Source organism: Emys orbicularis, chromosome 10 (assembly GCF_028017835.1).
Source record: "Emys orbicularis isolate rEmyOrb1 chromosome 10, rEmyOrb1.hap1, whole genome shotgun sequence".
In the NCBI taxonomy this organism is placed as follows: domain Eukaryota; kingdom Metazoa; phylum Chordata; order Testudines; family Emydidae; genus Emys; species Emys orbicularis.
Window position 1 is genome coordinate 2,313,873 of NC_088692.1, and position 137,936 is coordinate 2,451,808.

A 137,936-nucleotide genomic window follows, 5' to 3' on the forward strand; every position below is an offset into this window, starting at 1 on the left:
GTGGGGACGGACAGCCACAGGGGCTGTGGGAGCCCAGGAAACAGGCCTGAATGGAAGGGGAGGGATAGCTCAGTGGTTTAAGCATTGGCCTGCTAAACCCAGGGTTATGAGTTCAATCCCTGGGGGGACCATTTAGGGATATGGGGTAAAAATCTGTTGGCTGATTTAATTGGGGATTGGTCCTGCTTTGAGCAGGGGGTTAGACTAGATGATCTCCTAAGGTCCCTTCCAACCCTAATAATCTATTGGGAAAAAAAAACCTGGCCTTCTGCTGACACTCTCCCCATCAACGTTTCTGTCCCCACAGTGGAGTGAAAGTGTCTGGCGCACCAAGGAGAAATATTTTACATACTGAAGAGCTGTAAACTCCCAAAGACATGGAGATGGGGAAATCTGGGTCTTCCTTCTCCAGCATGTCCTGTGGACGGCCCTTTGCCTCAGAGAGCAGGGAATTCTGAGACTTTCAGCCACTCCATCCTGCCTCTCCTCACTGCCTTTCACTTGGTCACCATCTCAATCCTTCTCCAGGGTCAGTTGCTGCTCCTGGGGCTGCAGACTTCCCTCTGCCGCAGCGCCACTGATAGCAATGCAACAATGATTCTCAGTCACCGCAGTTTGCCAGGACGGTAAGCGACTGGTCCCGTTACACCATGAGTGAAGACACATCTACACTGCCACCGATCGCAGCGCTGCCACATGATAGGGCACCGAGTGCCACCTGTGCCTTTCCTCGGAACAAGCAAGCTACGCCGGCCAAGGGAAGGGAGCGCTCTCGCCTGCCTGGGCAGAGCCCAGCCCAGCACCAGGTTCTCCTCACCCTCAGTAGAAATTAACCGCAGGGATGAAGGCAGCATTCTAGCCAGCACAACACCGGTCCCCGCCACACAGGTCCCAGGGTCTCTCCAGCACGACATCTCCTGTACCCAACTCGGGAGATTTGTCCAGCCTTCCCCACGAGAAACGTCCCCTTCCAGCAGCTCTCATAGACTTTAAGGTCAGAAGGGACCATTATGATCATCTAGTCTGACCTCCTGCACAATGCAGGCCACAGAATCCCACCCACCCACTCCTGTAACAAACCCCTAACCTATGTCTGAGTCATTGAAGTCCTCAAATCGTGGTCTGCGCTGTGTTGACCTCCTAAGTCACTGACTTGGGCCACAATCCCCTCTCCCTTTCTGCACTGGCCCCCAGCTCAGAGATACCCAGACACAATTTAGGGGAAAATCCCATCTCTGATGCTAAGGCTCGGACAGGAGGACAAGGCCCAGAGGAGACCCTGGGAATCTTCTCTCCCTGGCCAGTCCACGGTCCCTATTACAGCCTCAGGGCTGCACATGCCTCTGTCCCTCTTGGGGCGGCAGCTGGGGGGAGGGGATGGCCAGTGGATCCAAATAGTCATGAATCCAGTAGCTCCAAAACCACTCCGCAGCAAGGGGTGAGCCCCCATGGGACTAGGCCTCCATGGCATGGGGGGGGGGTGTATCCCCCACTGGGCCCCCACCCCATACCGCAGACCTGCTTCCACTCCTCTGCAGCCGCGGGGGATGGGAGTGGAGCGACAGGGTTCACCCCTTAGAGAATAAGCTTGAAACAGATACACAATTAGCTGATTCTCATGTTTAATGAATATAGGAGCCAATCCTGCAGTCTTCACTCGGTCAAGACTCCCACTGATTTCAGGGAGGTTGCTGCCTGATGTTGCATAAGGTGTAGCGGAAGAATGTCCACTAGATTTCTGGTCTGGGATACCCCTTGCAGCTGTCATGAGAAATAGCTGTGCGGGGTTTTAACAGCACCCTCCTATCGTAAGTAACGTGTGGGGTGCACATTTCATGGAACGATGGAGCAAACTAGAGAAAAATCTCCGATTCTTCCATTCCACCACTAATACTTGGACCTGAGGGGAAATTTTCCATATGTATTTTTTTAAAACAGAAAATGGCTTTTTGATTAAATAGAATTTTTTTAACTAAAAAAAGTCTTGTTTTCTTAGATTTGGGTCTTTCATTGAAAAAAACAAAGCTGAATGTGTTTCATTTTTTGGATGATCCCCCACCTCAAAATTAAGAATTTTTGTTTTGAAGTTCTCAAAACATTTCACAGGAAAAGCTTATTTCCGGAACAGCTCTAGGGCCAGGCAGGCAAGTCCTCTCCGAGAACGTCCTCAATGAGCAACAGACAATTCGGAGACTGCGACCCAGCAGCCTTATAACAGATTGATGATTTACGGGAGAGTGAATGCAGCACCCTGCATGTCTGGGCTGTCCCTTCCTGAATGCAGTCACTGACCTGAAAGGATGGGCAATGATGCCTGAGCAGTTTGTGTCCCTAGGGATGCACTGTGCATGCTCGCTAGCTCTCAGGAATACATCAACCAGGCGCTAAAACAAATGTATTCACAACTACCTCTCAGGATTTAAAGGAAAACTACATCCCAAGGCAGAAAGGGGGCCTGAATCTGCATCCATGACAGCAGTGGTTCTCCACCTTTCCAGACGACTGTCCCCCTTTGTCTGGTTTGTCTGGTGTGCCCCCAAGTTTCACCTCACTTAAAAACGACTTGCTTACAAAATCAGACATAAAAATACAAAACTGTCACAGCACACTCTTACTGAAACATTGCTGACTTTCTCATTTTTACCATACAATTATAAAATAAATCAATTGGAATATCAATACTGTACTTACATTTCAGTGCACAGTATATAGAGCAGTATAAACCAGTCACTGTCTGTATGAAATTTTAGTTTGTACTGACTTCACTGGTGCTTTTTATGTAGGCTTTGTAAAACTAGGCAAATATCTACATAAGTTGATGTACCTCCTGGAAGACCTCTGTGTGCCCCCAGGGGTACACGTACCCTGGTTGAGAACTACTACACTAGTGTCCCCAGCTAATTTCCCACTGGTTTTGGTGGAGGATGTTTGCTGTGCACCACCCGAGGTTGGGTGGGCTCCCTTGTCAGCCTGTGCCCAGGGAAGTCTCCTGCTGAAATTCATGTTTGGTCTCAGCTCAGGAGCGCCAGTTTGATACTAAGACATAGCTACTGACATGAGCCCATGAAAGGAGTGAACCCGATACACACAGATGGCAACAGCTGTTGTCTGGAGCCCCAGCTGGGCTGCATGGATGGCTTTTGTCACTGAACGGAGTCCCGAGAGCTCACACGTCAGAGACAAAGGGGTTCCCGAGGAAAAGACCAGTTACAGAGGCGAAGCACAGCTCACAGTCAGCTCGGGGCCAGTAGGTTTGAGGAGTAGCGGTGATGGACATTTGCAGATGCTCTGTGGATACCAGCTATTCTCAAGAGGCCTTTTGCTGAGAACATGGATCCTACGGGATCATTAAACTCTCTCTTTGGGTTGGGGTCCAGTTAAACAATAAAAGGAGGTCAAAGGATCTGAATGTTCTATTAAAACGGGCCTGTTTGAAGGGACGCGCTCCCAGTGGCAGGCCCCAAATCCAACACTTGCCTACCTCAGGGGCTTATAGCGCTGCCCATCACCAGAGCATCCAAGTGCCTTCCACATCAAATGGATCAACAATAGAAGAGTCTCTGTCTCTTCTCCCTTTTCAGGGAAAGCTCTGCTTGGGGTAGGCGTATCTTTTTGTTTGATAGTTTCAGGGGCCTTTGAGTGGTTGGTTTAGTCCCCCCCCCCCCCCCGTGCTTTTGGGGGTGGAGAAGAAAAAAATCCCAGCTCCCAAAATGGAGGTTGCAATATAGTGTGATAGTTGCAGCAGGGGAGCTGGACGGTTGGCACGGAGCAAGCCCAGGATGCGTATCGCTGTCTGTTCTATACAAGTCCTTATACCATGTGAGTATCTGAGTGCCTGGCTTACCGGGAAGAAGAGAGAGTTTAGCTCTTGTTCATGTGTGGCAGTAACACAAGTATTCTGAATCAGCAGCACTTGTGGCATCTGAATTGGTGCTACCTGGGGAATCAGAGACACCCCACGGTCAGATTTGGACTCGTGTTTTCAGACGTAACTCAGCTTACACGCTTGTCAACACAACACTTCATCCCTTATGCCTTGTAAGAGGTTTTTAATAAATGAGCAGACACGTCCCCCAAGATACGCAGTGATCGGTGCCTGGCAGTTCAGAGAGGCTCTGGAGACAGCTCCCTGGGATAACTCGGTGTGCGCTGCACGCTGTGGAGCTGGTGGGTGAGGGCTCCACTCCCAGGTGCTGTTACACATGACCAAGTTCACTCTGAACACAACTGGGACATTAGGACGCTGCCATCCGTGTGAAGCTTCTCGCTCATCAATGATTCATCTGGTTTTAGGCACAGCTAGCGGCCAGCCCAGCACACTGCATGGGCTCCAGGTCAGCAAAATGGGGCTGCCAGCGACTTGCATTATTCATGAAAACGGCCTGTTTCCATGTCCCACCTTTAATTGCTTTCAGGATGGAGGAAGGCGATTTCCAGAGACGATCGTGTGCTCTACAACCAACTCTGCGCTCTCCAGGGATTGTCAGTCCTGCTCAAAGCAGATGGAATGTAGGTTGCAGGGAAGCCAAGTGCTGAGTGGTGCACGGGCTGGCTGGCAGGTTCTGAAGCGTTGGGGTTGTAAAGGAAAACAGAGTCACGCTATGCTATGGAGAGTCAGGAAGGCACCGAGAGCGGCTGGGCCACGACTGTCTCTGCATTTAGGATTTCAAGTGCTCTTGTCCCCCCAGGGTAACTCAGTAAACATGGTGCATGCTGCAGCTCACATCATCTCCCTAGGTGTTTTCCATCTCACGCGGGCAGAGTTTATGGACAAAACACATTTCCTCCAAGTCAGCATTTCAGAGCCAACAAAGCGACAGATAGCGTGGACAAGCAGCGTCCTGCTCTGCCTCAGCTACCAGGTGTGCTCCAATTCCAGAAGCTTTAGTGTTGGTGAGGAGTCAAGGAGTAGGGGGAAAATACCTGGAAATCAAGCGTGGGGTGCCCCATTGAACCCACAGCAGCTGGAAGAACCTTAGCTTTCATTCCACAGCCAAAGCTAGAGAGAACCCAAAATACAGGGCAAGGGATCTATCCAAAGGCAGCAATTCAAGCAGAGCATGGCCTGGAACAGATTTATATTAAGTCCATTTGTAGGCTCTGCTCTCAGGCTGTATTCACCAGCTCCCACAGAACTTGTTCCAGGCCTTAGCCAGCACCAGGGTCTGTGACTCTCACACAGCACCCAGAAGTGGTAAGAGCTCAGAATGAGCTAGGAGAAGCTTCTCCTTCTACCTGTCCAAGCTGAGCTCAGGAAAACACAGCAGCTTGGCTGGTCTCTCTCCTCCACAGTCAATCGATCCTACTCTTGCTAAGCCTTCCTCTGGAGAAGCACAGGCCCTTTTAAGAGCAGACATTTCCCAGGCCGCCTTCTCATAGAGGGACTGCACCTCTATTACTGGCAATGCGGTACCGCCCAGAGCCCACAGCAGGACGGGGTGCTGGAAAGCTGATTGTTTCATACAGCTCTGTGTTCCGTAATGAGCACGTGACATTCCTCACGTCATGGGGCCTTCAGCTTGCCTGCAACTCCTTTGCAAAGTTGGTATATTACTCCTGCACTAAGTGAGCAGCCAGCAGGACGGGGCAAACCAGGGTTCTTTATGCCGGCAACCGCCCCAGCTGCAACAGCTCCACCATCTTTTCATGCTTCATCCCTCCTCTCCCGCTGCCTGCGGGAAGTGCTTTCTACTCACCCCTACTGCATTTGATTAGCATTAGCTACAAGGACAGTGCTGCTGCCCGTGCTCTTGCCATGGTGTCGTGAGGCTGATGCTGGGGAAGTAGTGACTACTGCATTGGGCCCAGCACCTTTCACCTGTCCAGAATCAAAGAATCAAGCGGGGAGACCCTGGGGTCCCAGACAGAGACTCTCACATTCCCTGCTGGCCACTTTCACCAGGCAGGGGTTCAAACACCATGGTGATGGGCGCAGTACGAGACCTTAGATGAGACAGATACCCACGAAGGGGACGAGGAGACCACTGCGCCAAAATCTGATGTTAAACCACGGAGTCACCAGCTGTTTATTTGTATTTTTTGTCTCTCCTGGAGCCAATTGTCATTTTGAGCAAGAAGAGAATCAGGCCCATCATGTTGGTGAGGTCACTTTCGTGCCTGGTGTTCCTGGGAAGATTAACCTTTGTGAAAGCTTCCGGGGAACCAAGTATGAACAGCCAGGGCTTTGCCAGCCTGTGAGAAAATCCTGGCGCAGAGCGATTAGAATGAAACATTCTGGAGATGTGCAGGTAGCAAAGCGGCAGGCAGAGGCGGCCCATTTGCAGGTCATAATAAGTAACTGCTGCTCATAAAAGCTCCAGGTCATTATTATCTGCAAAAGTTTGGGCTCTGACATCTGTTCCCTACGTGGTTATAATAGCCATGGCTCAGCAAGTGCTCCTGGGATGCGGTCAGCAGGGGCACAGGCTCCTTGAGCTCCTTCAGCATGGCCTGTTTGCAACTGACTCACATACATGGCTGCGGCTGGGTCGCAGGGATGAACAATACAGGAGCTCCCCAACTTTACCCAATCAATAACCACAGCTTAACCAGAGACTGGAACCAGTCTCTAATGCACCACCTGAACAGCGAATACACAGACGTAACTTGCAAGCAAAGTGCAGCCGCCTCCCACTGCCCACTCTTTAATCACACAGGGGTGGCTCACACCCTCTAGGAGGCTCAGCCAAGCTGCAGGGATTACGATGGAGTATTGAAAACTGGGACCAGTCGTCTGAAGCGAGATGAAGGCATCCATAGGTCTCCTTGTAGAACACCAGGGGTCAGATCTGGCCCACAGGCTGTGTTGTGGTCACCCCTGAATTGGTACAAATAGAATTTTAAGGAAGGCTGGATAATTTTACCGCCATTAATGAATGGATGATTTATAAAAAGCGCATCAAACTCTAGGCACCATTTACAGTCATTACAGAAAATACCATCTCTCTGTTAGATCAAGGTCCCCGCCTAGAACAGAGAACTCCCACTGGAAATCCTCCAAACCACATCAAACGGAAACCATCCCCCTCAATTCATCACCTATGACATCCACCCCAGCAGCCGGCCCTCTCCCCAGGCCTTGAATGTATACATTGAAAGTCAAAATCCAGGCTCAGCCGTGGGAAGAAGCAACACAGTTGCAAGGAAGACACAGAGGAGTTAAGCGACGGGTGTTGCACCTGCTGCTGATCAGACGGTTCACAACAGGCTCCTGGCTTTTCTACAGGGTGCTGGAGTCTACACCCGAGGGCTGTACATCTTAGTCCGCACTAGTGTGTCGCGCACGATCTGGCCTGTGTGGATCCTGCTGCCACGCACGAAAGGTTCCCTAGCGTGTTAGTATCGTAGCATGATTTGAAATGTGACTACATTACTGCACACCGGGGAACAGCTAGTGCAAGCCAGCAGGGCCCGCACGGGCCAGTTAATGTGCGACATGCTAGTGTAGTCTAAAATTTACACCCCCCTGGTGCAGACAGGCCCTCACTGTTACCTTGTGCTGCCTGGCGCTTTGTGGCCATCTGATGTCTCTTGTCTGATATTATGACGTGTGTGACTGTAGTGCCTATGAGTGCGTGGGGTGGGACTGTCTCTTTCCTAAGTGTTTGTACAGCGGGACCCTGATCCTTGAATTGGGGCCCCTGTGTGCTACCCCAAGACAAATACTACACCAGGGCTGGAGACTGATGGGCAAAGGCCATAGGGTTATGCAATGGATGACTCTGGCCCAAGGGTAATCACAGTTCATGCTACAAGGCATTACTTGATCCCCTTCCTGGAGGCAGGAAGAAATTCTGCCTCCCCCTGCCATGTGATGGCCACATGTATTATTGGGGAATGGCGCGGGGTTCACATACACAGGCGTGGTTGGTGAATGCTGCGATTCGACAACAGAAAGGCCCATGTCCCCGGGACTGCACCGCATCCTAGAGCCTGGCTGGAACGAGTGGCTCAGAGACTGGCAGGCTTGTAGGAGTCAGTGCAATTTCATCGCTTCTCCCGGGCTTGGGAGAGTTATTTGTAGTCTTGTAGTCTCTGCCAATTTGCCGCTACACATTAAAACAAAATTGTTCTAGGTTGTAACCACGATCAATAGGGGGGCTTTTCCAGCCTGTGATGTAGCTTTTAATTGTTTTGAACCTAAGCATCTCAGCAAAATCCCTCAGTGCATTTCCTTTGCGTGCTCGGGGAAGCTGCCGTCACACACTTCAGATGCCTGCACTTTGCTGCCTCAGACGAAGCCGTGATCAGAGTCAAAGAAGAAACACAAGCACGCAAGTTGGGTGCACAGCAATTCTGGGGAAATGTTGCCATTTCTAGCAAGCCAATTTTCTCATCAAACCCAGCAGAGTTGTGAGTCTTCCTGATTTTCCCTTTGTCACTGGCTAACCGGCACAGATGCTCCCTGTCTGTGGAATCTACCTTCTGGCTTTACAAGAATTCAAGGCAAGATTAAAACGTGATTTGCTTAATTCCCCACGTTCACTTTCAATGGCAGCGAACGTTTGTCCTGCACACCACAGCGACAGTGGTGCCCTTTCAGGTCCTTAAAAAGTTGCTGGCCCAACAGCCAGTCAGTATTATTTATTATTTGCACAACAGTAACTCAGAGACCCCAACTGCGACCAGCCCCCAGTGTGCTAGGAACGGGATGGTCCCTACCACCACAGAGTTTACAAACTCCAGAGAGAGACAAATCATTGGAGAAAGGAAGAATTATTATCCCCATGTTATAGATGGGGAACTGAGACACTGGACCATTAAGAGACTTGCCCAAGGTCACACAGGAAGTCTGTGGCAATGCCTTCTCCCAAGTCCAAGTCCAGTGTCTCAACCACAAAACCATCCCTGCTCTCAGCAGTACAGGATGCTCCCAATCTCTTCCTCCTCGAGTAAACACAATGGGGTTGCAGAACTGATACACAAACATGCCCGGGCAATCCAGGGAGATGTTGTCATTTTAAGAGAAGGCTGGGAGACAAATTGTCTAGGGAGGTTGTGGAATCTCTGTCATTGGAGATTTTTAAAAGCAAGTTAGACAAACACCTGTCAGGGATGGTCTAATACTTAGTCCTGCCATGAGTGCAGGGGACTGGACTAGATGACCTCTCAAGGTCCCTTCCAATCCTAAGATTCTATAGTCTCCAACGTCAGCACTACCTACCGTCTGTTGGTCGACATTTGAGGAAGTCTGGCTGGAAGGGATGCAGGAGCTGGGTCTGACGTGTGGCAGTTCCTCTCCATTAGGAGAATAAAGTTGTGTGTGACGCACTTATTAGGGTCGCTTTTAGTGTCCTACTAGCACACTAGCCACAGGAGCTCTTGCTCCAACGCACCAACCTTTCAAACCTATTTGACTTGTGCAGAGAGAAGGGTACACCATCCTCCCCTCCCCCCAGAGGGGAGAGCAGCTGCCCAGCGGACAACGCTGCATGGGGAAGGCAAAAGAAAGCTTGGCCAAGGAGACCAGGCAAACCCCACACATGCCGTAGACTATTTAGGGTTCTTGTGGAGCAGGGAGGACATGGTTTTTAAAGGACTCACCTGAAAGAAAGTCTTCTCCCCCCAGAACTCATTTGATCTGCCTTGGAAGGGCTGAGGCAACCTTACTGGGTTGGAACCTGTGCTTCCAGGGAGTCCAGGTATTGCAAACCTCAGCTTAAATCCGCTACTCCAGGCCCTCGAGCTAACAAAGAGAAAGCGTGCTGTCAGATTTACTCCATTAGCTCATCCGGCAGCACCATGTGCCTGAGACGACAAAGGACTCGGGTACCGATCCCACCTCTGATTTCCCTCAGTAAATGCACTTGCTAATTGGTGCCCAGGCCTGGTAACTCAGCCTGGTGAGTGGCAGCTCTTCCGGGGCAGTTGGGCATGGAAAGTGTCACAGTCTGTACAATTAGCCACTAGCCCTGGGAGGAGAGGAACCTCACACAATTAAATTTCCTCACTAGCTTAATGAAAAGGGAGAGCGTGTGACAGAGGAGAGAGTTCCCTGAGCTCATTTTCTAGCTATCAGCCACTGCAGCCTTGCTGCTAGAGAAGATTAAGGAAGGCAAAAAGAGAGAAATGTATAAATTGCCTTTGTAGGCTGGGGAAAGCAGTCACTCTGCTAAACCGCAGGTCAGATTTCCGAAGGAAGTGGGGAGAAAACACCCAGAATTGCATTTTTAATGGGATATTCAATTAAAAGAAAGAGGCAGGAGAATTCAAGCCCCCGGTATCGCTCTGATGACCACCTGAGTAAAGCCCCAAAGTGTCCTGACCCAGCACTGTGCACACATGATTGGGGGTGGGCAGGGTGAACCTGCCTAGTAGGGAGTATATAAACCCCTCCCCATGCACCAGCATTGCACATGGCCAATGCGGGTTGGACAGGGTTTTGGGAGAGGGCTGAGGACGTGCTTCCAGAACGACGCAGGAGTGGAAAGGAGCTTTTGTAGGGGGGCAGGCTCGGTGCATTCCTGTTGGAATGATTACTTTGATGCTGCTCGGATTCTGTTGAATTATTAACGATGTATTAAAACACCTAGAGGCTTGGAGACATCTTTGTAGTTATTACTGAAATCTAAATAAAACAAACTTCAGGGTTTTTATGACACTGCATCCATTTAAGAGCTGTAAGGCCTTAGGGTAAATTCCCCTGTGCAAAGGCCATGCACCCCTGAAATCCAACAAACCTGGGGCCTTGGGCTCGCCCTGTGCACAGGGCTGACTTTCACTCCAGACACCGCATGTGTCTGCCACAGGACAACCAAAGTGGCATTAACCTTCACTTGAGACATTTCAGCACATTCTCTGGCTGGTCGCTAAGCGCCGATATAGACTAGTCTCACTTATTCTTGCCGCAGTGCCTACTGTACATTTCTTTCATGCTCCACAACTTGTCTGAGGAGCCCAGCCCCCTGTCTAACTTCCAGAGCGTCTGGAGTAGGTGCCAATGGGACAAAAAGGCTGTGTCAGGGAGCTGGCTTTCAAAGTGGGGTCCATGGTTTTATGCCAGGCTGGACAGGGCACAAGTCTATGAAGAACCTCTGAAAGCTGGGACACGAACCAGCTACTTTGGCACACCCACTTACTGCACTTATCTACGTCGCACAGCTGGGATTTGCTAGGGTAGCTCAGGTTTGGTACCAGAGAGAATGTAAATCCTGCCACTGTGCATGGACTGAAGCCACCTGAAAATATGGACCAGGACGTTCAATGAAGAAATTCCCATCTGAGACCAGGTGCTCAGATACAGTGCGATGAGGCCATGTAAGTTCCCAGACAGAGGTTTGCTTGCTAAGAGCAGCCTGAGTCAGGAAGTGAAGAGGTGGCCCTGACGTTCAGTCAATTGAACACTAGACGCCATTGCCTGCAAGTAGTGAGTGAATGGGAAGCAGCTCGTCAGTCGGCGCTCTGCTCTAAGCAGTCACCTCTGCAAGTAGCCCTTGCAGGGAACGTCACAGGAGCAGAAGCGGCACAACATAGTTTTGCTCACAAGAGAATATTTGGGCTTGTGGCTTTCGTGCTTAAGAGCAAATCTCTCTCCTTCATATTCTTTTTCAGGCTATAAATAACTAAATGCACAGCGGCCTCCTTTCCATCTCCAAGAACACAAAAGTGATATCTGTAAAAAGCCTATTCACTGTTTGCAACTGAGCTGGGACTCCCGATTTCCTTTGGAGTCTAAAAAGATTACACTGAAAAATATTCCTCATCTTCCCCATTAGAAACTTTTAACCATTGCTAAAGAATTGTCTTTCTTGCATCCCCAGCTGGATTTGTAGCTTCTCTTTGGGCTACAAGACTCTTTTTACAATCTCAAGACTTAATGCTCCTGCAGGGAACTCAACAGTCTGATAGGTTAAAAGGCACTTGAACCTCAAGGTAAAAGCACAGGGGATTGACAGTGATAGTGATTTATTAACTTCTCCACTAGCTCACAGCCAGCTTGCTACAACTGCTCGCAGGCTCTTTTTTACTCATTTCTATGAAATAAATAAGACCATGAACTAAAACTCAGATTTCCAGTACAGGCGGCATCACTGTAACGGGTCCTATTCCTGTCCTAGTGCAAATGGCTTGTGATTTGCAGTGTTGTTAATCTCATGATTTTATTGTGGGTCTTGCACTAGTTGGTGTTTTTCTTGAAGTCCCAATTCCTGGAGTCACGTGATTCCATTAGAATCTCCTCTCCTGTTTTTCAAAAATAATGTTTCTAGCCCTGATAGTTGCAGAGAAAAACTTGAAAATGTGGCACAAGTTCACCCTAAAGGCTCAAAACCCAGAAGGGAAACAAAAAGAGCCCAAATTTTATTTCATTTTTAAAATCTCATGAATGCTGGGAGCTGGCACTAATGGGTTTGCATCTCAGTTTAGACTGAAGTTCATAGGGCAAGGCGGAGTTTGGAGTTTTTTTATTCTCTCCTTCTGTGATCATTTCTTTGGCGGTGTTGGAACCCATGCAATCCAGCACTCAGGAACCATCAAAAGAAGATGATGCAGAGTCCTGGACAGACAGGAGAAAGGAGACCCAGACCCAGGCATCCCTTTCTTGAGGTAAATGAGTCCTAGCTCAGATACTCTGGAAGGGGCATGCATTGGTCAGCTCAGGCTACTGATGAAAAGCCTCAGAGAGTACATGAGCTGAGGTTTCAACCACAGCATCCTTGCTCTCCCTTGCCTGCATCTCCTGGACTAATCGTCACGAAGTGCACATGGTCCTTTGATCCTGGAACTTCCATCTGGGCACTGAGCAAAGGGAGACTGTGCTCCTGTGAGAAACGAGGCGCGACAGGGAATCTCTACGAGGAAAGTCAGACAGGCTCACTGACCGGAGAGTGAACTAGGCTAGAGAGAGCACAAGGCACCCCCCCAGCTACAAGAGGGTCAGTGGAGACTCTGATCAGCAAGGGCCAACTCCTAATCTCAGCACACAGCCCACTTTCTGGGGAGTTCCATGGAGACCACTGGGGAGGGAGCAACCAGGTGGGATCCTGGGCCTCCCTGACTGGGGGAAATGGCCAGTGGAGAGAGACAGTTGCAGATCCGCTGGTCACCCCCACTCCCCCTTCTCTACACCATGTATCTCTCTGGATTAGCTGGTATTCAGTGCGTGACTGGTCTGCCTCTGTGCCTGAACCTCAGGGGATATGGGTCTCCTGCAGCTCACCGCTCGACAGCCTGGCTCTTTGGCTCAAGGTGTAGAGACATCAGAATGGCCACACTGGGTTAGACCAAAGGTCCGTCTAGCCCAGTATCCTGTCTGCCGACAGTGGCTAATGCCATTGTGACACCCTGGCACCCCAATATTCACCACTGTCAGGTAATTGGGATATGTTTTGTACAAAGTATGCCTTGTGAGGTATCATTCTAAAAGTCTTGATCTGCTAAACATTAACATCTCGTTGGATTGTCTGTGAAGTTATGCAGTTTGGCTACGTACGTGTTACTGAAACATGTTGTGAGGTTGAACACACCCACAAGCAGCCTTTCAGGTATGACGGTGAAAAGGCCAAACAATGTTAATGGCTTATAGAAGAAATGCACCCAAGCACCAGGATTACCCCAGGAACTGGGTACAACAGAAACCTCTCAGAGATAGCACTGCACAATGGGAACTGTTTGACCCAAGTCACGGCAAAAGAGCTTTCCAGCAAGTGGGAAGAAGATATAAAAGGGGGGAAATGACATCGTGTGGGTACCTCATTCTCCCTACAATGCTACATCTGGAAACACCTGAGGAATAAAGACTAAATGGGGGGAAGCGACGGTCCCAGGCTAAAGGGATTTCTAGCCTGTGTATGAAAACCTGGGAAACCCAAGCTGCGAGGCAAAGGCAGCTTGTGCCTTAAGAATCTGCCAGCCCGTTTATCACTCAGGGTGAGAATTTGCTAATTTAAATCCTACCTCGTTAGTATGTTAAACTCAGTTTGCGGTTTTGGTTATTTACTAGGTGATCTGCTTTGATCTGTTTGCTATCACTTATAATCACTTAAAATCTACCCTTTTGTAGTTGTTAAATTTATTTTATGTTTTAATCCAAACCAGTTTGCATTTGACTAAGGTGTCTGGGGAAAATCTCAGCTTGGTTACTACAGGCTGATCCTCTTCACACTGAGGGAGAGGCGGACCGGGTTTGACCAGGGCAGGGCGGTACTGCTCTGGGGTCCTAGGCTGGGAGGCTGGTGGTCAGAGAGCCTGCATGTGACTGCAGCTGGGTGTGTCCCTACCTCTGTGAATGCTGGTGAAAGTGTAAGCTTGGAGAGCTTTGCAACTTGTCACAGCAGCACAGTATGAGAGGGAGCCAGGCTGGTGGGTCAGAGGGCTCAGTGGTACCCCAGCTCCAGATGGCACCCCGGGGGAACCCATCACAACCAGGTGCCCCAGAGGGAATCATCAAGTGATCCATCCCTGGTCACCCATTCCCAGCTTCTGGCCAACAGAGGCTAGGGACACCATCCCTGCCCATCCTGGCTAATAGAAATCACCCTATTTGTGTGAGATGGAGGTAAAAAGGTGCCTGCCCAGGGACAGGTGTGCTGTGTGATCCAGGGTCAAACACCTGCACCAGCACTCAGTGACCCACAGCACGTAGAAAGAGCTCACACAAGCCTCTACCCGAAAGTCTGAACTTGGGGATGGAAAGTTTATGAAGTTCTGGGCCAAATTTTGCAGCACCAGCGGTTTGTCTAGTTCTGCTGAGAAAGCAGCTCAACTTTGGGGCAATGATCGGAATCTCTCAACCTTTTTCTGGTCCTGATTTGGATTACTGGTTGTAGCTGCTTCAGATTATTCCCAGAAGCAGCCGTGAAGACCAGAGCAAAATAACCTGAAAAATCAACACTATAGAAACACAATCAAACAAATGGCAAGTCAGTAGTGCAGGTGGGGAGGGGTGGAGGGCACCGAGACGTACTTGCACAGAAACACAGCTCATCTGAATCAAAGCAGTTTTCTAAGTCTAAGCACTTTGAACTGGCCAAGCTTTTTGGACTTGTGCCAAGCTCCATCTCCACCTGGGAACTAGAAAGGAGTGCTCTTCCTAATCAGACTAGACAATAAGATCTCCCACAGCAAGCTGTTGCTACTTATGTGAGCAATGGAATCCAGTGGACTGAGAGCTCGCAAGAGCAGCAGTGGGACTAATTAACCTTTCACGGTTTTGACCCGCCAGCATTCAGAGTGGCGTGAGGGGAGTTCTCTCGGCAAAGACGGCATGCTGTAGCCAAGCAGTGCCCAAGTGGCAGATGGCTATAAGATAGAGGGTGCCCAAAGTTCAGCCTCAAGACCAGGAATTAAATGTTCCCTTTGTTTTCGTTACGGACCAAACTGCAGTGGCCGTCATGTTCGACATGGGGATTAGTCCTGCTTTGAGCAGGGGGTTGGACTAGATGACCTCCTGAGGTCCCTTCCAACCCTGATATTCTATGATTCTATGACTACATGTCCTCACATCCCACGCTCCATCCTGAGCGGAGTGGTTTGTCTGCTTTGGATGGTAGGTCTGGCAGAACTCCTCAGGTTTCCTCTCCCAGGTCAAGGCAGCTTCAACTGGTTCCTCTGCTGCCGACTTGGTGAGAGGAGAATCAAGCTGGGAAGTGGGCGGGAAGTGGGCATTATTATTATTGAGCACTCAAGTGTGCACTGGGTGCCCCGCTGCACAGATAAGGGGGTCCCTGCCCCAAAGAACTTACAATCTTGTTTCAGACATGATGCGACAATGGTGTGTGTTGAGGGGCAGGTAGCAAGGAGGAGGAGGATGAGAAGCAGAGGTTACAGCCCTGGGACAAGGCGGTTACTCGGCAAAGGTGGTTTTTTTTTTTTAAAGAAAAAATCTCTGAAATATATGAAGTGCCTTTGACTCATTTCTTGTAGGCACTCAGCAGATGTTGTCTAGGGGCAGGACATGACCGAGGAGAGGGTGTCAGCTCAGGAAGGGCATTCCCACACCGAACAGAGGGGGCATCGGGAAGGGAAGAGGTAAGTTTGGGCTCATCAGTAGGTCAGGAAGGTGACAGATTAATTCTGTCTTGCAAGAGCCCATATGCTGGAATAATTGTCCAAATCATTTTATTAAGGTTTACCACAACTCAGTTCCCACACAAGCATTCCTGTGTTAGTCCAAAGGCCACTGGTGTTGGTTACAATCAAATCACAAATATAAGCCTATACACACACCTACATTCTCTATCCCAGCAACAATACCGTGATAAACATTGGCCGAATACTCACACTGGATCAGGCCTGGGAGACTCCTTCCCGTCATGGCATGCCTCCAGAGGGGTAAGGAAAAGCTCTGAAAATCCCCAGAAAAAAAACCCTTATTTTTCTATACACCATAACAAACAAGTGAAGTCATTGGACCTTAGCTATCGTCAGCTGAAGCCTGTTCTCTTGCCCAGTCAAGACAAGATTAATGGATGGGCCCTTTCTCAAGGTCGTCTCTTATTTTGCCATATTTCTTCCCAGTTACTTGACTAAGCATTTCTAACCAATTATCTACTGCACCTGATGCCCAGTTAACCTGGTTTTCTTCATTTCTATTACCTCAGCCCAAAACCTTAAACAAGAGAACACTGGTATTTTGAAGGGTCACTACAAATTTAACACACACAATCCTCCTCTCTCATGATCTCAGTCTTTTTGGTCACGGGCTTTGGGCCCAACACTTATGCCAAGATCCAACCTCCATTTACAACCATAGTTTACCCACCTATAACCTGGTACCCCAAACGAAGGGCCGAGCTGAGACAGGGTGAAGTGGAAGGACAACTAGCAAGTCTTCAGCCTAGCCGAGTGGGCAAGGGTGCTGGGAGTTGCATAAAGGGCTAATTTGACCTTGACAGTCGAATTGACCAATGCAGCCCCTTATCCCGAGGGATGCTGTAGCTGGGCAAGTCCCTGTATATTCCCCCCCATGAGGGACTGCTCAGCATGCTACCGCCTCCTGCCCGGGATGACATGCCATGGAGACAGGACCACGCCAGCACATGGCAGGTACATACATGTTGGCAAGTCCCCACGGACACCCCTGGGTAATGCAGTGGCATGCATTTATCCAGGAGCAATTTAACCTGTGCGGCTATTTTTCTAATGGGGGAGGCAATGGCATCTCTCAGATGCAGACCATGAAATCTTAGCCTTGGTGCTAACATTTTAATTACAAGTTTGAGGGGCTTTTTCTAAGATAAACACATTTTAATTGCAAACTACTTCTGCTGTCTTTAACCAGCCCCTAATTCTGGGACAGCTGTTGTTTTTAATGTTTAATAAAACTGTCTTTAAGAAGGGCTTAGATAGCACCCCAGTTCTGAACGGCCACCTTCTCGGGCTGCTGCACCAGGACTCATTAACCCTTCGGGCGCGGGCACCGTTTTTATATTTCAGTGGTGAAAGAGCTGAGTCAGCCATCATCCAGGTCTAGGTGAAGGTCAACAGAAGGACCTTAGCAATGAAGGATAACGGAACCCAACAATGTAGTAGGGGCCTAGAAGTGCTAGGGATCACCTTTTCCATGCCGTGTAGCAGCATTAGCCCTTTCCAAAGGAACTAGGATGTCACTGCAAGCGTCTTCACGCCGAGAGCGTGCTGTGGTAGCAAGGGGCCTCGGCTGGATATGTGCAGGAGCGAGTCTGAACGAACTGGAGTCACAGCAGTAGAGCGGTGAGAAACATTCACATCAAACTTCGTGCCTCTTGAAACAAGCCCTTGGCTTGAGATGTGATGAATTTTTACAGACCTCTGCCTCACTTACAAAAGTTTGGTTGTAACCCGACCAGGAAAATGGAGAACATCCCTTCCCCAGCTACATTCCAGGAGTCGCCTTCTGGGCATCCAAGGTCAGACGGCCATGGAAAGAGGCAGCCGGGGAGATTACCAGTACAGGTTTGTCAAACTCCAGCCTCCGAGCCAACCTGCTGGGGCTCAGTTTGCGGGCACCTTGTCACGTGCGCTTTGCAAAGTCAGCCATGTCTGGCTGCAACTCGGAACTATCACTGGCCTTGAGAGCACAGTGCAGTCACAGTTTCCATCCTTCACTTGGCATGACTTAGTAACCGCGCTAGGTACTGGATGAAGGGCTTAAAGCAACCATCCTTGTCCCGGAGAAACCACAGAGCTCAGGACAGCAGAGAGGCAGAGGTGGAGGAAGAAAGATCACAGCATAATGTAATTATGATAGTAATTCACATTGCCAATACAGATCGAGTAGATCCACTGTAGTCAGAGAGGCTCTGCAGATGGGGAATACAAGGATCTGGGCTCAGAGTGGCTTCTCTGCTTCCCAAACGCAGAAGAAATAAAATGTTATCCTGGGCCTCCCCAAGGGACAGCTAACCTGCCCTCTGTCTCACTGTTCATTCTGCACATTCTGGGGATTCTCCCTACAAAGCAGCCCAGCTGCCCGTTTCCAGCCCAGCACACAGTTTAATGAGAAACCCTGGTGGGCTTCGAGGGCAGGAGAGGCAGGCACACTGAGGGTTGTGCTAGGAGGGCTCCTTCCAGGGGTAACAGATTCATTTTCTTGACCCCGCCCAGCACACAGGCTGCCTCCCAGCTGATCAGCTTTTAAGTGACATCGCCATGGCAATGATACAGCCAGACAGCAGCGCACCGCAATCCCAGCCCTACACTCGGGGAGAGGGTACAACATTCCCTCCCCAATCGCTGCCGGGCCCGCCCGCCCGCCGGCTTGGAGGACAGGCCGCTCACCCCATCCCTCGCAGCAGGCTGGAGAGGCAGAGACTTGATTAGCTTTTAACATGCTGTGATTCATTTGCTGCCTATTGTAGGTCAGGTCTCAGAGGTGCCAGGCTCAGGCTGCCAGATCAGGGCCTTAATCCTGCTTTTCCTAGAGATCAAATTAGCACCGAGAATTGCTCCAGCTGCGCTTGCTCTGGGGGAAGGGGAATGCCACCGAGGCTGCAGGGCTGTCAAATATTAGCTTGTATCTTACAATAATAAACCCAACAGGAGTGCAGAGCAGAACAGGCTGGGGAGGCCAGAGACGCCTCAGCTAGAGGCAGAGAGCGCAGGAGAGAGTGTGCACGCTCCTCCCAGCATCTGCTACAACTGACCCAAGGGAACCCCTCCAGAGCCAGCCTGGAAAGGGGCTCTGAGGCCTGAGTAACCGGGCCCAGTTTAGGGCTTTTTTCCTGCTGGAAAATCTGAGAGTTAATGTGGTGCTCCTGGAAGCAAGAGCCCAAAGGATGGCACCGACACCCTGGGGGCAGGCTCCTCCCTGCTCCCCCCATGGCTCTGCACAGACACCCCGGGCGGGCACCCCCTTGCCTCCTCTCCCCCCATGGCTCTGCACAGACACCCCGGGCGGGCACCCCCTTGCCTCCTCTCCCCCCCATGGCTCTGCACAGACACCCTGGGCGGGCACCCCCTTGCCTCCTCTCCCCCCATGGCTCTGCACAGACACCCCGGGCGGGCACCCCTTGCCTCCTCTCCCCCCATGGCTCTGCACAGACACCCCGGGCGGGCACCCCTTGCCTCCTCTCCCCACATGGCTCTGCACAGACACCCCGGGCGGGCACCCCCTTGCCTCCTCTCCCCCCCATGGCTCTGCACAGACACCCTGGGCGGGCACCCCTTGCCTCCTCTCCCCCCATGGCTCTGCACAGACACCCCGGGCGGGCACCCCCTTGCCTCCTCTCCCCCCATGGCTCTGCACAGACACCCCGGGCGGGCACCCCTTGCCTCCTCTCCCCCCATGGCTCTGCACAGACACCCCGGGCGGGCACCCCCTTGCCTCCTCTCCCCCCCATGGCTCTGCACAGACACCCCGGGCGGGCACCCCTTGCCTCCTCTCCCCCCATGGCTCTGCACAGACACCCCGGGCGGGCACCCCCTTGCCTCCTCTCCCCCCATGGCTCTGCACAGACACCCCGGGCGGGCACCCCTTGCCTCCTCTCCCCCCATGGCTCTGCACAGACACCCCGGGCGGGCACCCCCTTGCCTCCTCTCCCCCCATGGCTCTGCACAGACACCCCGGGCGGGCACCCCCTTGCCTCCTCTCCCCCCATGGCTCTGCACAGACACCCCGGGCGGGCACCCCCTTGCCTCCTCTCCCCCCATGGCTCTGCACAGACACCCCGGGCGGGCACCCCCTTGCCTCCTCTCCCCCCATGGCTCTGCACAGACACCCCGGGCGGGCACCCCCTTGCCTCCTCTCCCCCCATGGCTCTGCACAGACAGGCAGGCCTCTCAACTACAGGTTCCCAACTGTGCCAAGCAGACAAACGAGAGCAAGGTTCCACCCACCCACCAGAGCCCTTTCACTTGTGAGCCGAGGGAGGGTGCGAACTAGAGTTGCCAACTTTCTACTCACACACTTGCCGTATCCCTGCCCCGCCCCCCATCTGAGGCCCCGCCCCCGCTCACTCCATCCCCCTCCCTCCCCACCCTCACTCACTTGCTCATTTTCACCGGGCTGGCTCAGGGGGCTGGGCTGTGGGCGGGGGTGAGGGCTCTGACTGGGGGTGCAGACTCCAGGGTGGGGCTGGGGATAAAGGGTTTGGGGGTGCAGGAGGGTGCTCTGGGCTGGGACCGAGGGGTTCGGAGGAATCAGGGCTGGGGCAGGGGGTTGGGGCATGGGAGGGGGTCAGGGGTGCAGGCTCCGTTTACGTCAAGCGGCTCCCAGAAGCAGCGGCATGTCCCCCTTCTGACTCCTACGCAGAGGCGCAGCCAGGCACCTCTGCGCACTGCCCCGTCCACAGGTGCCGCCCCCCCAACTCCCATTGCCCGTGGTTCCCGGCCAATGGGAGCTGCAGAGCTGGCGCTTGGGGCAAGGGCAGCGTGCGGAGACCCCTGGCTGCCCCTATGCATAGGAGCCAGAGGGGGCACATGCCCCTGCTTCCGGGAGCCGCGCGGAGCCACGCCTGGCAGAGAGCCTGCCTTAGCCTTGCTGCGCCACCGACTGGACTTTTAACGGGGTTAAATGGTCTTTGTTGAATCTGCTGGGCTCCCACTGTTGAGATCTTCCTGATCAAACGCCTGTTGCCCTCAGCTCTAGGACAGGTCTTCTGGTGCCCCTGCCCCTGCACACATGGATGCGAGATGGATCTGCTACAAATGCCACCAGATGCATCTTTCAGATGTTTCCTTCAGCCCAAACATCACACCAGTACTGAAGCTGCATTTGCTGCGCTTGGCTGCCTGCCTAGACCCAGGCACAAGCAGCATGTTAACTCTGTTACATGCAGCGCTCCAGGTCCTTTACTCCCGTCACAGAGCACCCAGCACTGCAGGAGTCACTCTGGCAAAGCTACCACTGACTTAAGGGGGAGCTGGGTCTGAGTAAGGACTGCAGGATTGGGCTCGGAGGCCCAGATCCCTCAACTACTGCTTAGATATGCTTGATAGAGGTGGGGGAATGGGACAAATGTGGCTTTAAGTCCCTTTTGCAGCTCCCTGATCCTGGGGCCATCCCAGATCAGTCTCAGGCATGTTCTCAGTTACACATGTCTCTCTACGGCCCCCAGGGGTCATTCCAGCAGCTGGGATCACTGACGTAGAGGGATGTCTCCTTTCCTCTGGGCACAGCCCCGGGAATCCTACTGGGCAGATCCACTGGGATCCCAGCTGCTTTGCAACTGGTGCAAAGTGTGCAGAATAGGGCCGAGGACCCGGCCCAGAATGTTGAACGGCAGCTTCTCTCCACCATTATCCTGTTCACCCGGGGTCCACAGCACTCATTAGAGTAGCAAAGGCATCTGCATTTCTGACCATTGTGGGATTCGCTCTGTATCCTGGCCCAAGGTGCCAGCATCCTTTGCGTGATGAATGCAGAGGTCACTGTGTGTCAACACTCTGCTCTCCTACCAGAGTCCAATCTTGCTCCATTACTGATTTGCAGGTGCCATTATCAATGCATAGCCGCTGCCCGGAGCGACGCTTGAAAGGCAATAGAAATCTACCAGTACAGCTGTGTAGGGGTTACTTGTATGTCCTTGCTACGGCAGCCCTGATACAGCCAGGTTGAACTCTAGTTCTACTGTCCCAGTCACCATAGTATCTAGTTTGGACACCTCTGAACGTTGGGCCTCTTCAGTGATGGACCCGGGATTCAGAACTTAAATTAGCTCCAGGACCGGGTACTTACAGTCGGCTGAACCAGAGCCCTGGATCCAACCACCACCAGTCTTTCCCCGGGTTGAAACGCAGGGCCAAGTTTTGCAGCTTGAGTCTAATGAATCAGGATTGTCCCCAACATGGGGATGAGGCCATTACCAGGGTCACAATGTGAGAGGGAGCTAGTGGGGGCACCGTGCTTTTCCGCTTCCGGGGAATATGAGGACCACCAGATAGTGACAAAAAAGGACTTTGCTGGCCACATATCACTGGCAATGGGTACAAAATGGGCTAATTAAGACTTGGAAGCGAGATTAAATAATCTCCATTAAGCTCCAGAGCCTTGCCAAGAAAAATGAGCCAGTGGTTTTAAATATTTGGTTTCAGGTTATAGAACATCCTTTAGCCTTTTCAATTATTTTTGCCAGTTTGCTGCTAAGTTAACTGGCTTGAAATTCACAGTGAAGATATATGGTGCATTTAAAGACTCGCTGCAAAGCTTTCATCCATTCCCCGGGGAGCTGGGGATATTGCGCCATTCATTCATCTGGGTTTATAATGGAACCGTTCAGTGTGCGCTCGCTCTCCCCCGTTTTATAGGTTCAAGCAGCAGCAATTTACCTGCTGCCGATTTCTCGCTTTTCAGTTTCGCGTAGGTCTGAATGAGTTAAAGAGGCATTTTCTGTCCAATCAAATTTCTAGTAATTACACTGTTTTCCTACAATTCCCATCGGGGCAAAATCACAGCTGCCCTGAGGGAGCTGCATTGAGACGACTGACCCTCGACATCCACAGTTCCATTTTGCAGGCTAGAGGCTGGATTCGCACTGGTGCCACGATGCATCATCTTTCCATCCTGCCGCCCTAAACCCAGGAGAGCCATGCACCTTGGGAGCATATTCCCATGGAAGCCAGGAGAGAATCGACCCTGCGCCCTGCTGTTCGAGGGCCTGACTCTCCTTTGACTTACATGGGGTCAATCAGGAGCAGGCAGAGGGGTTACACTGGGCTAGAAGAAAGGAGACTCAGCCCCTAGCCTCTTTGTGCTGTGCAAATTTAGGGGATCAGCTCAGTGGAGATGGCTCTCGCTAATTCCCGTATCCCACCGAGTCACTGGCGACGGTCAATGGGAGTCTAAGCAGGTGACCGCTGGACTTAGTCAATCAGAGTTGGCCTTAAGAGCAGGAGGCCAGATGCTGAGGCCTTTCCTCAGGCAGACGCCCATGGACGTGGCTGTCGGTGTGTAAAGCCTGAGCAAGAAATGGAGGGTTTGCTCCCAGGATTGCAAAGCGGCCCCTGGTGCCCTGCGTGGAGCTGTAACCTACAGGCAGGGGATTCGCAAAGGCAGGGCTGATCAGCTCTCGGTGGCCCCTGGAGGAGGTAATGCACTGGCCAAACCAACCTCCTTCTCTGGCAATGGGATCGCAGTGGGAAAACCTGGCCCCGCCTCCCCACTCCAACCTCTGCTCGTGCTTGGGGGGCCCTGCAGGATCCAACCCATTTCCCGAGGCTGCCTCTGTCCTTCTGTGCAGCTGGAACAAACGTTTTCCACAGAATTATTCATGCTGCAGCTTTTGACTCTTCCCGACAGCTGCAGCGGCTTTGATCCTAGCTGCTGGTACGTGGAGTGCTTGATCCTGCTTTCCCCATGCACAGGGGCTCCGTGGTGAGCCCCTTGTACAGGCAGCGGGTGGGGGACGCATGCACAGGCTCGGCAGACCGATGAGTGCCAAGCAAGTATGTGCCGTGGACATTGCTGCAGAGCCGTAAGCAGCCTGGTGTTGGGAAAACCACAGCCCTCCTCCCTGGCCCAGGAGGATTTTCCCGCCTGCTCAGTCCCTGGCGGTGGGCTGCTGCATTATCTAGTCTCTGGCTAATAATTTGGCATGAGCTGCCGGTGCTCCTCCTCTTTCCCCCGTCCCTCCCGCTCTGTTCAGGCCACATCCGCTCTCCTATTCTAGTGGAGTGACAGCTGCAGAACCGGTCTAGTTAACAGGCTGTGTGATGGGCATCCAGCCTGGGGGCTACTGGAGTAGATCTGGTAGGCAGGCAGCCCATGCCCTGCCCAGACCAGCGATGCCTGACTCCCCACACAGAGAGGGCCCCCCCGGGCGCCCCGCAGACACAGAGGGGGTTATTGTTGTTACCAAGGGAGACAGTCCCTAATTCAGCCCTGGTCTCTCGAAACGTTCCTCGTCAGAGTCTCTCTCCTGCAGTTAGATCGTTTCCTCCTGCACTGTGATCTCTCCTGCAGCCTCTCTCCCCCTGCCTCCAGAGGCTGGCTTCTCGTGTGTGGCTCTGCCTAGGTTCCTCTCCTCTGGAGGCAGTTCACCCGCTGGGGCCCTGCCTTGGCTACTGTTCAAACTGCACTAAGCAGATACCCTTAGCAGCACATGGTCACAGCTTTGTGCATACAGCACGGCGCACTGGGGCTCGGCTGGGCAGGCCACGGCCCTGTGGCTCAGCAGCCAGACAAGAATACAATTGGCCACTTGCCTTCCTCCTTTGCAAAACTTCCAGGGCCTTATTCCCAGAGGTGCTGGGCACTCGCTCCCAGGGAGTTCTGGGTCCTCAGTAGTTCTGCAAAGCCAGCCCTAGCCCTCCATCCTGCCAAGAAATTGTCCCTCAGGTCCCGGCCCCTTCTCCCTCTCGTCAGCTGCCTCGCTCCTGTGAAGAGGGGCTGCCCAAGGACCAGCTGCCTGTGCATCAAACACCTCCCCGCTCCACCTTTTAGCCCCTCGGCCAATCGCGCGCTCATGCTCTCTGGCCTCTCACGCCCTGGTGGCTCCTGCTCTCTGCTCAGGGCACCCAGAGGCTGCTGGGAGCTGTAATACTTTGCTCTCAGTTCGGTGGTTGGGTTTAGCGTGCGGGTGCTGCTGGTGGCCTATACTACACCGGAGATCAGCCTGGATGATCGAGTGAGCCCTTCCCCACGGACTCTGTGCCATTAACAGAGCTGAACACACAAGCACCAGAAAAGGACAGGCCAGCACCAGAGCCCCGTGCCACCAGCGCTCTCTCCTGACCCATCTGTGTAGGTTACCCCTCTAAACTACATGGCAGGGCCTTCGCCTTTGCATTTGTCTGGGACGTGCCTCATACACCAATAGCGCTGTGTCAACAACAAGCAATACCAAAACTAACTGGGTACTTTTAGACCGGGGGTGCGGTATTCCTGCACTATGGCCTCATGCTCAGCCAGTCAGCAGAGGGAGGACAGCTTGAACAACCAGCCCTAGCCCCAGAGCTCCACCCGAACGGGCAGCCTCGCAACTCAACGCAGGCTGATTTCAGTGGAGGGAGGGAGCTTCGGGGGTGTTTTCAGCCATTGCTTTGCAACCGTGCTGCCCCCAGCCTTAAGTGGGCCCAGGGCTGGCTCCAGCATTTCTGCCGCCCCAAGCAAAAAAAAAAAAAAAAGCCGCGATCGGCGGCGGCGGCAGCGGCAGTTCAGCGGCAGGTCCTTCGCTCCTAGAGGGAGTGAGGGACCTGCCGCCCCCGAATTGCCGCAGGTGCCGCCCCTCTCCCTTGGCCGCCCCAAGCACCTGCTTGTTAAGCTGGTGCCTGGAGCCGGCCCTGAGTGGGCCCCATGAATCCTGTCCCCTATATCGCAGGAGTACAATGCTCAGGAAAGTTACTCAGCAGCAGTGGCTGCAAACGCTCCCCAAGCTCTGTATTTCTGGAAGATGCCCAGGTCCTCAGCCCTGCAGCCTTTTGACATTTTCCGTCAAACCTCCCAGCTCTGCCCCTGCCTTGCTGTGGGACCTGGGCGAGTCACGCCCCTCCTCCGGACCGTGGGAATAGTAGCAGGGGGGCAGAGGGGGATTAGAGCAATCTGTCAGCAGGACATTACCTAGATACTGCAAGGAGGGGCTCACTGGAAGCAGACAGGCTCTGTCCTAGCAGAAGACGTTGAGGCAAGCGTGGGGCTGGGGTAGCAGCGGGTCTGAGACTAGAGAATAAAGGACGTCCTGAAGAGGAGCTCGGTGTGGCTCGAAAGCCTGTTTCGGTCACCAACAGCAGTTCCCTCCCCTATCGTGTCTCAGGAAAAGGGGAAAGAAATAAGGCGGAGACCAGCGAGCACCCAGGCCAGCGAGCTCTGGTGCCAGGCAGAAGATGGATTGCATGGCTTCCCCACGCTGCGTTTCCCGCCTCCCCTGCCGTTGTCATACCAAAGGCCGGGCCGTTCTCCAGGTGTTCTGGGTGGCAGCTCTGCCTGTGGACCCCATCCGGTGCCGGGGACTGGCTGTGCTCTGAGGAGATAAAAATCAGCACAGCGCTGTCTGCAGCCAGGAGAGCTCCTATCCCAGGTCCCACCACAGCACCGTCAAACCCCAGGTGCTGCTGCCCGCAGTGGAGCAATGCAAGCGAACGCCTGGGATGAGAGCAAGGTGGGTAACCTGGGGAGCTGGGATGTGCTTTGTCGTTCTAGCTGTCAGAGAGGAATCGCTCTCTCACTAAGGCCAGGGGCTTTGCGAGGTGGCAGGAGACCTCTGCCTCCCTAGGTTGTCTTGCAGCCAGCCCACTCTCCCCTTTCCCTAAGTTACTCAGTGGGTTGCTGGATAGCCACTGAATCTCCAATCAGCTGCAAAATTCATGAGTGAGCTTTAAAGCCCGTTGTCAGCTTCTATTACCATATACACTAGTTTTTAAGGCTGATATTACAACACAGTGATCACTGTTCGTATTGATGCTAAGAGGAAATAATGTCCTTATAAACCAGACTGGGATTCCTGAGGAGGCTCATTTGGTTTCTTTGCTCCTTATTTTGTAAATGAAAAACGACATTGTCATTGAACAATTCTTGCTGGAGCTGCATGCTGCTGCTGCACCAAAGGGATCACGTTATCCAGCTCTTTCCAGGTTGGGAACACGCACGCAGCCGAGGGGAGGCTCATTTCAAAGGGATGTGCAGCACTGACTACACACAGAGGAAATGCACAGCCAAGGGCTGACCTGGCAAGAAGCGTGGCTGGAGTGTGGAGCGTCTCCTTGCTCTGACCCTGATCCTACGTCAGCGTATTTCGTGAACAAAGACCCTCAAACTCGGTCTGTGTGTGAAGGCTCCAGCTGACACTTCACAAACTTCTGCTTGAGAGAGCTGATCTTACCCACATGGAGTTCACTTACCTATAGTGTCCATTGAATTTGGGGCTGGGGCTGGAAAGATCAAGAAACGTGCTCAGGGGAAATTTTTGCTGGCCAGGTGAGGGGGCACTCTGAGCATCAGTCTAGGAATCAAGAACACTTGAGTTCTGATCATGACTCTGCCACTGACTCCCTAAGCAGCCTTGGGCAAGTCACTGAACATTGCTGCCTCAGTTTCCCCATGTGTAGCATAGGGGTGATCATACTTCCCTGCCTCCCAGGGGGTGTAGTGAGGGTTAATTAATGTTTTCAAAATGCTATAGACGAGCTTAGTATTATTCTTAGCTGGAGCAAGTGGGCGAAACTAAAAATACAACTGAAATGACATTTATTTTGTGCTTGTTAACAACACAGAGGTTGCTAAGAGTTGCTAGGACAAAGGCAGTGATTAAAAGTTAAAAGTTATTCTGTCCTTGATACTGAAGAAGAATATTTTTTGGTTAGAACATGGTGCTAACACACTCTGGCTGAGAAGGAGCTATTGTTTTTGTGAAGTGAACATCCTAGGATAATTACCCACTTGCCCAAATACAGACGTAGGGTGCAGAGTGACGCTTGTCTAGAAGGCCAGTCACAGGCGCCTCGGGGAGCTAGCACTGGTGAGTTTGACACCTTGGGGTTCACACCTTGGGTTTGGAGCCTGAGATGTCCTCAACATTTCAAGGTTCTAGTTCTGCTCAGCCAGGACCTGCATTGCCCCTGTGCTGTACGGTCTCGCCAGTATTAAATCGACTGAAATGACAGAACTACTCTGCACCGGTTTCCACACAAGGACCTCATTGCTTTTCAGACACGAATGAATTCAGCTGCCCAACAGCCCAGTGAGTTAGGAGAGTGATTGTTATTATTAGCCCTATTTTTACAGGTGGAGAAACCAAGGCAGAGTGAGGTTAACGCCAACACTTCCAAAGTGGCCTCCGTTTTTGGGTGGCCAGCTAGGGACACCTAGACCCTGGCTCAGCAAAGCACTTAAGTGGGTGCTTAACTTTAAGCATGTGCATAAGTCACAGAGAAGTCACTGAGACTTAAGCGTGTTTTTAAAGTCAGTTACATACTTGAGTGTTCTCCTGAACAGGGATGTATTTCATTATGTGCTTCAAATTAAACAGTTGCTTAAACCCTTTGCTGAATTGGGGCCCCACGATCGAATTTCCAGAGGTGCTGAGCACCCACAATTCCAAATGAAATCAATCGGAGCAGCGGGTGTCCAGCACCTCACAAAAACCAGACCCAAGGACTCCAGCTGATCACCTGAAAACGAAGGCCCTGAACATCTTGTCTTGTGCAAGGATGACTTCTAGCTTTGGGCATTTGCCCTAAGCCCCTCCCCGCTCTTGGAATGCACAATAGAGCTGCCTGCTGCCTGTGACCTGTCCAGTATTACTTGTGTTATGCTGAAGTGTGTCAGGATGAGATTGAACGAGTGCTGAAGCGCTCAAGAAAACCAGACGTGCATCTCACGATAGCTACTTGTGGGGAAACAGTGAGATTATCCAGAGAAAAGGCCTAGTCCTGCCTAGTCTTCTGAGAGGTGGCACCAGCTGTGTGCCAGGGCAGGGGCTGGCTCAGATATTGTATATTCCACCTGGGGAAGAATTCCATAGCAAAATTCCTGCACCCCATTGCAATTTACTTCTCCAGCTTATTTACCGTTAAACCCAAAATGCAAAACGCTTCAAGCTCTGGGATTTGCTTCAGGAAACATACTGAACATTTGCAGCAGATTGTGTTTGAAGAGGGAGGTGGTGTGTGGGTTTGGCTTTTATTTTGCACATTCATAGTTTGGTCCCTTCCCTCCCCCCCTCAAATCCTCCTTTGAAACTGAAACTTCCTGTAGTTTGAAATGGACAATCAGTCTGTACTAGCAGCTGCAGCCTGAGAACTCCAGTGCTTGGCAGCCGGATCAAAACTGAAAAACTATTTCTTTGAGGCAAATTATGCATTCATCTAGCTCATTTGAAACAAAATATGATTTGCAATTTAACTTTCTGTAATGAGCTCCTGCTATTATACGGTTTTCCTAATGGCTGGTTTCGTTGGAACAGATTGTTGGTGCACATGGTTTACAAAACATTTTCAATGCAAGCCCCGTTTTTTCTTATTTTAAATAGCAGCAGCTGCTAAGCACGATAATTATTGTATTTCATCAAAATAAACGTACCAAGTTGCTTCTTAATGCTTCTCATTGCAGTTTTCCAATGGCCCTGAGTGTTAGTAAAGAACACGGAAACTTTAGTTCTGGAAAGAGGGTTTTAAAGAAACAAAAACAAAAATGACCTGTGTGCCGGTAGGTTTGGGAGGGGAAGCGCTGGGGTCCTGTCATGTTCATGGAGGGGATGTTTGAGGGAAGAGCTGACTTGAAGCTAACCCATTCCTAGAAATCTTCCCCCGCCACCCACTTTCAGCTACATTCTGCATCCGATTCAATTGTCGAGGGCCAAATTCTGCATGCAACAGACACTCCGTGAAGCCAAGGGGATCGCATGAGTATCTCTGAGCCAAGGGAAGGTTTAGGCCTTTGGGGTCTGATCTCATTGACTTCAAGGGGAGCTGCAGTGGCTCCTTGCCTCTAAAGAACAGCCCCTTGCTGTTACACAGACAGGCTGAGGGGGTGTGATCGCCAGCTGGTGTCAGTTGGCACCGCTACGCTGAAGTCAATGGAACCTCACTGACTGAAACCAGCCGAGGAGCTGGCCACCGATTTTGAAACACTGAAACTGTATCCACAAATCAGAGGTGGTACCTAGCTCGACATCAATGTGATGTAATTTACTCCCACTATTAAATTGTGCCCAGCCTGGGAAAGTGGGTGACAGACCCTGCATGGTCTGCTTTGTCACATACCAGGTGCCTCCATCCTCTCCTCCCCTAGGAGCATGTTTGGGAAGAGAACAGGACAGATGGGCAGGTTTAGCTTCAACATGAAATCTTGGTGTTTGCTAAGGCGTGATCTGTCCTTTTAAATTCTGGCCGGTTTCTTGTACTGTGCTGTTCTAAAGCCAAGTTATTTACTTACAACCCCTTCACACGCTGGCTTGCCAATGTGCTGAGATGGGCCCACCTCATCTGTGATCCAAGGCAAGATGTGTATTCTTCTTAATTCTAAGGTCCTTTGTAAAGTGCCCCTTCTTTCTTGCCAATACTGTCCAAGCAGGGGAGCTGTTTTGATCTCTTTTGTTACCACGGTCGCCTCTCTCCCCTGGTTTTAAACATCTCAGGGCACGTCAGTCTAAACATGCAAACAGACATTGTGCAATCCCGATTTCTCTCAGATGAACCAGTATCTGATTATTGTATCCCACAAACTGACTGTAGCTACTGCTAGAAATAAGCTGTGGCAAGCCATGGTTACCAGGACTGCTGGTAAGATCCCCGATTAGTCTATATGGACTTGGCCAGTCTAAGAGGCCTCCGTCCTGTTGGTGAATTATGGAAACTCAAACAAAATTGGGTCATGGCTTAGCTACCATAAAAGGACATGCAGAGGACACACAAACACATATACACACAGACGTGCACATGGGGTCACACTCATATTCAGGTGCAATGCGGGTGCACACACAGTACATGGATACATATAGTCAGTCGCTCACATTCAATATGTAGCTGAGGCTATATTAAAGGACTGACTGCTTTCTAGGTAGGCTCCCAGCCATACAGAGTGTGCCTCTTGGGCCAGATTCTTGATCAGCTCTTTAGAAATTGAGGAATTATGGGACATGATCTTCAAAAGATCAGTAAGAATGTGATGAAGGGCCCACTGAGCAAAGGAGGGCACAGAGTCTCCGTGGAGTAGCCCTGCAGGAAGGCGACAGCCCTTGGCTGGGTGAAATATGGGAGAAAAGGGCAATGTGGGTGTTTACCGAACACGTCAAGGAGAATCAGTTGCTCTACTTGTAATTGTTTGCAGCAAAGAGAAAAAAGCAAACCTGGTAGCTCTGCTTTTCTGGTCAGGGCTGCAGTCAGGAACAGAGTTCCAGGGACCGGGAATTTTCATAAGTCTTCTTATGGGATGATAGTCCTTCCTCCCTAAAGAATGGGGAACAAACAACTGAGCTCCCTGAACCCACCACCTTCTGTCACTAATTTTCCATCAGACTCTGAAACGAGCTCCTGGTACTGTGGGCAGCTTTCATAGACCAAGAGTTAGTCAGCTGGTAAATTACTCAGGATGTGAGCTAATATATTTATTTTAGATGCCATTCAAAACACATCTAGGCTATAAAAATGCATTTGCACAATGAATATACCCACAAACGTTGGGGTCGGAGTTAAGGAGGTTGGCTGGGAATGTGGCCTTCCATGCTTCCATATCAAATGTGCCCAAATTACAAATCAAAGCACAAATTTCAGCCACACAACTGGCCAGGAGTGGGGTAAATTTCGAACCTGGAATTCGAAGCGCCGCCTCCAGGGGATGAACCTGCCTGATCACAAGCCAAAGGGAAGGTTCACACAGCTCTTGAACTCACGTGTGAATGCTCACGTAGGTTACAGCTCAGAATATGGGAGATTATGGTCAGGGGCTCACTAGGACACTCTTCTAGGTCCCTCTTCCTCTCAGTGCAGGAGCCTGACCCCATTTAGCATTGAGGGCAGGCCGGGCTGTGCATGCCACATAAAAACCCCCAAACCAAAACAAACAAACAAACCCAAACACCTTCCATGCTCCCGTTAATTTATTCTCAGCTAACAGAAATATTGCCACAAGCTCAGACATCTTTCTCCCCAAACAGCTGAAGTGCTAGCATAAGCATCTGACTGGAGTTACTTGAGATAGCATCTTGTCAAACCCGCCGCAGCACTCGGCGCCAATAGGCAGCTGTGCCGTTAACCCTTTCTGACTGCAGAACGAATTGCCCCTGCTCCTGGGCACGCTCACCTGTGGAAGGGTTGCACAGTCTGGCCCTGAGGAGCATAGCAGCCAGTTTCTAAACCTTAGACTTGCTTTGTCCTAACGGTTGCCATTTTGACCGTCCGCTGTTGTGACTCTCACAAGCATCCTTAATATGCTCGTTACTGAAGCTTAAGGCACTAGAAGTAGGTTGGCCTCTCAGGGCAGCCTCTGTCAGCTCTGGTGTCATTGGTGGCAGCTTTATTAGCGACAGAGAACTGAACTTCCCCTTTCAACCGCAGCTTCCGAGGCCAGATTGCTTCTGGGCTCGGAGGAGAATGGCCTGCTTTTACGCGATGCTGTCATATGACAGCTCCAGAAACTCATTAATTAATTTCCTAGTGGCAGTTTGGATGCTTGAACTCCTGGTGGAACGTAAGGTCAATGCAATTATGAAATTTACAGGAGTCGTCACCTTTTGTCTTCTTAAATGTTCCTCCTTCGATCACTCAGCGTGTGCCTGGACGGCGTGTGTGTGTGTCCAGATGGCACGGCTTCTTTCCTTTTTGCTTTCAGTAGGTCTCACAAAACTTAATTTTGCTGCAGGTTAAAAAAAAACCCATTGGAACCATTTGCGGCATCGCCAGTCAAAACAATACAGTTTGCACGGTTGAAAAGTATTAAAAAAAAGCCAGGAAACTGCTGTGTGTGAATGCACCGTCTGCTGCCAGGCCTGGCTAATCTCTGCCGATCTCAGCTGCAAAGCAGGAGGAAGGATCCGGCAGTCTTCCCTGGTTATTTGGTATCAGCTGGAGTTGGTCGCCCTGGGCTGTTTTTGCAGATGCAACAAGATGCACACAAATGGAGTGTGATGTAAGGTGCACTGGAAGCATCGCACAGCTGATGATTATGAATTGACGCCAAGGGCATGAAGCAAAAGCAACCTGACATGGACGTCACCTGATTCAGGCCTGACATTCAGCCACTTTCGTGTCCTGCTGTACAAGGCAGGAAAAATAGAAACAGTCACTGTGCTGAATGAGTGACATTTTAGGGAAATACCATTAATCCCTCATTTTTCAGGTCAGCCTCTTATTATTAATAAACAGCATTAATCCTTAGGACATATTCAGATCTGGTGTAAGGTGTCTTTCCACTCACTTCCATACAGTGGCATCCATTTACACCAGGTCTGGACTGGCCCTTTGGATTTTAATCTAAGAAATGGGGCTGACTGGAATCTCACTGGCTCATCCATTGCTAAACATCCTGAGTCAGACAAGACAGATACCAGGTTGGAAAAATCATGATTTTACCCCTTGAATAGATGACTTATAGAATTCCTGACCATCTGTTGGTAACCTTTCCCGATCCGGGGGCAGGGACTCGCCCATCTCCTGGCTGGTTGAGCAGTGAAGATTAAGCCTTTTCTAGTACCCAGGAGAAAGGCTGAGCCTGGTCTGAGAGTTGGCTGGCTAGTCTTCCCCTATAAGCTTTGCTCTCTTCACTCCTGATTCACCTTCCACTGAAGCCAACAGAAAGATGCCCAATGACTCCGGTGGGAGATCGCCCAGGCTCTGGGGGAGGCAGAAGAATCATTCATGTCTCTGCTTTTCAGGGGTAATTCTCAAGTGTCAGCCAGAGAACGATGCTTCAGTCATGGTGGTAGGTTAATGTCCAATAATCAGCAAAGAGAGCTGCCTCTGAGCTCCAGGGTCCCTGCTCGATGGGTTGTTTGGATGTCCGTGTACACATGTCACAGTAACAGCAGCGGGACTTGGAGTTCATTCAGCAGAGCCCAAGCGGTGAGAAGAGGACTGTTTGGGCCCTGATTCTTGGGTTAGGCTGGGCAGCCTTTGATGCACATCTTTGCAGTCCCCGGACTCTGGTGCTGGATGGGGACCAGGCTGGTCCCCGGCACTAGTCAGAACATCCAGAAGGCTGCTCTAAATTAAACACAGATGCCTACAGCCCCAAGGGCCCAACACAATAACTGGGGATTGCCAGAGTCAGCGGCCACATGCCCCTTTTCCTCTGGCCAAGTAACACCAGGAGCTGCCAGGGGATCCAGGCCTCCTGGCAATTCCATGTATGCCGGGGAAATCCCAGGTGCCCAGAGATGCTACTTCTATGTTCCTTCTGTGCCAGCAGAGTGGTGCACAGGGCGGTGTAGGAGACCAGCAATTTTTTCTTGATCCTCTTTTTATTTTTTTAAATAAAATGAATTCAGTTCAGGTGAATGGTCCCAAAGCAACAACCCTGGAGCCTAGAGTCCCCTCTTCCCAGAACAGATACGTTATGGAGAACAGCAACGCCAGCATCACTGCATTCCGCCCAGGAGCTTCCACCCTCCCCTGGAGGGGCCCTCTCCACGGAGACAGCAGAGTTTGGTCTCCAGGTTGACTCATTCCTTGGCCTCTCTGAGCCTGCACCTGAGCTCTTGTTCTAAATGTGGATGTCTGACCTCTAGGAACAAGACCGAGACAAAGGGCCTCATTCCACAAAGGGCCTCATTCCACCAACTGTATGACAGAGCGTTGGATCACACTCTCTGCTCCCTGCACCGGGACTTTTTTCTGCGGACGCTGAAGCATGCATGAGTCCTGGTCCATATTCCTTTGTTTAAGCCTTTTCCATGGGTCTGTACAAACCTGGACAGGAGATGCTCATGTGCATTCACACCAAATAATGGTAAGGATGAAAAGGGGCTTCCTGTGTGGGTCTCTGATCAGCTCAGTGAGAGCAGCCAAATCGTTTGCATTGCCTATTGGTTTTCCTGTTCACTTACCAATGCAGTAGCTCCAGCTTCAGGGCTGAGCTGGGCTTGTGGGGAATGGAAACACGAGCCCTCTGGGAAAAGAATATTTGAAAAGCTTCCTTCCCCCAGGCCAGTCCTATGGATGGCACTGGTGTGACCAAGAGCAGAATCAGGCCCGTTCTTTTTGCATGTTTTTTAGTGCATTTGCTAATATGTCGAACATGCCCCCCGTAGTTCAGTGCTCTACACACCTGGCTCCCTAGTTTAAATCCATTGCTTTGTAACTCGTTGTTGAGCTACTTTTTGTTTAGGCAGCTTCTATGCCACTGTGGATGTACCCAATGTGCACACAAATTGCTTAGCAGTCAGGGGGTCTGTGGAATAGCGAGCCAGCAGGGTGCAGGTCCGTGCGCATGTGCCTACAAGCTCTGAAGTGGGCAGAAAGGCACCTTTCGTCCCCCCAGCAATATGAGGAGTCACTGCAATTGTGTAGCACAGCCTTATAATCAACGCACCTACAAATATTTCTAACAGGCAGCATTAAAGCACATCCAGCGTGTTAGGTTCTTTTTAAAGATATTATGTCTACTGGCTAAATTTTGCAGCAAAAAAGACCTGAAGACCCACACAAACACCCTTGAGATGACACGGAATATGGGCAAACTAACTTCCTAGTGACAGGAAATTCCAGGCTAACTACAGGCCATATCATTTGGGTCCAGCTCTATACTGACAAAACTGTTGTCATTGCTTGTATCTATAATACCAAGGAAGACAGCCAGTGTCGTGACAAGTCTTTGCATACTGATGAGGCTAGAAGGAGTGAGAGTAACTAAGGAAACAGTAGAGGATGAGAGAAAGTTACCTAGCAAGAGAGGCAACCGAGCAGGTAAAGGGGTAGAGACAAGAAGGAGAGATGGAAACACATCCAAGCTTAGATTTGGGATGCCTTTAAGAATACCGAGTTCTCCACTTAATTCAATCACTAATTCATTTGGTCCTCCATTAGCTTTGAGCCAGACTATGAGAATTACATAATCTGTATTAAATAGAACACAAATCCCCATCCTTCCGGCACCCCCACCCCAATCAATAACTGCAGTTGCTTTAGGCTGGTATCACTGGATAATTCTGTCCCTGGCAGAAAGTTGCCATTTAATTGACAAAGAAGGTTGAAGAATTTCTTGATGTGGAGGAAGAAAAAAAAAAAAAAAAAAGCCCCTCGGGAGTCACAACAATGGAAGGCGATTTGTGTAATCTAGGCATTATTCTTGACACTGCAAGCACGTCCTGTGCTAGGCGTGAGACATGCACCAGCGTGTTCAGATGCATGGCAAGATCAGTCGCTCATTTTGATCCCAATGGTCCCTTCTGGCCTTGGAATCTGACTCAGTGGTAGGAATGGGCTCCATTGAAAGAAGAGGAAGGTCCCCTGAATTTCTGCCCCCAGAGGCCCTGCACATTTGGTAACGTCACCAGAGTGGCATAACCCACGGCTGAACCAAACCCAACATCCTGAGTGTGGAAAGCTGACCTGGCACAGACCAGTGTGTGCTAGCGGATGCAGTTCCAGTGCTTCATACGTCACTCCTTCCCTTCGTGTTCACTCCGTCCCCAACCCCTCCAGCCGGGCTCCCTCTTTGCCTTTTTTATTGCAGCCAGACACCGGGCTGATGGCTTCAAGGATTTCTCTGCAATAATGCCGGAATCCCTCTCCTGGGCAGGAGGCAACATGCTATTAAATCAGAGCTCACTGGTGCGGTTGGCTGGCTCCAGATTTATTATTTTAATTTGTCTGTATTAAGGTGTGAAGTTTTCATTTCAGGGCCTCAGTCTCCTGAAAAACGTAAATGCCATGGAAACCCATTGCACTGTTAGACACACAGGCAAAAGCAATGAAATGTACAAAACAAGTTTTCCTCTAGAAGCCCTTGACGCTTTGCTGGGAAGGCGGGTGTCATCAGCCCAGGCTTAGGTTTAACTGGGGACCAGAGGCACCAACTCCGTGGGTGTTCCGGGGCTGGAGCACCCACAGGAAAAAATAGTGGGTGCTCAGCACCCACCGGCAGCCCCACGGATCAGCTCCTTCCCCTCCTCCCCCAGCCCTCCTGCCTGCCGCAATCAGCTGTTGAGCAGCATTCAGGAGGCACTGGGGGAGAGGGGGAGGAGCGGGGGCAGGAAGAGGCAGGGGAGGGGTGGGGGCGGTGCAAGCACCCCCCGGGAACTGGAGAAGTCGGCGGCTCTGCTGGGGACTTTCTGACTGGAGTGTAAATGCTGACATTGGACAACAGCTGAGGATCTTCCAGGTGATCACTGAGGCAGGAACGATTTATTTCGCTTTTCTGGTGCCCAGATACTATTGGGATAAGGAAACAGAGCAGCGGCAATAATTAATATTTAATTGCCCATCATTATTTCCTTGTCGTTCCTGCCTCTCCCCATTGGGAAACATTAAACGCCCAGTACCAATGTCTCAAAACTCCTAAATGGCACCAATCAAATATGCATGCACCACTGACCATGTGACACACATTCTTGCACATAAAAATGCCCATTTGCATGACAGCTCTGCATTCTGCTTGTGCAAAAGGTGCTTGCCCAAATTCTGTGGGTACAATTTAATTACAGAGCTGGTCCTAGGAATCTCCCAATGTTCAAACAGTCTTTCATGCTAACACCATAATGCACATATAGGATGGTGTCTTTTAACTGCTTTCCGTTACCAAAGGAATGTGGTTATTGAAGACAACCACAATGGTTGGTTTAAGAAAGAATTTTTGCTTTGCAAGCAGATGAAAATCTTCCCCAGTGAGATTTTTGAATGAACTTTAACAAGTGGATTTAGTAGCCATGACAATCCAGGGATTTAAGGATCCTTAAGAGCTCACAAAGGAACAGCTCCTTTGGAGTCATTACGATCCAATCTACTGAGTGTAAAGCTGGCCTTTAAAACGTCTCCGAATATGGATTTAGATGATGTACTGTAATGCTCTGGAGAAGCCATTACTATCCATCCGGTAAATAATACCCATGCTTGTAAATTGCTAGCATTCTCCTAGTCTTTCATGAATGATTTCTAACATAAAAAACCCAAACAACTACAACAACAAAACCCAACAGGTGTTCACTTGGGAAAAAAATACATCAAAACAAGTGACTTCCTTGAAGGGCTACCGAGAGCTTGGGGGGGGGGGGGAGAGGGATTTCTGTTATAGAAAAATGTGGTTTGAGTGTCTATAGTTTGTGTGTTTAACATTTCTATTGCTACACTTCTAGATTGCAGTCTGGAAAATAAAACCTGTTAAGTTGCAAGGAAAGCTGCTCCTTTCTGGCACAGCTGTGTTGATTTATCTGATATTTTCTCCATGTCTCTTCCCCTTTGCTTTTTATGCGTTCAAACTTTTGCAGGATGACAGTCAATTCTTTGTCACTTAGGATTTTCTCTGCTACCCCATGAAATAGAAGATATGTAAGATGCCCCCAAAGGAGAGCTATTAGCACTTCCAATTCAGGGTGATTTCTTGTCCACAGTGGGTTTACAGACTTGTCGGCTGCTCAAGGGAAATTTTAAACATTATTCGAAGCAACACCCAGGCACAGCAAAGGGAGGTAATGAGGGATCCTTCACATTGTTTTAACCTGGTGTGTACAGTATGCATGTGTTTGGGTATGAATGGATGTATATGTGTATTCCACTCTGCCTATACAAGTTTCCATTTTATACATGATGATATGCAAGTAACCAATGGCAACAACCACTATTATATTTGACAGTGACATAATAGGCTCTACCCCTAGCAGACACTCTTGCATTAGTAACAGAACAGGATGGATGTCTTGCTTTTCAGCCCACTGAGATCATTCCAAGGGCAAGGACTAAATTTAATTATTTTAAGTCTTTTGCTCAGACGAAACTAATTGTACAAGATTGAAAAGTTGCCATCTTTTTGCACCATCCACAATGATCACATGATGAGCTAAATCTGCATAACGGCATTGGATGGATAAATACAGAACCATAGATTCCTGAGTCCTGTAGAACCCTCCAATCAGTATGTGAATAGAGCAATCATGTTGTAGCTTTTGCTTGATGGGTATAGGATGGGACTCAGAGAAGGGAAAGAGGGTGTATCCTATTGTAGCATGCTCCAGGGAACTTTCCCTTTCACTGTGATTTGGAGCTGCCATTTACCGGATGCACGTAGCTAAGACAAGTTATTACAGGGATTTGAGTCCCTTGCTGGTCTGCTGTACACGGTGTGGCTCATTGCAAGAACTGCACTGGAATATGCATGATGAGCCCTGGGATCATTATGAGCTGTCAGCTTGTTTATCAAAGCCGGTGTGTGTGTGTGTGTGTGTGTGTTAAAATAATATAACAGGCTATTTGCTGAGGCAGTTCTTTGTGTGTGAGTGAGCGTGGCCGCCCTCCTCCCCAAAGGATGGAAAGGTCAGTGCATGCGCAGTGTTGTGTGCTTCTGGGTATTGCAATTAAAACTTGTTAAGAAATTCATATTGATTTGCACATCGCTCAGAAATATTGCAGGCTCCCAATGTAGCCTGGGTATTGATCTCCTCTCTTCAGAGAGGAGCCGTGGGCACAGGAGGAAAGACATTACACAAGGCAATAAACACTCTAAATCACTGGCTAGCCTATCTCCCATTCATACACAAGTCACTCCTGGTTCCCCCCAAAGAGCACTGCAGCCTCATTATAGCCTTTACAAAATGAAGGCCTCAAGATTTAAATATACCCCAGTTCCAAGGGAAGCACGACCACAATAGAGTTGCACTAGTTACCAAATCATCATTCCATCTTCCCTTGCTGTGCCTACCTCTCTGGGGCTGTCAGCCTGCTGTGACAGTGGTCTATATTTCAGCCCCTCTTCCTCTTGCTACAAAATGAAGCTCTTGTCATTTCTTTCCTTAGTTTGGTTCTCATAAAGGACTTTGAGATGTTTGGATGGGGGCACTGTGGAAGCCCAGAACAGGAAACTTAATGCATTCCATCAGAGATGTTTGCAGAGAATACTTGGTGTTTACTGGTGGGATAAAGTAACCAATGTTACAAAGGACTGTACAACCTGGAACTGGGGTACTGTTGCACCCCCTTAACTGTCCAGCCTGGGCTGTCTCACACAATGCTTTGCTAATGACAAGCAGCAAACCCCTCTGGGCACTCAGCACAACCGTGCGTGGAGCCCTACACCCAGCTAGATTGGATGAATGCTCCCTGAGCCACTCCTGAATCACACAGAGAAAGGCACCAGCAAATCTCCCAAGCCCTCAGCCTTGCACGCCCAGAATATACCATCTTGCCCTGGTCAGAAGCCTGACTAGTGTAAGTTTATTACCCAGTCTGCCCTTCCCTTGATGTGGAGAGGACACACACTAGCCTTTGTAAACTGAGCTGAGATTTCCTAAACACTTGAAGCAAAACACACTATTTTAGGTAAAATATAAAAACAGATTTAAAATCTATCTTCTTGTAGTTAATAAGTGATTATAGGTGGTAGGCACAAGAAGTCAGAGGTACTTACCAAAAAAATAAAAAGTAAGCTTGCAGTCTAAATCTTAAACCTTATTAGACTAAGCAGTATTTGGATCAAGCAGTTTTTCCTCACCCCACTGGATGTTGCAGGCAGGTTACAGTTCTTAATACACAGGCTTCCCCTTTAAGCCTGGGACCAGTCTCCTCAGTTCAAGTCTTTGTCTTCACAGCTTTCTTGTTGCTTCCAGTGGGCAAGGAGAAAGGTAAAAGCATGATGCCGCTGTCCCTTATTTAACACTAGCCTGGACATGTCTGTGGGCTTTGCTGAGTCACAGAGTTGAGTAATCCCCATTGTGTGATGCTTCTCTTACAGAATTGTAAATCCCTTGTTTACAACTTCCCTGCTGATTAATGGTCGTTTAATGCCCGCCTGGGTGTGGCTTACCTCCTTGGTTGTCACTGCAGAACTAGCAATGGATGACTCCCATACTTACAACATATTTCAATAAGTTATACAGCAAAATCTCATAACTTCATAATAACGATATACATATTTTGACAGAACCATGGGTTTCAGCAGATCATGACCTTTCCTATGGGGGGGGGATAGCTCAGTGGTTTGAGCATTGGCCTACTAAACCCCAGGGTTGTGAGTTCAATCCTTAAGGGGGCCACTTAGGGATCTGGGGCAAAAATCAGTACTTGGTCCTGCTAGTGAAGGCAGGGGGCTGGACTTGATGACCTTTCGAGGTCCCTTCCAGCTCTATGAGATAGGTATATCTCAATATATAATAATATCATCTTATGTAGCCCTTCTGCCAGGCAGAGCCAGCAGCAACAAGGGCCGAGTTCAGTATCTAGGGGTTCCTTTTCAACAATACAACACAAAACTGGCTCGAGCCCCCACCCAGTGACCTGGAACAATTACACACCACCCCCTGAGCACCTTTAAGAGGCAATACTTCCCCTCTCGCAAGCACAGAGTCTGAGTGTAGCAAAACTTTTCATAAAAGGAGAGAATTAACTGAGCATTAATTTGGGAAAACACCGCAACCAGGGTTCATAAACACAAACCGTGACCAAAAGACCCACCCCCAAGTAAGTTGGGCAGTGTCCTTTTCCCCTCAGGGACTTAAATCCTGCAACCCAAGAGTCCCTTTAACGTGCCCATCCCTTCTCTGTACCCCACTCACAGTTGATGTCCTTGGCCAGTGCAGCCCCAGAATTCAGCGGTTCATCCACAGAGTTCACCTCCCACCCTGTGTGGAAGGCGGGAGGGGGGTAAGGAGGCACTTTACATGCTGCACTGCTCAGGCACTCGCTCGTCACCCAGCTGTTTGCTACGCCTCTGCAGGGTTCTGCTCTCACCTGCTCCACCAGCCTCTCTGCTGGCCGCTTGCCACACCTCTCCACCAGCCGCCCTGCTGGTCACGCCTCTCCACCAGCCGCCCTGCTAGCCACTTGCCACGCCTCTCTGCCAGCTGCCTGCTCACCAAGATGTCTTCAGGCCCCCCCAACTTAACACAGCTCTCCGTGATTTCAGCTGTTAGTGGGGGAGCCTCACTGCTGGTGCACACTGGGCAGTCTCTTGCAATAGTAGGTCTAATACTTAGATCTAGCTATCAGCAATTTCAGCTCTGCAGGATGTAACAAGACTCTCAATTGAGTCTGAATTAGCTTTTTTATTATACCACGGAGAGGGAAAGGCTCAACAGGTGTCTAGAGCCCTTAAACAAGGCCCACACCCTCTCTCAACTCATTGGGCTTTGGAACCCATGTCCCCTGCCTAGTGAGTGCTGTTCAGTTGAGGGTGAGTCCCTCCACTGGGGCATGCCAGATACAGTTCTGCTGCCCTCAGTTCACACAACAAGGATAACAACCCTTTATTACTCCTGCCCCAATAACAAGGAGGCTGGGGATCCAACACCAGCCACAGGTGATCATTTGGGCAAGCAATCCCATCATGCTGAGCACCTAGGCAGGGTGGGTGTGTCCATGCAAACAAGATCAGCTTCAGAAGTCTTTTTCCACAGCTCACCACTAGATGTCAGGGGAGAGCTCATTCAGACTCTGCTTACACTTATACGGCATGCTTTGTATGAAACATCACAACCATATATGAATGATGAATATGGGGGTTACAGGGCACTACTTTGAGGTACTGAGTGCCACACTGGCCAACAGACTGTAGAGACAATGATTCGAGATAGAAGGATGAAGTGGTTTGGACACATCATGCAAATGTCAAGCAAATGTATGGCGAGACAAGCCCTTGACTAGCTACCACCTGATGGAAGACAGAAAACAGATGACATATAGGAGAACCATAGTGAAAGATGCTGCTGTTATGGACACAGACTACAGTGGTGCATGAAGAGTGACACTAGACTGATGATGGAAACATTGGATTGCCTCATGTGTCAGAAGACATGGGAGCATCTAAGCTAACTGTGGAAGCCTGAAGTTTTTTTTTCATTGTCCGATTGTTCTCCTGTTTCTAGGTGTGATAGTCTTTTTGCCATTTACTGCACAGCTTTCCTGTTGCTCCATTTCCTTTGGAAGGGCCTATGTTCCTGATCAGTGGGCCAGGGCCACCTTGGATCAGCAAGTGTCACCCAAAAGTGCAATGGCCCTTTTCCAGGTTGCTGTTCAGTCTTCCAAAGGTTCTCATCCCACCTTCGGGTCTGGTCCAACGCCTACTAATATCAAGCTCCCATTGACTTCACTGGGCATTGGACCAAGCTCCTACTTCTCACCTCTCCTACGTCTTTATGATTTGGAACAGAATCCATGAGTAGGTTCATCAGAGCTTGGCACACGAGTCGGCAGCCTTTCCTCTCCATTTCCTGTATTGGGATTGTTTCTGTGTTTCTGGTAACCAGGGCTTTGCCATTCTGCGTAGTAACCATTTCTCATGTTCAATAAATGAATTAATGCTGGAGAAAGATGCCTGGCTGACAGTGTGACACAGCGCTTCATCTTGTCCCGACTGGCCCCCTCTGTCAGCATGCTTCATCCAGAGAAGCGAACAGTCCCCACACCCCATTCAGTGCTTGTCCTTTCTCCTGAGTGCCATTTGTGAGGGTGTTTTTCACGGTGTGAACTCCCCAATAAATGTTCATATAGGCCTCTGAACTCCACATCCCTTAACCTTGGCTTTTAGGCCTCTGCTCCTTCCTTTAAAGGTTTGGCAGAAAGAGACCGACTGCAGGGAGGCTGAGATACCACTCCACTATCATCTGTTGATCTGAAAGCTCTTATTCCCACTCCAGGTTTCTGAAGTTATTTTCCATGCAAGGAGGGATCGTTTTCAGATCACTTTATCCATCTCGGCACTTCAGCTTGATCTGTTTACATCCTTTATAATATTTACATGTAGTTTAGGCATCTTATCAATTGCTCTTCTATATCTTCCTCTGCTAGCACTTCCAATACCGCTTTCATTTCTTTCAGCGTTCACAGAACCCCCTCATAATGGTTATTCATGCGGGTCAGTGTTCTCGGAAACCTTTAGTGAGTTGTTCCTAATGCTTGCCTTCCTCCACCACAAAGAACATGTGAGTTATCTTCATTTCTTTATTATGCTTAATCCCTTCTCAGCAGCTGATCATCCATTCATCCTTTCATTATTCTAGAGACAAGGTGGGTGAGGTAACATCTTTTATTGGATCAACTTCTGTTGGTGAGAGACACCACACCCACCTTGTCTCTCTAATATCCTGGGACCAACACATAGCTGGTTGGCATACCACTTATTATTCTAGGGCAGTCAAGCAACATATTGGAGCAGCAGACTTGTTAGTGATCTTTGCCCTGTGAGTTTATTTCAGTTGTTGTCCAGCAAGAAGATGAAATGCTGTTCTCACTCCGTTCTCTCTCTTCTCACTGGTTGGTGCCTTTGTTTTCATCTTTATTTTTCTCAACAATTTACCCTGCTCTCCTCTTCCAGCTTTGTGCTTGTCACCTTGTGGGTAGGTTTAAAGCCACGTCACCTATCTTTTTTGGCTCGAAGCACTCATTTTTCCTCCCAGCCTCTTTCCTTTCTCAAAAAATAACTGCGTTTTCTCAGGGTATGTCTACACTTAAAATGCTTCAGCAGCGCAGCTGCTCTGCCATAGCACGTCAGTGTAGACGCTACCTATGTCGATAGGAGAGCTTCTCCCATCGCCCAAGTAATCCACGTCCCTGAGCGGCAGTAGCCAGGTCAATGGAAGAATTCAACCTAGCGCTGTCTGCACCGGGGGTCTAGTTCGATCTCTCAGGAATGTGGATTTTTCACTCCCTGAGAGACATAGTTATACCAATGTCAGTTCCTAGTGTAGACCAGGCCTGAGTTTGTTTACCCCAGACAGTGTTTACGTTGTTTCTTTACTCACAGCGTCACATCCGCGATACTGGGGGTGTCTGACTCATGCTCCCTTCTGTACTTGGCCTCCCCCTCCAAGATGAAGCCAGTAGTGCCAATTTTTGAGACATGGACCCCTGTCCACTAGGACCTACCTATAAGAACAACTGTACATTCCCGCAGGTCACCGAAAGCCTTAGATGGTGACATATTTCCAGAGCTGGATTTCGGTGGCTGGTCTGGAGATGGAACAGACCCTATCCTAGTCCACTGAAATAAGAGAGGGACATTCACCCCCGGGCAGAACGACAGCTAAAGGCCTTGGCACCCCTTGAGACCCACTTGCCCAGAGAGAAGTTTCTAACGGACACTGCCTTTCTGAGCCGAAGAGAGAAACCTGTTTTTCTAATACCTCTCTTCCTTTCCACACCATGGTGCCTCCCCCTCCTCCTAGCAGTTTCCATCACAGCCCTGTCCATGAACCAACAGGGTCAGAGGCCAATGATATCGTTCTGTGCATTAGGTTGATAGATAAATACCTTAAGAAGGTTCCCTCTGAGCTGGCACCCCACCGTGAGCACATCTCCCCAAAGCATCTGGTCCCTGGGACTTCACGCCAGCATCCTGGGTCCGCTCCCACCACTAATCACGGCAGAGCTTGATTCATAGGCGCTCATTCCCCACAGCCAGGAATGGAAAACTCTGCTTAAAGACATCACGAAGGGCGGCTGATCTGCTCTTGCATTAGCAAGAAGCTGGGGATGGCCTTTGGGGGCTTTTTGCCTTAAGGCAGCGAGCAGCCAAGCCCTTTGGACCTTCAGGCGCCCGGCTATAGCAGAGTGAGGGAGACAGACACTGTCTAACTCCCGTCTCCTCCACCCCACTGTAAATCAACAACCAGCCTGCACCTTTGTGTCTCTTCAGCTGTCACCAGCTCCCCTGGAGGGGACAGACTGAAGGCTGCTTGCCTCATGGGGGCTCTCGGCTCTGCTCCTGTAGCCCATCGGAGCTCATTTCCTGCTCCCCCTTTGGACGTGAAGTTCTCCATTATTCCTGTCCTGTGTGGTGCCAGCCGCCTGTTTCTAACCTGCCAGCCTCAGGAGCTCACAGAGGGGACCCTGCCGCACTTGGTCACTGACCTGTGACCTGCCTGAGATCCAGAGAGTTGGATGAGAGTATCTCCAACACAGACACTGAGAACTCTGCGGAGACGCACTAAACCCCCTAGAATGCTCCCGGCCGCACCTAGAGCGCACATTGGCCACTATGGCAGAAGGGCTGTGTAATGGTCCCTCGCTCTCCCGCTCGGAGGGAGGCCACTCGGCCTCACTCCAGACTGCCATGCTCTTAGTGGTGCTGGGGTGACGGCGCCATGTAGAGCTGAGCAAAAAAAGGGGAAACATTTGCAAAAGTGTTTTTGAAATATTCCCCCCCCCCCCCAAAATTAAAAAATATTCAAATAGTTCTACAGCTGGTAAAAAACACAAACCTCAACCGGAGAAACTGCACACGGAATTCATAGAACATTTTCTCAATTTCTTTTTCCAGTTTTGAAATGTCTCAATTTAAAACTTTGACCAACTCTCTCGGTCACGATGGCATGTAACGTCACAGGCCAGTCACAACGCAGCCCCCCCAGTGCAGTGTCACCACACGGTGACAGCGTCAGCCGCACCACGCTCAGGCTCGGCGTTCAACAAGGATGCGGCCGGCGTGTGCTGCACCCAAAAGCAGATCCCTCCGGGGCTTAGGGTGACCAGATGTCCCGATTTTATAGGGATAGTCCCGATATTTGGGGCTTTGTCTTATATAGGCGCCTATTGCCCCCCCACCCCCATCCCGATTTTTCACACTGGCTGTCTGGTCACCCTACCGGGGCTGGGCTCTGTGTGAGAGATTCTTGCCGGGCTGGCTTTGCTGCATTGAGAGCCTCCAGAGAGAGCTGCTCTCCAGCCTGCATGGACCGGGCACCGTTCACTGGAGCTGCACTGCCCTCAGCTTTGTTCTCACAGGAGCCCATGGGAGCCTCTCGCTCAGTTTCTTTTTGCTGCAGTTCATGGCCCCACAACTTCACTTGGCGTTTTACATTTGAACAAATGCAAACAGCTCCAAGCCAGGCTAAGGGGAAGGCAATGGGATTTCACCTGAAAGCACAAGCTGGCGCAGGCACGTAAATCAGCTGAAAGCTCATCCCCAGGGCGAGAGCAGAATCCCTGGAGATCTGAACAGCCTGCTCGGCACTTGGCCCCCCAGGGTTGCTGAGTAAACCCGGCTGGGTGAATTCTGTAGCTCGCTGGAATGACGTCACCAGTTCTGGAGTAAGTTCTATAGTTCACTCACTGTACTAGGCAGTGCCAGTGTACCAGTCCTGCTAAAAGCTCACGTCTTCCTGTTAATGGCCCCATTGACAAGCCATTCTGCCTGCATGCCTCAGCTGCTTGGGACCACCTCACACCATTGTAATTACAACTACACCGCTACCTCGATATAACGCGACCCGCTAGAACACGAATTCGGATATAACGCGGTAAAGCAGCGCTCCGGGGGGGGCGGGGCTGCGCACTCCGGTGGATCAAAGCAAGTTCGATATAACGCGGTTTCACCTATAACGCGGTAAGATTTTTTGGCTCCCAAGGACAGTGTTATATTGAGGTAGGGGTGTATTGCCCAAGACATTTTAAAAACCTAAACGACTTGAAATCAGCTGGACGTGCATTGGCCTGAAACAACCCAACGGACATTGCTGGGATGTTACATCTCCCCTGGGCTGTAGCTAGTCTGATTTTAGGCTGCAATCTGCTGGGGACAGGGACTTTGTTGGCAAAGCACCCTGCAGATCAGTGGAGCTGTGCAAATACATAGAAACAATGGGCCAGATACTGATGTCGTTACCCAGTTTTTAAACAGTAAAACTCCCATTTGCTTCATGAGAGTTTTCCTTGAGTAAGGAGTGAAAAAGCAGAATTGCTGCAAAAGGGTCAGATTCTCTTGCACCACCATTGCCAACAATCCTGAGTCAAGCCTCAGAAAATAATGAGATTGACTTAAAACCCATGAGGGGTTTTAAAAATAATATATGTTTGGTTCTTTCGTTTTGTCTCCTGGTTTCTGAGCCCTTGGGGTTCACTTGTTTCAGGTTTTTAAGCTTTTCTCAGCACACACAGGGGCTAGCAATGTCCTTTTTAAAAAATGAGCGCTCATCTAGTCACTTGACTCCAGCAGCTGGGGCTTTAAAAGAAAACACCAAATCTTGTGAGATTTGCAATAAAAATCACAAGAACTGGCAACATCATTTCTCTCACATAGTAGCTGCCTGTTCCACTCCGTGCCTGCATGGCTCTGCCTGCCAAATGTTTGCTTGGTTTCCACTCCTACCACTCCAGACAAGCCTAGCTCCACTGAAACCAAAGCGGGTGGTGACCTTGTTCAGCAGGGACCTGAGAGGGGATTTAAAGGATTTGCTCCAGCTGTGATCCTTTACTCAATCATCCATGCCCATAGGAGAGGATATTCCCAAGGGCCAGGTTGGATTTTTAGGCTGGTTTCATGTATTTTGCACCAGGGAGAAGCCCACGTGACAGGAAGAAGAAAGCACCATCTCCTATCAGGCACCTGTGGTAGGTAATAAGGCTGTGAGAAAGGCTAACTTTTTAGTTAGAACCACTGTAACCAGGAACTTCTGACAACCCTTCTTCAGACCAAGGGTAATAAACGTGGGAGGAAGACCAGGAAAGCGTAGGAACCAATTCCAGGGGTAACTATGTTTGCTTGTGGAAAAGGAAGAAATAGAAGGACATGCAGAAAAAACAGGAAGGTGGGATAAGTAAAACTGGACTTAGCGGGCTGTTCCTGTTTCTAACATGGCTACCGTGTATATATGTACTTATTACTTATCCAGCTGTTGAAAACAGATCTAGGGGATCCCTTTAATGTTTGCTTCTTTGGTCCAGTTCATAATAAAGCACCTCTGATCCCAACCAAAACAATGAGTAGAAAATTTTGTTAAGCCATTACATCAAATCCTTTGTGTTTGATAATGCTAGTCTGGAAAGGTGCAGCATGCATTTATGAATTGTTACTTTAAATGAAGCAACTCAAACATGCCACTTTCTAAGATATCTGTCTAAAGAAAACGAACCTGTCTGTATTAATAGCCAAGTTCGTTAAAAAGATGTTTGCAAATCACTAATAGTGATAGTTTATTCTAAAGTGCTTGAGGGGAAAAAACACCAAGTATCTTATATCAGGCTGTGCATAATTCAGCTTTAATTGCCAGGGACTTTTAATACGAATACTTGTCGTTTTGAGGAGATGGGTATTTTTAATGGATTTTAACAGAAATATTAACAGAAATTATTAGCATGAATAGTTGTTTCAAACTTCACATGTATAAAATATAGAGCTTATAAAGCCCAGTTATCCAACTTTATTATTGAGGCAAATAGCTTACTACTTTTTTTTTTTAAAGGATTAGACAATTGTGTTAAAAAAGAACAGTATCTGGAGTTCATAGAATCATAGAATATCAGGGTTGGAAGGGACCTCAGGAGGTCATCTAGTCCAACCCCCTGCTCAAAGCAGGACCAACCCCAACTAAATCATCCCAGCCAGGGCTTTGTCAAGCCGGGCCTTAAAAATCTGTAAGGATGGAGATTCCACCACCTCCCTAGGTAACCCATTCCAGTGCTTCACCACCATCCTAGTGAACCAACCTAGACCTTCCCCACTGCAACTTGAGACCATTACTCCTTGTTCTGTCATCTGCCACCACTGAGAACAGCTGAGCTCCATCCTCTTTGGAACCTCCCTTCAGGTAATTGAAGGCTGCTATCAAATCCCCCCTCACTCTTCTCTTCTGCAATCTAAATAACCCCAGTTCCCTCAGCCTCTCCTCGTAAGTCATGTGCTCCAGCCCCCTAATCATCTTCGTTGCCCTCCGCTGGACTCTCTCCAATTTGTCCACATCCTTTCTGTAGTGGGGGGCCCCAAAACTGGATGCAATACTCCAGATGCGGCCTCACCAGTGCCGAATAGAGGGGAATAATCACTTCCCTTGATCTGCTGGCAATGCTCCTACTAATGCAGCCCAATATGCCGTTAGCCTTCTTGGCAACAAGGGCACACTGCTGACTCATATCCAGCTTTTCGTCCACTGTAATCCCCAGGTCCTTTTCTGCAGAACTGCTGCTTAGCCAGTCAGTCCCCAGCCTGAGCAGTGCATGGGATTCTTCCATCCTAAATGCAGGACTCTGCACTTGTCCTTGTTGAACCTCATCAGATTGTTGAATCTCATCAGATCGAGTTACACAAGCCCAGATGAAAATGTAAAGAGTATTAATTCCCATGCTTCAGGGCACCAGCTGAGCCTTAGCTAAGGTCAGGAAGAAATTGCTGCACCCATAGTAAAGTATCACTAATTTAGACCTCAATCTTGCAAGTTGCTGATGATTTACACCTTCCTCTGCATTTTGTGCCATTGGTTACAATCAAGTGACAGGATACCAGGCTAGATGGCGCATTGATATGTTCTGATACGGTAGCTCTGGTGTTCTTATTTAATTTGTTTTGGGTGCAATTGGGTTAATTTAAAAATCAACCCCCCATAGTAAGCAAGCAAACACCCCAAGCAAAACAATAAAAAATCCCCCTGATTAGATTTTTAAATAAGAATATACCGCATTGAAGCCCTCCTTTTCCTGCGTGAGGAGCCTGGCTGGCATGGCTGAACTATCCAGTAAATCACTCAGAGCTCTACTTTGCTTTTCAGAAATGTATCAATGAAAATGTCTCCCTGCTTGAAATGCAAAATATGTATAAAAATCGTGGAGGAAAAGACGTTTTTTGCTGCTTTCAGTTGTTTTGGCAAACTCATCAGGAGGACGATACAAAAGTTATGGCAGTTTGTTTGGTGCTTGACTTTAACTTTATTGAGGAACAGCTGGAACAAGAATGCCATCAGTGTATTAGAATTCCTAGCAGATAAAATTGTAACAGGGACTGTCGCCTTTGAAATGAACAAGACCAAGGCAGGAGTGAATATTGAATGAAGGGTTCAGTGTGGCTTTCAACCTGCAGCATATCAAAGTTTCTATGATCAGAGTCTCTAATGATTTACTTAAAAGAGGTTCTCTAAGTGCATTGATCCTGTCAGTGAGCTGATGAGATTTTTGGATATTGTAGGCTAGGCAGTTTTGTTAGAATATCTGAGGAACTGGGCTGGATTTGCTGGCAGGGTCCTAATTTAGTTCAGCTTTTCCCTAGTTTATATTCCACTCTTGCTAGCCGAGGTAACAGTGACTCTTCATATGCTGAAGTTAGGTGTGCTCGTTGCATGGCTTCCAGTGTGGCACCAGGGTTCTTTTCCAGGCAGTCTGTGACAGAGAGCCAGTTTGGAGCAGAATGGGGATCTCCTGGATCCCAGCACCAACAGGCCTCTTGCAGATGGTAACCTGACTGACCTGGAGTCTTGAATGGCCTGCAGTGAGCTGGGCCTTCATGTAAAGCATCTGATTGCAGGCTGCACGGATCTACAAAGGAGAGCTCGAGAAGCTCAGACTGGAGAACAATAAGCTCTATCCCTTTAACAAGACAGCTGAGTCCTGTGACTCCGCCTACTGGGGGAACAGCTGACTGGGAACCATCAGCTTATGCCCCTGGCTAAAGGACAGATCGCTCTGACCAGTGTCCTCCCTCCTGTTTCAGTTTGGCACCTGGTACAACCCTTTGTGCAATATACCATGGCCAGTGCAGTATTTGTGTGGGAGCTCTATCTGCACTCTTAGTGGGATGTACAGTATGTGTATAAAGCGTGCCCAACTGAATAGTTGCAGGACGTGACCATAAAGTGGCACAAAATAATGCTTTGTTCTGAAAAATCTGCTTTTGAGTCACTTGAATCAGCCTCTGGTCACAGGCTCCCGGAGGAAGAGGGCATACACGTGCCAAACGCAGGTGGGCCTGTTGTGTTATCGGGGTTGGTAAGCAGGCAGCTGCAGCCCAGAGACCCACTCTAGGAGTGGTAGGGCCAGATGATTCCTCCCACAGAAGAGTGAGTTCAAGAGCAATTAAAAGGAGTCTAGAGCACAGCTTGCCCGGTAACTGTGAAACCTTCCAAAAGGTTTGGAGCCTTTTTCAAAGCTTGTCTAAACTTACCCAAACTTCGTTGGTCAGGAAGCTGGGTGAAAATATTGGGCGAACAGAATGCTTTTGTGTGTGTGTGTGTGTGTGTGTGTGTGTGTGTGTGTGTGGGCACACACATGTGTATGTCTGTGTCTGTGTGTGAGCAAGATTTCCAGTATTTCACAGTTTGAGTTTCTGGAACCGGTTTGGGGGAGGGGGGGGGTGGTTATATTTTTCTCCAAAGAGGTCATTTTGCCCCATCCCTCCGCCTTATATGGGCCAAGTGTGTCAACCACATCAGCAGTCTCATGCTGTGATCATTATGGCAACTCCATTTCCAAGGGCTTGTCTTCACTACGGAGCTAAATTGGCGCTGCTGCAATCGATGCAGCGGCATTGATTGAGCGGGTCTAGTGAAGATATTAATTCTCAATGAGAGGCGGAAGCAATGTCGGCGGGAGAGCGTCTCCCATCCCATAGTGTAGTGTGGACCCCGCGGTAAGTAGATCTAAGCTACATCGACTTGAGTTGTGCTACTAACATAACTCAAATTGCGTAGCTTAGATCGACCGGCAGCTGTAACGTAGACCAGGCCTAAAGGCTTGTCTCCATGACGGGGAGATCGACGCTGCTGCAATTGATGCAGCAAGGATTGATTTAGCGGGTCTAGTGAAGACCCGCTAAATCGATGGCAGATCGCTCTCCGGTCCACCCCGGTACTCCAGATCTTCAAGAAGAGTAAGGGAAGTCAACCGAAGAGCATCTCCCATCAACAGAGCGCAGTGACGACACCGGGGTAAGTCGACCTAAGCTACGTCAACGCCAGCTACGTGAATAACATAGCTGGAGTACCGTAATTTAGGTCAATTTATCCCCGTAGTGAATGGCACCCAATTGTGGCTATCCCAAATGAAGTACCTTTTAGTTTAGCACAAGGGCTTCCACCCCCACTCATGACTTCAGTCTCTGTGTAACCAACCTTTTCCGCAGGCCATTCCGGTCCCTTGGAAATCCCCTTGTCACAAAACTCACCCCCATTACGGACTCTCAAAGGCTGAAGAAAATGTTTTTCTTAAGCAGTTTATATTTAAGCATGATGACTGTCCTTGTGCAAAATTGTGGATTTATTATTGATAAGGATTGAATTTTAAATATTTGTCAAGGGCGTGTAGAGCTAAGATCAGTGCCTGTGTAAACAAATAAATAAATAATGTAAGATTTCCTTAGGTGTTACATAACCAACCACCCAATGAAAGAAGTTGTGCAAAGCCTCTGTCCTCAGACTATTACACGGCAGGTAAATTAAGATGCTTCCTTCTTCTGTGTCTTTTTTCACTGTAAGTCTTTTCATTCCTTTGTTTTTAAATATTTCCCCAAGATCTAATTGCTACACTTCCTCAACTGTTTTTAATACATGCAATCAGCGACTACTGCAATTAAGAGGCCTAATTAGCATCTGAATAGTTCTTCTTACACAAAAAAATCATTGCACTGGTAGCAAATAAACCTTAATGAAGACAAAAAAATCTTTACATAATCTAAAGCCACTTGTAATCATGATCTTTTATTGTAAAAACTTCTCTCTCTTTAGGTTGTTTGAATAGCTCTTCGAGGGACTCTTCTGTATGCAGCGCTAACAATGAGATGCTAACCAGTGCTCTCTGAACATAGCAACACTCAACAGCCTAAGTAAAATACAGCCTTAGAATCAGATTCTTATGTAGCTGGTTGCACATAAAAAACATTGTCCTGTTCTCCCAGCCGGCTGGGCGATACTCCAAAGGACAATTGTGCTCTGTAGATGTCAAGAATGGGTTTGATTTTTCAAATCAGTCAAGTGGGACGCAGGTGCACGAGTAGCAAGTCATGTAGATTTCTCACCAGGAAGGCAGTTTGTTGACTCTTCATTCAGCTCGTATGTGCACAAGTTTCCTTTGCCAGGAGTTCACCCCAAATCTGTGAATTAACCAGGAAAAGTCTGCTCTTAAAAAGATCCTGAGAAAGCATAGAGAGAGTGAGAGAAGAACAACAAAAGTCATGCGGGGCTGGAGAGGTTGGGGAAAAACTCAAAGCTGAATGTGTCCCCTTGGCTAACTGATGCCTAACGAGGCACAGGAGACAATTCCGGCACATGCCTGAAGGGTGTGAGCAGCAAGCAGAGTAATTCTGTAGTGTGGAGCAGGGGTCACCAGAGGAAATTAAAGAAAGGAAAAATTAGGTTGAATGTCAGGGGAAATTTGCTGTGAACAAATCCTGCGAGGAGTAGGACAGTCTCCCAGGGGAAGGGCAGAGGCTCATTTGCTGGAGACGTTGAGAGCTAACCCTGGACAGAACATTACAAAATGCAAAGTAGGGACCAGGGAGCGGAACCAGCTGGCCTCATCAGATTTTCCATCTTTCGTTTCTGTGAGCTGCTGAACAAAACCGCACAAACATTCTGCAACACTCGGGGTGCTAACGGAGAAATCTGATCGGACAAGCCAAATAACCAGAGCTGTCGTCACATGATTAATTGATTCCATCCCCTCAGAACAACCCAAAAGGTGAGGAGTTTGGAAAGAGACATGCCTGCTTCTGTGTCAAGTCCCAACCTTTCTAGCACCCCCCATGCTTCTGTCTTGTGAGCAAGCGGCTTAGGGACCCGTTCCTAAGGCTGGAAATTAGCACAATGTCTTCTGGTGACCTGTACACCAATGAGAAGTAGTTTAGGAAAAGAGTTTAGCCTTTAGACAATAATATCAGTTGCTGGTGTACATTGACTTCAGCAGAGGGAGGACAATGCTGGGGATCTGGCCTTTTGTTTCTAGCTAGACTGGGAGTATGCAAGGGAGGAAGTGTCCTGTAAATGCACATTCTTAATTCGGCTGTGAGGTACTGACAGAGATTACAAAGGACACGCAAGCCAGACATCACATCAGATCCATTTTCCTGTGGTCCGCAGCCCCTGAGGGGGTCCTCAGACTGTGTCTAAGATTTCCAAAGGAGTCTGCACCTTGATTTGGAATTTTCTAGGGGTCTGCAAATGAAAAAAGGTTGAAAACCAACCTTCTACTGTTAACAAAGCAGGAAAGTAAATGGAACAGTTCCTCTTCCTCCACGTTATCTGTGATTAATAGAATAATAGAACTGTAGGGCTGGAAGGGAACTCATGACATCAGCGGGTCCAGCCCCTGGTGCTGAGGCAGGACCAAGTCAACCTAGACCATCCCTGACAGGTGTTTGTGCAGCCTGCTCTTAAAAATCCTCCAATGACGGGGATTTTACAACCTCCCTTGGAAGCCTATTCCAAAGCTTATCTATCCTTGTAATTAGAAGAAGTTTTTCCTAATCGCTAACCTAACTCCCCCTTGCTGCAGATTAGGCCCATTACTTGTTGTCCTATTCTCAGTGGACATGGAGAACAATTGATCGCTGTCCTCTCTAGAACAGCCCGTAAGATATTTGACAACTGCTATCAGGTCCCCAACTCAGTCTTCTTTGCTCAAGACTAAACATGGCCATTTTTTTTTAAACTTTCCTCACAGCTCAGGTTTTCTCATTATTGTTGTTCTCCTCTGGACTCTTTCCAATTTGTCCACATCTCACCTAAAATGTGGTGCCCAGATTTGGACACAGTACTCCAGCGCTGAGCAGCGCGGGACAATTCCCTCCCGTGTCTTACACGTGACCCTCCTGTTAATACACCCCAGAATGCTCTTGACACACATTCCGTCGGTGATCCACAATCTCTGGGCTGCCTAATCAAGCCCTGTAAACCCACCCCTAGACAAAGTCTCTCCAGCAAGCCCGTCGTGCTTGTCAGAAGGTTAAATGAGATTTCAATTAAGTGCCATGACAAATTGTGAGGCCAGCTGCTTGGAAACTGCTTCCATCAGAAGATCTCTGCTCCAGCGAGACAAGGTGGCTGCTCATTTCAAACCCATTCTCTGGCTGCATACACATGCCCTGACATTTAACGACTAAACTTTTTTGTTGTTGTCAGTCCTCGCCTTCCTGTAGCTGTCACATTGTGCAGGCAGCCAGCACTTCCCTTCAAAGGCAGCTCAGAGGAGGCCCTCTCTAATGCTGACTTCTAAGCCCAGCGATGTGTCAAATGCAGCAGACAAAGTGAAGCCAGGAAAATTGGTCCCTGCTGATTTTGCTATTGCATACAAACATGGCATTTCCTCTGCAAAGGAACCAGGCCAGGAGTGCCTGGGGGTATTCAGTCCCCTACCCTGCTCCCAGACAGACCGGATGTCCCAGGGCTGTCCTGACTTGGCACCTTTAAGAAAAAATGGCATTTTGGCCTGACCTTAGAGCAGGCAATGCCCTGTTCTAATTCTGCTTTGCAGTGGTTCAGGTTGGGTAAAGCATCTGCACGCTGACACCTAGGGCCCGACCATCAGCGGCAAGGAGCCATGCTTTTTTTGCAGCATATTTTTATGTCCATGCTGTAAAGCAAAAGGAAACCCGCACAGCTGCAATCGGTCCTCTGCCATGCAGCGTCCTTGGCCGGTAAGTGCACATCGCTCAGAGGCTGAGTTCACCAGCAGTGAAAATCGAGGCATTCCTTCTGCCATCAGATGGAACGAGCAAGCATGGGCACCATGGCCTCTGCTGCCAGGGGACCATGACCTGGAGAAGGAGGAATCCAGACAGGCCAGAACAGCGAGAGCAGCGGCCGGGTGTGTCCTGGGACTTCAGACTCTGCATTTGGCCACTTTGGGTTAAAGGAGCAGACTTGTGTGCAGTGATTGAGTCATTCACCCTATATATAGTTCTGTGGTGGGCAGATGGGGGGTTGCTTGCTGGGGCAGTGATGGGTGGGGGAAGATGTTCATTACCTATACCCTGACTAAATGCCCCAAAGTTGGAGCAGGAGGAGCAGGTGACAGGCATTCAGCACAAGAGGCAGGAATGCTGCGCTGGGGAGACTCCTGGTCTAAATAGGTCCCTACACTGTTGCTTTTTGGCAGTTGCTTTCCTGAGTCTCCACAGCAGTGAGTCCAGTGGTCACCACAGGGGATCGGCAACTACGCCTCTTGGGTTCCCTGCCCAGCTGTGCCACTGACTTGCTGAGTGACCTTGGGCAAGTCACTTACCCTCCCCATGCCTCAGTGGAAGGTTCCTGTCTCACAAGGGGCTGGGGGGCTTTTACAGTTAAAGCTTGGGGCGCCCTTTGAGATCCTCAGGCTCTGTCTAAACTTCCAGCAGCGCATAGAGTGCAGGCACGATCCGTGTCAGACAAGCACAACTGCACAGAAGCAGCCATGCCAGGGTGGTGTATCTATTTCGTGTACAGCACTTCTTCAGCCACTGAGAGGAGCCAGGAGCAAATGCTCAGAAGCTATGCCTGACAGGGCTTTGCTAATGAAATACTTCAATGTGCAGTTCTTCACTCCTTCAGAATAAATCTTACTTCCCTAGAGTGGCTTCTGCCCCATAGGACACTCAAAGCACACTGTAGACTGTGTATGTACAGACCTTGTTACACCCATCCCTGAAATGCAGCCACCTCTTTGGCAGCACAAGGCAGCTGTTGAACAGTGCATGGAACACTGCAGAACAGGATGTGATAGTTTAATTGTATGTAACTGCAGGGGAAAGTCAGGAGGCAGCATGTGATGGAATTTGGCCAGGTTGCCATGATTAAAATCCCTTCTCTTGTCAAAAATTGCCTTGGGCTCTTTCCTGATGAGAAATGGTCACCACCCCCGATTTAACCCTAGTGTGAGTACCGCACCTGCGGCGGCACAGCAGGGCCCCGGGCTCCAGACAGGAAGCCACCTGCTGATAAGTCCTAGCTCGCCACCACCACTTGCTGCAGTGGGCTCACATCCAAGCACTGAGCAGGCTTAGCACCATGCTTAGCTTGGAAGAGCTGAGGGTGCACATCCTGGGATGGTGAAGCTGATTTACCTGCTGCTGAGCAGTGTTCCTGCATTACAGAACACGCATGTTCCTTTGCTTTCTCTTTGCTGCACCTTTCGGAGTGCTGATAGGAAAGCTCGAGGCTGTATTGTAAAGTGCTTTGTTTGACACATTTCACGATTTCCCAGCTGTTCACAGCAGCCTGAGAGTGAGTTGCTCATTTAGCCAAGTAACTGATTCGCCAAACTTTTATTGTTACTTTTCTCTTTAATCTCCCAGTCAATTGAGACATTCTTCATTACAGACTCATACACCAGTGACACGCAGATCACTGCCAGAGGCTCAGATGCAAACCCAGCTTCTAAAATAAGACTAGGCCAAACATCCCCTCCTTAATTGTGCCCACACATTCACTTGTGCGTGTGTGTGTTAATTTCAGGGAGCTATTTCTTTCAGTTTAACATCAGCGGGTAATCAAATGCAGTCTAGTTACTACTAGTCATTGGAGGGAATCTGCTTCTTAGTCCATTTACATGATCTGAATGGAATGCACTCTGCCCCCTTACACCCCCCCCAAAAGCCCTTCCAAAACCACAGAAAATTACTGAAAGGATGTTTCTTCCAACCCAACATGAAGAAATTGGATTCCAAGCTATTTAATGCATGCACGAAATGCCAGAAAGAAACCCAGACCCAAGCGCTCCATCCATTACAACAAGGCAAAATGTTTGAGCCACATGAGCGCTCATTACGTTAGCCGACTCAGTGCTTCGTAACCTGAACTTCTAGGCAATTTCGCATAAATGTAACTATCGGGTTAATGGTTCTCACAAACAAGGCTGTCTCCAATGTTGCCATTGGGACATACAGCGAAGGTAACACTGTGATTGTTATGATCAACATGAACAATGGTGACTTTGAGAAGTCACTGTCCCAGAGGCCACTCGAAACCACCCTGCCAGTCCTCAGGGGCCTTGCTCCCAGGAAGTCACAGCAAAGCCGATGTCCCTTTCCAACCACAGAAGGAAAAGGGGCGGGATTCTGGGGCCCAAACACCGTTCAACCATAAACACAGTGGCCTGGCCTGGTAAGTGGCATTTAAAGGGAGGGGCGGGGCGGGGCGGGGAGCCATTTAGGTTTGTTCTTTAAAAACGGAGCTTCACTGGTAACACCATCACAAGGATCATGTCATGCAGCCAGACAAAACGCCTCTCCCTACTTCCCTGGCTGGCACAGCGCCTGAGCGGCGTGGGGAGGAGCTGGCTCAGACTGGTGTGGTTCGTCTGTTGGCTGGGTTGTTGTGCAATGACTCCTTGAACTCTTTGGGGATGGAATTATGGATCTGTAAAAAAGTGTGATCCCGCTCCGAGTTGAGCAGCGTCCCCATGGTCACCTTGGAAGGATCCCTGGAGAGGGTGAACAGGGAGATGTCGGTGGAGGGGATGGTGCTGAACCCTTTGCTGACAGGAGACAGATCCCTGGACCTGGGCTCCGTGGAGCGGGAGCTGGATCGCCTGCGGAACCGGTACCGGTAGGTGGGGAGGCGAGAAAAGGCCGACTTCTTCAGGAGCTCAGAGTGGGACTTGGCGCGGAGCTGGCGGTGCTTCTCGATGTACATGTGCACAGCGATCACCCCCACCATCTCGGCGATGATGAAGGACAAGGCGCCAAAGTAAAAGGACCAGCCGTACGAGTAGCTCTTCTTGGAGTCGCTCTGCCCCGGGTCCCCAGCGTTCGCCGAGATATAGACTATAATCCCAATTATGTTACTGAGACCTGAGAGAGAGAGAGAGAGAGAAGGAAGGATGGGCTCCCTTTACAAGTAGCATAAGTCACTGGGCTAATAGAACATCTCTAACCCATTCAGAGCAGGTCAGAGGCTCAGAACGTTTTCGACTAAGTGTATTTCCGTCAAAGCCAAAACGTTTTGTGGAGCCGTAGCAGTTTTAACAAGTTTTCGTCGGTAGGTTTCTGAGGTGCAAGCTCCCTGGTCACTTGACAAGATGGTGAGAGAGAGACGACACCACAGCCACACCACATTTACTCATTTACTCTCCGGAAATGGAGGTCTCGACACAATTCCGTTTTGTGAAAGCGTCTGAGGTGGAACAAAAACAAGTCTGGAAACCGCAAATGTTGTCACAAAATGGCATTGTCACCCTGGGCCCACCACTAGTCAGACATCAGACAGCCCTGGGTGAAAGCCCCGTTCGTTCTGTCTTCTAGGGAAGGTGGCTTCCTCTGCGGCTGGAGCGTTTCACAATGTGGACAAACACCGAGCAGGGAGGGGATTGTGAGACTTCCCCTGCTCTCCTCATGTTTTATTTCTGGTCTCTGGCGTTCAGGCTCAGGCCTGTCCCAAATCCAGAAGACTGGGACTGGTGGCAGGTGTGTGTGTTTATTTTCCTGCGTCTCAGGATTTCTTGATTCTGGCTAAGACCCTAAGAGTCAATGTCTGCTCCCTGGGGGCTGCCTCCCTGAGGGGAAGCAGGGCACCCTGGGAAGCTTCTAGTGGGACATCCAGCCTGTTTTCCATAATAGGGGCCAGCCACGGGGCACGCGTACACTGCACCTGGGAGAGTGTCCCCCAGTTTGGGTGGACAAACGCTCTAGTTCTTCTCCAGCTCGCACGCTGAAACAAGCAGCAGAGCCGGGGGTGGCACACGTGGGGGCTTGGGCTGGCTGCCTGAGAACGGACCGGCCTTGAACCCCGTAGCACATACTTGGGGGGCTAGCCCAAGTGCCACATGTGCTGCCCTGGGCTACGCGGCTACGTTCAATGTGCTAGCTCAAGCCGAGCTCGAACGTGTCTGCCTACCTGAGCTGGGAAGCACACTCCCGGCTGCAGCGTAGACGTCTCCACAGCTAGGCCCTGCACAAGAGAGCAGGGTCAGGGGGTGCACAAGGAACCTTTCCCCCAATGAGCTGCCCGAGCAGGGACAGCTAGCCCTGCATGCTGGGGGCTCGTGGCAGCATTGTGCCTCCTGCAGGTCACCACGGAGAGGTGCGACTCCACGTGCACACGCCACATCGGCCCCCTCTGGCCCTCAGCGAGTTCAGATAACAGCATCAGAAGCACGTGGACTGAGGGACTTTTCTGAACCAAACCTCCAGCCTTTTGGGTCTCTAAGCTCATGTGTGTGGGGGAGGAGGAAACAATAATTACTCCTGTCCTTTTAATTTCTAGTAAGTCTGGAGGTTCCACAGGGGAGCTGAGCAATTTTTGCCTCCACAGCAGAGCAGGTGTGGTACTTCCAGGGATTGGAGTGAGGCTCAGCCACTTGCATTTGGATTTACTGAATGAATCGATTTGGTTCTGTCGGTTGGTTTCTCATCTACATCACATGCTCCTGTCAGCCAAAGGAAGGAAACTGACTGGTCTCTTTGGGGGAAGAAACAAAACAAAACTTCCTTGAGACTAAGACATTGTCATAAAATAATCAGCTAAAGTGTCGGAAAACATCACACCCAGAAATGAGGAATCCCGGAGGGACACGCTGTGCAAAAGAGCCTCGTTTGCCTCTGAAGATTGCAACTGTCCACCTGCCTAATGCCCACATTTCCCAGCCCTTGGCATTCCCAGCGGGAGCTCAGCCCCCAGCCCCCAGCGTGCTGATCCCTTCTGAAAATCTGGCTGCTTTGGTGCCTAACTGGGAGCGGAGCTCTTTGGAAATCTGACCTGAGGGGATGTCCACTTGGCAAAGAAAGCCCTGGGTTGCGGCGTCTCAGAGCTTGGCTCAGTTGACTTGGGCTTGGGCTGCAGGATTAACAATAGCAGCATGCACGTTTCCCCTCGGGCCTGCCAGAGCCCAGGGGGGAAGGTCTCTCGGAGCGCAGATTCCATACAGCCCCACAGCATGAGCCTGAAATCCATTGACTTGGACTCTGGGACTTGGTGCCGTGGGTTCCTCTTTGCAGTGTAGACGTACCCTGCAGGGGGAGGGGGGCTAATTGCTGTGGGAAATTTGGCCTGTGTTGTACCAACCAGCCTGGAAGCTGGGGGAACCCTCCTGGGAAGAGTCCTAGAGACCTGCAGGGAGACGGAGATTCTTCGGGTATGTTTTTGAAGCCTGTCCTAGAGCTCTAGGGACAGGTTAAAAAACCAGTCCCCGAGAGATGATCATTCACAGCTCAGTGTGATAAATGTATGGGGGAATTTCTACAGAACCCTATTTGGTTGCTGAAGGACCCTATTGGTTTAATCTCCGCCAGCTGCTTTAGGGCTTTTCCATAAGGGACATGATGGGAATTGAGAGACAGAGTCTCTCACCTCTACGTCAGTGGTTCAAATCCAGACAAGGCCAGTAGTGAGCCAAGGTTGCTGCATGACATCTGATGGCGACCTCACTGAAAAACCTATTAACTAGCCCCCTTGCTGGCCGCCTCGCCAGGAGGGACTGCTTCTTGTCAGGGCAGAGGCACCCCGGTATGAGGCTGCTTGGGGACGGGTGTGACACTGGTGTGACACTTAGTCTGCACCTGCCGTGGGGATGGAGGGCCAATGACCTTGCTGAGGTCTGAGCATACCCAGCCCTTAATTCCCAGGAGCTCCGTGGGTATGAGAGAGAGGCAGAGCCGGACAGGAACACCCAGCCCTGCCCTCGGGGCAAAAGGGGAGTTCGGTCTCCATGGCCACCCCTTACACATGGACCCCCTGCCCGAACAGACATGTAAAGCAGCAATCTCCTCCTCCTTCAGACGCCTCCCTAAGGCCCACTTCTGTCGCAAGGCCTCTGTAATTGCCCTCCAACAACGACCAGGCCCATGGCCAGCAGGGAACATGACACAACTAATGTGTCTGGTTTATTTATGCCTTTAAATAGCCTCCCCTCTACCCTGCAACTTGTCACCAGATACACAACCACCCACTCCTGTTCCTGCCCCCCTCATCCGCCTCGCTGCCTCGGCTTGTGTGCCACACCCAGTTCTTGTGCCTTGTTTTAGGGTTTAAGGTGCTTGGGTAGGGACTGCGTCTCACCAGATGCCTGTGCAGCACACAGGAGGACGGGGCCCTAATCCTGGGCGGCTGGAGCCATGCAAATCCTGAGCAGTTGTGACTCGGGCGGGAACTTACCTGCAGAGACAAAGAAGATCCCAGCGCTGAGAATCACGTTGTGTTTGCTCTTGTAGAATTCGCTGGCGGCCACACACAGGCCCCCAAAGAACAACAAGGCCACGCTCAGGATGGGGAAGATGCTGGATGCTCTCACGGCACCTAGCCGGGGGAGAGGAGAAGGGCCCCGTCAATCATCATTCGCACGGTCTCACGGGCCCTGTGAAAACGCATGTGCAGCTCCTTGGCAAATCAGACACTAGTGACGGAACGGCTAAGTGATGGGGAGGCTGGCTCTCTGGTTCAAACCAGCAGGGTCTGATCCTGCTCCCATTAAAATCAATGGCAAGAATCATAACACTGGAGAAGTACCGGGCTGGAAGGGACCTCGAGAGGTCACCTAGCTCCTCCCCACATGCCGAGGCAGGACCAAGTAAACCTAGCCATCCTTGAGAGGTGTTTGTCCAACCTGCTCTTAAAAAGCTCTAGTGATGGGGATTCCACCTCCCTTGGAAGCCTGTTCCAGTATTTAACTATCCTTGTTGTTAGAAAGATTTTCCTAATATCTAACCTCCATCTCCCTTGCTGCAGATTAAGCCCATTACTTCTTGTTCTACCTTCAGTGGAGGTGGAGAACAATTGATCACCCTCCTCTTCATAACAGCCCTTAATCTATTTGAAGACTGTTATCAGGTCCCTGCTCAAACCTCTTTTCTCAAGACTAAACATGCCCATTCTTTTTAACCTTTCTTCATAAGTCAGGTTTTCCAAACCTTTTATCATTTTTGTTGCTCTCCTCTGGACTCTCTTCAATTTGTCCACATCTTTCCTAAAATGGGGTGCCTGAAATTGGACACAGTATTCCAGCCAAGGGCTCACCAGTGCTGAGTAGAGCGGGATAATTACCTCCTGTGTCTTATATATGACCTTCCTGTTAATATACCCCAGAGTGTTATTAGCCTTTCTCACAACTACATCACATTGTTGACTCATCTTCAATTTGTGATCCACTCTAACTGCCAGAGCCTTTTCTGCAGCCCTGCCACCTAGCCAGTTTTCCCGCATTTTGTATTTGTGCATTTGATTTTTTCTTCCATTGACTCCCACTGATTTCAGTCGTATATGCTTGGGAGCTAGAAGGTCGCAGTACAGTAAAATGCTTGGGGCCTGGGAGGATTGAAGGTGCATTGAGCTGGTTATGACTCCTTGATGCTGTGCCAGCATGGTGTGAGTTAGAGCAGCATAGAAGTTGCTCTAACTTATGCCACTAAGGGACCTCAGAGCAGTGGAGGGTCACTTTCCTCCAGTACACCCTCCTCTGGACACACTCCTTTTGCCACGGTCGGGTGGGGTCAGTTGGTGCAGGTGCTGACTCCACCAGGTTTATGCCAAAGGAGAGTTCCCCTTTGCAAGGATAATTCCCTGCTGGCTGCTTATGTGCAGAATCTGGCCCTTTGCACGGCTTGAGCAGCACAAAGGGTTAAGAGCATAACTCAGGGTCTCTAATGAGGTTTCTAATAATAATAATGAAAGTCCCAATGCTGCCAGTGGGTCTGCCCAGACCTGCAGGATTGGGGCCTAAGGTCATCAACACTGAAAGGACCGGCTACTGCCCTCTGGGACAACCCAGTCCATTCCTTCCCCAGTTATTGCACAGACCTTCTGCCTGTGCTGCCCCCACCCCCGACTTTAATCCTGCCCAGAGAACAGCTCTGCAGACAGGCAACTTCAGGACCTGCTTCAGGGTCCATGAGCCAGCAGTGCCAACCCTGGCCACCATTCAGAACGATGAGTCAGGCCCCTCAGAGCATGAATTTGTCTTAAAAACAAGTCTGGTTCTTTTTATTTGCCTCCTGGGCTTTGAGCCTTTCGGGGTCAGGGTTTCCAGCTTTTCCCACACAGCCAGCAGGGCTAGAAATGTACCTTTTATTTTAAACAGAAAGCTTACATTCTGGTATAGTCACATGACTCCAGGTGCTGGGGCTTTAGGAAAAACACCACTTCTCATGAGACTGGGGATAGCACTGAGACTAGCAGTACTGCCAACCCCAAGCATTCAAAAATCATGGATCAGATCCCCCCCCCCCCCCAATGAAATCAAGAGCTTTTACCAAAGAACACATCTGGAGTTCTTTTTATTTGCCCTCTGGGTATTCCAGGCATGCTTTCCAGCTTTTCTCCACATGGGGACTAGAAATTTACTTAAAAAAAAAAAGAAACCTGAGACTCTCCAACAACAACATGACTCCAGGAGCTGGGGCTTTACGTAAAAAACCTTTCCTCTTCAGCCAAGCCATTTCAGTACCAACTTTGGAGGCATTAAGCCCAGGCAGTTACAGAGAACAGGCCCTTTTGCCTTTTTTAATTGGACTTGTAAAGGTTTAGGCCTTCAAAATGGCCAACGTTAATTAATTCAGCACACTACTATCTGCTGCTAAAGCAAAGGCATTTAATGGGCTGTGCTCGGGTTTGGGGTTCTCTTCTCCCCGTTAGGCCCATTAAAATAAATCCAGGGATTATAGAGCAGCCCCATTAAAATGCAATTCTGGGTTTTTTTAAAAAGGCTTCTTTAAAAAGAAAAAAATGCAGGGCGGGGGGGAAGTTAAAAGCTAATCTGCTAAAATGAAAATGTTTGCAGATGTGTGGTGTGCGTGCATATCTGTGCTATTGTGCATGCTTGTGTGTGGGTGTTTGGCGTGCATGTGTGAGTGAACATGTGCGTTTGTAGTGTGTGCGCATAGCTACAATGTTTTTTTGCACATGTGGGTGCATATCTACCTGTGAGTTTGTGTGCATCTGTGTCGAATGCATAGGTGTCCATTTGCACGTTCGTGTTTCCATGTTTATTTGCACACACATTTGTGGAGGTGTAAAAGGGATATGGCTCCTTCTCTCAGAATCTGGCCCACCTCCACTATTAGGTCCCTTTCATATAAACACCCATTTGTTTGCTAGATTTCCTGATCAGGTGAAAAGCCAGGGCACCCCAGAAAGCTGGAGTGTTCTGCATTTCCTGGGAGGTCTGCCAGGTCTGTTTTCATTCAATCTACTTGCAATTGACTGCTGTTGGCAGAAGACATGCCAGAGGCTTCAGATCCTCACCTCACTGAATGCCAACAATTTCCAGAGCTGGCTGCGGAAACGCAGGACACAAAGGAGGAGAGGAATCACTGTAATAAAAAAATCCTCTCGCAGCAAAATTGCCGGGGCCTAACTCCTGACGCTGCAGCAGCTGCAGGCTTCCTGGGAGCTGAGGATACTGGGCATCTTACAGGACTGGGCCTGGGAAAGGGCGGGACAGATTTGAAAGGGGACAAAGGAGAAAGATGCTTAAAGATGCTCATCAGATGTGACATCATTACACCAACAAACAGAAGGTGCCATTTACTCTGGTCAGGAGGCATGAACCGTAGAAGGACCTTTGCTGGTCTGCTCCTATAATCAGATGGCAAGAACCTGTTGGTGTTGGTTCAAGCAGCAGAAAGCACAGCTCCTGGCCAGGTATGGGCATCCCAGGCAGCGCCACCGAGTGGTAGAGGCAGAGCTGATGCCAGCGTGTGTCTGTATATTATGGGAATGAAAGGAACGGCCAGAATTCAGGGAGGGAGTCACCGTTTTGGAGAGTGATATTAATATTTCATATACTCTCTCTCCAGAGTCGTAGAGCTGCTGCTCTCACTCGAGGGTCTGAGCGCACGCCGGGAGGTAACAAGCAGCATCGCAGTGGGCCGAGTGTAGACACAGACTTACGTAGGAGGTACTCGGACGTGTCTTGCTCATAATCCGCATCTTCCGGGAAATGATCGATTTTTTTACACACTCCTCGGAATGTTCCTAAGGAAACACAAACCCAATGGGCGCATCAGTGGTGTTTTCAAGATAAAAATAATATAATATAATATAATATATGGAGATATACCTATCTCATAGAACTGGAAGAGACCCCGAAAGGTCATCGAGTCCAGCCCCCTGCCTTCACTAGCAGGACCAAGTAGTGATTTTTGGCCAAGATCCCTAAGTGTCCCCCTCAAGAATTGAACTCACAACCCTGGGTTTAGCAGGCCAATGCTCAAACCACTGAGTGAGCTATCCCTCCCCCCCCAGATGGCTCAAGGAGGGTTCGAGACCCACTCTGGGGATGAGCAGAGAAGGCGCAATGGAAGGTCCACAAAGCCACCTCCCCACTACACACAGCTTCCATCTGGATGGCTTCCCTCTGGGTTTAACACCAGCAGCTGAGCTATCCAGGGAATCAGGCTCCAGAGCTGCCTCGGCAGCCCATGTCTGAGGATTTGACTTTAAAACTTCTCCCCTCCCTGTAGAGCTTGGCCTGGGAGGCATCCCCCAAGATCTGGCTTTCAAGTGCCTTCTGTCCATGGGGCAGGCTACCCTGGTTCCTCACGCGGCTATTGCTGCTCTGCCCTGGCCACTAGGAGATAGTAACTCTTGGACATTCCTGGCAGGGTTGGGGTTGTGATTGTTTCCCAAGGCAACACAGCCTGCTGTGCTACCAATAGCAACCTCTCTTGGCGGTCTTGAAAACCTTCCCCTTATTCATGTCCGCACTCTGTTACGACATCCCGCTGCCTAGCGGTGGGTCAGCTAACGAACAGCCACCGAGCAGGTGGGCCGGGTTGTGACACTGGCTAGTCCCTCGTGGAATTCCAGGCACTGGAATCGCTAGACGAGGATTCGTTAAGCCCCAGGAACCTTGCACAAAGATCCTTTACCACAGGCCTCTGGCCTCTCGCTCATCCCCGTGTGGCCCAGGTATGAGCCATGGGCTGGCAATTCTAAACTGCCCATCGCTGAGCTCCATCCCACTGAGAGCTCCTCAGTAAACTTCAGCTTCCCAGCAAATAAAGGTTGGGTGTCAACTAACCTCTGGAGCACCCAGCGTCTCCATTTCACTCAGCAGGGCCAGGAGCTAACCAGGGCAGGATCTGCTCCTATTCTGAACCCTTTATTATTGGCACTCAGGAGTCTCACACACAAGAGAAGGCTGAAGGTTAAAAGTGGCACCCGCCATCTGCCATCACAGCACCCATGAGCACCCGAACTCTCCCCACGTTCCTTCCCACCCCTCTCCTGACAGGCTCGCAGATTCCTGGCTCCCTCCCTCCCCTCTGTGGGTGCTCCCCGAAGGCAAGGCACCCAACACCCCCCCACTCTGATGGGCTCCCAGAGTTCTGTGCGTTGCACAAGCACCCACTGACCCAGACCCAAACGTGGACACCGGAGCAGCTAGGAGCTGGCGCTGGGAAAGAGCTATGGGGAAGGACACACAGGTACGCTCACACCAGGCACCTCACGCAGCTGCAGCCCCCTATGCCCCACTTGTCGTGTGACGTCCAATCCTTCCCTCCCCTCCCTTGCACTCTGGGGAGGTCATCAGAGCTGAGGTGTTCCACTTCCCCACTGGAGAGCTCTGCTCTTGGGTGGGATTTGCTGCACTGTGGTCGATTCCCGTGAATTCACTTTGCTCCGTCATTTCCAGGGACGCTCCTGTGACCTAGCTGCATCTGCAGGGAAGCCTGACAGATTTAACTCTTCCCAGCTTTGTGTCCTTGGCTGTGGTGCTGACCCTTCGTCACCTCCACAGCAGCCACACCCGCACAGGGTCACATTGGGGCAGCGGAGACCCCCGTGGCTCCATGCTTTTCCTAGGCTCCTGGAACGGGTGGAGTTGACCATCAGAACGTGTTGCTCTCTGAAATTACATGTCAACTCCCCCAGTGAGAGGAAGGCCTGTTTGCTCCAGGAAGCTACCACCGTTTGCTGTCAGTGATCACCTGCGACTAGTCGTTATCGAGCCAGGCTGGGTTCGGACCAGGGACTTTCAGGGAAAATTTGCTTTCCCTTCAGCAAGCCCCTGAGCCGGAGCAGCAATCGGAGTGATGACGTTCTGTGCACCAGCTATTCCTCTGCAAGGGTAACTGGGTACCACGCTCTGCCTGCCCGACCCCTTTCCTGCGCTCATGGGTGGCAGTGCTGTGGGCTGTGTCCCCCATCCCTGAGGAGGAAGCAATTCCTGTAATTATTCTGCAAAGCTTGCTGGGACATAGGTGCTGAAACTAGAGGTGCTGGGGGGGGGGGCCTGCCGCACCCCCGACTTGAAGTCGTTTCCATCATAGGCAGTTTGGTTCAATGGCTCTGAGAACCCCCACTCGACACATTGTCCCAGCGCCCCTGCACTGGGATATTGAAAGTCACAGTATAAATGTAAACTGTGCTTATTTCTTTTAATAGTCCCAGGCGCTGCGATCTTTACTGATCCCCTACGAGATTCAGCTGACCTGTGTAATGGATCTAACCTGAGCGGTTTGCCCTCTGTCTGGCCAGCCATGCTGCACAGTGGTTGCATTGTTGTAAGTGGGCTGTAGCCCACGAAAGCTTATGCTCAAATCAATTTGTTAGTCTCAGGAATCATAACATTCAAAAACCAGTGGGAGAACACTTCAACCTCTCTAACCACTCAGTGACAGACTTGAAGGTGGCAATTTTGCAACAAAAAAACTTCAAAAACAGACTCCAAAGAGAGACTGCTGAACTTGAATTAATATGCAAATTAGATACAATTAACTTAGGTCTAAACAGAGACTGGGAATGGTTGGGTCATTACACTAATTGAATCTATTTCCCCATGTTAAATATCCTCACACCTTCTATGGGTCATCTCGATTATTACTTCAAAGGTGTTTTTTTTCTCCTGCTGATGATAGCTCATCTCAATTAATTGATTGGCCTCTTACAGTTGGTATGGCTACTTCCATGTTCTACTTTTCATGTTCTCTGTATGTATAAATATCTTCTGTCTGTGTGTTCCATTCTATGCATCCGATGAAGTGGGCTGTAGCCCACGAAAGCTTATGCTGAAATAAATTTGTTAGTCTCTAAGATGCCACAAGGACTCCTGTTCTTTTTGCGGATACAGACTAACACGGCTGCTACTCTGAAATCCCCCATCTCTGGCTGCTTCCCCATGCCGCTCCCCTTGACATCCATGGGAGAGCTGCTGGGGAGGTCAAAGTCAGCAGGACAGCAGCCTCGCTGGGTTTCAGCCAGGATTGGGACTAAAGAAGCCACAGGAAAGGCTGGTCTCATGGGACAGATTCTGATCTGAGTTGCACAGGGGATGTTGACACTGCAGCTGCTACAGCACAACTTGGTGCTGCACCTGTGCCACTGGAGAGCCCTGGTGTGGAGACCCTTCCAGTGATGTCGGATGTATCTTCCCTCAACGTAGTTAAACCACCTCTCCGAGAGGGGAGAGCTCTGCTGATGGAAGAATTCTTCCGTCGACCTGGCCACGGGGTTGGGCGCAACATTTTTCACAGCCCTGAGTGATGTTGCTAGGGTGAGCTAGATTTTAGGTGATCAGGCCACAGATGCAAATGTGGATAACAGCAACGTAACCGCAACCAGGATCCCCTTAGAGCTGGTGGAAAGAATCCCTGCAAAACATTTTATTTCATTGGAATTTGCTGATTTGTCAAAATTAAAATGTTTCACAGGGACAGTCTGATTTCAGCTACGTTCCTCTTTAACCCGTTTCAAAACCTGCCTGCCAGGAACACTTCCTTTGGAAATCTGCCTGGTTTCATGCCTGCATTCCTGCCCAGATCCTTGGCAGTGCACCTGGTGGGCAGCTGGAGACCCCAGGGCTTCCATGGTCCACGGCTCTGGGGCAGCCTGCCAGATGGACTGCCCCATGGCCAGGGGCCTCAGGGCTTCCAGGCTCTGCAGGAGTTCTACCCTTGAGCCAGGGCTCCATTCCCTTTTGCAGAGAATTTTGAAATTTTGGGGTTTATTCCAAATCATTATGAAACCAAATTTTGAAATATCGAACTCATCCAGGAAATGCCATGACCTGTCTCTGCCCAGCTCTAGTCCTTTTCTTAATATTTACAACCACAGAAGTTTGTGGAGATTTGTACAGCCCCTAGCACCCCAACCCAGCATTGCACTCGAGCATGTGCTTAATTTTAAGTTGTCTCATTGAAGTCAACTGGGACTGCTCAGGTGCTCAAAGAAAAGCACATGCTTAAAAGCTGTGCTGGATACAGGCCCAGGGGGGCACCCAGTGCTCCATGCATATCTCAGACTCCTCCAGTTTTTCACTGGTGTAACTCCACTAGTCGCAGTGAAGTGACTCTGGATTTACAACAGTGTAACTGAGATGAGACCTGACTCCCAGACTTTCAGAAGCATCTTCGAGAGAACCCTCTGAGTCATCTCTGACTCCTCGACGTGGCTGCGTGGAGTCCCAGGGAAAGAACTAGCCACAGAGAGGAGCACAGCCACCGTCACTAGCAGGTGCACATGTAAGTCCGAGCAGGGAACAGAAAAGATACCATGGGACTAGCTGAGCAATTACGATTCTGCAACAGAGCTCAGATTTCAAGCACTCAGATTCAATACAGACTGTCAAAAATGCAAATGATGAGTAAATTCAAGGAAATTGTAATCTGTTCAACACATATACAGCACACAGACTGACTCAAACACAACCCGATCCAGCATACACACACTGCACACATCCTGACCCAGCATATATACACAGTGCCATTATAAACACATGTTCTGACCCACCACAGGCATATGCCCCCCAGCGCGCGCGCGCACACACACACACACACACAGATTCAGCATACACCCACTCACCATATACACACAGACCCACTCTACACACCCCGTACCACACACGTCCACACTGAGGAACACATGGGCCACGTGCAAAATGGTAGAACCCCTTCGCCAGTCAGCGGTTCATACGTGGCTCAGACTGAAAGAGTCCGATTCTTCGCTGCTGATTAAGAAACAAGGGTTCTGCATTAAATGAGTCGAAACATTACAGTGGCTGCACTTAGAAATCAATGTATAACCTTTCTGGTGCCTCCTTCACGTCCATTTGGCTTCACGCGCATCTCAAAGCTACACGGAGTCCGAGCTCTGTTCTATTCAGTATAGATCTGCCCTTTGTGCCGTTTAATGGCTATAAAGCTCCTATTAGCGAGGAGCGCTGTGCACAGTGTGTGGAACTTTACAAGATCTTGCCCAAATGTACTGACTCACTCTCAGAGTCTGAATAAACTCCTGGGCAGGGTCATGGGGCCAGCATTCATTATCTGATTAGAGAGAGAAAAAAAATGTTTTCACTGGCTACAGTGTGGGAGAGAAGTCAGTCTATCAGTGACGCACGTGTGCAAATGAGAAGACTAATTTCCCTGGGCTTTATCTCTTTTGAAGTTCTCCTTGTCAGTCTAAACCAGCATGGGAAGCCATGGCCGGTGCTGGAGCATGGCTGAGCATCAGGCTGGCTGATTCAGCAGCGAGGCAGGTCCACACCTCGCTGTGGGGAACCCTGGCTGGCTCTTTAGATATACCTAATCGATGACTGGCCAAAGGACACAGGAATGGGCTGTGGGCAGGGAGGGTTGGAGAGGGTTAACCCACATGGCTTCCCATGATGTTTCACATCCCACAATGTTTCATGCCTGTTGGCATGTCAGATATTTTTAGTTCCTGTGTTGTGTGTGTGTGTGTTTTGGGGAGTGTAAAGTACAAAAGGAGCCATTCCATTGTAGTGTATACAGGAGAAATACACCAAGAATTTAACGAGATTCACAAAGAGATTGTGCATTTCTATGGATCTCAAGAGTATCCAGCGTTATTGTAATTAATGCCAACAGCCATTTTGGCAGGGACATGAAACCTCCAGCTTCAGGGCTTTAGAGAGCAGGACGAGACCTAACGTGGGGGCAGATAATCCAATGGCTGCTGCTGTGGGGGGTCTTACGCCTTCCCCCAAAGCAGCTGGCATGGGCCACTGCCAGCCACAAGATACTGGGGGGGCTGCACCTTGGGTCTGAAACCATCTGGCAATTCCTAGGTTCCTACGCCTGGGATAGGAAGCAGGTCCCTTCTCGGGCATCCACTGATACTGACAGGACAGCAAATTATTTGGAAATTGCAATTCAACCCCCCCCCCCCACACACACACACACTCCCTCCTCATTCTGGAACAAAAAATATGATGACAAACTGAACGGCTGAAGGGGTGGGGAAGAGCGGTGTCGTTCCTAAAGCCAGCGAGCTGCCTGGCTACCACGGTGGTGGGCGTGGGATGAGAAAACAGAGCCAGGCAGACAAGCAGGCAGCAGGACTCAGACTGCCTGAGTTCTAACTGATGCAGCAGTAGGGTTGCCACCCCTCCAGGATTGTCCTAGAGTCTCCAGGAATTAAAACTCACTCTTTAATTAAAGATTATGTCATATGATGAAACCTCCAGGAATACGTCCAACCGAAAGTGGCAACTCTACGGAGCGGGTTCAGAAGACACAATTGCAGCAGGCCGTGGTGGAAGCACTGGCCAAAGCAGGCCAGCTCTCTGGTACCGCTTGGTAGCCTTTGCTCTCCCGTCTGCCGTCATGCGTGCTGTGCATGGGTTGCTTCCCCATGAGCGGGAGCAGAACCTGCTTAGCAGGGAGCGAGGAAGGCATGGGAGCACTCACTCTGCTGTGAGATGCTTGACACAGGATCTGGACAGAGCTGTCTCCGGGAAGGTCCGCAGGGTGTGTGTGCAGAGGGTGCAGGGTCCCGGGCAGCCATAAAAGTCACCAAGATCTCAGGCCCAGGCTGCAGGGAAGGGGCCACCCCAGGGAGAAAGAAGGCTATTGGGAGGGAAGGAACCTACAATTCAATGGCAGTTCCTGGGCTGGGGAGAGCATGGAGGACTGGCCATGCTCCTGATGCCCTTCTGTCCTCTCCACCACAGGGGCTCTGGGCCAACTCTGGGGGAGGAGATCTTGCTCCCCGTGTGATTTGGCTGGGGGAACAAAGTGCCTAGAGCTGGAGTCACCGAGGAGCTGCAGGAGAAGGGTGCTAGGGCCCAGCTGAACAGACGCTGGCTGTGGGACCAAGGCGCTGGATGGTCACTGTGTGCCCGAGGGACTCTAACCCCCGAGGAAGGGGAATTGTCAGAAGAGAGGAAAGGGGAGAGGGGGAGCGAGAGCCGAGCTGGGAAGGGAGAAGGAGAGGGAGGGAAGGGGTGAGAAAGGGCCCCCGGGGAAGGAGTTGAGGGAGGGTGTGAGAGTGTCAGACAGACAGACAGCGAGCTCTGGCTCCCAGCGCCAGCAGCCGTGTAATCTGCGCAAAGCCAGACGCGCGCTCCCCGAGCTGCCCGTCACCCAGCCCCACACCCCGCAGAATCTATTTTATGCTCTGACATTTATCTAGGATTTTTTACTCCACGCTATTCATTAACCCAAGATAGTTACCGTGGCAACTGTTAAGTCACATGATACCCAGAAAAAATGCCCAGCTTTTGAGCAAACACCACAACAGTTGAATTCAGAGAGAAAGATCCTGGATCCCAGCGCCCCCTCGCCCCCCAAATGCTGATGGCTCCCCCAGAACACAACCTTGGCCTTCTCCCCTCATCCTGATTCAGGAGCACTGGGGATGGGGACAGGAGCTAGGCCCAGTTCTCTGTGTCATAGAAATTTCTGTCCGTTCCAGCTGAGGAATAAGGAGAGACTGACACAGCTAATCAAGCAAGGAGCCCCGGGAGGGGCGATCCGTTTATTTCAATTGCAATTGGGTTCGAGCTCATAAGTCAGCAAGAACAAAGAAAACACTTACACCAAAGCATTATATGCAGTTGCTTATGATAATCTATCGCTCTATGATTGGCCAAAATTTGCCATCATTACCATACATAATTAGCAAGCTACATGTATCTGCCCCTCTTATGATCCCTTATTGTTCATTTACTTGCCCCCCCCCCCTTGTTATTTTGCAAACTAAGTAGTTAGTTATCTATAGGATACAGGCACAGGGAGTTCCATTGTCTATAGGTTTGGAGTTTGGCTACATTTCCTCTCAAAGGAACTTCCTGAGTTAAGACAACCTATAGCTGACCCCGTGTGTACGTGACAAATTTGCCCCCTGGCCGTTAAGTAGAATAATTCTATATCATCTGTCAACCCTTTGTGTGCATTTCCCTCTGTCCCCCACCCCAGATAGGGCGCTCTAGGAAGAGGGAAGCTGCAGGAGTGTCTACGATATCCCCCAGTGAGGGGATGGGGAACAGCCCTCCACGCACTCGGCGTGAGCCAGATCCCTGGAGCAGCCCAGGGGGCAACTACTGCTTCACGCACACACTCAGCTCAGTGCACATCCTCCGGATACGCTGCAGTGTGCAGTGGTTACAGCCAGACCTACAACCCCCCCAGCCACCCACCCGCTAGTAAAGGAGACCTGCGAAGGGAAACTAAAGCGGGGCTCGTGCCCTTTCCTGCTTCTTTCTCCTCTAGCAGGGAAGCCTGGACTGAACGTTTTCCTGCTTGCTGTGGGCCCACAGAGAACAGGTAGCATTAGGACATCACAGGTATCAAGGAAGCAAAGTGTGAAGAGTCCAGCAGGGAGGGTATTTGTAACCAGGCTGTTTAAGAGGCTTTGCAGTTCCCCTTTCTTGTTAGCAGGTATTTAAGTCCAAAGCCCTAATAACATGTGGGAGAAAATAAATCCGTGTACAAATTCAAACCCCCATTCCTTCGGTCAAGGACAGAGAGCTCTCGATCCACTTCTCAGACCACCAGTGAGACCAATAGTCCGGTAGCTAGTCTCTGACAATGATCAGTGCCTGATGATTCAGCAGAAGGTGTCAAACCCCCTAATATTGAGGAATTTTTTCCTGACCCCAGCTGGGAATCAGGTCATGCCGGAGGATTCCTCGCCTTTATCCCGGTCAGTGTAGTTGTAGAGAGTGTACGTTTGGTACGTGGATAACTGGAGCTAAACCTGCAGCGGTGAGTTCCGTACCTAACAAAGCAAAGCAGGGACTAGAACATGCCCCAGTGTGAGGGGAACCCTGGCTCTGGATGAAGCAGCATTCACATGTCGTTTGGCTTAGGACCTACTTGGAAATCCCTTAGGATTGAAAAATGAACATTGAATAAGTTTGACAGCAGGTTCCCCCTTTCTCTTCTGCTCAGACTAATCCTCAGACTGTGCACTGCATCCCCCCGGACTGTGCACTGCATCCTACTCAGACTGTGCACTGCGTCCCCCCCGGACTGTGCACTGCGTTCCCCCCGGACTGTGCACTGTGTCCCCTCGGACTGCTACCGAGTTCTCCTCTGAGTTTCCTTTACTGCTCCCCAGTGGAACCAGCACCACTGTAGTGGAAAGCAATTACCCTGTGATGGTAGGGTGTTCAACTACCTTAAAGGGAAAATAAACAAATAAGGGCAATAAACCCTTCTCTTTCGGGGCCTAAGCCGACCGCTGAGGCGCTGGGACAGGAAGGAAGGCGCTTCCTCCACACACAGCTTATTCCCGCAGGCTCCCCTGCAGGGTTTCTCACCCCTTCTTGAGGCAGCTAGTCCTGGCCACTGTCCGGGGCGGAAACCCTGGGCCAGGTGGACCCCGATCTGATCTGGTGTGACAATCTCTGTGCGCCTGTGAATCAGGTGAGATGAGTGCACAGCAGTAAAGGCCAGAAAACCTCTGACCAGCTCAGAAATTGCTCGGTGCTCTAAGGACCTCCCTTGACCATTCATGGTCACATGGGCACACTGCACCTTGCATGGGGATGTATTACAGTCACTTTGCAATGCATGTCCACAGACCCCAGAAGACATCCAAACCAACACTGCAAAATTTGGGAGTGTTCAAAATCCAAACCCAGGTCCAAATTTTGCAAGTTGTCCCTGAGCTGCACCCCAATTCTAATAGTCTTTGAATCTTGGGGGAGGGGGTCGAGACACAGTTCTGGATCCAAATTTTGCAGCTTGGCTTCATCTTTACTTAAAATGGGCCTCTGGGTGTGAGCAAATTCAGAAGTGGTAGAATTTCAGTGGGGTCAAATGGAGCTGCAGGTGCACAACACCTCTGAAAGTCAGGGCCTGAGTGTCCGAAGCTGGACACCCCAAAAGGGAACAGCCACAGTAACTGGCCACTTGTGAAAATGTAGGACAGACTTGTACTCACCCCACAGGGCAATCCTCTCCCCTTCCTGGGGTAAATCAGAACTCGTGCCCAGAATCCAGGCGGGGGAATCAGGGCTCCTATGAACAGAACCCCACGCTTGTGATTCTGGGGCTTGCCAGCTTTCTCTAAGTAACTTCCACAGATGATGCATGCAGCGGAGATGCCACTGTCACTGCTTCATATAACTGAGTCATATTGGGCTGGGTTTAATTCATACACTGGCCAGGAGGGATTGAGCAAAGGCAGAAGGCTTCTGCCATTATTCATCCTCTGCTTAACTGTCCCTGTCGTGGATCTCAGTAATTTTCTCTCTCTGTTCGTGTGAATATTGATTAGGTAACTTCGCTTATCACTGCGCACAATGCGTCCCGGGCCAGCCCCCTGGAAATGACAACTGCCCACTATATACCAGGCTGTCAGCTTGTGTGACGCTGCTCAGGGAGACTCTTGGGCTAGAAGAGTGGGTCCACTCCAGAGAGACCCAGGGCCTTCCTCATCTGCTGCAGCAGCAGGGCTAACTCTTCTCTCTGCTTGTCTTAATCTTGGTGCATGCAATGTTTTATTCCAGGGCATACTGGCAAAGTGGACCCCAGGAAAGCTGGAACAGGATTCAAAGCAAAGTGATTTGGAGGTTCATTGTTTGTAATTTGCGTTCACTGTGTAGTTTGTGGACATATTTGCAATCAAGGACAGAAGAACTGGTTTGGATCACATAAGCAGCATCTTGAAACATCACCCAAATAGGTGTTCCTCCCCCAGGACTGCTCAGCCCATACCCTAGATCCTCTTTCCCCAGATAGAAGGGAGGTGGGAGTGGCTATCTGGGTAGGGTAGTGAACCTCTTGCCTCACTGGCTCTGACTACACTAGGAAAACTTTCCAAAAATGTCCTAGGGTTGCTATTATTGGTTCAGCAATCCACATGTTATCTACCTTGGAAGCTTCCATGTGAACGGGCTCTGAGCAGGGTTACATGACATGGTGCTCAAAGCGCTGCCAGCAGCATGCCTACACTAGGGCTCCCACCACTGCTAACACGGGTGGAGCTGAATCAGAGTGGGACGTTCTTTGAAAATTTCCAGTGTAGTGCAGCCGGGATCAGTGAGTCAGCAGAACCCACTGAATCCTTTCTTGGCAGGATCTAGGCCAACCAATGGGCAGAGAGATTCAGGCAGATGCTGCCAACCTCGTGCAGATGGTTATAAAGAACACATGGGACAAGCTCAATCTTCCCCGCACTGGTGCACTGGATCCACCACTGGCTACTGCAAAAGGCTCCCCGGGGCTGTTTGACAAATGTGCTAAATTTGTAGCTGAAGGCATGCTGGCTACTTGTGACTCCACGCTCTCCAGCGAAAGCCTTTCACAGCCCCTGCAGCTCCCCTCGGCCTCTGGGTCAGTGGCCTCATTACCCTCCAGTGAGAGAACAGCTCCTTTCCCGAGTGAGCTGCTAATGGTGTTTTATTTAGGGAAGATTTTGTCTATATTGCAAAAGTGAGGGGGGTGGGGGGAGAGCCTGTGTCAGGGTTAGCGCTCTCTCTCTCACACACGCGGTCACTGCCTCAGCTCTCCAGCCCTACATGCTCCCTGTGGACTGGCTCCTGCCCTCACTGAAACCAGGGGGAATGTTGCCGCTGGATTGCAATGGATGCTAGCTGGGGCTCTGCAGGAGTTCACCCCCCGCGATGGATCTGCAGCCACAGCTGGCCCAGCTCGAACCCACTAGCACTTGTGGCGATGGCAGAATCCCCAAGCCAAAGCCACGACCAGCTTTCCCACAAGCTTCCCTCTTCACTGGGGGTTTGGAGCCTCCGTCAGACAATCAAACGGGAACGCATCTTTTCTCTCCTCCAGGGTCAGACATCATAAAACAGCCAATCTCTCTGGAAAGGGTTTTGCACGCTCTGCTCCTCAGCCACCTCCTGAACAGTAATGCTGCAGTAACACCCTCCGAAACATCAAAATCCCCTTTGGAGGCCTGGGGACACTGCTGGAGAAGAAAAGGCGGGCGGGGGGGGGGGGGGTGTGAACCATGGAGCTTTGAGAAAAAAATTATTGCAAGAATGTTTGTGATCCGGAGTCAGCGTGATCTCTGCAGACTTAACCTGCCCCCACCACCTAGGTTGGATACCGGTTCCTCCCTCACTTAGAGCCAAACATGTAATTCAGAGGCCTACATTTCCTCTGCACCAGGGAATGCCGGCATTGCTAACACCGAACGCAGGGCACCCTGCATGAAATGGGCATTCACCAAAAAAGTGGGGTGGCCCCAATAAGAACGTAACAGCCACTCTTACTAGATACCCAGATGCAATCCAGCCACTATACCAAATGATGGGCCCCATGGTGTTAACTGTAAGAAGTCAGGCAGCCACCTTTGGTCAACTGATGCTTCATTCCCCTACACCAGCGGTTCTCAAACGTTTGTAGTGAGGACCTCTGAGTGCGCCCTCCCTTATAAATTAAAAACCTCGAGGGGTCCCGACCCCCAGTTTGAGAACCCTTGCCCTACACCAATAAGCGTTGGTACAGTATATTGACATGAACAGGTGTGTGCGTACATGTGTCCGTGTGTGTGTGTACACACTGCCCTCTAATGGGTGCAATCAGAACTGCTCAACTGTGTGTCAGAGCCTTATGCTGGAAAGAAGTAAGGGAGATTCTCCGTTAGCTCATATATGACAAGGGCCTGTAGCTTGGCCCAAGGGGATACAAGTTCTAGCCCCACAAATGACCATTGCACACATCAGCAGAGTGATACCCAGGAGACATGAGGCATGCACGTGTTTGGTACAGTACCGTACCCTTCCCTTCCCTTCCTTTCCCAGAGCCCGCTGCACAATTCCCTTGAGGGTTCCACTGACCTTCGCCCTCCTGAGCATGTTACCTTTGGGAATGATCAGTGCTTTCCTTTGCAGCTATGCAATCGTGACCCAGGTACTGAGATGTGGGGGGAGGGGGATGAGCAGATAGCTTGCTAGATACCCAGGGACCTAGGAAATAGGTTGCAGCGCTTTTCCTTTCTCCATCACCAGAACTCTGCTCTGCCTGCCTCAGGAGGAATTCCCCTGGAAAGCCCAGTCATAGGAAATGTCAACAATTCAGCAGCCAGACAAGGTAGTATGGGACGAAGTGCCTGGTGTGAAATGTACAAACTGGGGAGCAGAGAGAGTTCACCATGTTCATCCCTGTTCTGCAGCTCCCCCATCATGCCGTATCACCCAGGAATGCGGCGCTGTCATCAGAACGCTTGGCTGGGCACTGGGGCATGATGCTCCACCATCAATTTAGGTTACATCTGAGACAGGATAACCACACACTAAACAGCATTGCCTGCCCCGGTCCTCCTCTGAGTTCTGACTGAGCCCGCTTGGGTGTGGAGGAGCGGGATGGTACACTGATGAGAGGGCTGTTAAAGGAACCCGTCAGCAAGGGGTAAAGGGAACAGGAGCAGCTCGGGTTATTTAACTGTATTGTCAAGACTCATGTCACTACACCCAGCATCAGAACCGGCTGGCAGATTCAGCAGAGAAGCGAAGGCCCTGGAGACTGAGCTGCCCTCTCACCCTTTGAGGCGGACCCTCTGGCTAAGATTTTCAGAAGTGAGCTGTGCAAGGGGGTGTCTGGATTTTGGGTTCTCCACTCAAGACACCATGAAAGCCACTTGCTCAGCACTTACCGAGAATCAGTTTCCTTGGATGGGTCTCAAGCTGGGCCTCCAAAATTGCTAGTTACTTCTGAAAATCTTGGCTGCTGGCTCCAGGCTGAGGTACATCGGCGGGGGGGTATATGCAGCTTGCACGGTCTCTGCGCTGTGTCGGTTCTGTGGAGGATTTCCAGCTCCAGAGGCACCCCAGGGTCCAGCACCTTTCTCAGCACCAACAGCCTGATGCAAGATCCACTAAAGTCCACGGAAAGACTAAAGAATACTTTCTACTGACTTCAGATCAGGCCCTATATATTAACAATCACCTGCGTTAATCCAGTGTTCATGTGTCCTTTGTGAGCTAGGGCACTGTTTCTCAATGACCGGTCCATGGACCGGCACCGGTCCCTGAGATCTCCCTGACCCAGGTTAGGAAAGCAGCAAGCCAGTCCCTGGTAGTTGAGAAACACTGAGCTAGATGACAGGCCCTGGCAGCAGTCCCATTTTCTAGCGGGAATCTCGCTCATATTGGAAGATTCTTCCAGGAAACTTTTCACTTGCAACCACTGTGCACATCAGTTTGATCATCTGGGCAGTGGGGACTGCACAGTAAATTTGCCCAATGACTACTGACTTTCTTACTACAGTGAGCTCTGACCACTCGGGAGCACTGTTTTTAATTTAGATGAGCAGGACTCAGATAGTGCAATTTGTATTTCCCTGACTTTAAAAAGAAAAACCCCTCTGCCAGTCTCTTCTCTTCTGGTTCTTACCCCACCCTCACCACTGGTCTGAGCTCCTTCCAGCTCTACATTAAATGTTTGGTTCATTCTCTCTCATCAGCGGAGCGGTTGGCTTTGGTAGGGTTTTGGCTGGGGTTGTTTTAGTCTGTTTGTATTGATTTTTGTTAGAGGAATACACTGCTATTGTGTTTAGATCAGAGAAGGCAAGGTGATTAGAGTGTTGCTAACTCTCATGATTTTATCTCAAGGCTGGTGATATTTAGTGTTTTTCATACAGCCCTAGATTCCAGAGCAACGTGAATACACCAGAATTTCTGCTGTCATTAACAAAAGTAAACTTTTTAGCTCTCATGGTGGTGGAGATAAGCTTGAAAACATAAATCCTAAAGGTTCAAAAGTCAGAAGACAAATAAAGAGAACTGCAGAGGTGCTGTTATAAAAATCTCATGCTTTTCAGCTGATTTCATGATTTTGAGGGACCTGACTCCTGATTTTTGAACCCTTGGGAGTGGCCATGCTGCTGTTATTGTTTTTAGTGTGCAAACCCATGAATCAGGATTGGAAAAATGAGGACAAGATCTTCCCTAAATGAGAAGAAAATCTCCATCCTCCTGCATGTTGGTACAAGGACTCAGCCGGAAGGAAGAAATATCTTGTGTGAAGGTCTGAACTTGAGACCTGAGGTCCGTGTGCACCCCACTAAACTCGGGCTAGCTAAGGATAACAATGCCAAGTGCTTTTCATCAGTAGATCTCAAAGCACTTTACAAAGGAGGTCAGGATCATCATCCCCATTGTAAAGATGGGGAAACTGAGGCACAGAGAGGTGAAGCGAATCGCCCAAGGTCACTCAGCAGACCGGTGGCTGAGCCGGGAATAGAACCCAGTTTTCCAAGTCCCAGTCCTCTATGGTATCCACTCGGTCCTTGGTTCATAACTGATAACGCTAAGGGTTTCTTGCCATCCCAATTCTACAAGAAGGAGACATTGCAACCTTTATTATTGTAGCTGTTTGAAAATCAACTCTGAATAGAATTTGTTACTGTATCTCTTAATAGATACTTAAATGCCAAAATATTGGGATATTAGATCTTTTCTCTCCCCCCGGCCCGCGTCCATGCCTGGGGAGACAGAAAGACAACGATTATTACTTTCCCTTTCTAAGATTCATGCTACTTGAGGGCCCTGGGACATTTGGGAGAAAACCCTTTTTGTGTGATTTTGATACTCAGTGGTTAGCTGCATCTTTTTAGCCTTATTCTATTACCTGGCTGTAATACGCCATGAGAAAAACAACCCCAAGGTTTAAGCATCTGGGCAGAGTGATTTATGTGGCAATATTAAAATAAATAAATATGGAAAGAGCGACACCAAGCAGCCATGAGCCTGCAGGGCCTGTCAGTCCCTACAAAACCCAGCTGGAGTTGAAGCAGTGACCTACAGCGACCGGTTCCATGACTCATCCCCCTGAGCAGGCTCTGTCCATCTAACCAGTGTTCTTTATACTTGTGACATTGGGCTTGATGATCCTCTCACTTACACCACTGCAACCCCATCAGCTTCCATGAGGTTCCTTCTGATTTACACCCGCGTAGGTGGAGCCGAATCAGGCCCTGTCCCTGCACGCTCAGGATAAGCTGGCTAGCCTGGCAACCCCCTGCCGAGTTATTGATATCAATTATCCAGAGATGAGAAGTAACACAGCTCCCCACGGCTCCTCTTTCTAGCCTAAAAAGATACATATGAGCTACTCTGCCCTGTAGCCAATTTGCATTCCCGTGAGCCAGATTTTCTCCTCTGCCCAGACTCTGCGTTTTAGACATTACCCTCCTACAGCGAGGCCTAAACAAAGCAGCAGTGATGCCACCTGTTCCTTTCCTCATCTCAAATAATCAAGCATCTTGTTTGCCTCCCACATTGCAAAGTCTTCAGTATTGACCAGCTTCATCAGAGACAATGCAAACAGCTAACAAAAAGGCAGGCAGAGTCCAGTGAGATTGTCTTACAAATGCCCCAAACCGATGGCCGAGAACAAACATGCCAGAGCAGCTGCTCGAGCCTAGGGCAATATAGCATGCACAGGCCTCGGAGAAGGACCAGTACGTGGCTAGGTTTTTTATGTCTTAGTCTTTCCCATAGCCAAGGAAACCTCATGGACACAGGGCAGCAGCCTGTCCTTGCGATTAAATGGATTTTGTTTGCATGCTTCAGAGCATTGCTTGTTGTCTCTTTACATATGCATCTGTTTGCATAAATTACACTGGGGAGCAGCTAAATTAAGATGAGCCATGTGAGATAGTTTAAAAAAACCAAAACGTCTCTGTTACTATCTCTAATGAGCAGCACTCGCTCTCCTTCTTTAGATAGATCACACACACACACACACACACACACACACACAGCGCCAAAGTATACTCTCCGAGCTATAATCCAGAATATCTCCATTCACCTCAATGACTTGACTCTAGATTACATCAGAGCAAAGTTTGACTCCTTGTCACTCTCTCTCTCACACACACATACCCCAATATGGCAGTCTATGTGCAATGATTCAGTTTTGAGTCTAAGAGATTTCATCTACACACACACTCTCTCTCTCTCTCTCTCTCTCTCTCTCTTTCGGAAGGAGTTTTGTTTTGGGAAAAAAACCCAAACCCTGCTACCAAATCAATCACTCAATCAGCGTTCGCCTTTGGAGGTACAGTCCCTTATGGGCAAAGGCACCGAGAGACATAGTGCATAGACCAATGGTGGCAGCATCAGCCAGAAAACAGCACACGAAAGCACTGAGGCTGAGGATTAGTGGGGAAGAGGGACAAGCCCAGAGAGGGAGAAGCAGGTTTGCGGGTCTGCTGTAGAATTACTCTGACCTGCACAATTCAGCCTGGGCCCTAGAAAATGGATTTGTGCAGGCAGGCCCTTGTGACTGCACTGATCTGACTGCAGGATTAAATCCCTTTAATCTAGTGTTCTACCCCTGCTCCTCAGCAAAGATCTGAGCAGAGCGGTAGTGGGGTCTCAGATGTAGTTCAGTATTTGTACCAAATATAGTACACCACATTCCTGGTGTTAGAGACAATCAGGTCTAAATTGCTACAGTTGTCAAAAGTAACGAACAAAGTCTATGATCTGATGCATCATCATTGCTTGTCGTGGTTTTAAATTTGCGTTTGTTCATTTACTAACTAATCTGCAAATTTCTGCATTTTGCAAGGAGTCTTACAGACAATGGAAGTGCAAACTGGCAATATGCGTGTGAGAGGGGGAGAATAGATTTGTGCGTGCTTGATTTCCAGCGCATTTACAACTCCAGCTGAAGTCAACAGGAGCTCCTCCTCTAGAGAGCAGGGCCTGGGTTTTTCTACTGGATTGCGATGTTTATGCACCTTACTCTGGGAGGGCGGAGGAAACATGTCTTGACTTATTTCCCCCACCCACCCCCGGGGGGGAAATACAATGTTTTTCAAAACAAAGTTCTAACAGGTTTTCTGTACCTACTACCAGCTGCAGAGTTCTTCAGCACCTGCATTACAAACCCCTTCACAGCCCAGGAGAGGGAAACAGCAAAAAGCTACAGTGCCCTGGAGGAGGTTACAATAGGCAGTGAGATATAAAGCTTGCAGCCTATAGAAGAATTCCCCCAAAGTTCCTGGCATGGAGGCTGCTCTAATGACTGCACGGCACGTGCCTGTGTTTTATATCACCTGTCCTGTGCTGTATGGTACCGTTTGCTGACACTCTCTATCCCTATTCAACCCATATTTCTCTCTGCCTACATCCGAATACAGAGAGAAAATATAACAAGCCCACCCTGTTTGGGACACAATGGGGATACAAATCAGTGTTGGGAGATAAATAACCCAACTATCAATCCGGAAAGCCCTGGATTCTCTGGGGTCCAATTCCTCACTCTGACCCTCGCAAGCCGTTTGGTAGAGCTGTGCCGCCTGGGGGCAGCTTGCCCAGCCTTTGCTAGTCCATTCTGCCGCCGGTGTGACTGTCCTTCGCTGCCATGCTGTCAGCCCGGCAGAATAGGTGAGCTGCACATTGCAGGGAGGGGATTGGTTTGGGTGATTAAGGAACGGAGCCAATCGTGCAAAGTTTGAACTAAATAGCTGGAAAACAATCCTTGTAATACAGCTCAATGAAATAACAGAGGTGATGGATCCCACACTGCAGGAGATAGTCAGACTTAAGCCACACAAAGGCCCAGGAGAGATACAGGCATTCTGCCTTAGAGTGGGGATGGCCTGGCTAATCCAACAGATTTTCGCTATTTCTAAATTCTAGGGTGCCAGCCCTGGTTAGCAGAATGTGTCAGGGAAAAGCTGTACTCTCTTAGCATGTCTTTAAAAAAGAATCTACATTTTGACAGTGAATCATTGTCCCCCATTCTGGAATCCGTGGGATAATTACAACCTACACAAGGTAGTTTAGAAAAGCAAAAAACAACTCTGACTAATAAAGAGGCCAAAAGAGTTTGAAAATGATGGGTAGTTTCCAGGACTCCTGTTTAAGGCTTTAGACTTATGTCTTTCATTAGAAAAGGAATCAGGTAATAAATTGGTGCTATTTTCTATTATATGGTTCCACCCCATCCAAACTTTTGGCATGTGTTGAATTGAGCAGGGAAGGGAAGGGAAGGGAAGGGAATTGTTCTTGCAAATGGGTAAAAGATGGGATTTTCATGGGTATTTATTTAGGGTGATAAGAAAGCCCAACCCACAAGTGTTTGGTACATAGGCTCCCTTCCAGTGAAGGCAGGCATAAAATCATAGAAATGCAGGGCTGGAAGGGAGCTTGAGGTGTCATCAAGTCCAGGCCCCTGTGCTCTGGCAGGACCAAGTAAACCTAGACCATCCCTGACAGGTTTTGTCCAACCTATTCTTAAAAACCTCCAATGATGGGCATTCCACAACCTCCCTTGAAAGCCTGTTCCAGACCTTAATTATCCTTATTGTTAGAAAGCTTTTCCTAATGCCTAACCTAAATCTCTCTTACTGCAGATTAAGATCCTTACTTCTTGTCCTACCTTAAGTACTCATGGAGAACAATTGCTCACCAGGCTCTTTCTAACAGCCCTTAATGTAGTTGAAGACTATCTGGTCTCCTTCTCAGTGTTCTTTTCTCAAGACGAAACATGCCCGGTTCTTTTAACCTTTCCTCATAGCTCAGCTTTTCTAAACCTTTTATCGTTTTTGTTGCTCTCCTCTGAACTCTTTCCAATTTGTCCACCTCGTTCCTAAATTGTGGCGCCCAGAATTGGCTGCAGTACCCTAGCTGGGACCTCACCACTGCCAAGTAGAGGAGGACAATTACCTCCTGTGTCTTACCTACAACATCCTGTTACTGCACCCTGGAATGATATTAGCCTTTTTTGCAGCTGCATCACACTGTTGACTCATATTCAATTTGTGATCCACTCTAACCCCCAGATCCTGTTCAGTAGTATGGCCACCTACACGGTTATCCCCCAGTTTGTAGTTGCATGTTTGATTTGTCCTTTCTAAGTGTAGTGCTTTGCACGTGTCTTTACTGAATTTCATTTTTTTTAATTCAGACCAATTCTCCAAGTTGTCTCTCGTATGATCTTTCAACCAGTAGTGCACAAGGACTTATAGTCCTTTCCTTTAGAGCACATTTCCCTAGTTTGCTTTGGAGAATGACATACATGCCTTGGGGGCCTTGTCTTCACGCTAAAGAAGGTGTGATTTGTACAGTGGGTAACTAGTGTGTGAGCTGTCCCGAGGTAACACCACAGTGAAGACCAGGCTCTTTAGTTTTACAGTGAGGTAAAGTCAAGGTGAACCCATAGTGCAGAACTTGCCTGGCTTCCCTCATGGTTGTTAAAGTGCCTTGTCTTCACTGTGTTTTTGCTTTGGGCCAGGGCCGGCTCCAGCTTTTTTGCTGCCCCAAGCGGCGAAAAAAACAACAACAGAAAAAAAAAATGGTTGAGCTCCCGCCGAAGTGCCGCTGAAGAAGAAGAGACGGAGTAAAGGACCCGCCGCCGAAGTGCCGCTGAAGACCCGGACATGCCACCCCAATAGCGGACGGACGTGCCGCCCCTTTCTATTGGCCGCCCCAGGCACTTGCTTCCGTCGCTGATGCCTGGAGCCGGCCCTGCCTTGGGCTCACTCATACGCATTTACCCTAAGGCAGAACACACACCTTTTGGGCAGGGAAGAGCAGGCCAGAGTGTTTGTTGGTATTCAGGTTGGAAAAACCCTTCTCTCTTGTTACGCTGATGCCACAATGTCTGATGCATATTCAGTAGGAGTTTCTCCCTCTTCCTTATTTGCATTTTCTCACCCTACTCATATAGGGGTGTCCTTCTCCTATAGGTGAGTATATCAATGATCTCAACTTATTTTCATATATGTCAATTCATTGCTATGGCACTCTTGTGGTTCAGTATCTGCGGCCTTGAAGAATACTGGGCCTGATCTTGGGACAAGAACCTGTTGTGACGAAGTGGGACTGTTCTTAATGTTTCCTCTGAATACTGTGTGGGTGCCTCAGTTTCTGGCCGACCCTCTGTTGCCTAGCAACTAATGGCCAGGTCCTTCCCCCCTGCAAGGGGATGCTAAAGGTGTGGGAGAACAAAGAGGTCAGGTGACCTCCTGGTCCGGGAAAGGAACTCAGCAGAGAAGGAGGGACTGGAGGGGTTTTCAGTTTGGAGCTGGCTGGGGACTAGGAGTGAGGGCAGATGGGGTGTCTGGCTTGCGGGACCCCAGAATGGACCCGGCTGAGGGATCCGGTTCTCTGGACCTACAAGCTCTGTTTTAGACTGTGTTCCTGTCATCTAATAAACCTCTGTTTTACTGACTGGCCGAGAGTCACATCTGACTGCAAAGTTGGGGTGCAGGACCCTCTGGCTTCCCCAGGACCCTGCCTGGGCAGACTCGCTGTGGGAAGCACATGGAGGGGCATATGCTGAATGCTCCAAGGGCAGACCCAGGAGGTGAAGCCGTGTGAGCTTCTTGCCCTGAAGACCGTCTGCTCCGAGGGAGAGGAGGCTCCCCAAAGTCCTGACTGGCTTCGTGGGGAGAAGTTCCAGAGCATCGGCCGGGGACTCTGTGACACCTGTCAAGCCTCAAAGTGAGAGCTGGGAATTCTTAAGTAATCAATATAATTAACACATAATGTACAGATCAGGCAAAACACTGCATGGCTGAGGGACAGCCATAGCACAGAGTGTTTGGGCCAAATTAATCACCAGTGTAACTCCACTGACTTCAACACCAGGGATGAAGGGGAACCTATAACATGTGAGGCAACTTGTCATGGAAGGATCTGGCACTGGTCTGATCCCAGTAAATGCAATCACATCAAAGAATGTCAACAATAATCTTTATATCAGTAACTAACAGGTACTAAGGGGTGAGAGACTTGAAGCCTGAACGGAAAGCTGCCGAGAGAGGGAGTGGCTGAAAGTGGAGCTCATCACAGTCACATTTGTTTTCCACCCACAATTATTTCTTAATATAATATAAAGTCAAATTAAAATGCAGAGGATAAGGAGAACTGAATTATCACTACGAAGCTTCAATGTGCCTCTGAAAGCCTCTTTCTGGAAAGAACAAGGTCAGAGATACTAAATTCAGTCCCTGATGGTAGGTCAGGGCAGGTTGGAAGTGTCACTTTATCATTATGGTGGGCAGGGGTCTTCTCCAGAGGCCCCTGAAATCAAAGGAAAGACTGCCCATTGGCGTCAGTGGTTTTGTATCCAGTCCAAGAAGAGCTAGCTAGTCATAATTTCTATTGCCACCATATTGTATTTGATCTTAAAACAATAAACATGGATTTTTATTTAAAACAGTAATTATGATAGAGAAATTAGTGAGTGAGCAGAGTCAGTGTAAATAAACTATGTTAAAATTAATGAGCTCAACGATTGAGTTTATCCTTGTAAGTTAATATAATTCTAGCAAATCTTTTTTTAAATTCTCGTTTGTTTGCCTGCATGGAGATCATTAATTTTTTAAAAATCAGCCATAAGTCAAATTCCAGAGCTTACCACCATATGGCCCAACCTCCAATTCTTCATTAAAGATGGTCAGCTCTTCACAGGGTACGATTCACCACTGGGCAGACTGCCAATAGATTAATTTCACCCATAGGGGAAAAATTATTTCATGAGTTTGGTCCTTTATTTCTGTACAAAAATTCTCTGTGAAGAGACACAGATTGTTATGAACACATTACGCTGGCAGACCAGGTGCCAGTTCATGCCAACGTCTCCATGTCTCAATGGAACACTGACAAATACATGGCTGGAATCTGGCTGGCTCACTTGCGTATTGGTGGTGTCAAAAGCGGTATAAGAATGTGTTGAGTGTTTAGATTATTGAATGCGTGTGAGTTGCTGCATTAATCCCATTTATAACCTCTGTATCTCATATTGTAAGGGAATATTTGAGTGGTTGTACTGTAAGCCTCTAACGGTGTAAATCACCAGACAGGAGAGACATTAATTAGCGCGAAGGTCTTATGTGCTGCCCAGCAGGAAAGGTCCATTGACAGCAGACAGACTACTGTGGAACATTAAAGAGGACAAAAGATGTTTGTTGTTTTGCTTTCTCCCCCCATGTTCCCTGCCCTGCCCATTAAAGTGAGTCATGCAAGTGGATTCCTCCTGTCAGCTGACTTTGCAGGGCAGAGCACATGGCAGGAAGGGGATAAAACCCCCAAACAGGAACTTGGAATCTTTATGCTGCTTGGACTCTTGGGGACAAGGTTTTTCTAGACATAAGCAAGAGCTCCACAGCTGCTTAGCCTGGGTTAGCCCTAAAGGATGTATAGAAGCTTTTATAATAACCAAGCTCTATGACTTTTTGAAACTTAAGATGGAAACTCATTTGTGTACTTATGTTAACCTGCTTTAACCTTGTAAATCTCTAAATTTCATCTTCCAATACAATAACTCTTTAGATAGATTATTATAGAATTGGCTACAAGTGTGACCTCTGCCATGATGTCTAAGGTGCAAGTGACATGGGATAAGTGATTGGTCCTTCGGGAGTGGGAGTAACCTGAATATCACTGTGATGCTTGGTGTAAGGGACCATCTACCACAGAGGTATGCTCAGATGAGTGGAGAGCTCAACTGGAGTGCGCAAGGGGACCGTCTGACTCCGTGTTGAGGCTGTTGTAGTGCCGGAGGAGTTTACGTTTGATAACTGGTTGGTGAAAGCTAAGTGCAGAACTCACAACCAATTTGGGGCGTATGCCCTGGTTTCCTAACAGTCTGCTCTGCGGCTGAGTCACTGCAAGCAGCATTACAAATCTCTTACTCACTGTTGTTTGATGAACACTGTATGTTAGCGTATGTCAGCCTACGCTTTTTTCAAAAGCCAATTCCCTTCAGCTGCCTCCTTAAACATTAATGGTGTGACTGGCCACTCCACCACATGCTACCTATACCGCTTGGTATTTGTCATCCAATCAGACAGCAGACAAACTGTTATAAACAAGAGGCAGGACATGATGATTTATTGCATAAAGAACCCCTCACACTAAGGTTGTGAAGTCAATCACTCAAAAGTGAGGAAATGCCAGATTTTAGGTTGCCACCTTCATTTGCCCCCCTTGTGCATGTGTGTTAAGATACAGTCATTACATGGTCACATGCTATCCTTTCCACAGGAGCCCTGCATCATTCAGGGCAAAGGGCAGACTGTGCTCTGGGACGGAACCAGGGCTGTTAGAGAGGCTGCTGTCTGTAGACACTGGTCTCACTGGTTGCAGAAGTTGGAAAGTGCGCACCTATTCCAGTTGCCGGGAGATTCTGGGCCTTTTCCTCCTGTTTCTGTCTTACCACCTTGCAGCTCCTCCCCTTCCCTGCTATGCCTATCACACCCCCCCCCCCCCCGGCCCTGGCTCCTGCCCCTCTCCCCACCCTTGTTCCTATTTCCCCTCCATCTTCTGCCCCCCTCTGCTCCTGCTGCTGTCCTCCATCCCATCTCCTGCTCCTAAGTCCCTTCCCCCAGGCTTCTATCCTTGCTCACCCTGCATCTCTTCCCCTGCAGAGCCTGTTCCTCAGCCCTCTGCATTTGAGTCAGGCACTGGAGCATGCTCAGTGCAGACAGCATCTTCAGAGAATTTAGCTGCCAAACTCTAACACGACTCTACTGAGCATGTGCAAACTGGGATTTTTTCAGATGTTTATAACTTGGCAAAATTCGGGCATATTTTCAGAGGTGCAAAAGGCACCTCCCTGACACCAGGGTGACTCTCTGCCAAATTTCAAGCCTCTTCTCCAAAGCATGGAGGTGCTACAGTGTCCCACAGAAACAGTTCTAACCGGCTAAACAACATATTTTCCCTAATCTTGTTCACAGAACTGTCTGAATCATTTTAACTGAAGCTTTCCAAAAAAAATTTGGCCTGATGCCAACAGCTGGCAAGAAAAATTTTAGCCTGGAAGATTTAAGTTCGACAAAATTCAAGCAACTGCAAACATGGTCTTATAACGGAAAATGTCTGCCAACCTTAACTAGAGGTGTCACTGCCTGTGCTGCCTGTAATTACTTGACAGTCCCAACTACAGCTGGTGAGGGCAAAAAAAGAGTGAAAAGTGGTTGGGACTTCTTTGAAAGTTTTTTACTGATATTTCTGAAATTTCAAAGAAATGTGTCAAGCCTCAAAATTTTTTAATAGGCTTCATCATTGGTTGAAAACCCCAAACATTTTCATTGAAAAGGTTTTTTTTAATTAAAATGTTGATGAAAATTTTCATTAAAGACTCAGAATTTGGAAACCTTTGACCAGCTCAAGTCCCAGCCAAACTCAGGGTGCTACTACACTAGACACTGTACAGACATGGCCAGAGACTGGCTCTACCTCGAAGGCCTTACAATCTAAATATACAAGATAAACAAAAGGTGGAAGGAAAGATCATTATCTCTATTTTGATGATGCAAACTGAGGCACAGAGAGACCAAGGGACCAGCCCAAATCATCTAGGGAGTTTCACCACTGGGGATTGAACTCCAGTGCCTTAACCCCAAACCCATCCAAGGGAGAGATTTTAGGACAGCTACACAAACACTTCCAGTGTGAGCCCTTAGCTGCATTCACTTCTTTGGGTTTTGTTTGGATGAATGTTCCCAAATCCTTCTTTGAGGTACTGGTCCATCCCGCCTCATGACAGACCAAAGGCCAATTCACGGGCACCACAAATGAGACGGGAAGGATTTGAAAATGCAACTTTGACCCATTCTTCCTAGAATAAAATTTATAAGGATCAGATCATCAACTGGTGTAAATCAACATCGCTCTCTTGACCTCCTTGGACTTACTCCTGATTGACACCAAGTGACAATCTGCCCCTGTACGGTGACCATGAGTGTAGGGGATGCGTATGTCTTTGTAACTTAAAAAACGATCTTGGACTTAGCAGGGTTGAAGTCAGAAGGGTCCGATTCTTCCTTCACACACACGATACATCAATATAATCCCACTGATATCAATGGAATTACTCCTGGTTTACACCAATGATCATGAGAGCAGGATCAGTCCAAGTGCTGTTCTCTCTGATTTCCAGCCAGAGAAAAGGCTGTGGACAGCACAAAAGCTTTGGCCACGATTCCCTTCTCTCTCTCACACATTGGTGTACATGAGGAGTTAATGAAGCTGCTTCAGTGTAAGGGAGAGGAGAACAAAAGCCTTTGAATATGCTTGGCTGGAGTGTTTATGTTGACGTGGTAGCCAAATCAATAGCTAATGCTTCACGTTCAAATCTGTATTTATCTGGCCCAAGAAAGAAATCCTTCCCAGGTTGTACCGTGGAATGGCAGGCTGATGGCAGATCTGGCTGCTGCGGATTTTGGAAAACACGGCGACAAGGTAGATGAGCACTTAGCAATTGGTGCTAAATCTGATTAGGAACGCACAGTGCGGAGTGAATTTAATATTGAGCTGTAACTGAGGAGGAAATGCAGATTCCAGAGAAGGGAGAAGAAAGTAGGGCCAACATTTTTAGAAGTGGCCATTTGTTCTGGGTGCCCAGAGTAGCAGACCTAAGAATGTCAAGGAGGGTACCAAAAAAACACAGGACTAGGTCTGAGAAGTTTGCACGGGGGGGTCTTAATTCTGCCCTGGGCAGCACTGCCTTCTGTAGGGTTTTCTGCATATATTCCTGCGTAGAGCATGCATTGTGGAGTGGCTGCTCCCCTTTCCTGGCTGGCCAGGCTCTCTTTCCCGTTCCCTGCAGAGACTGATTTGCAAACCAGTGGGCTAAAGGGATGATGTTATGCAACTGCCTCTCTAAAGCATTTTGGAAAGTTGGATGAGTATCATTAGCCCCATTATGCAGACAGGGAAACTGAGGCGAAGGGCACATCTACACGTACAGCATTGCAAAGGCATAGCTGCAGCTGCACCACATCTGGTGAAGACGCTCTCCCATTGGCATAATAAAACCACCTCCGCGAGTGGCAGACGCTCTCCTGCCAACATAGCGCTGTCCACACCAGAGCTTATGTCAGTGTAATTTATGTCGCCGGGGGGGGAGGGGCATTATTCACACCCCTGCATGACATAGGCTATGTCTACACTACAGCTTAAGTGTCTAGTACACAGTCAAACAGCAAGTCAATGGGGGAGCTGGGAAGAGAACTCTGGTCTTGACTCCCAGCCCAGTGGCCTGGCCCCAGGGTCATGCCTTCTCTTTGGAGTCTGGCTGGTTGTGTCAAAACCTTTTCAGTGGGAAAGTGGTTTAGCTTTCGGCTTCTGGAGGGGACCCTCTCCCCACTAAAGGCTCAGTGATCGGGTTCCACCAGGCAGCTCGGCGTTTACAATCTGCACAGGTAGACCCCTGCAACGTTCCGTGCCCCTCACACTAGTGACCTGATTCACACTGAATGGAGAGAGCTGGTGTTACCAGACTGCAGAGGACTGCAGTGGCCTCTGTTTCATTTCACTGAGCTCAGCGTACATGCAGGGACCCTTCTTGCACTGACCGATTTATAGCGGAGCTCGAGGAGCGAGCGGGCTCTCTGGCAGAGTGGCAAGCTGCAGCTTTGTCAGGATTTGACAGAATAACTCAAGAAAATTAGGGCTGTGTTCAAGGGTAGCTTGGTGATTTAAGGCTCATATGGAGCATAACTATAACATGGGCTTGACTGCCTCTCTGTGTGCTGTCCCCGCTGGGAAGTGAGGGGGCTAACCAGGGTTAACACCCCCGCTCTCATAGCGTGGGAGCAGAGGTTGTATTTTAAAATGGAAGCTTGGAATCTAGACATGACACCAAGATTTGCTGGAAGCCCAAATCCTCAGCATTCAACAATTTTCTTATTATGTAGCCGGCAATTGTCCCAGTGTCAAAACTTTGATTTTCCCTCTGATCCCCTCTTCTTTGTCACAAGAACCTATCCCAGCTGACTGCAATGTCACTTAACCACCCACACGTACCAGCCTGGCCCTCCCTGCAGCAGTGGGCAAACAAACCGAGATGGACAGGGTGTAATTAAAGAATTATTTCTTCGGTGACATCAGATTTCCTTCTCTTTTCTGCAATAATCCTGCCGATGCCAGTTCTAGCTCCTATTTAGCATGTAGGAGGAGTGTCTTACTGTGTTCGGAGCGAAACTGGATTTGATTTGTCTACGTTTTGAACCTTTGAGAATCGCACTGGGTGCATGCGAAGGGCTGTTAGTGTGGATTTTAACAGTTTGTAGCAGAGGGGGGCCGTGCATGGCTAAATTAGTAATATAGTGAAATATGTAGCAAACATGAGCAGGGAATGAGACCAGAGCTTCCTCTGATAAGTTGGCTAGACTAGGCAGGGGGCATTAGACAAATTAAATAACAAAAGGGAGAGGTGAGGAGAGGGAACAAGTGAGCGCCCGATTAGCACAAAATCACCATGTTGGGAACAAAATGAATCAAGACAGCAAAGGATGTGAAGTAAGGAATTTTTTGGTTGCCTATACACCAATGCCAGGAGCCTGGGTAATAAACAAGAGGAATTGGAATTGCTCATTTAGGAGCATAAATTCAGCCTAGTGAGTATTGCTGAAACTTGGTGGGAAGATCCACATGGTTGGAATGTTACAATCCGTGGTTATAACCTATTTAGGAAGGATCAAGTGAGCAAAAGGGGAGGAGGCGTGGCACTAGGTCAAAATGGCATTGCCAGTTTCTGAGTCACTGTCAACTTGGAAGAAAATGACCTTGGATGCTTATGGCTCAGTGTCCAAAGAGCTAAAGCACAAGATGGAGTATTAGCTGGTATCTGCTACAGACCACCAAATCACACTAGGGAACAGGGTGACCAGCTCCTTAGGCACTTAAAAGCTGTGTGCTCCTGGGTGATTTCAATCTGAGTGACACATGCTGGATGGCTCATGGTGCCAGTACTAAAAAGTCCTCGGAATTTCTCAAAACATAGGTGACGATTTCCTAACGTGAAAAATCTTGCATCCAATACTGGAGAATTCTATGTTAGACCTCATCTTCACAAGTAAAGAGGAATTGATCGCAGAACTAAATTAGTGATAGCTTAGGTACAAGGGATCATGACTTGATTAAACTTGTTATGTGCAGACTAGTAATCTATCTACTTGGTGCTTTAAACAGGTCAATTTCACAAAGCTGACTAGACTTTATGAGCCAAATTAGTTGGGAGAAGGAATTTTAACAGGCAAATTTGAAAGATAATTGGGAACCGTTTAAGAACATTTCACTTGATGCTACAAAAAGCCACAATCACCCAACTGAGGAAGAAGGCCACACTGGTTAAAAAACAACCTGGCTCAAAGAGGAAATGCAAGCAGCCATAAAATAACTATCTATAACAAATGGAAGAAAGGGGAAGTTGACAGTAATGAACAGAAATCCCAAACTAGGATTGTAAAAAATTGATACAGGAAGCAAAGTGCCACAAGGAGAAATCTGTGTCCAGCAGAGTTAGGGACAATAAGAAGGAGTTTTTAAAAGTATATTAGCAACAAAAGGATTTCTAGCAATGGTATTGGTGCATTACTGTGACAGAAATGTCAGAATTGTCAATAATAATGCAAAGAAGGCAGAAGTGTTCAATAAATATTCTGTATTTGGGAAATAGCCAGATGTATTCAGATCATATGGCGATAAAATACCTTCCCATTCCAAAATTAATTAAGGAGCACGTTAAACAGCAGCTATCACAGCCAGACATTTTTAAATCAGCAGGTCTGGATAACTCGCATCAAAGTTTAACTGTCCAAAGAGCTCTTTGGCCAGCTCTTTTAACATTGATTGTTTATAAGTCTTGGAACACTGGGGAAGTTCCAGAGGACTGGAAGAAAGCTAACGTTGTACCAATATTTTAAAAGGTAAATGGGATGACCTATCAGCCTGACATCAATCCCAGGATGAAAAATGGAATGGCGGATACAGGACTCAAATACTAATGAATTAAAGGAGGGTAATATAATTTATGACAATCATCCTAGGTTTATGGAAAATAGATCCTGTCAAAGTAACGATGGTTTTTTGCATGACATTTTGATTAAGAAACTTGAACGATACAAATTCAACACGGCACACATTAAATGGATTAAAAACTGGCTAAATATATAATTGTAAATGCAGAATCATTATTGAGCAGATGTTTCTAGGGGGGATTGGTTCTTGGCCATATGCTATTTACAATCACCAGGAAGAAAACAAAATAATCACTCATAAATTTTGCAGAGGACACACAGTTTGGGGGAGTGTTAAATAATGAAGAGGACAGGTCCCAGATCTCTCTGTATCTGGATCACTTGGTAATCTGGGTGCAAGCAAACAAGATGAGTTTTAATCTGGTCGAATGTAAAGTCAGACATTTGGGAACATAGAATGCAGGCCATACTTCCAGGATGGGGGACTCTATCCTGGAAATCAGTGACCCTGAAAAAGACTGGTAATCGTGGTGGACAAACATGAGGTCCCAGTGTGACGTTGTGGCCCACAGAGCTAACGTGATCTTTGGATGCATAAATAAAGGAATCTTGAGTAGGAACAGAGAGGTTGTTACCTCTGGATTTGGCTCTGGTGTGACCACTACTGGAATACTGTGTCCAGTTTTCCTGTCCACAGTTTAAGAAGGATGTTGACAAACTGGAGAGAGTTCAGAGAAGAGCCACAAGAATGATGAAAGGATTGGAAGAAACATCCCTTATTGCGCTAGACTCAAGGAGCTCAATCTATTTAGCTTAACAAAAAGAAGGTTATGGGATCAAAGCCTATAAATCCTACAAGGGGAACAAAATATTAATACTAGAGGGCTCTTCAATCCAGCAGACAAAGGTATAACAAGATCCAGTGGCTGAAAGCTGAAGCCTGAGAAATTCAGACTAGAAATAAGTTGTACATTTTTAACAGGGAGTAATTAACCACTGGAACAACTTACCAAGGGCTGTGGTGGTTTCTCCATCACCAGGAATTTTAAAATCAAGATGAGATTTTTTTTTCTAAAAAAATCTGCTCTAGTTCAAACAAATTAATTCAAGGCAGCCCTATGGCCTGTGTTCTACAGATTAGATGATCACAATGACTCCTTCTGGCCCCATAATCTATTAAACTATTTTAGTATAAATTGAAAAGAATGACAAAAACAGAATCTGTGTTCGAGGCTGTAAAAATACTGTATTATTTGGTATTATTTGCATCTAGCCCTTGATCGTGGCATGTACAAGCAAATCATATCCACACAAAGACATGGGCAGGATTAGGGCTGCACATAAAAGTAAGCTCTCCCTTTTTGATTTTTTCCCCCAAGTGCATTGCCTGGAATCGTAATGTTCTCTCAACTTATCAAAGATGAAATGTGTGTCTCTGGATAACAAAGACACCGAGAGATTGAACCTAGCTTACACGACCAGCATCAGCTGCCTAGTGGAGCTAGTTTTTAGAATCAGACAGAAGATTTCAGGGATGTACATTATGAAATACTTGAAAATCCTGGTTACAAATGGACCTTCCTGACCTGCACCACTGATGGTTTATCCCGGTCATTAATAAACAGCAAATGCCAGAGCTGAGCCTCTTTGCTTTAGGTATTGATTCTATTCTTAGGGCAGCCCATGAATAAGGGATCATTGCTTTTCTCAGGTGGTTGCAGTCCCTCAGCCTGCAGTCATATGACACAGTAGCAGCCCTGGACACACCATAATCCCCTAGGAATGTGTGGTGTGGATCGGAAGTGTGACACCATTCACCACTCTGCTCCATCAGATACAGGTTGTGGAGGACTGTCATTAACTTAATTGCTGAGTGCAATAAAGTGAATCCCTCTATGCCTTCTTTTTATGGTCTGATCTCATTCGAGTGCTACACATGCTGAATTACATTATGAGGGCAGCAAAAGTAAATCGTTTTTCAAAGCAGCAGTACAATGTGGACTATCAAGGATAAATATATGTAAATTGCCATGGAAATCACACTGTTGGAGCTTTAGCAATACTAAACAGTTGCCAAAAGGCATTTCGAATTCCAGAGCTTATTGCACAAGGCATTAAAAAAGGTCAGTGTTTCTTGAAATAAGGATCTTTACAAATAAACACATTTGCTCAAGACTTGGTGAGTCATGCGGGAAAGGAGCTCAGAGCACTTTCAATGTAATGGTTTTGACAGGCCATGATCAGGGTGAGCGTCTCATGTTTACAGTTCATCAATAGTTTTTCCAGCTGTACAGTCAATCTTTAAACCAGGTTTAGTCAGGGAGGAGATTTGGCAGCTTGTTTTCCCTGCAAAAATGCTATTTGATTTCTTTTATGCCGTGCATTTGATGATAAGTATTTGAACTTCCGATATTAGACTGTCACTCAAACACCTGCCTTTTTTTTTTTTTTACTCCTGTCACATCTCCTTAACAGTATAAATATTTGCCCCTTGCCGTTTGTGCACTTAAAGAAAGTGTATCTATCGAAGCCTATTTATTGCAGGGGATTCGGTGTGTAATGTGTTGGGCCTGTGTTGATACGCTGGTTGGAAACGATTGTGAACTGCAGCTTCAGGTTCAAAATTCATATTTAACTTACAAGCCAGAAAGATTGAAGGCGTCTTTCTTCAATGATGTACATTTCATTCCCCAGATTAGAAGCCCAGCCTGTCCAGGGCCCTTATATATATTAGGTACTCATCTGAACTCCCCACATCCTCACAGCTGTTATCCCCAGGAGGCAGGGCAGTGCTGTTATCCCCAGTTTACATATGGGGAACTGAGGCCCACAGAGACGAATGCCAAGATTTGCAAAAGTGACTAGTGGTTTGGGATTTGAGGCCCCCTAAAGGTAGACAGTTCTGAGCACCTACCCTCTAAAAATCAGCCCCTTTAAAGGGCATCTCCTGTTGGGCAACCAAAATCACTAGCCAAAAAAATGGCCTAAATGACTTGCCCAAAGTCACACAGGAAGTCCGTGGCACAGCAGAGAACTGACTCCATGTCTCCTAAATCCCGTGCTAACACCTTGACATCCTTATAACGGGCAAAGCAGAGCCCACTATATTACTTGAAACACCCAGTACATTTCACCCCCTTAAAAGGACCCTGGTTTTGTGGTCTGTATATTGACATGTATTTCACTGGTGTATCCTTTGGTTTGGCATTTTTGAAGGAACCCCCTCCTCATGCCCCAAAATATGTTTACTGACTCAAGAACGTCTACAGAATTTGTAAAATGGCCTTAAGACGGAGAGGTGTTCTACTGAATCAATCGACATTGACATTTGGGGAAAAAAATTACATTTCATATTAGCAAACTGTAGAAAAATAAATATTAGTATGGCAAGTCTGAATTAATTTCCATAGAAGGAAACATACAGGTCATCCCTTACCAACTGCTGTCCATCACAGGCAACCCCAAGCTAATTTTAGACTAGAAAATAGGTTTAAGAACAATCCCTGATGGGAAAAATCCTATATAATTGAAAAGAAAATTAGAACCTCTCTGTAGGGTTTCTTTGGGGACCATCTTATAGGATTAAATGGAGAATTATAGCGGTTCTAAAGGATGCTTTCAAAACCCCCAAAACCTACAGAAAGATTCTCATTATCTGTTAAATTCTTTAGGTTTTTAGAGTAACTTCTATAGAACATTATTGGTTTCACCCTATGGCATGCTATAGGATTTTTCCATAAGTAAACTTTCCCCCACAGCTAGGCTCTGTGTTTTGTGCCTGGGGGGACAGCAGGAATGTGAGCTGTGGGGATACTGTATGTTCTGAACAGTACATTGGAGCGCTCTGGCTCTGTGAGGCAGTCGTGCATTATCACAATTGACGTTGGAGACGTACTGAGTACGGTACTAACCTTCTGTTACCCACAGATCTGGAGGATGGGAGTCCATCTCATTTAACCTTCTATTGCAGCTGCCTGCGCTCTGGCCCAGACTCAAGGATTTAACCAGCCTGAAACGGACTTGGTGTGAATCAGGGATGTTTTGAATGCCAAACCTCCCCCTAGCCAGCTAGTGTCCTTCTGAGGGCTCAGTGTCCCCTCGGCCCAGTTCTCAGGATTCTCTGAGCTATAAATTAGCCTGGCTCCCTCCAAGGTTTCTCAAATCTGACTCAAAGCAGAAAGCATTTCGCTAGAATAACTCTGTGGCTTTGAAACAATTCAAACTCCCACTCGGTTTTTCTTTTTGGAAGGCAGTTACTGAATATAGATATGAAGAGGGGGGAGGGACAGAGCGAGAAAGCGAGATACGTAGATGGATGGAAGAATGGATGGATAAATTCAGATTATGCACCAATTCTCTCTCATTAATTCTTATCCTAGAGTAACTATACTTGAGTCCCAATCTTGCTTCTGTTGAAGCCAGTTGAAATTTTGCCATCAACTTCAATGGCAGCAGGTCTGGGCCTGGAATAGTTACTATCTGAGCGTTCAGTTCTTCTCTTGAGACTTGCGGGGGGTGGGAATCATATATCCGGAGCCTGACGGCAAAATGGCTTTCAAAGGCATGATACCTCCCCTGGCAGTAGGGAAGCCCCAAGAGAGCTACCTATTGCTACAACTGTCCAACAGGTGTAGCCAGTGCTGATCCAAGCACAGCCGTGCCCAGGGCTATGTCCCCATCCAGATATGCTCCCTCAGGTGAACCCCCACCCACAGTGCTCCCCATATACTTGCCCCCAGCATGGGTGTTGCCCCACCCCCGCAGAACACAGCTGTGTTAGCGTGACCCTAATTTGCCCCTAAATGCTTAGTAGCAGAATGTCTTTCCCAGGTAACAGCTATTAAAAGTGACACCACTTCTAACGAGTCTGTCACAGTTATAATTCAGTATCTAGACATGGTGGTTATGCTCATGAAATGTTCCTGCCTCACTTTTATAGAACACCAAAAATGACATTAAAAGAACATTGTTACAGTTGCAAAGTCAAGCACTCAAAAGTTAGGAAACACCAGATTTAAGGTTGCCTGAGCAACCTTAATCCCACTTCCGGATGCGTGTGCATTACAATACAGTCTCTAATTACACAATCGCAGACTTTGATTCCCCAGAATTTTTTGAAAATCTCTCCCTATATCCCTGTGGTGAAACCTGCCCTAAGTAACAGCCTAAGAAAAGACCTGCTAAAAGTTGTTGCCAAGTTGAATCTGGTCTTTAATGAAAGGTTGGATCAACCGTACAGAAAACCTTAGGAATACTTTAGTTCTTGCATAAGCCGGGGGACTGCTTTAGACACAACATGGTGATCAGCACCTTAGCGATACTTGAGATACACAGGTAGACTCGTGCTTAGTCACTACAGAGGTGCCCAGACACAGGGTGATGGACATTACAGAGCTACTAGTAAGCATCTTAGAAGTACCTGACATAGCTAGATGGCACAAACAGACATTAAAGGCTACATGTTGCACTGGACAGACAGATCTGTTCTATCGTACCTGATCAGGCACACCAGTAAAATACTGAGTTAATAAGGTACCAATGCACCTACCCCTTTGTAAATCCCTGTAATGTAGAATGCTGCTGTGGTAGGAATCTTGGTGCTGAGGGGAGGCACTTACACATCTGTCAACTGGCTAGGATAAACGAAACAGCCAGTAGGCATGCGTCTATAAGGATATACAGCATGTGTCTGAACTGATTAATTGGCTCTAGCGTCACGGGGTGATTCTGCACTTCCTCCTGCCCCTGACTGCAGACCGGTCTTCCTATCTTGCTGGCTGTGAGTGGAGAATGTAACAAGCCACACCCTTAAAATGGCGAGAGTGTTTCTGGCGATCTGGACTGGTTAGTAAACGATGCACTAGCCAGAGAAAGGGGCTGTATTCAGAACGGATATTATTTGAACCCAAACACCTCAGAGTTCTCACTCACAGCCCAACTTATCACCCTCTCATTGGGCAAGGTGAGAAAACAGTTTAGTTGGTACAGGAACAGAATCCAGGAGACAAGACTCCTGGGTCCTTTCCCCAGCTCAAGACATCTCACATTTCTGTGCCACCATTTCCCCTGTAAAAAAAAGGGATAATACTGGGTATGAGTGGGACGCTAACTGATTAATGTGTATAATGTTCTGCTCTACTCCACGCTGATTAGGCCTCAACTGGAGTATTGTGTCCAGTTCTGGGCGCCACATTTCAGAAAAGATGTGGAGAAAGTGCAGAGAAGAGCAACAAAAATTATTAAAGATCTAGAAAACATGCCCTATGAGAGAAGATTGAAAAAATTGGGTTTGTTTAGTCTGCAGAAGAGAAGTCTGAGAGGGGACATGATACCAGTCTTCAAGTATAGAAAAGGTTGTTAGAAGGAGGAGGGAGAAAAATTGTTCTTCTTAACCTCTGAGGATAGGACAAGAAGCAATGGGTTTAAATTGCAGCAAGGGAAGTTTAGGTTGAACATTAGGAAAAACATTTATATGCAGAAAAACAGTTGTTGTGGCCCTGGAGGGCCATGGAGTTTTTATAGCATGTATGGGGGGGGGGGGGAGTCTCAGATAGAAAAAGGTTGAGAACCCCTGGACTAGTTGACCTCTTGAGGTCCCTTCCAGCCCTATGATTCTATGAAGGACTTAGACCCTTGGGTGGAATGGGTTCTAACACTGGCAGGCTGGTGAGAAAAGGACCTGGGGATTATACTGGATCATAAAGTAAATATGAGTCAACAATGTAATATTGTTGCAACTAAAGCAAACTCAGAGCTGATAAGGCCACGAATGGAGTCCTGTGTCCAGTTCTGGGCACCACACTACGGGACAAATTGAAGAAAGTTCAGAGGAGAGCAGCAAAAATGATTAAAGATCTAGAAAACATAACCTACGAGGAAACATTGTTTAGTCTGGAGAAGAGAAGACTAAGGGGGGACATGATAACAGTCTTCAAGTACGAAAAGATTGTTATAAAAAAAAGAGGGCGATAAATTGTACTCCTTATCCACTGAGGACAGAGCAAGAAATAATGGGCTTAAATTGCAGCAAAGGACATTTAGGTTAGACTTTAGGGGAAACTTCCTAAGTGTAAAGGTTAAGCCCTCGAACAAAATTACCTTGGGGAGATTGTGGAATCACCGTCACTGGTGGTTTTTAAGAACAGGTTAGACAAACATCTATCAGAAGTGGTCTAGATAATACTTAGTCCTGCCTCAGTGCAGGAGACTGGACTAGATGACCTAATAAGGTCCCTTCCAGTCCTACATTTCTATGATTTGCCCATTGGTTGATTGCCCCTTTTAAATACAATCACTGATTTGTAATCTCAGCCACATGCAGAGAAGGTTGCTGGGTTTGTCTGCATGCTGGTTTGGGAAGTCAAGGTGCTGATGATAAATGGCAAAAGCGAGCCAGATGCTGCTTTGCTGTCCAATTCTTGGCAGGTTTAGAGCAAATAACTGGTAGTTTGATACAGATAATCACAAGTAAAACAGAGTTGTGTTACCATCATGCACTCCTGGTTTTATTGCAATAGGTTTGACTTCAGCTGTACTGGTGACTTTAGAGGGGTTGGTAGTGACTGAGTGTTTAATGGAACTTTGTGAAGATTATTGTCCAGATTACCTCTTAAGGTAAAGTTGTTTTTTTCTGAGGTTTGGAACAGCTGTGACGGTCCATAACAGAGAAGATGTTGACCCATTTTCTCCATTTGCTTCACGAATGATGGGACCCCCTAAGACTAATTCAAGACATACCTTGTTCTGATGCTGAATGACATTTTGGTGGGAAGGGAGGGAACTCAGTAACTCACTGCTGCCAAAGTGTTTGAATCAAAACACTATGTGGCGGTTGTAAACAGTGACCCAGAGAATGGCAAACTGGTCACTTAAATCCAGATGAGCACTAGTTGGGTGACTATTCTCGTTTGGAGGACATGCCAGGCAAGAACATTCAGGGAGGGAAAGCACTGTAAAGGGATGTTACAGCAGGGCCTTACCCACATGATAGAGCCTGCAGGACAGAGACCTCACAGAGCCCTGCCTATACAGGATGGGGCCTTGGGCATTGTGAGGGGCATTGGAGGGAATGCCTCTGAACTAACTGCCTGATATTATTGTAGCTTTTTTCCTTCTACTCCCCCCTCCTTCCCCCTGACTTTTTCATTTGTTATCTTCACTGGTTAGTCCATGTCTAAAGCATACACCAGGGCAGGGACTTAGCTACATGTTCGGTAGAGTGCCAAGCAAACAATGAGGTTCTGTAACACTAGTGAATACACACTTCTCCTTCTCTCTTGGAACACCACTCAATTGCAACTCTGCCAAATGTCAGTGTGTCCTTGCATAATTATGTCCCTATCATTTTGGGATAGACCTCTCTGATTTTACCTCTTTTTACCTATTAGTCCAATTCTGTTTTTACTGGGTATTTTAATCCTTGTAAGAGCAATAATTCAAACATACATTGAAAATGTACAACAGTGGCATTCTGTGTCAAGAATGTCTCTCTTATCCTCCCCCCTGCCCCCCACAAGGGATTGTCAGAATCAAACAGTATTCCATAGGTCATTTCTCCATGGGTACTTGCTTCCCCTAAACATTGCCTCTCCAGCATAAGAACCCCAGAGAATCTGCTATCCTCTCTGGAAAGCCGAGATGAGGAGAAAAGGAGGACGAGTGATCTGAAGGCCAGGGACGGTGCAGAGTTCGATAAACTGAAAAACCATCCGAACAAAGAGCAAGAACGACAATGTGGGAAGGACAAAGGAAATAACACTTTGTAACCTCTCCGCAGAAAGGAGAATGAGAGCTCACAGGGGAATTGCTACCACAGCAAGGCTCGTCACTTGGCTAAACACCCTGGGGACTAGCACCTGGAAGAGAATGCTCTGCAATGGATTCACTATGCCCACGTGCCTTCTGACTGGGGAGTGTTTTACACCCAGTTGGCACAGGCGTACAAGGGGCAGGGCAATAAAGAATCAGCCCATAGCAGTGAAGGGTTCACATGGTGTTGATTTAGCGTGTAAATCACCCACCTGCCATCCACGTACCCATGGCGAGCCAAAGATGAGGGAGCTGGATAGCCCATCAAGAGCATGAAAAGAGGGAAGGCACTGGGGAAAGATGGAGTTCCCCAAGTCATAATAAGGGCAAAACAGGCCCATCAGCCTAGGAGTTTCACACAAATCCTAGTTAACTGACTGGGGGACTGGTCAACGCTGGGAAGATTGTAGCAATTGCCAGTCATGTCCCAGCAAGAGATGCTTGTAAAGAAACAGAGACAAATGGCTGATCAATGCAGTAACATCCACCAGTAGCCATAACAGACCAAATAAATACCGTAGCGACCTTTCTAAGACAGGAATGGGGCCAGCCAGACTGTGGCAATGCCTTTATCCCAGGCCCAGATGATGAATTATTCATGGGGGATTAGAAGCAGCACAGTCAGGGCAATAGTTTTTAAGAGGTGAAAGTGACAAATATGTCAATGATGGTAGCTACTTATTAGTAACCGCTTTGGATATTCAGGGTTGTTTTTTCCCCATTGCAATTCAAGTCACAAATACATAGTAAAAATACACTCACATGCCAATCACCAATTCACTAGAGAAATGTAAACTATGCGTGTTTGAGAGCCACAGACACATCACCCTCAAATGCGACCTATTGTTATCCTGTTGCCAACAGCAAAATCACAAGGTATGCCTGCCTGATGACATTATCCCTAATGTGTGGCATTCCCAGGGACTTTGAAAACTGCAGCAAAATTGAATTTATATATTCCCCCATTTTGCTCTTCTCCTCTGCTCACAGGTCTGGAACAACATGACATTTTCTGCTCTCATCCTAGTCTTTTGCACTAAATAAGAACAACTTGGCAACGTTTTTTTCCCCCCATGAGAAAACGGGGACATTAGGTTAAGTAATATGGCTGCTGTAGACTGAGTAGGACATCAAAGAAGGGGAGAGATCTCCTCTAATTTGATGACCTTTTGGTGTATTTCATAGGTGCTCAACTGATAGATAACTATGGAGAGGTGATCTTTACGCTGAAGGAACCTAATTACGTGCTCAGAACTCAACATTCACCCAATCTGCTGAGCTCTTTTAAAAAAAAAAAACGAATGCCATTGCTATAAGATGAGGATTCTCTGACTCTATGCTGGGCTTCTTCTGTCTGACATACCATGTTGAGTATCTTTTATCCCTGTAAAAAGCAACAGAGGGTCCTGTGGCACCTTTAAGACTAACAGAAGTATTGGGAGCATAAGCTTTCGTGGGTAAGAACCTCACTTCTTTTATCCCTGGTTTCCTCTAACTTGTTCCACTTTTCTCTTTACTATGGTTCTTTTTCTTCGAGCATAAAACAAGTGTAAAATATTCTTGTCCAGTAAGATGGATATGGCCTTACATTGTACTTACCTGTATGGGGTTTTCTTATTTCATTGTAATTGCTATAGTTTTGTTTTCCTCCATACAATAAAAATATTTACTTAATAAAACTGAGTAGCAATGGCTGATGCAAGGATTGTTAGAGATGGCCATCCCTTGCAGACCAAAATAGTAGCATTCTTAATTTTGTATTTGATGCCTAAATCCCAAGGTAGAGGGGAGATCAGAAATAGATAGAACCTGAGAACGTTGTCATAAAATGTTACCTGTCCAGGAACCATAATCTATTTGCCTGTCCTTTACTATTATGATTACCAAAAATGCTTATATTTTCAAGCCTATCAAATGCAGTTACTCAGCCTGGGTGAAGGGGGTGAATTTTGCAAGGCAGAGATAGAGAAACCAAATAAAGGTATCATGCTACCTGTTGCAAAATGGAACAATATGCCATACTCATGAGCTCATTCTATCATTCCTTATTTGGAAGTGCTCCCCATGGAATAGCTACAGGCTAGGTGCCTCGGAGGATGGGAATTGGTTGAGGTGCAGACACGAAGTAGCCAACACACCACAAACTACTGGAAAAGTTCAAATAGAACCGACAGCTGCAGTTCACCTGTCTGCAGCTTTAAAATTCTGGTACCGTTCCTTGTCCCTGGGACTGAAATTCAAATAGAAAAATGGCAAATGAGTCTCACTTATCAGGCCGTCTGCAGTGAAACATGGTGAGAAAGTGAAATCCACTCACAGGGCAGCGATTGAAACAAGAGCAGAAAATGGTTTAACTTCACTCTGTCCTTGCTAGAGATTGAATGCCTCCATCAGTCTCAGAGGCAGCGCTGTAAGTTACTCACGGGACAAGATACATAACCCGGAATAACAGCTGCAGTTATTTATTTTGTAGCATCTGCGAGTCTCACAGTAAATGAGAAACAAACACATACAAAACATCCAGCTGACCTTACAGATGACTAGATTAAAATAGGGCTCAAGGCACATACTATACCTCAAGGGTAGTTTGTTAAAGTACGAAGTAAAAACGTGAGCTCTATACCATGCCCGAACGTGCATCAAAGTTGGCCTCTGGTGGAGAACTTGGAAAAATCAGCTCTACAGGTGGAGATGCTCCAGTGAGAGCTGCCTTGCCTGTGATCCTGCAGAGGACAACCCCAGCAATGAACAACATGAGAGACTGGGCAGTATGCAGAGCAGAATGGGACACAGGGGGAAAGTGATTTCCAAAAGTAACCAGATCCTAGAGCATTCAAGGCTTCCCAGGGGACAACCAAGAGCTCAAAGTGGACCAGAAGAGGAAGAGACACTGAAGGGAAATGAACCTGGCAGAAGAGTATATAAGCCAATAAATGAGGCTCCAGCACCATTAATATCGTGCTGTTATTTGACAAGACAGGGGTAGATCTAACACCCCACAACGTGAAGACTGTTTTTCTTGCCTTTTGTGGTTTGGAGTTCTAGATCCCTGGGGTTCATATTGCACTCCGTAGCATGGTATCCAGGCACAGATGCAGAGCTGATTCTAGGCTCTCTAAGGAGGGCTAAAAACAAATAATTGTTGGCAAGAGTGGTTTCCATGGAGATGGGCCAATGGGTTTGGAGAGAGAGGCCCCTGTTTTATAACTGCACATATGTGCATAATGTGTGTGCACAAGGACTGTACTTTGGTTTATAGTCTCAGCAACTGCACACACAAATTTGCCTTTTTGCACCATTATGGAAATCTCTGTCTTAGTGTCAATATGGATTTCTGTTTCTGCTCTGGGGGGATAAGGTCTGGTTTTTCTGGGCTGCATTTTGCAGAAATCAATCCTTTCCTCTCTTTTTTTGTCATCACAGAATACATGGTAATTCGAGTACAAAAATGGATTTTGTTCTGAAATCTTTTTGATGTGTGTTGGGTTGGCCAAGGTTAATTTCACTTCAGATAATTATCCCTTTATAGTCATTTCCTACATTTGTCAAGCAAGGTCACAATCCAGTCAATTGTAGCCAATATTCAATATTTTCCCCTCAGAAATTCCATTTGACCCAAAATAGATGTGCATATCCAGTGATGTTTATGTTTGCTTTGGGTAATGGCAACAAGAGGTTAACACTTTCAAGCAGGCTACTTTGTATTTTCCTAGGATATAAATATTCATCAGGACACGGAATGTGCTTTAAAAATAAAGCACAGCCCGACTTGCAGATTATATTTCTAAAATATTAAATTTAAAATGTTTGAGCTGATCTACCTAAGCATGTAGCTTAGAAGATAAGACTGTAAAGACTCATATGTGACTCATCAGGGCTAGTCCCACCAATCAATGATGTTAACACTTTTTTGTTATATAATCAATTTTAAATGATATAATGAGGAATGCAATAGTGTTCCTTAGCACAAACTCTGAAATGTCTTCTATTTATTGAGCTATTGTGGAGCTCTGTCAATATACATGAGCAAAGAAAGAAGACACCAGTAATCAAACAGACACTGTCACTCTTTATCACAGCAGGTGTCTCCTTAATCAAAGGAATCTCTCTAGATGCCTGCTGATACCTTACTTTCTCCCTGAAGTCTGGGTTCACATTGAGCCAGGGTTCATTATAGTCTGAGCTTTAGGACTTCACAAAAGGAATGGCAAAATAGATGGATTCAATTTGTACATTTAACCCCAGACAAAAGAAAAGAAAAGATACAAATAACTTTAGGAAGAAGTGTGAAGCCATAAACCACAGTGAGTTCTCTGAAGATCGCTTTTGAAAAAACATGTTCAACTATTTCCTAAATATCAATGACTAAACTAAATTCAAGAAATTAGTCCAAGAAATCGTTTCAAAGATTGTAAAAGGTTATATTACAATTCTAGCCTTTCTCCAAGGACACAGAGGGAGTCAGTTACGGAGCTGGGGACAGGATTCAGAACTCCTGGCTGCCAGACCTGTGCTTTAACCATTAGATAACACTCCCTTTCCTTGTGCATTTGCACTATGTACCGGATATATTAGATTGTGTAATTGTATAGCTGAAGACAGAGGGAGGTGAGGAGAAGAGGCTGAGTTTTCATTCCATTTCCTTCATCACTTTCCCATGCGCCAAGGCTGGGGTTGTCAAAGCAGCCTAAGGGAGTTGGATTTGGGTGCTTTACCTCCTTAGGCATCTACATGCTATTTGTGCTGATAAGAATTAATAATAACAAAGGCCATGGCAGAGCTGCTCTATGAATCAGCCAGGGAGAGAACATAAGAACGGACATACTGGGTCAGACCAAAGGTCCATCCAGCCCAGTATCCGGTCTTCTGACAGTGGCCAATGCCAGGTACCCCAGAGGGGATGAACAGAACAGGGAATCATCAAGTGATCCATCCCCTGTCACCCATTCCCAGCTTCTGGCTAACAGAGTCTAGGGACACCATTCCTGCCCATCCTGGCTAATAGCCATTGATGGATTATCCTCCATGAACTTATCTAGTTATTTTTTGAACCCTGTTATGGTCTTGGCCTTCACAACATCCTCTGGCAAGGAGTTCCACAGGTTGACTGTGTGTTGTGTGAAGAAATACTTCCTTTTGTTTGTTTTAAACCTGCTGCCTATTAATTTCATTTGGTGTCCCCAAGTTCTTGTGTCTTATTTACTTTCTCCACACCAGTCATGATTTTATAGACTGCTATCATCTCCTCCCTTAGTCGTCTGTTTGCCAAGCTGAAAAGTCCCAGTCTTATTAATCTCTCCTCATATGGAACCTGTTCCATACCCCTAATCATTTTTGTTGATCTTTTCTGAACCTTTTCCAAAATATCTTTTTTGAAATGGGGCAACCACATCTGCACACAGTATTCAAGGTGTGGGCATACCATGGGTTTATATAGAGGCAATATGATATTTTCTGTCTTATTATGAGAGGGTCATTTACAAGGTGAACCATGCACTTTGACACCCTTCTCTATATGAGAGCCCTCGTGTGGTTGCCGCAGAGTGGTGCTAACTATTTATACATTTTAAAAAAACCTTTGTATTAACTTGATAAATGAGGTTAATGTCAATTTATTGGAGTGTACATTACGTGCATTACAAAAATCCATGGGAAAACCCATGTGAGCAGTAATTAGTATGATATAGGAGACACTTAGCAGAGTGTAACATCCTGGCCATTTCGTCGGAGCTCCTGTCAAGATACCCAGAACAATCACAGCGCATTGTGGCTACATTGGGACACAGATGCCATTTTTGTGTTATAGTCCTTTTTATTTATTTATTTATTTTTAAAAGGCCTGGCTTTCAAAAGTGGTGATTTTGGGTGTCCAACATGGGACTCCTGAAAGGGGCCTGATTTTTGGAAAGAGGTGAGCTCCCACCCTCTGAAAACCAGGCCCCTTTAAAGTATCTCAAATTGGGCATCCAGAAAGCACTAGTCACTTTTGAAAATGTACATCTAGGTATTTTTGAAGTAAAATCACAATATGTTCTGCACTGATCAGTAGCTGTTTTAAATGCGTTAAGTAGGTGCTGCACAGCAAGCCCAGGACCAGAGTTGGTTTGCATGAGCAAAAATAGGAATTTAAAACAAACAGCCTCACAACATTACAACTGTGACAATGCCCCAACACTGGCAACGCAAAACGAACAGCCTCTATTATCCACTCCTACCTGAGTAAAAGGAGGCTTCTCTCATACATTATTAGAATCATAGAATCACAGGGCTAGAAGGGACCGCCAGGGTCATCTAGTCTAATCCTCCTGCCAAGATGCAGGATGTGTTGGGTCTAAACCATCCCAGACAGAGGCTCTCCAGCCTCCTTTGGAAAACCTCCAGTGAAGGAGCTTCCACGACCTCCCGAGGCATCTGCTCCATTGGCCAACAGTTCTTACAGTTAGGGAATTTTTCCTGAGATTTAATCTAAATCTGCCTTGCTGTAGTTTGAACCCATCACCTCTTGTCCTGCCCTCTGCGGCAAGAGAGAACAACTTTTCTCTGTCTTTTTTGTAGCAGCCTTTCAAGTATCTGAAGAATGCTATCATATTCCCCCTTAATCTCCCCTTTTCCAAACTAAACACACCCAGTTCCTTCAGCCTTTGCTCATCTGGCTGCATTCCAGCCCTTTGATCATCTTTGTTGCTCATCTCTGGATCCTTTCTAGTTTCTCTACTTCCTTTCTATACATTGGTGACCCAAACTGGACACAATCCTCCAGCTGAGGCCTAACCAGCGCTGAGTAGGGTGGTAGTCTCACCTCCCATGACTTGCATGTTATATCTCTGTTAATGCAACCTAAAAATGCATTGCTTTTTTTGCAACAGCATCACATTGCAGACTCATGTTGAGGTTGGGATTCACCACAGCTCCCAGATCCTTCTCAGCCATGCTGCTGTCAAGCCAGTTATCCCCCACTCTGTATTTGTGCATTTGGGTTTTCTCCCCTAAGTGCAGCACCTTACATTTGTCTTTGTTGAATTTCATTTTGTTGTCCATAGCCCAGTTCTCTAATATATCAAGGTCCCTCTGAATTTTAGCTCTAGCACCCAAAGTTTTGGCAAATCCCTTTCCCTTCTCCCTTCCCCCCCGCCCGCAGCTTTGTGTCATCTGCAAACTTGATCCGTCTGCTCTCTATACCTACATCCAGGTCATTAATAAATATGTTCAGCAATACTGGCCCCGGAACAGATCCCCATGGAACCCCGCTTGAGACCTGCCTCCAATCCGACATCATTCCATTAATAGCTACTCTTTGTTTGCAGTTGTTGCAATTACGTCTCCATATATTTTATTAATTACTAATATTACAGGAGCTTGGAGATGCCTTTAACAAGATCAGGGCTCTATTAAACTAGGCACTGCACATATACACAGCAAGAGACAGTCCCTGTCCTGAGGAGCTTGCAATCTAAACAGAGGAGAAAGGGAAACAGGCACAGAGAGAGAAAGCAACTTTCCCAAGGTCACAGGTAGAACTGGAATAGAAGCCAGGCCTCCTGACTCCAGGCCCAGTGCTCTGTGCACTAGATAATGCGGCCTCCCTGTATGCACATGGCATATATAGAAATGTGGGGGTAACATTCAAGCCGGATACTTGTGCCTTGGTAAGTAGCCGTTGTTTTACACCCAGGGCAGGAGAGAAGGGTTGAGCTCCATCCAGGAGGTGACTCCGTTTCAATCAGTGGAATTCCAATAGCAGCGAGTTTAGTTCAAGGTGTTTGATGGACTTCTGAGTTAAATCATCCCCAGGTGGGAACTGGGGCATCACCTACTCAAGACAGCTTTAGAACAAAAACTCCCCTTTGTAATTTGCAAGCGTTTGATCCACATGCTGAAGTGATTGGCTCCCCTGTGCCAGTACAAAATGTGCCGTGTCTACAGAGAGCACGGGGTGATCCCACCTACATCTCAGCTCAATGGGTTACTCTCTGCCAGTTGTCTATATATTCCCTAGACTAACAATAACAGTTTGCACTTCTAGACCACATTCCATCCACGGATTCAAAAGCATTTGACAAATATGGATTAACCCACATAGCCCTGCTGAGAAGTAGGTGTCATTATCCCATTTTACAAATGGTGAAACTCAGACACAGAAGTGCAAAGATTTGCACAAGGTTACACGACTGCAGAGTGAGAGGTTGTAACTCCTATTGCCATGTTCTCACCATTCAACCACACTCATCTGAATCTCTGTATTCTAACCACCAGGAAGTTAGCGTATTATCCCCCATCTATTCACAGCAGTAAAGCCTAGAGGATCCCTTTCTCCTGTAATAATCCTCAGGGTCTTCTCCCTTTAAAACCAATGCTACATCCCACAGCAATCAGCCTCAACTCGGGATTTTCCAGCCTTCATTAGCCATCCCGAATTGTGTACAGCAGTAATGGAAGCAGCGACCGTACATGGAAAAATTCCACATAAGCCTCATTCACATGCAGACTTCCACCACTATTAAAGCGTCACAGCTCGGGAGATGCCAGACGACACACCGCTCCTATGCAGTTATACAATGCCCGACTCCGAGCTGGTTCACAGCACACATTTCACTTTCACCCATCACAGTGACTGCTCTTTTACTCCTCCCGCGCTGCTCGCAGGCAATGTGGAAGCTGTCACTTTGTACAGCCCTGAATACAGGTACTCGAGCCATATAAACACATCGCCGTTCTAATAGAGAACACTGCAGGCCTCTATCAAAAAGAAAGAAAACAACCCTTCCCCAGGACAGTTTCTCAAAGAGTAGTTCTCAGGAGCTGGTTAAAGCAATCTGTCCCTCTGGGTAAATACTGGCTACATGGATGTTCAAGGCAAACTGGGTATTTGAGCACAGGCATGTTTGAAAGGTCCTGGGTCTGGCAGGCAGTTTGTGACCCAACTCCCTTCAGAACCATGGTCTGTGGCTCTTGCTATTTAACCGCAATCCAAAATCAGAACTTCCAGGAATTCCACTTTCCCGCTTCCACTGAGACTTTTACTTGTGTGTTGGAGGCCATGGGCTCGAGTCTTTAGTCCAGCCGTGATACACCTGGTGCAGAAACACAGGGGGTGGGACTGGAACCACCTGTCATGGGGGGACACTCACCTCTCGTGAGTGCCTCCTATGGGCTGGGTGTGGTACTGTGATTTTTCTTTTTTGCTCTTGATGCCCCGTCAGCTGCCGACCTGGCCGGGCAGGTCTTCAGTGGCGCAGCCCTCTGGCCAAGTCACACAGAGTCAATATGCATAAATGAATGTCTCCTGGGGTAACAAAGGTCCAGCTAGGACTATCACTGTACCCTTGTTAGTGTCTTCAGCCCCGTCTCTGGGCTCAGTTCTCAGTCCCTCCTGGGCTAACTTTAAGTCCTTCTATGCCCTGTTCTAGAGCAGCGCCCCCAGGGGGTTCTCCCTGGAGACCTTTTGTCTTCACTGGTTCTCACTGCCCCAGGTCTCCAGCCAGGTCATCTCTCAAGTTCAGTTCCCTTCTGGGGGGTAACTAAGAGTTCACTAGACAGTCTGTCTGCCCTCACCAAGGTCATCAGCCCCATCCCTAAGCCCTTTAAATTCCAGCCCTTTGCTTGGGCTTCTAAACAAGCTTAGGCCACTTCCCCAGTGGCTGGTGGGGGAACCCAGGTCCACCCACTACTCTGGATCCCAACCCAGGGACCCTATGAACAGTAGTCATGCTCTGATCCCTTTAACTCCTTCAATTAGCTGCTGCTGTTTTCCCTGGGCTTCTTCCCACTGGGTCTCTTCCCTGCCACCCCAGCCCATAGGGTTACAGTTCTCAGGTCCACATTCTACTTGCAGAAAGCAAAATGCAGCCAGAACTCAACTTCTGGTTCTCTCTGAGGCTCCTGTGGCCACAGCATCCATCCTTGCCCCTCTGACCCCAGCCAGGAACTGACCTGCTCAGGCCCTGCCGCTCTTTTTATCCAAGCCTGCTGTGCTCTGACTGGCTACTTCTCTGCAGCCTTTCTAGGAAGGCCTGAAGGACCACCTTCACTGCTGCTTTCCTGGGGTGGGGTGTGGTAGGAACCAGAAGCCTCCAGCAGGGGACCTCAAAGGACCTGATACACCTTGTCCTACCACCTTTATTCTCCCCCAAACCTAGAGCTTGATGGGGACTGGTTGATCCTCATTGTAAGTAAGTGCAATATGAGTACAGTCACATGACTGGAATGTTAAAGTCACTGGATAAACCCTATTCAGGAACAATAGAGTGGGCCGCGGTGATACTACATCAAAGATACCATTGCCAATGTTTGAGTTATTGACAACCCAAAAGAACAGGAACTGGAATGTTTATGGATCCGTGTTCCAACTGGTCAATCACAAGACAGGGTGTTGATGGGGCTCTATTACAGACATCAAACCAGATGAAGGAACAGGATAAGCCGCTCTTTAAACATCTATCTATAATATATAGAAAGAACAATTGTGTTATCTGGGGGACATGTGCTACAGGTCTCATGCTGCCTTGTAGCTTCTAAACATTATAAATAACTTTCTAACACAAAAAGCATGGCAACCAACTCAGGGTAATTCTATATTAGACCTGACTGTGATGGATAAAGATGAATTGATCACAGAACTAAAACATGATGGTTGCCTAGGTACAAGTGATCACAACCTAATTTCATTTGCTATCTTCAAACAGAATACAGTCCAAAGCAGCAATACATATACTTCATATTTAGGGGCCAACCTGTCCCTGTTTGCCCTTCTGCCCCTTGTCTATGTAGACCATGAGCCCTTTGGATGTTGTAAATAGGCTGTTGCACAGTCTAAAGGTGTTGGTGGAGGGAGCTCAAAGACGTGGCATGATGCATACACAACCAGTAGAGTCTGAGCCAGTTTCTGTAGTGCAAAGAGGCAGGAACAGAGTCTGCCCTGCTACAGGTACCTAGCACAACGGAGTCTGATCTCCACTGGGGCATCTAGCCAGTGTGGAAACAGGATATTAACAGCCAGATGGCTACCAGCCTTGCAAAAACAGCCCATGTTGGGATTCAGGGGCAGAGCCAGGAGGCCACTGTGACAGTGAGTGGGGCTGCAGGATTTTTTAAAAATAGTACTAGATAGTTTTATGACCATTAATGAACATATCTAATTGTGAGAGATGAGCAAATGAACAAGGGATACCCCACTGTAATGAAAGCACAGCTGATCCCCTTCATTGGTCAGGAATGATTTCTATCCATCGGGATAGATTATGGAGGCTTTTGTCTTCCTTTGCAGCAACAGGCAATGGCTATTTCTGGGGGCAGAATACTGACCTGGATGGACCAGTCCATGATCCAGAAGGGCAACCTCAGCCAATGAGCAGCCTGAGGTCTTCAGCTTCCTAGTGCAGTGGGTATGAAACCCAGTTAAGTGAGGATTATGCTACTTAACCCAGTAACGCCACAACAGGGTCAGCTACAGAAAGGTCATTTAGCCACTCTCACATCAAGAAGGTGAGCAATAACTTTGGCTCTCTAGAAAGATGGTGGTGCTCCTAAAGGTTACACCTGGAGAGACCTGCATTTGGGACTGGGCGTAGTGAGGAAGGTGCCTGAGAAAGATGAATAGGCAAGACAGTGCTTAAAATATGGATAATTCAAACAAACTGGGTCTGGTTGTCTTCTCATTCACACCTGGTTTACACTTCTGTAATAACTTGGAGTTACTCCCAATTGACACCAGCGTAAGGAAGAGAACAATTAGGAGCACTATATTTAATGTTGTTGAGTTAAATTAAATCTGATGGAAACCAAACAGCTGTTACTTTTCAGGAACCAAAGCCCAGCTCAACTATTTCCTTTTCTCCATAGAAGTTCTGTGCATTTTCCCCTTTCTATATTAACGATGAAGTCAAAGAGGAGGAAAAACAATGTATTATAAACCACCAAAGAGGATGCACAGGAATAAAATATATTTGTCAAGTTTGAGCAAGAAGCACAATAAGGTAGCTTAATAAGATATTCACCTATTCTACAAGTGATAATTAAAATTCAAACACTGCAATTTAAAACAAAGGCCACGTTAGCATGGTAGTCTGTGAACTCCTGCCTAGACTCTAGATAACGAGTCAACCATTAATTTGTATTTTCCAGTGTGGGTGTCTCTACATAGGTCCTTTGCTGGTTCATTCAAGATTTATCTTCTTTTGCCTATGGGCTTTCTACAGTCATGTGATATAAATTGTTCCCACGCAGCTACTGTGCATGTATAACGGACATATATTTAAAACGCATCAGAGAGACAATACAAACTCAACACTCTCTTTGGCCATTTGAATAATCTACCATAAGCACTCAGGTGGAGAAAATCTAACATGTAACAGTTTGCCATTTAATTTCTTTGCATAAAATACATTAAAAAGCCATGAGCATGAACGGTTCAAGACAAGTTCTCTTTCCCACGCATGGAAAACACCTGTTAATGTTAACAGCATATTCTGCATCTTTGGGCTCACCATTTTCATTTCCAATGAGTGTAGATATAGGGCAAAATTCAAGTATTTCCAATCCAGGAAAATGAATATCTATAACTTCAGGTATGATTGAGGAGATATCTCCCTTAGAAACCAGTCAGTATAGCTTGTGCATAAAAAGTATTCCATGCACTATCTTAACAGCCATCTTACTGCACAGCAGAGACGGGTGGGTTTCAAAGTGACGAACATAACAGCTGGACAAAATATATTGAATTAGAGAAGGAAATTCAGAGCTCTTTTATTTCAGCAAAATGTCCCCTTCTATCTAGCTGAGAATGTTGATCTGCTGCTCACACTTTGCTGGAGGCAAATTTGTCTTTTCTAGCATCAGATCAGTGAACAGAGCACAAAACACAAACTAGTTTCTCGGGCAAATATCAAGGCGGTGCCTGTAGCATCCAGCGCTGTGCGGCCAGGCCCCTCCAGCGGTTCCACTGCCTTTGGAACTGCAGTTTACTCATGAGCATTGCGTGGCTCAGTGGTTAACAGGGAAGGGTCCCTTGTAGCTCAGCTACGGGCTCAAAACCAGCCAAAGGGAGCGGTGGCCAAACTGGCCATTACTCCAGTAATGCCCCAGTCAGAATAGAGGCCCCATGGTAGTGGCTGCTGCACAAACACAATGGTAGACAGAGTCCCTACCCAAAGGCCCCAGCCCTGCAAATAATACTGCACAGGCAGACTGCCGGGGATTGAAACCAATGTCCTGGTGCAGCAATCCACTGCGAAACTGTCAGATGTAGGATTGGGGCCTCAAGAGACAAGAGGAAGGGTGGAAGACAGGAATACGACATAGGAGTGATCAGTGCAATGTCAGGCACTCTTCTCCTTAGTCATCTCAGATTTCATCCCTGACCTATGGGGAAGGAATTGTGCTATTCAAATTGGCGCTTCAGCTTGATGCTGGGTGGCACCTTATTGACTGTGTTACACAAGAGACCGGGGTCTAATTTCTAAAAACAACCCAGCCCCGTTCTCTCTCTTGGTCTGTTCCAAAGCAGGGAGTTACATCAGTGAGGGTAGCACAAAAACAGTCATTTAAAAAAAATGTAACACACACAAAAATAAGAATTTCAGACATTCCTTGTGCCTCCCTAACACTTTTCACACACCTGGCTCTTTCCCCCTTTACCTGTCCCCATCCCCAAAAGAGTGACCGTTAACCACAGGTTCATTTATATACAATTAAGGCTTAATGCAAAGCCCATGGAAAGCAACGGAAATGCTCCCACTGACTTCAATGAACGTTGGATCAGGCTTTTAATACCATTTACACATACACACACGGAACACAAAAAGAAGGAACATGTTTTATATACTTGTCATCAAGTATTGAGCACTTTCAGACACCAAGGAAATAGGCACCTTAGAAATATCACAGCTTATTTAGCCGGTTAGAGAGAGAATTTCCCATTACAAGGTGCATAGCAGGGAGACGAATGGAGCTTTGTGCTGTAAAAGGCCATTCATGTCTAAGTACCAGCTTAACACACCTATTTGGTGGTTACAGAACCAGCTGCTGCAATTTATTTAAAGTTACTTCCCAACCTGGCTCCTCTCTTCACTGGTTACTTCTCAGGTATTAGTGCTTGGATTCAGGCCAAATTTATACTTAATCATGATTTTCCGTTCCTAATTAAAATAGCATGCAATAACTTTTGGTAGACATAACTCTGAAAAGTGGCAGCTTATGTAGATGCAGCATACTCAGCTTTGGAGCTTGTAGCCGATTTGGGCTGGAGACATTTGCAGCCAATGGAGAACACAGAAAAGAGCACTGCTCCGGCTGTTGGCAAGGAGGTTATGGAGTACACTACAGAGTGAAGTTCTGACACAGACATTTATGGACTTGGGAAACTGGATTCCAGTGAGTGATGGGGGCGCTGATGGGCAGGTGGGCATGGTAGGTGCTTCCTTCCAGATACAATATCTAATGCAGCCTTTCCTGGAGTGTGAGGTGTGGTCCCTTTCCCAGCTAACATGGTCAGGAAGAAGAGGTGTGTGTGTGACTGGTTCCGTTTCCTGGAAAGAGGGCTTAGCATACAAACATTTGAGACCTGCTGGTCTAATGGATTGAATCACCCAGTTGTAGTCCAGCAAAGACTGGACTAGGGGAGAGTATCTATCCAGACCCACGATTCATGGCTTGGAACAGGGACTAGGGTCTTCTCTAGCACATCACTACTTGACCTGCTTGTGTGTTATTTATCCATTCATACTTGAATTAGAAAAGGAGCATGGGCATCAAGGGAGACCGATAGCCCTCCCCATTTTCTCTGGTAAGGGGCAGCAACGGCGAGCGGTTCGGAAAATGACAGAAGTACGTGGTGCCCAAACTGGCATCGTGGGAAAGCTGAAACAGGCCTGGCATTAGGAGCAGCTCTAATCATGCTGTCTTCGGAACATCAGGGCTCTCAACCACTCACCACAACTTCCCCAGAACTAGAGAGATGCCCCACCCAAAGCCTGGAACCATCACCACATAGACCAGACAGAAACTGCCCGTGAATTTCCTCCACTGGCTGTATTTGTATCTAGAAAGTGTTAACTCCCACCCCATATTCCAACCCAGGGATTAGAGTAGAAAGGGGCCGCTTGTTCCTATTGATGTAAGTAAATCAGTGATTCTATGGAAGCAGGTGCCAGGCAGAAAAGTTTAACTTTAACCAAACGAGAACAGGTCTTGTTAAAACGGAAACTTGATTTAGCAATAATGGGAAACCTGCTGGGCTCTTTCTTGTGCGTCTGTCTGCAGTGGGAGGGATGGATCTATCTCCTTTTCACCCTTAAAGGCCCGGCCACAGTGTTGCGGACTGTGCCTGCCCCAGCCCGGGGAGGCTCCAGGCCCATATTACGGGGGTCAGTTCTCTTGGCATGGCTGGGGAAGGAAGGGGATCTAAACAGGCGCGCGTGTCCCTGCTCTGGAAGCGGGCTCCGATGGGAGCGGGGACACTTGGGGGAGCGCACACGGGGTAAGAGTTGGCCGGTGGCGCTGGGAAGCAAAGCGGGCGAGGGGAAGAGAAGCCCCCATCCCACCCGCCGTGACTCGATGTCCCCCCAGAGCGGGGCTAAGCCGCATAAGGGCTCGGCCCCTCAGCCCCCTGCAGCCAGACAGCCCCGAACTGTCCCGCGAACTGCCCCGAAGCTCCCGCCGCGGGCTGGGGACATACCTTCCAGGCAGCACGTTCTCCACAAGCCCGAGTGGGTCATCACCTCCTCGTTCTTCCGGCTGGTCTCATTGTCACTCGTGGCCTTAGTCCTGCACACGCCGCGGGAGTACAGCCAGTAGTCCGTGCCCACCGCGATGGTCATGAGACTGAAGGCTGCGAAGGCGCCCACGGTGGTGATCAGCATCTGGACGCCTCGGTCACACATCCTCATGCTGCTTCATCGTCCGCCGGCCGCGGGCGCGGGGAAGGCGCGGCGGGGCGCTGCTCGCCCGCCCGGCTCAGGCCAGCGCCGCTGGAGCCGGCCCCAGCCCTAGGGGAAGCGAGGGGCAGGGCTGGCGGCGCGGGCTCCTCTCGGCCTGGCGAGCTGCAGCCGGGCTCCGGGCGCGCATCGCTGTCCCCGGCCCGGTGCCCGTGGGTCGGAGCCCGGCTCGGGAGCCGCTCGGCTGCCCCCTCCCCGCGGCGCGGCTGCACTGGCGCGATCAAGGCAGAGGCAGCAGGAGAGAGGTGGAGATTGGGGGGTGCGTGTGTCGGGGGCGGGAGGGCTGCAAAAATAGCTCCTCTCGGGGGGCTGGGGAAGGAGGCACCGCTCTGAGATGGACCCGCTCCCAGCCCCTCCGGGAGCTCGCCCCGGTCCCACCCACAGCCAGCGCGGGGGGCGGGGGGAGAGGACAACAGCGGCAGAGGAAAGGCGCAGGGCCCCCGGGGTGCTGGAGGGACCGGACAGCTCCCGGCACAGGGTCTCCCCCGGAGTGCTGGAGGGACCGGACCGCTCCCGGCACAGGGTCCCCCCACCCCCCGGGGTGCTGGAGGAACAGCTCCCGGCACAGGGACCCCCCCGGAGTGCTGGAGGGACCGGACAGCTCCCGGCACAGGGTCCCCCCACCCCCCGGGGTGCTGGAGGGACCGGACAGCTCCCGGCACAGGGTCCCCCCACCCCCCGGAGTGCTGGAGGAACAGCTCCCGGCACAGGGACCCCCCCGGAGTGCTGGAGGGACCGGACAGCTCCCGGCACAGGGTCCCCCCACCCCCCGGGGTGCTGGAGGGACCGGACAGCTCCCGGCACAGGGTCCCCCCACCCCCCGGAGTGCTGGAGGGACCGGACCGCTCCCGGCACAGGGACCCCCCCGGGGTGCTGGAGGAACAGCTCCCGGCACAGGGACCCCCCCGGAGTGCTGGAGGTACCGGACCGCTCCCGGCACAGGGACCCCCCCGGGGTGCTGGAGGAACAGCTCCCGGCACAGGGACCCCCGCGGAGTGCTGGAGGGACCGGACAGCTCCCGGCACAGGGTCCCCCCACCCCCCGGGGTGCTGGAGGGAGCGCTACTGACCCCCCGGGGGTGCTGGAGGGACAGCTCCCGACCCCTCCCCACCCCCCCGAGGGACAGCTGCCGGCTCCGCCTTCCCCTCAGCCCCGCGGGGATTGTGCTGGGAGTTCTGGGGAGAAAACCACGTCCCCTCCGAGACTAGGGGCGCCCCAGCCGCCTGCCCCTGCGCGGAGCTCCCCGCCCGGCTCCCGGCCCCGCCAACGGGCCAGTCAAGTTTTCATGATGGAGCAGCTGGAGCCAAGTGATGCGGGGAGGATGAGCCCCGGCTGCAGGCAGAGGCAGCTCCCTTAAAGGGGCAGGCGGCTGGGAGGGACGGAGCGGGGCCCGGCTGCGCCCCTTCCCCAGCCCCGCGCTGACACCGCGAGCGGCCGCTGGGTCCTGGGTCCAAGCCCCGGGCTGCTGGGGGGCTCCGGGCAGCACGCGCAAGGCGCGAGCCCCAAGTCCGCGCACACACCCGACGAGCCCCAGCCTGACACACACACACACCCCTCACTAGTCTCACACGCACGCACGTCTCACGAGATGCCACCCACTCGTGCCTGGCTGCGGCGGCGACACACCCCGCCCCCGCCCCATAGCAGCTCCCGCTGCTGGAGCTCGTGCGCTGCTTTGGCCCGGGGCAGTGCCCGTGGGCGCCTCCAGCCGTGTAACAGCCTCCCCCCACGGCAAGCCCGCCCGCCCGCATGATCAGATGGGCACTTGGCTTCTCCGTGGGACCCGCTGGTTCAGACTCAGCACGAGCCCCCTGCGACCCGGGCCGGTGCATGGTCCCCCTGCCCCACCCAGCCCCCTGCCCTGCCCCCAGTCCCTCCCCGCTCTGGCCCCCACTGCCCTGCCCCTCCCCCTGCCCATCCCCGTTCTGCCCCCCCCCCACTGCCCTGCCCCTCCCCGCACCCCCAGTCCATCCCCGCTCTGCCCCGCCACTCACTCTGCAACCCAGGGGCATCGCACCTTGAAATGAGGCTCAGCACATGTGTGTGTCTGGCTCCCAGCGTGCACACAGCCTGCACCCCAGCCCAATCTGCCCCTCCCACCACCCCCACCCGGGATTGAGCTCCCCCACCGCCAGCCCAGGCCCCTGCAGGACTTTGCAAGGGGCAGCTGGGAATGCTGGACAGCGGTGAAAGTCATGGCCAGCTGCAGGATGGCGCCCAGAATGCTGGACACGTGAGGCGGGTGCCGTTCCCCCCGAGATGTGGTCACAACAACTGTGGACTAAACCCCGCAACCCCTGCCTGTGTGGGGTATGCACACTATTCCTTAACCTAGAGGTAGGCTGGGCACAATTGGGTGTTTAGTGTTTTACAAGCTCAAGGGATAATAGGGGTTTATTGCGAAGTATTTTTAAAGATTTTTAACACTTTACATTTTCATGGTTGCGCAAAGTTATGGGTTTTTAAGATTTTAAAGAATGTTTATAGATGTAAAATTTCACAGTTGAAGGAAATTTTGTTGGGGGGGCAGGGGGGAGGTCAGACAATTATTTAATGACAGGAGATGTTGAGATTCAAAAAGCGAAAGCTTTGTAACTGTTAAAACTCAAATCGTCAAACTATACAAAAGTAAATAGCCTTACATCAAACCCCTCATTTCTCAAGCAGCATCGTTCTTAGTTGGCCTAGCTGTAAATTTCAGACACATATGTCTCTGGATGGTAAAACTGACATGGATCTACGTTTACCAATCAAAATCTTCCAACCCTATGTACAGGCGTAGGTGCCCCATAGATACACAGAGACGGGGTTCCATTCCCAGCCCCCCCCCTCCCCACAGCCTTCCTGTGTGAGGATGGGTTCACAGCACACCCCAGAAGCAGGCCCTTAATCTCTTTGTGCCCCAATGTCCTCATCTGTAAAGTGGGTATAAAACTTCCTACTCCACGGGTCACCTACACACTGCAGTGGTGGGGCATGACACGTGCTTAACTAGATTAGACACAGCCAGGCTCTTGTGCAGTGAAGCGAATGGTTTGTAAACTGCACTGAGCCTCACAGACCAGGTGGCACGTGACCAAGTGTAATTAATGCTCCCATATCATACATGTGCTTCAAACAGAAAAACCTTGACTAGAGATTGACCCCATCTCATCTGGACCCCAGCATCACCCGTAGCTATTCCCAAACCACTGGCACAGTTTGAGTGGTCTGACCTTATAAATCTTGCAGAGTCCCATTATCTTTGGGATTTGGCAGCTGCCTCTGTCTGTCCAAATGCTGTTGTACCCACTCCTCCAATGTAGATTCTAATTCACTGGTTACAATTTTAAATAAAGCTGACAAGAGGCCAAATCCTTTTTTATGCTGCATAAGATACTAACCTGTCAATTCCCACTCGAGTAGCACTTTGGAACAAGATTGTTCCTGTCCTCGCATTGACACAGACTATCATCCGTGAACCTGCCAGTAACTTCCCCAGAGATCCTAAATTGCTCTTCACCAAACAAGCCCTTGCTTGTGTTTCAGAACAGCAGCCTCCCAGTCCGGCTGAAGGTCCTGGAACACTCACCTCTGTGCTGCTGTATTGATTCTCCATCTCAGCAGGAGAAGTAGCTCCTTAATCTCCCAGGCCTCTTTGCTTGGAACTAGTTTTCACAGGGAGACTCTTTAAACCTTCTTCAAAGGAAGGAGACGTTCTTGGAAAGTCCTAATGGGGAATCAAAAGATCCAATTTGCCAGGTGTGTGTGACTCTCAGCCGCATCCCTAGCTGATTGCTACATGCGTCTGTCCTGACTGCTTCCAACAGCAGCAGCTGCTTTGCTTGCCCTGCAGATTGGCCATTCCACCTCCTGACTATGGGCTGAGAAGACCACTCCTCCTCCCTTTGGTCTCAGAGGAAAAGAACCACCCCTAGAAACCTCCTCACTCCTGGTCTCATGAAGAGTCTCGAACCAGGCCAGCTGCTTTCCTTTGGATCCCTCTCCCACTCAGTGGTTCCCACACCCACTTACCTTGAGCAATTTGGAGCAGCTTGCCACCTCCTCTCCTTTTACAGGTTTCAACTGGTCAGCTGATTGGTGCTAGGGGAAGGTGGAAGGTTGCCTGCCCCTCCGCGTTCTGCTGCCATAGTAGGGCACGCTGCTCACAGCGGAGGAGACAGGTTCCTCTTTCTCTGCACCCTGCAGGCAGGAGGTGATGGTTAGTGCCCCAATGTCTCCATGGGAGGCCAGGGAAATGTGGGTGTGAAGAATTTTAATGTTAGAAAGGGGTCTGAATATTAGGGTTTAGAAGGGGACCTAATGTGGAGGGCAGATTATCCCACCTCTGCCTAACTCACTATTCTTACTCCTTGCTCTGAAGCAGCTGGTGCTGGACACTGCATAAGACAAGACATTGGAATAAATGGACCTTGGATCTAATCCAGTCCGACAATTCCGGTCTTCTTCATAGGACCCCATCTAGGATTGTCCAGTTCCACATAATGGGGCATTTTCCTGTTGCCGCTGGAAAGACCTGCTTTCCGTTGCTCCTCCTTTTGCATTTTCCCCTCATTCTAAAGCTAATTTTCTAACTGACTTCTAACTTTACCACCACCATGAGGTCTAGACTGTTCTGAGATGCTTCCCCGCTGTTTCAGATGCTGGATTAAACTAGTAAGAAGAAAAGAGGAGTGAGGCACACGTTGAGGAAGTGACTTACCCAAGGTCACACAGGCAGTCTGTGGCAGAACCCAGCTCTCCTGAGTGCCAGTTTAGTGCCTTATCCCCAAGACCATTCCATCTGGGGATTTTTCCTACACACTCAGATCAGAGAGAGCATCTATCAATGGCTAATCAACAATGTCCTATTAGTGTTACCGCTTTTTAACACCTCCCTAAAGTGGCACCAAAGCCCAAAACCAAAGCCAAGTTCCCATCCATGGAAATTATACTGAGAAATGCCTTTCCAATCATACTGCTTTTGATTGTTTACTTGCCCCTAGTTACAAAATTCTCTCTCTGTCTGCTGCTCAGATATCTCCAAAGTTTTTTTGCTGCTGGTTGGATGAGATTATGACTCATGCAACCTTTAAAAACCAACATCTAGCATATCCAGCAGTAAAAGAATAGCTGTTTAAAGGCTGTGTGTATGAGATAAGGAAACCAATGGTTTACCTGGTAAAGTCTGCTTCCAATACAATATATACAGTGTTTATTATACACATATGCATGTGTGTGTAAGTGTGTGTATTTGTTACACACACAAAACAATGTTAAAAGTATATTATTAAGGTTGCAAAATCAAGCACACAAAAGTTAGGAAATACCAGAATTAAGGCTGCCGGTGCAACCTTAATTTGGCCCCTTGTGCATATGCAATATGGTAGTCTTTAATTACATGATCATATACTACTTTTTCCAGAGGACCACTGCCTAACTCAGTGCACAGGATGGATGGTATGCAGTGAGCAGAGTCATTATTTTGTTTTATCCTCGTTGTTCAGTGTATGGCCCTAGGCCTTATATACTGCACAACACTGAACCCCTGCTCTGAAGACAGAATTATTAATTTCCTCATGGGCTCATCACGGTCATATCTGAGCGCTTCACAAATATTAGTTAATTCATCTTCCCAGACCCTCTGTAAGGAGAGGAGGAGGTGGTAGCCCTAGTTTACAGTTGGGGAGCTGATGCACAGAGAGATGAAGGTCAAAAGTGTCTGCTAATTTGGGATGCCCAATACGAGGTCCACAGGACCTGATTTTTCAGAGCACGCAGCATTATATAGCACTTTATATGTTCAAAGCACAGCTCCCACGGACTTTGGTTGCAGCTGGGAGTGCAGGGTACCAAGTTGGGCACTGAGAAAATGAGGACCATGCAATTAGTGACCCTCTGTGGAAAGTTTGGATTAAGTGAATTGCCCAGGATCACATAGTAACTCTGTGGCAGAGGCAGGAATAGACGCCAGTACTACAGGGCAACATTCAACTGCCTTAACCATGAGACCGTCCCTTCTGTTCCTGCAGACCCCTGCCCCTTTCCCGGCATACCTTCCAACTTCTTCAACAAATAAGGGGGCCTACAGACAACAGCTTCCCTTCATTCAGAACCCTTATTCAGCCCCATAACAGGTCCATCCTGTGCACTGAACAAGGCAGGGCCCTGTGGAAAAGCAGTATATAATCATATAATTAAAGTCTGTATCATAATGCATACATGCAAGGGGGTGAATTAAGGTTGCACGGCCAACCTAAATTCTGATGTTTCCTAACTGTTATGTTTAAAGTTGCAAAGGCAATAACTCCTTATTTGAATGTAAACAGGTGAGTGTCATTTCCTAGGTTTTAAGTAAAACTGAAAAACCAGAAATTCCATCATGTGACACCCATATGGCTCATCAGCAGAACTAGCACCTGGAGATCCACTGCCCAAACCTCTGCCCTTGAGCTAATGGAGTCACTGATAGCAGTAGTGCGCTGTCATCCCCTATGTGGCCCAGAACTAGAGGGGAGTGAGGCACACAGTTTGCCAGGGGGGTTCACAGATATTTGCTGATAGTGAGACTCAGGAATCTTAGATGCCATCCCCTGTTCTGCAGGGGAGTGTGCTCTAGTGGTCACAGGCCTTCTTCCTGTTCCCCCCAAGCTTAACCCCTTCTGCCCCCATCCCCTGCAACCCGTTTCTGTCCCAGTCCTGTCTCTTCCCTACCCCTAACTTCTCATCCTGGTCCATTCTTCTTGCCTTACCAATCCTACTCTCTTCCTCCAGGCTTCCCAACCAAGGCCCAGTTTTCCTGCCCCTCCTTCCTTGCCTAGCTCATCCCAGTTCTCCCCCAGTAACCTATCAGCTATCTCTCTCCTCCCCCACCTTTTCCCCCCATTGGGTCCCAGTCTTCTTGTCCAGCTGGTCCCAGTTTCCCCCTTTCCCTCCTGCTCTTCATCCCATCTCAGTGTTCTGCCAGCCCCCACCAACTGGCTCCCAGTTCTTCCAATTTCTCTCATCAGCTCCCAGTCCCAGTCTCCTCCTTTTCCCCAGCTCGCAATCCCAGTCTCCCTGCCCAGCCATTCCCAACCTCTGTTCTCGTCTCATACCCAGTCCTCCCTAACTCCTAGTCCCAGTCCCACCACGCTCCAGTCGACTCCTTTCCTTTCTCCCTGGCCTGTCTCTTGTCCCCGCTGCAGGCAGGCAGCTCTCTCCTCCATGCTGCCTGAGCACCAGCAGGGAGGACACAGGACACTCAGGCTCTTTGCTGACATTTCAGGTGCCCAGCCCCACCTGGGCCCACAGCAACAATTACAGGGAAAGTGCAGTTTAAATTGCCCCATACTCCTGAGCTGGAGCATGCACAGTGTGGTGAGCACCAGGAGCGGTGAGGGGATGGAGCACGCTCACTGCATATGGAATCTTTGGAGCCTTCAGATGCAAGAGGTTGTTAACTGAGCATGTGCAAACTGAGATTTTTCAAAGGCTTATAACATGACCAAATTTGGGTGGATTTTCACAACAGTAGCAAAAAGCACATCCCGGACACAAAGACCACCACCTACCAAATTTCAAGCCCCTGCTCCAAAGCGTGGGAGTGTTAGAACTTCTTTTATAAAAAAAAAAAGTCACCAGATTTTTTTTTTTAAATGGCAAAACAATGTATTTCCCCCCTCATTAGCCTCGTTCTCAGAAATGACTAAACTGTTTTGGCTGACACATTCCAGCCAAGTTCAACCTGACGCAAACACCTAGCTTGGAAACTTTCAGCCCAATTGGCATAGTTATAGGCAACTGAAAACAGGGTCTTACAATGGGAATAGTTAGGCAACATCAATAATAGGCAGTGCTACTAGCCCTATAACAGAGGTATAATGTGGAGATACAGCACTATCATGTAGACACAGAAGAAAGAGAAGACTGCAATACACTTGTCATGCAGATTGTGCTTACCGTTCGAGCTGGAACAACCCGATCCGGTCCTCGAATCACCTTCTGCCCTGCAGGATTCTCAGCTGCAGTGATTCTTCCCAGCACTCTGGTTTGTTTGAGGGCTGTTTCCTGTTAAGCCTGAAATATCTCATTTTACTTCTTCCTCCTTCACTATGCCAGTGCTTAATATACTTGATTTCTTTACTCAAACCATTTAAAATCATTCTTCAGTCATATTTCACAGAAAGTTCAGCCAAAGCAGCAGACTTCACTACAACATACTTGGTATTTCCTCTCCACAAACCCTTCTTGCCCGTTAAATCTTAGAGCTCTTTTCCATTGCCCCGTGTTTTCACTCCCCTACTGCAATTTCACTAGTCTTATTGTGAGCATGTGTCTTTCTTTTCTATTCTCTGACGGTAGATCTGAAATTCACTCCTAAGTACTTTGTGTCATTCTTCACCCTCTTTCCCCAGACTGCCTCATTCACCTGGCAGTCCTCTTTCTTCTGGCGACTACTTTTTGTTGTTTCATTCTGATTTTTGATTCTTACCTCAGTCCCTGGCAGCTCCTCTGCTAATCAGGTACGCTGTCCTCTTCTCTGAGCTCTTTCCTGGCTTGCTGACCAGTGCTGTTCTGTGGCTGAGGTTTGTATTTAAAGACGTTAAATGCCCAGGTCCCATTTTTGTCCAATCTTCATGCTCAAATTTGGCATTTCGGTGCCCAAACATCTATTTGTGATGCCCAAACGGAGAATGAGGTGCTTCTGTTTAGGAGCCCATGGGTAGAAAGTTTGGCTCAATAAAAGAACTACCACCTGGCACTTTAAATCTCATTTTGAGAGTGCTCCAAGGCCACCCATTAATTATTGTTATTAGTTATTATTTCTATTGTGGTAGGACCAAGCAGCTTCGGTCGCGGACTAGGACCCATTGCTTGCCAGGCACTGTACAAACACATAACAAAGAGGCAGTCCTTGCCCCCAAAGCTTACAACCTGAACAAGAAGATCTGTTCCTGGCACAGAGAAACTTCCTAACAATGAGATCTACTAGGCTGTGGCATCACAAATCCCAGTGGTGAAAGCCTATTGCATTTAAAACTGACAAAGCAATAGAGAACACAGTGTAAGGAATAATCCTGCAGTTGCCAGGAGCTGGTTTAACTGATACTCATTTCCCCCCTGCTTTAATTTCAATACATCTTTGATTCAATTGACGGAAGGGAGACTCAGATACTAGGAACCATGCAAGCCAATAATGAAGCTATGGGACATTGATGTCTAACCTGCTCTGGCCTCTAGAGGGTTGAGCACGGGGGACAGGAACTAGGAACTGAGCCCTTGGGCAAATCACTTTGCCTCTGTGTGTCTCTCAATTTCCCCATCTGTGAAATGGTGGTGATGATTCCTACCCACCTCCTAGGGCTTGGGGAGGGGCCCTTGTGTTGTTTGTGGGCACGCTGAAAACGCCAGTCATTATTTAAGTGGTAAGTGATGCTATGGGATTCGACTGTAGGGACAGCGCTGCTTTGTGCCTTCACGGACCTGCTGCTGAGTTCAGTCACCTTTCTAGACATCTGTGACCCACGTGCAAGCAAGGCAGGAGCATTCTGCCAGACATTAGGCATCAAACAAGCGCAACCTTCTGGCCGAGGGGGCTCCTGCTTTAAGAGGTTTGTACCTGGTGTGTCAGCACAACAGACAGACAGGGTGAAGCCCAAATATTTCCTGCCACAGCCTGGGGACCAAAGCTGTGCCATATAATGGTGAGACAGAAGAGACAGAAGACTAAAGATAGCGTCTCCACGCTAGGACGAAGGAGCCTGAAACTGCAGTCCATTGAAGGCAATGGGCATCCTTCCACTGACTTTCCTGCTCTTTGGGTCAGGCTCACGGGGAACTAACCGCTATTGCTACGTGTTATTGAGCTCAGAACAGTGACGGAGTGAAAACAGGAATCCTTTCTGTACTGCCTCCTGCCTGAGCAGCAATGAATTCACCCTCACAGCAGGCCGACGAGATAGGTATCGCTCCCATTTTACAGATGGGAACACCAAGGCAATGGCTCACCCAGGGTCACAGGGGGTAGAGCTGTGAGCAGGACCTAGACTCCCAGTCCTGTGCCTTATCCACGAGACCATCCTGCCTCAGGTGAGAGGAGGAAAGATCATGAAGAGGTCTTTATATGGCAAAGGTGCCACAGAAGCAATGAAGGGACACATAATGGCAGATTAAGGAAGATTTCATGGTCTGAGCCCAGCTGGAGCAGCCTGAGCCACCATAAAAGGTTTGATGCTGCTCCAACCCGCCACGTTTTAATTGATTTGATTTAAATTCTTTGATGAAGGAGTGGATAAAGAATAATGAGGCAAACAGGATTGTAATGCAAATTAAATGCATGAAAGATGGCCTTGGGGAGATGGCTCCTGAAGGTCAGAGACTAAAGCAAAACTGCTTCTGGTCACTCTTTCAAATATTAATGAGGCTGTGTTCTTCCTGATGTCTGTGATGGATGGCGTGATGGCTCAAGAGGAAAATGCAGTGTGCGCGCCAATCCTTTATACTCCTCATTTCAGTCAGCTCAGAGTTGGGGAGAATTTTACCTGTCAGGCTGCAGGGACTGATTCCATAGCCCACCACGTTACACTATGTACGCAGACTCCTTAATAAGGTTTGGGGGTGACTCTGATGGGGGATCGAACCTCAGAATTAATTAACTTCACTATTCAAAAGCGAAGTCATTTGTCACAACGGCTTTGTCATTAGTTTCCATAATTAAGAAAAGTGTCGCAAAACCAAACATTTCCTTTGCAGAAGCTGAAATGACTAAAGCTAAGAAGTATTTTTCAGCGGGCTGGAAGTTGCTATTTTCACAAACAATGAATCTAGAGGATGGGCCTGCCTTGGGCAGGGTGTAGGGTCCTAGCTGTGAGGGGATCTACAGTCACGCTGTAAAATAAAGCATGCCTCACTTGCTCTAATTTTATGCCAGAGGCTACACTGGCCCCTGGGGCAGCCCAGAACCTTGAGGGGACAAAGACGGATTCAAACTGTCTTTGCTCTTCTTCCTCTATGCTGCATCTCCTGGAGACATGGCCCAGAATTGCAGCCAAGGTGTGCTTTTGTTGTGGTTTAAACTGCACAGGAATTGTCCTCAAACTAAATTCCTCCCCTTACGCTTCAGCGGTTTTATAGTCACAGGAAAAGTAACAAAATCTTAGAGGTCATCCAAGGTTGTCGTGGCCACAGACTAAATCATCTCACTGTAAGCTGATATGTAATTACTGACTGAAGGAGGAAATGTTCTGTTATCACACTCACAAAACTTCATTGTTGCAAAACTTAATACACTGATGGCAATTTGTAAGTCAGTGCCAAGCACGATAAACATCTTTCAGGCAACTCTGTTCAAGTGTTGAGAATAAAGAGAAAGCAATCAGATGCAGGATCCATATTGCTAAATACTGCCTAGCAATAATCAGTGGGTATAACATAAGCCCAATGACACAGCTAGGGAAACAGATGTCTCTGATTAGCTCTGATTCAGCAAGTTGATGATCACAAAGCAACAACAAGACATGAAAGGAAGAAGGGCCACCAGCATCAACCCCTCCCAAGGGCTTGTTTCAGGAGAAGTTAAGCCATGAAGAACAACAACCTGGAGATGCATCCAATGGCAAGATGTAACTGGTGGTCTGAGAGCTCTTACAGGATTAGTCACTGACACTCTTAAGTGAGAGCTGCTGGAAAACACAATGAGACTAAACTTTTGACAAAGGAAGGTTCTTAACAAGTGTAACAGAATGCTACTCTGTATTATACTGTTCAGCCACTAGGTGGCCCCGTGTGTAAAATACCCCATTTAAATGAACCTCAGTCATACCTGGCAGAGCATTAAAGGATCTTATGATGAAAACATCTGATGTGTATAAGCAAGCTCTGTAGCCACGCTCCCTCTGGTACAGAGGTACATGACATGGTGTCAGGAGTAAGTTAAGAACAGAAAAAGAAGGAAAACAGCAACAAGGGTTGCAGATAGAAGGAACAAAGCAACAAAAGTTGCAGGGTATCAACATACCACCCTTCAATGCTCCAGAGAACTTCAGCTTTGACAAACCTTCAGAATGGACAGATTGGAAATACGATTTTGCATTGCTAGAAAGATTCACAAGGAAACTGGAGCTATGCCGGTATCGTCTTTAATTTATGCTAGGGGCAAACAAGCAGAAAATAACTTTAAAGCCTTTGACTTTACTGAAGACAGTCACAAAGCTTACTGTCAAAGAGTTCTGGCTATGTTTAATGCATACCTTATGCCCCTGAGAAATGTGGTTTATGAAAGAGCATGTTTTCACTAGAGAATTCAAGAACCAGGGGGGAAATGTTGAATGTTTTATAAGAGCTCTGGATACATTGGCTGAAAACTGTGATTTTGGGAATGCAAAACATGGAAATATCAGAGATAGGTTGATTAGTGGGCTAACAGATGAAGTAGCTTTTCTGAAAGGTTAACAGAAGAGTTATTTAACCCTAGCCACAGCTATTCAAATAGCAAAGCAGTCTGAACTGGTGAAACAGCAAAACCAAGAGAAAATTGACATACTTGAAAAGCCTGAAACTCGTTTAGAAACTGTAAAAAGACACTTGAATGTTAAAAGTCATTCTAATAAAACCCCTGAGGCAAGGAGAGAAAACTCTCAGGCTAAGAGGAACAAATTCCAGCCTATGCAAGGTGTGGAAAAAGTCATATCCCAAGAGAGGATGTATGTCCAGCCAGAGGCACATGGTGTAATAAATGCATGAAATATGGGCATGCTCACTGGTGAATAATTTGTATCAAATGAAGACAGCATGTGAAGAAAGAAGGAACTCAACTGCAGCCTTTCCAAACTCTTCTAACTTCCCTCCCATTGAGGGGGAAAGAGAGGTCTTGTGGCAGGTCTCCAAACTGATTATTGGTTGGCTTAGGTGCATATTCTGAGGAACTGAAATTCATCCCTGTGCAGAGGGCCCGCTGACAGCCAACACACACCTTGAGTCCGAATTTAGCCCAGAGAGGATGGGTGCAGGTATCCCTGCTGCTCAGAGGGCTGACCTAGGGTTGAAGTGGTGCATCAACAGCCTGCTGCACAGGTTGAATTTCACCATGCAAGAGCCGCCTCCTGTATCCCTCCTCGTTCTGTTGCATGCTGGTTCCTGCTTGCAGCCATACGTGCGCAGAAGGAGCATGTAGGGACACAGCTGGGTCAAGGTTTGAAAAGCAGCTCAGCACCAGTTTGGGCATTGCTGGGAAGCAGTGCTGCACTGCCACTTTCCTTTCATTGCCTCTTGTTCTACAAGTGCAGAATAAAACCCAGCCCCAGCCCCTGCCCCTCCTTGTTCCTGTTTGTATGGGGAACAGCTCCCTGGAGGCTTCATGGGCACATGCATCATTAGGGGAAGGGAATTGGACTGAAACAGCTGTCGTATGAACTGAAGGGAAATTCACTCTAATAGGTTACAGCCTTAATTGATGCAGGCACGCTACAGCCCATACTAGGGGGTGATGTACAGCCGTCCGAGCTCCTGGGGACAGAAAGGAAAGCTGGCCTTGTGCTTCAGACACTGGGCTGAGATCTGGGTTCAGGCCCCGGCTTGCCCACAGACTCCTTGGGTGACCTTGGGAAAGATTCACGTGGTGCCTCATACCCGGCCTGTAAATAATACTCCTTCGGTTCTTCCATGCTTTCGCTGGCTACGCTGCAAGCTGTTTGGGGCAGGGATTGTCTCTGACTCTGTGTCTGTGCAGCACCAGCTACAATGGGGCCCAGATCCGAGTTGAGAGGGGTCTAGGTCTAATGGTCATATCAAGCCCTCTACCTCCTGGGGTTTTAAAACAATGAGATACAATGTCGTTTTACTACCAGGCTTTTCTCTAACAGCCGGGAGGCTCTGGGGTGTATTTTATGGGGCTGTGATTACAGGTCTCTGGGAGTGGGAGGCACTTGGCACTCCACGATGCCCTAGAGGCCAGTATTAATGGCTCCTATAAACCAATCCCTTCTCCTAGCTGATTGTTTAATGAAGCTACCAATGGGACATGGAGCCGAGCAGGACAATGACAATGCAACGAGCACACATGCTCAGCCCTGAGTTGGAGCTGTGTGAGCCGGTGCTGGGGGCAGCAGACTCTGCCGTTCTGCTCACAGGCCATACAAGCAAAGCAAGCCCCATGGCTTCACTCGGAGACCGGAGTTCAGTGAACGCTGCCCTCCCAAGGGCCTGTCCCCCAGCCGCTCGCTTGGGACGGCCCTTCTGAGTCAGGTGTTTGCGGGAAGAAGGACCAGTGCTGCTGCCTCCAGTGAGCACAGGTGGAGAGTGCAGGACCAGCTGCTAGAGACCCAGAGAGGCCCCCTCGCTAATGGGGCTTTCCTCAGCCCCAGCTTAACAGAGCTGAGCAGGAGACAGAGCATTTGCCTCACTCCTGCCGGCCCCCAAAGAGCCCAAGTAGCCACATGACACTTCTCTGAACAGGGGGTGGGAGAGACAGGCTGCGGGGGGGTCTAGGCTCTGCTGGTATGTGCATGGATCAGCCCCGGTGTAGGGACTTTTGCACGCACAGGCTGAGGTTCCTGTAGGCTAATGTCACGTGTCAGGCCCAGGCTGAGCCAGTTGGAGGCCAGCATTGCATCTAGTCAGCCAGGCTGAAAGTCTCCCTATCTACAGGCATGTCCACACTGCAGAGGAAAACCCGTGGCACCAAGTCTCAGAGCCCAGGCCCATTGGCTGGGGCTCGGGCTGCAAGGCTAAACATAGCTGCTCCCACTCGGGCTCTGACCTGGGCTCCAAGCCCCTCCCCCCCACGCTGGGTTTTTGAGCCCAGGCTCCAGCCCGAGTGGGACTGTCCACGTTGCTATTTTTAGCCCTGCGACCCAAGTCCCATGAGCCCAAGTCAACGGACCTGGGCCGGAGACTTGATGCTGCAGGTTTTTCTCTGCAGTGTAGATGTGCCCTATAGGTTCCTACATGGCCCCAGTCACTGCCGGATCTGAGCACCTCACGTATCTTAGTCCCTTTATCCTCAGGATACCCCTGTGCAGGGCTGCGGGACTAGGAATGCACATCCCTGGAGTCTTGAGCTGTTCATTAACTCAACTTAACTAGGAATTAGCTCAAGTTACAATCAAAGACCCTCGTCTATACCGACCCTTACAGCAAACACTTCTGCCGGCTCGGGCTTCCAAACTGGGGAAACGTCTGATTTGAACAACAGAAGAGAATTAACTAGCCCAGGCATTCCTATTCCACTGAATTCTCCCCCCCCCCCACCCCTTTTGTTTAGTAGCTCTTTCCAAATGCTGGGGTATATTTGTACAAGATGTTGGTCCAGCACCTACCACAAGAGGGTCCTTGGCGCTGTGGTCATACAAATAACATTGGCATTTAGCTGTCCATAACAATAGCACCTTGGGAAGCCATGGCTTTGGCGATACATAGTGGCCCAGCATAAAACAGGCTAAACGTTCATAGGCTATAGTCATAGGCTATATAAGAGAATTTACTGAGAGACCTAAAGAGTGTGCTGGAGCTGAAGCTGCCAGGGGATTAACTCATTAACTTGCTGTGTGCCCGTTCCATTTAAAGAATCGTCTCTTTCATACATTAGGTGGCCAAGTGACGAGATGCTGCAACATAAAAACGGAAGACAGGCCAGCGTGAAATTCACCAGCCCCGGCCCCTTGCAAACTCACAAAAACGGCTGCGTGGGCTCCATGAAAGGAAGAACTACTCTCAAAATGCAGCAGGTTGGAACAACGCCTTGACCCCACATCTGACATTAACCACCTGCTAGAGAGAATCATCACAATTAATAAATAGCTAGCTAGCTCTTCTATAGCACTTGGAAGGGGTTAAACCTACCTCCAGGCTGCGAGATCACTGGTTTCCAGGCAAGAGTCTATTTGTTCGAAACCCAGCAATCTGATATTTGTTCTTTACAGAAATCACCTAGATCATTTCAATGTTATCTGTGCAATAAGATTCAACTCTGATACACAGGAGTTAGATCTCAACAGGACAGTGGCCTCATCCAACTATCCAATTAGCATACACACAGTGACAACAGCTGATTTTCCATAGATTCCTGCAAAATAACAACCCCCAACAGGTCCTCCATAAGCAAAGGAAACCAAGCCACACAGGTTTCTTTAAAATTAGATATTTTATTTATTTGTTTCATACATGCAGCAAATAGAATAAAGATTATATGTCCATCTAAAAGTAGGTATTTAGGAGAATCCTTTGACAAACACACAGCAGGTATTACATGGTGTAGAAAACTTGTCAAATACTTGCAGGTGAAATTAAATTCAAACACAAACTGATTAACAAAGGTAGTTTTCAACTTTGTGGTTGGTTGTTTTAATTGCCACTTGGAACATGATCCTAAAAAGAACCAACTTGGAGTTCTGAGGACATTTCCATGCCTGGAGCATGCTGCTTGGGGCTTCTCCCACCAATTACAAGCTCAAGGGCATAACTGCTACTGCAGAAGCAAAGAAGCTGCAGCATTTGTTTGTTTGAGGTAATTCTAGAAGCTTAAATAACATGAGCCCAGTCATTTGCACAGTATCTATCCTACGCTACAAGCGATTATCACCTTGATCCCATTTGCGCCGGAGTCCCTGGGCTCAACATGCTCATCAGGGAATATTTACGACTCACACCCCCTTTGAGATCTCACCCCTGGCTATGAATCTGGTGACACACAAAGCTGCATTGGTTTAAAGATGGAATTTAAATTCGATTTAGTTAAACCTGTGCAAAAGCCTATGTGGATGCTCTTATTCCGGTCTAAGAGTGGCTTCTAACGAATTAGCTTAAATGGATTAGGAACAGGTGTAACGTAAAC

General features: G+C 48.6%; 1 protein-coding gene across 1 annotated transcript; it reads right to left on the reverse strand.

Annotated features, from left to right (window-relative positions):
- Positions 1-58,871: 58,871 nt before the first annotated feature.
- On the reverse strand, positions 58,872-121,099 carry CACNG3 (calcium voltage-gated channel auxiliary subunit gamma 3). The gene is made up of 4 exons (XM_065412454.1): positions 120,889-121,099; positions 66,411-66,494; positions 62,682-62,822; positions 58,872-59,383 (listed from the first exon to the last, which is right to left on the reverse strand). The coding sequence occupies exons 1-4, from the start codon at positions 121,097-121,099 to the stop codon at positions 58,872-58,874; spliced, it is 948 nt and encodes a 315-aa protein (XP_065268526.1).
- Between the last annotated feature and the right edge of the window lie 16,837 nt (positions 121,100-137,936).

Excerpts from the sequence above, each read along its gene's own strand:
- CACNG3 (XM_065412454.1), bottom strand. The coding sequence starts at position 121,099 with ATGAGGATGTGTGACCGAGGCGTCCAGATGCTGATCACCACCGTGGGC. Across the intron at positions 66,495-120,888 it reads GAGAACGTGCTGCCTGGAAG|GAACATTCCGAGGAGTGTGT; the intron begins GTATGTCCCCAG and ends GTGTTTCCTTAG. Across the intron at positions 62,823-66,410 it reads CACGTCCGAGTACCTCCTAC|GTGCCGTGAGAGCATCCAGC; the intron begins GTAAGTCTGTGT and ends TCCCCCGGCTAG.